This window comes from Lithobates pipiens, unplaced genomic scaffold, assembly GCF_037356315.1.
Source record: "Lithobates pipiens isolate NorthernLeopardFrog02 unplaced genomic scaffold, aLitPip1_a1.2 Scaffold_19, whole genome shotgun sequence".
Lineage (NCBI taxonomy): Eukaryota > Metazoa > Chordata > Amphibia > Anura > Ranidae > Lithobates > Lithobates pipiens.
The window spans coordinates 588,739,009-588,883,187 of record NW_027507764.1 but is presented as its reverse complement, the minus strand read 5'-3'; the positions used below and the strand labels follow the sequence as shown (position 1 = coordinate 588,883,187).

The 144,179-nt window shown below is 47.4% G+C and overlaps 2 protein-coding genes across 3 annotated transcripts in view; both read right to left on the bottom strand.

Annotated features, from left to right (window-relative positions):
* Positions 1-28,901: 28,901 nt before the first annotated feature.
* On the bottom strand, positions 28,902-98,258 carry KIF9 (kinesin family member 9). The gene is made up of 21 exons (XM_077493550.1): positions 98,197-98,258; positions 85,752-85,856; positions 84,984-85,149; positions 80,129-80,235; positions 74,576-74,800; positions 70,183-70,266; positions 68,546-68,638; positions 64,478-64,622; positions 62,000-62,064; positions 57,891-57,968; positions 54,683-54,751; positions 50,345-50,449; positions 48,609-48,664; positions 44,137-44,227; positions 38,840-38,985; positions 35,550-35,750; positions 34,004-34,212; positions 33,535-33,714; positions 31,976-32,091; positions 31,173-31,277; positions 28,902-29,173 (listed from the first exon to the last, which is right to left on the bottom strand). Exons 1-21 carry the CDS (start codon positions 98,224-98,226, stop codon positions 29,066-29,068), a joined length of 2,484 nt encoding a protein of 827 aa, XP_077349676.1. The 5' UTR covers positions 98,227-98,258; the 3' UTR covers positions 28,902-29,065.
* A 40,403-nt stretch (positions 98,259-138,661) lies between these two features.
* KLHL18 (kelch like family member 18) overlaps positions 138,662-144,179 on the bottom strand; it is a 45,619-nt gene continuing 40,101 nt past the window's right edge. For both annotated transcript variants that reach the window (XM_077493548.1, XM_077493549.1), the window contains exon 10: positions 138,662-139,578. In XM_077493548.1, coding sequence (XP_077349674.1) covers positions 139,192-139,578 — 387 coding nt within the window. In that variant the 3' untranslated portion in view covers positions 138,662-139,191. The remainder of the gene's footprint in view (positions 139,579-144,179) is intronic.

Below are 144,179 nucleotides of genomic sequence, written 5' to 3'. Positions count from 1 at the left end.
ACGACCAGCACTGTTGTCTCTAGACACAGAGCTTGCTTGCCCTCTTTTATCGCGTCGTACCTGTCTGCCTCTCCTTGTTGGCCTTCCAGACATGGTAATGGGAAGGGAGATGGGAAAACAGCAATTGGGTAGTGTATATAAAAGAGCTTTTTTTTGGTGGTATTTGATCACCTCTGTGGTTTTTATTTTTTGCGTTATAAACAAGAATTTTGAAAAAAAAAAAAATGCATTATTTTTTACTTTTTGCTATAATAAATATCCCCCAAAAATATATTAAAAAAAAAACATTTTTTTTTCCTCAGTTTAGGCCAATATGTATTCTTCTACATATTTTTGGTTAAAAAAAAAAAAAAATCACAATAAGGCCGCGTACACACGGGCGGATTGTCTGCCCAACTTAGTCCGCTGAACCGTGTTTCAGCGGACAATCCGCTCGTGTGTGGGCTTCAGCGGACTTTTTCAGCGGACAGTCTGACGGACTTAGTCTTTTCGGAATTTCCGTAATTTTGTCCGTCCAAACTTGGTTTCAGCGGACAATCCGCTGGTGAGTAGGCAAGTTGGACGGACTAAAGTATGGCGCATGCTCAGAAAGGATTTACACGGCGAAAGGTTGCATTGCAGTGTATTGGACGTCGTATTTCTAGTCCCGTCGAACGTACTGTACACGTTATCGCGCAAGCTTTCAGCGGACTGTCTGTTCGTCGTGTGTGGTCAAGTCCGTTCATTTAAAAGTTGGACGGACTGTCTGTCGGATTGTCTGACGAACTTAGTTGGGCAGACAATCCGCCCGTGTGTACGCGGCCTAAGCGTTTATTGATTGAGCAAACCAAATGTTCTAGCGTTTACAAAATAGTTTAATGGCATTTTTGTTAATCATCATTTTTTTTTTTTACTAGTAATGGCGGCGATCATTATGGCGGACACGTTGGACAATTTTGACACATTTTTGCGACCATTGGCATATATACAGCAACCAGTGCTGTACAAATGCACTGATTCCTGTGTAAATGACAGTGGCAGTGAAGGGGGTTAACCACTAGGGGCAGTGTAGGGGTTAAGTGTGTCCTGGGGAGTGTTTCTAACTGTGGGGGCGTGACTATGTGTGACATGTCACTGATCATAGCTCCCGATCACAGGTAGTAGAGATCAATGACACTGTCACTAGGCAGAACGGGGACATGCTTGTTTACATTAGCATATCCACATTCTTCCTCCCCATGAGACGATCGCGGGTATCCCCACCACGATCGAGTCTGCGGGACCCACAATAACAAACCTTAAAAGTGACGTATGGACAAAACATACCAAAAAGGTAAAGCGCTGGGGTGCTGGTGACACTCGGAGCCGTTCGGAAATACTCAGTTCCAGAGCCTTTCCAAAGGGTTTCTGAGTGTATCCGAATATTTCTGAGTCTCTCCTGCGCCCCCCCCCCCCCCCCCCCACACATTTGGTATTGCATGCAATAGAAGTCAATGTGGAACAAATTATCTTCATTTCCATTGACTTCTATGGGGAAACTCGCTTTGATATGTGAGTGCTTTGGATTACAAGCATCCCCCCGCAATGGATTATGCTCATAATCAAAGGACCCACTGTACCCCCTAACAACAGATCCACCCCAGGAACAATAGAACCCCACCAGAAACAATAGATCTCCCAACAGCCAGCATTATTAGACCTTCCATCCACCAACAACAGTCCCCTCCCTCAACAGTAGATCCCCCCAGCAACAATTGACACCCCAGCAACAGATCTCAAAATTAGACACCTCGAGCAACAATAGATCCTCCAGCAGCCATCGCCAACGGACCTTTCAACACATCCCAGCTCCCCATGCCATTAGATACATTCCGTGTAGGAGGTGCCGGAACGGGATTCCTCCACGTTCCCGCGGAACATAGTCCATGGTTACATTGGACCAATCTGAAACAATATAACTAGTTACAAATACCCTGTACCTGACAAATCGGCTGTAGTGTGAACAGGCCCATAAGGGGGGGAAAGGTATGAGAGCTGAAGGAGTTAATTCCATTTTGTTTGCTCTTCTCCAGGGGAAGGTTGAGGAGAAGACAGTTGAGGTTCCTCTGATAAGCGGCACTATGAAGAGCAGTACGGTGGTGGTGGTGGAAGAAGAATCAGAGATGGATCCGGAGGAGGAGACGGATGACACCTGGGACCTCTCCCGATGTTTGGGATGTATCTTTGATTTGTTAAATTCAAAAGGTTAACATCAAATAAAAAGCTGCTATCAATAATTGTCTGCAGAGAGCTCATTGTGATGACAACCCCAAATAAACTGGACAGTATTTTCTTTTTTTTTTGGGGGGGGGGGGGGGCAGCAAACCCAACAATGATCTTCTATTAGAATCCCTTTTGTCTGTTACACAGGTAATACACATAGATGGGGGCTGCCTTACCTGCCAAGGGTTTAGATTTCTGTCCATTCACTTCAAAGATTTACAGAATCTCATCAGGCAGTGCAGCCAGCATGGTGACCTGACACTATTCCTCCCAGGGACACCAACCATGGGGCATTATTCATCCCACTGACACCAATGATGGGGCACTATTCCTAGCACTGACACCAATGATGAGGCACTATTCCTCCCACTGATACCAATGATGGGGCACTATTTCTACCACTGACACCAACAATGGGGCACTATTCCGCCCACTGACACCAAGAATGGGGCACAATTCCTCCCAGGGGCACCAACCATGGGGCACTATCCTTCCCACTGACACCAACGATGGGGCATTATTCCTCCCACTGACCCCAACGATGTACAATGTTGTACATTGTAGCTAGCTAGTAGGAGTTTGTTACATTGAATGGGACTTGTTCTGTAATGTTGAAGACATTTAATATATTATCCAAGACACTTGTGTTCTGAGAGTGAGGAAGGTACCCCGACATTTACACCTATCAGCCAAAACCTTCTCACCACTGACAGGTAAAGGGAATAAAATAGATTTTTTCATTACAATGGTATCCGAAAGTGGGTGGGATATATAAGGCAGCAAGTGAACATGTTGTCCTAGAAGTTGAAGTGTTGAAAGCAGAAATAATGGACAAGTGTAAGCATTTGAGGGACTTTGACAAGGACCAAACTGTAATGTCCAGAGAACTTGGTCAGAGCAACTCCAAAACTGCAGCTCTGCCTGGTCTGCAGTGGTCAGGACTGAAGAAGAAAAGAATCGGCCAACCAGTGACAGGGTCATGGGGGGCCAAGGCTCATTGATGGAGGTGGGGGAGGGAAGGCTCATTGATTGAGGTGGGGGAGGGAAGGCTCATTGATGGAGGTGGGGAGGGAAGGCTCATTGATGGAGGTGGGGAGGGAAGGCACATTGATGGAGGTGGGGAGGGAAGGCTCATTGATGGAGGTGGGGAGGGAAGGCTCATTGAAGGAGGTGGGGAGGGAAGGCTCATTGATGGAGGTGGGGAGGGAAGGCTCATTGATGGAGGTAGGGAGGGAAGGCTCATTGAAGGAGGTGAGGAGGGAAGGCTCATTGATGGAGGTGAGGAGGGAAGGCTCATTGATGGAGGTGGGGAGGGAAGGCTCATTGATGGAGGTGAGGAGGGAAGGTTCATTGATGGAGGTGGGAAGGGAAGGCTCATTGATGGAGGTGGGGAGGGAAGGCTCATTGATGGAGGTGGGGAGGGAAGGCTCATTGATGGAGGTGGTGGATGGAAGGCTCATTGATGGAGGTGGGGAGGGAAGGCTCATTGATGGAGGTGGGGAGGGAAGGTTCATTGATGGAGGTGGGGAGGGAAGGCTCATTGAAGGAGGTGGGGAGGGAAGGCTCATTGATGGAGGTGGGGAGGGAAGGCTCATTGATGGAGGTGGGGAGGGAAGGGTCATTGATGGAGGTGAGGAGGGAAGGCTCATTGAAGGAGGTGGGGAGGGAAGGCTCATTGATGGAGGTGGGGAGGGAAGGCTCATTGATGGAGGTGGGGGGGGGGAAGGCTCATTGATGGAGTTCGGGAGGGAAGGCTCATTGATGGAGGTGGGGAGGGAAGGCTCATTGAAGGAGGTGAGGAGGGAAGGCTCATTGATGGAGGTGGGGAGGGAAGGCTCATTGATGGAGGTGGGGAGGGAAGGCTCATTGATGGAGGTGAGGAGGGAAGGCTCATTGATGGAGGTGGGGAGGGAAGGCTCATTGATGGAGGTGGGGAGGGAAGGCTCATTGATGGAAGTGGGGAGGGAAGACTCATTGATGGAGGTGGGGACGGAAGGTTCATTGATGGAGGTGGGGGAGGGAAGGCTCATTGATGGAGGTGAGGAGGGAAGGCTCATTGTTGAAGGTGGGGGAGGGAAGGCTCATTGATGGAGGTGGGGAGGGAAGGCTCATTGATGGAGGTGGGGAGGGAAGGCTCATTGATGGAGGTGAGGAGGGAAGGCTCATTGATGGAGGTGAGGAGGGAAGGCTCATTGAAGGAGGTGAGGAGGGAAGGCTCATTGATGGAGGTGGGGGAGGGAAGGCTCATTGATGAAGGTGGGGAGGGAAGGCTCATTGATGGAGGTAGGGAGGGAAGGCTCATTGATGGAGGTGGGGAGGGAAGGCTCATTGATGGAGGTAAGGAGGGAAGGCTCATTGATGGAGGTGGGGAGGGAAGGCTCATTGATGGAGATGAGGAGGGAAGGTTCATTGATGGAGGTGGGAAGGGAAGGCTCATTGATGGAGGTGGGGAGGGAAGGCTCATTTATGGAGGTAGGGAGGGAAGGCTCATTGATGGAGGTGGGGAGGGAAGGCTCATTGATGGAGGTAGGGAGGGAAGGCTCATTGATGGAGGTGGGGAGGGAAGGCTCATTGATGGAGATGAGGAGGGAAGGTTCATTGATGGAGGTGGGAAGGGAAGGCTCATTGATGGAGGTGGGGAGGGCAGGCTCATTGATGGAGGTGGGGAGGGAAGGCTCATTGATGGAGGTGGGGACGGAAGGCTCATTGATGGAGGTGGGGAGGGAAGGCTCATTGATGGAGGTGGGGAGGGAAGGCCCATTGATGGAGGTGGGGAGGGAAGGCTCATTGATGGAGGTGAGGAGGGAAGGCTCATTGATGGAGGTGAGGAGGGAAGGCTCATTGATGGAGGTGGGGAGGGAAGGCTCATTGATGGAGGTGGGGAGGGAAGGCTCATTGATGGAGGTGAGGAGGGAAGGCTCATTGATGGAGGTGGGGGAGGGAAGGCTCATTGATGGAGGTGGGGAGGGGAAGGCTCATTGATGGAGGTGGGCAGGGAAGGCTCATTGATGGAGGTAGGGAGGGAAGGCTCATTGATGGAGGTAGGGAGGGAAGGCTTATTGATGGAGGTGGGGAGGGAAGGCTCATTGATGGAGGTGAGGAGGGAAGGTTCATTGATGGAGGTGGGAAGGGAAGGCTCATTGATGGAGGTGGGGAGGGAAGGCTCATTGATGGAGGTGGGGAGGGAAGGCTCATTGATGGAGGTAGGGCTGGAAGGCTCATTGATGGAGGTGGGGAGGGAAGGCTCATTGATGGAGGTGAGGAGGGAAGGTTCATTGATGGAGGTGGGAAGGGAAGGCACGTCCGGAAGGTAACCCCCTCCCGGGAGAACACTTCTCCTAGGGGGTTATCTGATGTGGGGAGGAGCTGCGAGAGCCGCCGGGGGACCCCAGAAATGGACGATCAGGGCCACACTGTGCAAAACGAGCTGCACAATGGAAGTAAGTATGATATGTTTGTTATTTAAAAAAATTAAAACGAGCCTTTACAATGACATCAAAAAGGTAAGTGTTGGGATTAATTAAGTTTTGGTTCCCCCTCTTTATGTTATTTTAGTTACTATACTATTTGGCATTTATATTTCATTACAGACATATCTATATAGTAATTGCTTCCGATGAGTGGAAGTTATCCACAAAACATGCGGAGAGCTTTCCATCGATGTATTGTCACAGCTACCATGCATTTACTATGAGACTACTGTGAGATTGGGGAATTAAACTCAAGTAGCAGGGGCATTTACAATGAGCTGCGCCAGTCCAAACTGTAGTTTTAGGGCGTGGCAGCCCACTTTTATTGAATAAAGGAAAGTTCACTTATACATCAGTTGCCCACACAGGGGATTCTTCCACATAACATGAATTAATGAAAATACCAAGCCACCTGGCTTACATGTTGGCAGCACGGCTGTTCCTCTTACCAGTCCTTTGTGTCATTCAGCTCTCTCAGAACACTTGGCTGTCTAGCCTTCAGTCGCAGTGCTCTGCTGTGTGGCCCACCTCTGACCTAAGGATTGGGGTTCTCCAGACACCCCTGATAGGAGCTTACCTGACTCCTGGGTCCGAGATCTGCTGTCTTGTTGTGGCTTCTAGCTGGGCCCCCTGAGCCCTCGATGAGACCTCTGTCCAGTGGCTTCTAGCTGGGCCCCCTGACCCCTTGATAAGACCTCTGTCTCGTGGCTTCTAGCTGGGCCCCCTGACCCCTCGATGAGACCTCTGCCCAGTGGCTTCTAGCTGGGCCCCCTGACCCCTCGATGTGACCTCTGTCCAGTGGCTTCTAGCTGGGCCCCCTGACCCCTCGATGAGACCTCTGCCCAGTGGCTTCTAGCTGCGCCCCCTGACCCATGCGATGAGACCTCTGTCCAGTGGCTTCTAGCTGGGCCCCCTGACCCCTCGATGTGACCTCTGTCTCGTGGCTTCTAGCTGGGCCCCCTGACCCCTCGATGTGACCTCTGTCCAGTGGCTTCTAGCTGGGCCCCCTGACCCCTCGATGTGACCTCTGTCTCGTGGCTTCTAGCTGGGCCCCCTGACCCCTCGATGTGACCTCTGTCCAGTGGCTTCTAGCTGAGCCCCCTGACCCCTCGATGAGACCTCTGTCTTGTGGCTTCTAGCTGGGCCCCCTGACCCCTCGATTTGACCTCTGTCTCGTGGCTTCTGGCTGGGCCCCCTGACCCCTCGATGGGACCTCTATCTCGTAGCTTCTGGCTGGGGCCCCCTGACTCCTCGATGAGACCACTGTCTAGTGGCTTCTGGCTGGGGCCCCTGACCCCTCGATGTGACCTCTGTCCAGTGGCTTCTAGCTGGGCTCCCTGACCCCTCGATGTGACCTCTGTCCAGTGGCTTCTGGCTGGGGCCCCCTGACCCCTCGATGAGACCACTGTCTAGTGGCTTCTGGCTGGGACCTCCTAACCCCTCGATGAGACCACTGTCTAGTGGCTTCTGGCTGGGGCCCCTGACCCCTCGATGTGACCTCTGTCTCGTGGCTTCTAGCTGGGCCCCCTGACCCCTCGATGTGACCTCTGTCCAGTGGCTTCTAGCTGAGCCCCCTGACCCCTCGATGAGACCTCTGTCTTGTGGCTTCTAGCTGGGCCCCCTGACCCCTCAATGTGACCTCTGTCCAGTGGCTTCTGGCTGGGGCCCCCTGACCCCTCGATGAGACCACTGTCTAGTGGCTTCTGGCTGGGACCTCCTAACCCCTCGATGAGACCACTGTCTAGTGGCTTCTGGCTGGGGCCCCTGACCCCTCGATGTGACCTCTGTCCAGTGGCTTCTGGCTGGGGCCCCCTGCCCCCTTGATGAGACCACTATCTAGTGGCTTCTGGCTGGGACCCCCTAGCCCGGGTGAGACCTTTCGTCTCAAAACTGGAAGCTGTCTGCAAAATGAGAGCTTTGAGCAATTCACAGACCTAACTATATAATGACCCTGCACACCTGTGAAGTGAGCCAGGTTGCAGGCGTCTAGAAAAACCTGGACCCAGGATTGAATGTTCTGATTCAGAACTACCGAATCTGGAGAGATGCTAGTTCTGAACCTTGCATTAATCTTTACTGAGACTCCTGGGTCACCTGGTGACAGAGCCTCTCTCCATCACATACCCCCCCCCCCCCCCCCTTTGTTTCCAACCGTAGGGCAGGACACACAAGCTTCTCACTCTGGCACCATTAAAAGGGAACTCTTCTCCCTTTGACCCATGTAGACCTTCCCAGGTCTTCTTCCTGACATGCTTCCGCAAGTACTTTTGAGACCTTAACAAGGTCCTCCTTCCAACCTTCGATCTTAGGGTCTTAAGAATACCCTTGTTTTCTTGGTGTATTTTCGCTTTCCTGACACCTTTTCCCAACTTCCTGAAGCTGTCCTGAGTCTGTAGAGAACCTCCTGTGCTTAACCCCAAACCAATTTCTTTCTCATTTATATCAACTTCAACCACTCTTGATGTACCTTTGGATACACTTTTGTGGTTACTGTTGGCAACCAATACCTCATTTGCAACAACCCGCAACATCAGTTCATCCATTTCCCCGTTACCAACACTGTTATTTTCTGTCAGAGTGTCCCTGGGTACCTCAACTTGTACCTCTTTGTGGGTGATGGGCAGAATCACCGCTACTGCCATGTCCGTTCCGGGTCCTTGCTTCACATGAGGTCTATCGGTTGAGACCGTAGATGGGCCATGTACCAACCACTGCTCAGCCGCACCTCGGACCGCACCAGCAGGAATGCATCTCATCACATCACCATACGGAGAGACTTCCACCACGTCTGACATTTTTGATTCCTCTAGCAATTCCTCTGAGCGCCTTCCACACACAACTGCCGCTGGGAGCACTCTCGTAGAGACCACTATCCACATAAGTAACCCACATTGTAGTAACCAACACCGATTTCTATCAAGATTTCTTAACATCGCCTGTACCCCTTGTCTCCACCGATTGGTACTGCGCAGTACCAGACCGCCCATCTGTGGTGGATACACGCAGGTGTACAACGAAAAGGATCTCACCAATTCCAGCATTTCTAACAACATCTCAGTTATTTCCAAGGATCCCACCTCCAAACATAGAACTTTAGGGGTTCTTCCCTTACTAGCGACGTGGGCGGGCTCATTTGCTAAAGCTTGAGAGGCCAAGATACTTAAAGGAGAGCTCCACCTCAGAGGTAACTGACACAACTTGCGGCTGCCTTTGTGCACTCGCATGCGTCATATTCATCCCAGGGGCGGATCCAGGGGGAGGGAAACGGGGCAATTGCCCCCTCCGAGAATTGCGGATAAATACGGCCGGCGGGTGACAGCGCGGCCGGTTCCGCGGCTGGTTCCGCGGGTGACTGGCGACTGCGCTGAGTGCTGGTGTTGGTGAGTGGACGGGTGAGGGGGGGCAGCTGGGTGGCTTAGTGTCTGAGGGCTGCTGGCCAATCAGGAAGCCAGGGGGCAGGGGAGCAGGGAGATGACACCATCTCTGACTGTCGAAAACTTCATACATGGCTCAAGAGACTGCGGACATGGCCCAAGGGACTGTCAGAGACTGCAGACATGGCCCAAGGGACTGTCAGAGACTGCGGACATGGCCCAAGGGACTGTCAGAGACTGCGGACATGGCCCAAGGGACTGTTAGAGACTGCAGACATGGGCCAAGAGACTGTCAGACTGCGAACATGGCCCAAGAGACTGTCAGAGATGGCATACATGGCCCAAGAGACTGTCAGTGACTGCATACATGGCTCAAGAGACTGTAAGAGACTGCGGGCATGGCACAAGAGATGACCAGAGACTGCATATATAGCCCAAGAGACTGTCAGAAACTGCATACATGGCTCAAGAGACTGCGGACATGGCCCAATAGCCTGTCAGAAACTGCATACATGTGGGGAGTGATAGAGAGAGAGAGGGGGGTGACAGAAAGAGACAGAGGGGGTGACAGAGAGAGACGGGGTGAAAAAGACATAGGGGTGAGAGAGAGAGGGGGTGACAGAAAGGGGTGATGGGGGTAATCACTCCTGATCCGATCCCTGATTCCAGGGGGGGCACTTTCCCCCCTGCCCCTACCTGCGGACGCCCATGTGCGCCAGTCCAAACTGTAGTTTTAGGGCGTGGCAGCCCACTTTTATTGAATAAAGGAAAGTTCACTTATACATCAGTTGCCCACACAGGGGATTCTTCCACATAACATGAATTAATTAAAATACCAAGCCACCTGGCTTACGTGTTGGCAGCACGGCTGTTCCTCTTACCAGTCCTTTGTGTCATTCAGCTCTCTCAGAACACTTGGCTGTCTAGCCTTCAGTCGCAGTGCTCTGCTGCGTGGCCCATCTCTGACCTAAGGATTGGGGTTCTCCAGACACCCCTGATAGGAGCTGACCTGACTCCTGGGTCCAAGACCTGCTGTCTTGTTGTGGCTTCTGGCTGGGCCCCCTGACCCCTCGATGAGATCTCTGTCCAGTGGCTTCTAGCTGGGCCCCCTGACCCCTTGATGAGACCTCTGCCCAGTGGCTTCTAGCTGGGCCCCCTGACCCCTCGATGAGACCTCTGTCCAGTGGCTTCTAGCTGGACCCCCTGACCCCTCGATGAGACCTCTGTCTCATGGCTTCTAGCTGGGCCCCCTGAGCCCTCAATGAGACCTCTGTCTCATGGCTTCTAGCTGGGCCCCCTGACCCCTTGATAAGACCTCTGTCCAGTGGCTTCTAGCTGGGCCCCCTGACCCCTTGATAAGACCTCTGTCCAGTGGCTTCTAGCTGGGCCCCCTGACCCTTCTATGAGACCTCTGCCCAGTGGCTTCTAGCTGGGCCCCCTGACCCCTCGATGAGACCTCTGCCCAGTGGCTTCTAGCTGGGCCCCCTGACCCTTCTATGAGACCTCTGCCCAGTGGCTTCTAGCTGGGCCCCCTGACCCCTCGATGAGACCTCTGCCCAGTGGCTTCTAGCTGGGCCCCCTGACCCCTCGATGTGACCTCTGTCCAGTGGCTTCTGGCTGGGGCCCCCTGACCCCTCGATGAGACCACTGTCTAGTGGCTTCTGGCTGGGTCCCCTGACCCCTCGATGAGACCACTGTCTAGTGGCTTCTGGCTGGGACCCCCTAACCCCGGGTGAGACCTTTCGTTTCAAAACTGGAAGCTGTCTGCAAAATGAGAGCTTTGAGCAATTCTCAGACCTGACTATATAATGACCCTGCACACCTGTGAAGTGAGCCAGGTTGCAGGCGTCTAGAAAAACCTGGACCCAGGATTGAATGTTCTGATTCAGAACTACCGAATCTGGAGAGATGCTAGTTCTGAACCTTGCATTAATCTTTACTGAGACTCCTGGGTCACCTGGTGACAGAGCCTCTCTCCATCACATACCCCCCCCCCCTTTGTTTCCAACCGTAGGGCAGGACACACAAGCTTCTCACTCTGGCACCATTAAAGGGGAACTCTTCTCCCTTTGACCCATGTAGACCTTCCCAGGTCTTCTTCCTGACATGCTTCCGCAAGTACTTTTGAGACCTTAACAAGGTCCTCCTACCAACCTTCGATCTTAGGGTCTTAAGAATACCCTTGTTTTCTTGGTGTATTTTCGCTTTCCTGACACCTTTTCCCAACTTCCTGAAGCTGTCCTGAGGCTGTAGAGAACCTCCTGTGCTTAACCCCAAACCAATTTCTTTCTCATTTATATCAACTTCAACCACTCTTGATGTACCTTTGGATACACTTTTGTGGTTACTGTTGGCAACCAATACCTCATTTGCAACAACCCGCAACATCAGTTCATCCATTTCCCCGTTACCAACACTGTTATTTTCTGTCAGAGTGTCCCTGGGTACCTCAACTTGTACCTCTTTGTGGGTGATGGGCAGAATCACCGCTACTGCCATGTCCGTTCCGGGTCCTTGCTTCACATGAGGTCTAGCGGTTGAGACCGTAGATGGGCCATGTACCAACCACTGCTCAGCCGCACCTCGGACCGCACCAGCAGGAATGCATCTCATCACATCACCATACGGAGAGACTTCCACCACGTCTGCCATTTTTGATTCCTCTAGCAATTCCTCTGAGCGCCTTCCACACACAACTGCCGCTGGGAGCACTCTCGTAGAGACCACTATCCACATAAGTAACCCACATTGTAGTAACCAACACCGATTTCTATCAAGATTTCTTAACATCGCCTGTACCCCTTGTCTCCACCGATTGGTACTGCGCAGTACCAGACCGCCCATCTGTGGTGGATACACGCAGGTGTACAACGAAAAGGATCTCACCAATTCCAGCATTTCTAACATCTCAGTTATTTCCAAGGATCCCACCTCCAAACATAGAACTTTAGGGGTTCTTCCCTTACTAGCGACGTGGGCGGGCTCATTTGCTAAAGCTTGAGAGGCCAAGATACTTAAAGGAGAGCTCCACCTCAGAGGTAACTGACACAACTTGCGGCTGCCTTTGTGCACTTGCATGCGTCATATTCATCCCAGGGGCGGATCCAGGGGGAGGGAAACGGGGCAATTGCCCCCTCCGAGAATTGCGGATAAATACGGCCGGCGGGTGACAGCGCGGCCGGTTCCGCGGCTGGTTCCGCGGGTGACTGGCGACTGCGCTGAGTGCTGGTGTTGGTGAGTGGACGGGTGAGGGGGGGCAGCTGGGTGGCTTAGTGTCTGAGGGCTGCTGGCCAATCAGGAAGCCAGGGGGCAGGGGAGCAGGGAGATGACACCATCTCTCACTGCCCTGCATCCCTCCAGTTCCGCCCTCACTGTGCGGGAAGGAAGCCGTGGGCAGCAGAGAGATTACATCATCTCTCTGCTGTCTAACTTTACTCTGGGACACAGCAAAAGACCACCTTAGCAGAAAAGTGACACAGTAGGTGACAATCCGCAATGTGTGGCAGGCGACGTGGCAAGTGACAATCCGCAATGTGTGGCAGGCAAAGTGGCGACTGACAATCCGCAATGTGTGGCAGGTGACGTGGCAAGCAACATTCTGTAATGCGTGGCAGGCGGCGTGGCAAGTGACAATCCGCAATGTGTGGCAGGTGACGTGGCAAGTGACAATCCGTAATATGTGGCAGGTGACGTGGCAAGTGACAATCTATAATGTGTGGCAGGCGATGTGGCAAGTGACAATCCGCAATGTGTGGCAGGTGACGTGGCAAGTGACAATCCGTAATGTGTGACATGTGACGTGGCAAGTGACATTCTGTAATGTGTGGCAGGCGGCATGGCAAGTGACAATCCGCAATGTGTGGCAGGTGACGTGGCAAGTGACAATCCGTAATATGTGGCAGGTGACGTGGCAAGTGACAATCTATAATGTGTGGCAGGCTACGTGGTAAGTGGCAATCCGCAATGTGTGGCAGGTGACGTGGCAAGTGACAAATCGGTAATATGTGGCAGGTGCACTATCGCCGTTAGCGGCATGCCGCTGCTAACGGCAATACGCCGTTAGTTGGGGCTCCCGTGCGCATGTGCGGGAGTGACGTCATCGCTGCTCCGGCGCCGTGAGTGGCGGACGCTCCGGACTACAGGGGACAGCGGTGACATGGCTGGCTCCTGTGTCAGGTAAGTGATACATAATGGGCTACTATGCGATGCGATGCTATGTGATGCGATGCGATGCTATGCAATGCGATGCACAGTAGCCCATTATGCTTTACCTTTGCAGGGAGACGAAGAGGAAGTAAAACCCATCAGGATTTACTTCCTCTTTAACATTGCTAAACAGTTTTTCTGTGGATAAAACTTCTGATATGCCCTTTTCCGATCCTTCCAACTGGAGGGGGGGGGGGGGGGGTTGCGTTCTGCAACAGCCAATGCACCAGTGTCTACTTACTGGCTTTGCAGCCTCTCCATTTGTCACAGCAGCAATAGTGTCCACCTTACTATCTAACACGAAGGTTTCCTTCAATACTACCATGGGATTGCACTCTGCACTCCCCCCCCCCCCCCCCCCCATTCTCCAAACACACTCAACAAATAATGAACACGACACTCAAATATTGGCATAAATTGGCCGCGGCACCTTTATTGGTTTACAAATAAGTTCATCGCTTGTCATAACCGTATCACAATTCTATCAAATTATCATTCTCAAAACTGCTTGGCCTTGATGACTCAAGCAAAATTATATTTCATCAACTTTATAATAACCCGTCTCCCCTATATGTAAGGTGACATACCGCATAAAGTGCACACGACGGGAGGGGGGGGGGTCTCTTCTTTAACCAGACCTTCAGGAACAGCAATCTCTTTCCTCCTTCAGTCAGTCCCCCTCCCCCCCAAAGTTAGAATCACTCCCTAGGTAACACATTTAACCCCTTGATCGCCCCCCCCCTAGTGTTAACCCCTTCCCTGCCAGTGACATTTATACAGTAATCAGTGCATTTTTATAGCACAGATCACTGTATAAATATCAATGGTCCCAAAAATGTGTCAAAAGTGTCCGATCTGTCCGCCGCAATGTCGCAGTCTGGCTAAAAAATTGCAGATCGCCGACATTACTAGTAAAAAAAAATAATAATAATAAAAATGCCAAAAATCTATCCCCTATTGTGTAGACGTTATAACTTTTGTGCAAACTAATCAATATACACTTATTGTTTTGCTTTTTTACCAAAAATATGTAGAAGAAAACATATCAGTCTAAACAGATGAAGAAAGCTTTTTTTTTTCTTTTTTTTTTATATTTCTAATAATATTTACTATAAAAAAAAACGAAAACACGCAGAGGTGATCAAATACCACCAGAAAAAAAGCCTCTCAGGCTCTCATGTCTCATACAACTTGTGATGTGTGTTTGTACTTAGTTTTGATTTGGACTCCATCACCATATGTGGATTGTCACTTGCCATATCACCTGCCACACGTTGCGGACTGTCACTTGCCACGTCACCTGCCACACACTGAAGATTGTCACTTGCCACGTCACCTGCCACACACTGAAGATTGTCACTTGCCATGTCACCTGCCACACACTGAAGATTGTTACTTGCCACGTCACCTGCCACACGTTGCAGATTGTCACTTGCCACGTCATCTGCCACACGTTGCAGATTGTCACTTGCCACGTCATCTGCCACACGTTGCAGATTGTCACTTGCCACGTCATCTGCCACGCGTTGCAGATTGTCACTTGCTACATCACCTGCCACACGTTGCAGATTGTCACTTGCTACATCACCTGCCACACGTTGCAGATTGTCACTTGCCACGTCATCTGCCACGCGTTGCAGATTGTCACTTGCCCCGTCACCTGCCACACGCTGCAGATTGTCACTTGCCACGTCACCTGCCACACGTTGCGGACTGTCACTTGCCATGTCACCTGCCACACACTGAAGATTGTCACTTGTCACGTCACCTGCCACATGTTGCAGATTGTCACTTGCCACACGTTGCAGATTGCAACTTACCACGTCACCTGCCACACGTTGCAGATTGTCACTTGCCACGTCACCTGCCACACGTTGCAGATTGTCACTTGCCACGTCACCTGCCACACGTTGCAGATTGTCACTTGCCACGACTTCACGCGTTGGCAAGGGACAATCCGCAATGTGTGGCAAGTTTTTACCAAAAATATGTAAAAGAAAACATATCAGTCTAAACAGATGAAGAAAGTAGTAGTGTTTTTTTTATATTTATAATAATATTTACTATAAAAAAAAAACATGCAGAGGCGATCAAATACCAGCAGAAAAAAAGTCACTCATGTCTCATACAACTTGTGATGTGTGTTTGTACTTAGTTTTGATTACACACGTTGCAGATTGTCACTTGCCACATCACCTACCACACGTTGCGGATTGTCACTTGCAACGACGTCATGCAAGGGACGATCCACAATGTGCGGCAAGTGACAATCTGCAACGCGTGGCAGGTGACATGGCAAGTGAAAATCCGCAACATGTGGCAGATTGTTACTTTACATGTCACCTGCCACATGTTGTGGATTGTCACTTGCCATGTCGCCTGCCACACGTTGCGGATTGTCCCTTGCCACGTTACCTGCCACACATTGCGGATTGTCACTTGCCATGTCACCTGCCACACATTGCGGATTGTCACTTGCCACGTTACCTGCCACATGTTGCGGATTTCACTTGCCACGATGTCACCTGCCACACAATGTCATCTCTGTGCTCCCCTGCCCGCTGGCTCGCTGACTGGCCAGCAAGCCCACTTACTCACCCACTGACTGCTACCCCACCCCCGGGCAGCGAGTGTTCTGCCCACCCACTCCTGTCACACTTAACAGCAGCGGCGCCGGGCTCCCTCACAGGCAGCGGAGCAGGCGGAACAAGCTGGCTGGCGGACGAATATCTAATGCCTTGGAAATTCTTTTGCACCCTTCTCCTGACTGATACCTTCTTTTTTTTTTTTTTTTTCTTAGCTACTTCAGCGAATTTATCAGCGAGGGGCCAATCAACTTAGCGTTCATTTTAGTTTACCTCGTCTTAACATCACATCATTGTAGCTCTTCTTTTTAGTAAACCTTATCGTTCAAAGACTTTATTCATTTATACATTAAAAAACCAAAAAAAAGGAAAAGCCACCAAGTCATCCTATACTATCCCTTTAAATTTTTCCCTTCTCATCCTTCGCCTTATTTCTTCACTTTGTTTACTCCCCTCCCCCCGATCCCTCTCTTTTTCATATTCATTATGGGTGGAAAGAGAAGAGGTAAGCACCCCGTATCCTACGGCAATACATCCAGTGTCTGCTCTCGTTCGTGCTTCCTCTTCTCTTTGTCCCTTTATACTCTCTTCTACCCCCTCCCTCCGCCCTCCCTGTTCCTGGTTACTTTCCCTCAGGGTTCTACTTTAAGCCTCACTTCCACTATGCCTTTCCCGTAGTTATTCCTGCGTTATTTCCTCTACATATCGCCATGATTTTTTAAATTTTTCCCAGAGATCCCATTTCCTGTCCCTCTCCTCCTTTATGGCTGGTTCCTCATCTCCGCCCTCCCCACTTTCCATATGTTGTATTTCGGTTACCCGACGAATCCAATCCTGGATTTTGGGGCTTTCTTTCTCTCGCCATTTTCTCGGGATAAGATTTTTTGCGGTATCTAATAATATAGGGACTAATGATGCTTTATATTGGTTAATTGTCTCCTCTGTCCCGTGGAATAACGCCATCCATGGGTCCTCTCTGACCACTTTTCCCGTTACCACCTTTACTAATTCAATTATCTTCTTCCAGAATTCTTTAATTTTGGGGCAATCCCACCATATATGGCCCATACTCCCGATAGACTTACATCCTCGCCAGCACTCCGGCGATTGGTCATTTCTAAACCTACTTAGTTTGTCAGGGGTGGCATACCATCTTGCTATACATTTGTAGTTTGTTTCTATCAATTTACTCCCTCCCCCCGCAAAGTGAATTAAAGTTAATATTTTCTTTCTAATTTGAGTATTACATTGTACCCCCAGTTCTTTTTCCCACTTTTTAAAGAATGCCGGTTCCTCCAGTTCGTCCCCCTCTGAGATTATTTTATATATCGAACCAATATTTTTTCTTTTTTTTGTTGTTTTATCCTTCTGACACAATTGTTCAAAGGGTCTTAAATCTTCTTTGCTCCGTAAGGGATGGGGTAGCTTTAAAAACAAATGTTCTTAACTGGAGGTACCGCCATTCATCAATCCTCAATAATTCTGTGTCATCTCTTAGTGCTTGAAACGTGTTTAAGTTATCTTCTACTAAGATATCTTTTAATTGTGCATTATCTTTTAATATCCAGTTTCCCCCTATTTCTCATTGTCCTGGTGGGAAATAATCGTTATCTTTCAAAAAGATCAACGGTGAGTTATACCCCCATTTTTTTTGCGTGTGTAATTGGTCCCATAGTTTAAAAACTTGTCGTGTAATCTTGTGGGTGTTTAAGCCCAGTGTCCTAAATTGTGGCAGATTCCAAATTATTCTTCCTAAATGTGTTTGTGAAAGCGTGTTTTCAATACCTACCCATCTTTTATCATTTACCTCTTTCGCCCACTCTACCACCCATGACAAAACTACTGCATTATAATATCTTTTTATGTCCGGGGCTGCCACTCCCCCTTGGTCTTTCCCTCTCCTTAGTACCGCGTACGAGATTCTCGGTTTTTTATTTTGCCATATAAACTTCGATATTATCTTCCTTAAAACTAAAAAATAAGTCGCAGGGAGTGCGATGGGCATCATTTGAAATTTATATATTATCTTCGGGACTAAGATCATTTTTACCACGTTTATCCGACCTAACCACGAAAGAGGGCTAGCTGAGATTTTATTTATTTCGCTCTTAATTTCCTCTAATAAAGGGATATAGTTTTTTAGGTATAGTTTTCTTAAGTTGTTCGACAGGAGGACCCCCAGATATTTAATTTCTTTACGCCAGGGAAAAAAGAATTGCGCACATAATCTCTCCTCTTCTTGTTTACAGATATTTATGTTTAAAACTTCTGATTTTCCAAGGTTAATTTTTAGGTTAGAAATTTGTCCGAACTCCTCCATTATCTTTAACAGATTCGGGATCGTAATCCTGGGGTTTGTAATGAAGAAGAGCACATCATCCGCATAAGCGGCTAATTTGTGTTCCTCTTCCCCTATTCTGATCCCTTTGATGTCTGGGTTATTACGAATTGCAGCCAGCAAAGGTTCAAGGGAAATCACAAACAGTAGGGGCGACAGTGGACACCCCTGTCTGGTCCCGTTGCTCATTTGCAGCAGGGTGGAAGATTCTCCATTGACCTTAACCGTCGCTTGTGGGTTCTTATATAATGCCTTGATCCAATATAACATCCTTGGGCCCACCCCCATCTCTTCTAATGTTTCTAGCATGAGTCCCCAGTCTACCCTGTCAAATGCTTTTTCAGCATCAATTGACAGGAATAGACCTGGGGACCCACTGTCTTTTAAAGCTTGGATGAGGAGCAAGGCCCTTATTCCGTTGTCCCTGCCCTCTCTCTCAGGGACAAACCCGACTTGGTCCGGATGTATCAGTTTTGTCATATTTCTTTTTAATCTTGCTGCTATTACTTTAGCATATAATTTTACGTCTGTATTTAGCAGCGCGATCGGCCTATAATTACCGCAAAGTGTCTGGTCTTTCTCCTCTTTCGGGATTAAAGTGATCGTGGCCCGCAGTGTTTCCCTCCCCATATCATATTCAGTGCCTAATCCGTTGATATATTTGCATAAATGGGGGACTAAAAGTTCCTTAAATTTTTTATAGTACGAGATTACAAACCCATCTGGGCCCGGGCTTTTCCCTGAGGCTGTCTCTTTTAAGGCCTTATATATTTCTTCTTCAGTAATGGGACTCTCCATGTCCTCCCTCTCCCCGTCTGTCAGGCGGGGCATTTTGGCTTTACATATAAATTCTTTCATTTTCTCCTTTTGCCCTTTTCCCTGTTCCCCTCTCTTTTCCACATTGTACAAGGCTTCGTAATATTGTTTGAATACTTCTGCTATTTCCCCAGAGGTGTATACCATTTTACCATTCTTATCCTTTATTTTGTCGATGAAGTTGACCCCTTTTTTACTTTTCACTTGTCTCGCTAGATTTTTTCCTATTTTATTTTCCCCATAGTACCTTTCTCTGGCTCTACCAAAAAATGCCCTTCTAGTTTCTTCCTCATAAATATCTTTAAGTTCCTCTCTCTTATTGATCAGTCGATGAAAGGTCTCTTGTTGTTGGCCCCCTTGCTTTTTTTGCTTCTGTTCCAGACTATGGACCTCTCTCATTAACTTCTCCTTTTCTTCTTTTCTTTCCTTTTTTTTTCCTGGTCCCTATAGATATGAGGACACCCCTGACATAAGCCTTATGGCCCTCCCATAGGGCAGCACCCTACACCTCCTCTGTACTATTTGTCCTAAAGTAAAATTCTATCTCTTTCTGTATGATTTCCGCCGCTTTCTTATCCCAAAGGAGCTCCTCATTTAACCTCCAAGTAAAGGGGCGTCTCTGTGTCCCGGGTATCCTCAACTTCATTGCTACTGGGGAGTGATCTGAGAAAGTTGCTATTTCTATTTTAGTTTCCGAGACCAACTCCAGTAGCCTATGTTCGACCAAGATATAGTCCAGCCTGGTATAGGTCCCGTGCACTGGGGAAAAAAACGTATAATCTTTTGTTTTCTCATGCTGTATCCTCCATACATCTATCAGTTGACTACGCCTCAACTGAAGTTTTACTTTTTTTATATTTCTCACATTCTTCCCCCTTGCACCGGACGTACTATCAGCTGCTGGATCCAAACAAAAATTAAGGTCCCCTGCCACTATTACCTCTCCTTTCTTAAACTCCGCTAGTCTCCCCATTGTTTGTATCATATATCTCTCTGGGTTTTTATTTGGGCAGTATATGTTAGCTAGGGTGATCTTTCTATCCCCTATTTTCCCATTCAAAAATAGATATCGCCCCTCTGGGTCGGTCAGCCTATCGCACACCTCATATTTAATGCCCTTCTCGAACCCAATAGCCACTCCCTTAGCCCTTCTAATTGGTGAATCTCCATAAATCCAGGTTGGATAATTCACGGAGTGCAATTTCACATTTGTGTCTTGTGTTAAGTGCGTCTCTTGTAGAAAAATTATTTCTGCTTTATATTGTTGAAGTTCTTTTAAAAGCTTAAATCTCTTATCTGGCGAGTTCAGGCCCTTAACATTGTATGACACAAATTTTATCTCAGGCCCCAATCCCCCTCCTTCCCCCCCAACCGCGCCTCCCCCCCCCCCACCCCAAGATCGAAAACAAAGAACATCGGGAAATACAGGAAAAGACAATTATACCTCTACTAAGTTGCCTACAATTCCCCCTTCCTGAGCCTCTCAGTCCTTACACCTCCCAAGGGTCTAATGGGATCAGGGGAATTGGAATTGCTATTTTATTACAGAAGTCCTCGATTTCATCTAGGGTTTTGAGCTTAAGCGTCCTCCCCTCCTTCTGCACTAAAAGCGCTGCCGGGAAACCCCAACTATATTTTACGTTTACGCTTCTCAGTTGGTCCAATAAAGGCTTTAGTCTTCTTCTACGAGCCAGGGTTCCCGGTGCCAAGTCTTGAAAGATCTGTAACGTTGCTCCTTCATATTGAATTGGGGCTAGGCCTCTAAGCTTACTCCAAATCTTCGCCTTATCTTCGTATTGCTGGAACTTTATTATTACATCCCTCGGGATTTCTTCCCTCAACCCTTGAGGTTTCCTTATTCTGAGCGCACGTTCTAGCTTTAACTCTGTCCCTTCTTCTTTTCCCAGTAAGGGATTAAATATCTTTCCAATTTTTGTACCCAATTCTTCTCCCTGTTGCTCAGGCAATGATCTAATTCTCAGGTTTTGTCTTCGGCTTTGATTTTCCTGTTCCTCCATCTTGTATCGGGTCTCTCTATGCGCTTCCTGCGATTTCTTTACTTGTATTTTTAATTCCAATATTTCCCTGGCCTGTCTTCCTGTTTGATCCTCCATTTCTTCTACTCGCTTCAATAAGTGCCCCATGTCCTTCCTTACAGTTAGGATCTCAGCTTTAATTATATTTTCTAATTTTAGGAACATTTCCTGCATTTCCCCCTTTGTGGGTATCTGAGAGGGGATCCCTTCTCGCCTTCGTCCACTCTCCTGATCCACCTCTTCTCCCGAAGAGTCTCCCCTTGCCCCCTCCGGTTTTCCAACTTCCTTCCTCCGCTCTCTCCCCCCTCTTTGGTTTCCCTCAAGACCCGGGCTTTTTTGACTTGTTTCTTTTAGATATTTTTGAATTGAACTGGAGTTCAAACTCTCCCTTGAGTTTTTGGGCTCGTTCATTCTCGTGTTTTTCCCCTTCATGTTCTCCTTTGTCTTTCTTTTCCCCAGGATTTCCCAGGGACCACCTTCCCAGAGGTTCTCTTATTGGGGGTTTCTCTTGTACTGTTACCACGCTACCTCTAGTTCTAAACTTCAAAGATCGTAGTTAGGGTAGCTTACCTAAATACAGGCACTGTCCTTTTAATTACTTTTATTCCTCCTTTGCAGTATAATTAGGCCACCATATCGGGGGAAAGGGTTAAAAAGACCTCAGCCCAGTGTACTTTAAGCCCGGGTTCCTGAGTCCCAACTTTGTTTTGCAAATAGGTAACTCCTTCTCTTTTCCAGTTCTGTATGTTTTTTCTTGTTCTAACGGTTCCTACTCTAGAACCTGCTCTTGTAATTTCACTGCTAAGCTTCGGATTTGCAGACTTTGTCTACCATTATTATTATAGCTCTCAGTTGGAAATGAACTATATAATATGATACTGCCCCTTTACTTCACTTCTGCAAACCGTAGGAAAAAAGAGGGAGAGAGGGGAGGATACTGGGGCCATTAAACACAGTTAGGACAGGCAAACAAAGCGAAGTTTCAAACAGGTGCAAAGAGCCAGACCCTCATATGTTTACCCCTCCGTTTCCTGGGAACGGGATCTACATTACCCGGATTGCCACTTCTTCCCTTACAGGCTTCAGCAATATCGCTTCTCTTATACCGTAGCACTGTCCGTCTGATATTGCGTTTATCTACTAACACGTTCAATCACATCTGAGATATAAGCCAAAAGGAACGATCTGACCTTATATTCCCCTCCTCTGTGTCCTCACAGAGGAGACCGGGGATCGTTGAGGGTTCGCTGGGGTTCCGGTATGGGCACCGCTGCCTCCAAGAGAGAGTCCAACCTCCCGTCTGCCTTGGTCCTGTTCCCCGATCTTACCGCTCGTACCGCTACTCCCCTCACGCACTCCCGCCCTGCTCGCACCAAAGCGGGAGGTTGTTCGGGCAGCACCGCCACTGTTCTGTTACTCGCCGTAGTCGATGCTCGAGGGGGGGGGACGGAGCTGAAAGTCAGCGCGGCTGTTCGTTCCTCACGCCGGGGCAGAGCACCCTCTCACTGTGCTCACCTCCGGCTCACTCCTCGGGGCCTCCACCATCTCCCACGAGGACGCCGCAGTCAGGCCCCTCCCCTCACCTCTCTCACATCCGCCCCATCCTCCCACTCCCGACTGATACCTTCTAACAATGAAATCCCTCTAATGCTTTGGAAGCTCTCTGAGGACCATGGCTTTTGCTGTAGAATGCGACTAAGAAAATGTCAGGAAAGACCTACTAGAACAGCTAAACTTTATTTGGGCTTAATCAGAGGCACTTTATGATGGCCGGTGTATACTGACTCCTATTTAACATGAGTTTCCATGTGATTGCTCAATTCTGAACACAGCTACATCCTCAGTTACAAGAGGGTGTGCACACTTATGCAACCACATTATTTTAGGTTTCTATTTTTACCCCCCCTTAAAGATTTCAGTTTGTTTTTAAACTGAGTTGTACAGTTTATAGGTCACATTAAATGTGGAAAAAGTTCTAAGATGATTTAACTTTGTCTAATTTTTTTACATCACAGAAACCTGACATTTTACCCCCTGGGGTGTGTAGACTTTTTATATCTACTGTATGTATTTATTTTATGTTATATATTGTATATATGTGCATTTATTGTCCCACATGCATCCATGTGCACCATTAAATAATATATACTATTTGATTAATTTGGTCCTGGTGGTGTGCTTCATACAAAGTCCCAACATTCCCTCATTCCCCTCCCCCCCCCCTCTCTCTCGCTACTGGAGCTCAAATTGCTGGAAAAGCTCATGCTGGTTCTGATAGAGAGGTGACAGAACACACAGAGCATTGCAGTTTGTTGTGTGTGGGGGCTGTGTAGCCGCAGACCGGTCAGGGTGCCCATGCTGACCAGTGTCCATAGCCAAAAGTACCTACAATTTTACACCTAAAATAATGTGGTTGCATAAGTGTGCACGCCCTCTTGTAACTGGGGATGTAGCTGTATGGCCGGGTGCTCCACTTACCCGTGGGAAGAGATGGGACCAGGATGCAGTATGGGAAGAAGAAGGAAAAAACCCTGGGAATCAATCTCCCCTTCCCTGAGGAACCTACCAGTCGGAGGCAGGTTGATGCTTTGTCTAGTGGAGTCCAAGCCGTTGATGGGTCAGGGCTGTTTTGGTGCTAAAAGGGGGACCTGTTTTGGGGGGGGGGGGACAGAGAGGCTGCCAGGGGCCGTTTGGAGACATCTCCTCGAAGGTACCACTGTGCCGGTTCTCCTTCTTGCTGACCATAAGAATCTCACATTCTTGTCTGAGGCCAAGCGCCTCTCTCCCAAAAGAGCACGATGGGCTCTTTTCTTGTCAAGTTTCAATTACATTGTCTCATTTTTATCCAGTACTAAGAATGTAAGGGCTGACGCTTTGTGATGACAAATTTTCCTCCACTTCCAAGTTGGATTCGGTTCCGGTTCCTATGATTCGGTATCCGGTTCCTGATTGTATTCTGGCTACGATTCCCACCAGTCTCACTTCTCCTTTGGGTGACATAAATTCTTGATGCTCGGGTCCATGCTCCTCCTTAGAAACCTTGTGACCGCTGCTTTGTCCCAGAGAGTCTTCGTATTGCTGTTCTCCAGACTTACAATTCTCCCAAGGCTGCAGGCCACCCTGGGAAGAATCAACTCTTTTGGGCCATTTCCCAACAATTCTGGTGGCCTAGTCTATGTGCTGATGTAAACGCACATAAACTCCACAAAACCTTGCTGTGGGCCTCCAACAATCCATACCCAATGGCGAGAGGCTCTGGACCCACCTGTCTATGGATTTCATTGGGGAGTTACCCAACTCCCAGGGCAACACAATTATCCTACTACGCAGACTCATCCCTTTTATCCAAAAGAATTACAAAGCAGTGGTAGTTGGAACAATCATTAATTCACAACTGGACTACGCAAACTCGCTTTACATAGGATTACCACAATATCAACTTGCGCGATTACAACTGATCCAAAACACGGCGGCAAGGCTGATAACAGGAAAAAAAACCCTGGGAATCCATCTCTCCTTCGCTGAGGAGCTTACATTGGCTAACCGTAAAAAATCGGATCACGTTCAAGACCCTTTGCCTCACCCACAAATGCGTGCATAGAGAAGCTCCTCAATACCTAATGGAGAAAATAAATCATTACACACCAAACCGCAGTCTTCCATCAGCCAACAAAAACCTCCTCCTCGTTCCCAAATCCCTGTACAATACAAAAGGGGATCGGAGATTCGCTGTCCAAGGACCACGGCTATGGAATGCTCTACCAATCAACATCCACCTGGAAGAAAACCACCTGGCCTTTAGGAAAAAACTCAAGACCTTCCTCTTCTAGATGATGGACAATTAAGCTCTTCGCAGCACCTTGAGGCAATTCAGTTCGCATTGTGCGCTATACAAATATTTCATTTATTCATTCATCCTTATGGTGGTTGACCAGTTCTCAAAAATGTCTCATTGTATTCCACTTAAGAAGTTGGCCCCTTCTAAAGGAACTTTAAACAAGTAAAAAGGTGCAATGCACAGATACCTTTAAAATGTAGTACCCAATAGTCCAAGGGTAGAGATAGAAGGATGTATATATGTATACATATATACACTCGTATATGTATATGTCAATAGGTCAGTCAGGGCGGCCACCAAGAAAACCAAAAGCGGGTTCCAGTAAGCTAGAATTTAAACAAGGAAAAGGGCGCCTCTGAGTATGTATCATAAAATAATTTATTTAACCACTTGCAGACCGGACCATTTTGCTGGTCAAAGACCAGACCACTTTTTGCAATTCGGCACTGCGTCGCTTTAACTGACAATTGCGCGGTCGTGCGACGTGGCTCCCAAACAAAATTGACGTCCTTTTTTCCCCACAAATAGAGCTTTCTTTTGGTGGTATTTGATCACCCCTGCGGTTTTTATTTTTTGCGCTATAAACAAAAATAGAGCGACAATTTTGAAAAAAAACGCATTATTTTTTACTTTTTGTTATAATAAATATCCCCCAAAAATATATATAAAAAACATTTTTTTCCCTCAGTTTAGGCCGATACGTATTCTTCTACATATTTTTGGTAAAAAAAAATCGCAATAAGCAATTATTAATTGGTTTGCGCAAAAGTTATAGCGTTTACAAAATAGGGATAGTTTTATAGCATTTTTATTAATAATATTTTATTTTTTTATTTTTACTAGTAATGGCGGCGATCAGCGATTTTTATTATGACTGCGACATAGTGGGGGACCCATCGGACATTTTTGACACATTTTTGGGACCATTGTCATTTATACAGTAATCAGTGCTATATAAATGCAGTGATTCCTGTGTAAATGACACTGGCAGTGAAAGGGTTAACCAGTGGGTGGCAGTGTAGGGGTTAAGTGTTCCTAGGGGTGTGTTACTAACTGTTTGGGGGTTGGGCTTTCATTTAGTGAACACTGATCTCTGCTCCAATCACATGGAGCAGAGATCAGCGTCACTAGTTGCTAGGCAGAATGGAGAAATGTTGTTTGCACAGCATTTCCTCCATTCGGCCGCTCCGTGAGACAATCACGGGGATGCCCGCGGCGATCGAGTCCGCAGGTCCCGCGACCGGACTCACGGGGGTCCCGACCAGCGCGGGAGCGCGCCGCAGGATCGGCATTGAATATTGGACGTACCTGTACACCAATATGCCTGCCCGTGCCATTCTGTTGACGTACATCGTCGTGCGCTGGTCGGGAAGTGGTTAAACAACAATAGCCACTCACATGGAGGAAAGAAGAGTTGCATTCAGGATGCTTGATAAAGGAACACGGCTATTCCTCCACCTATGGCCTGCTAGTTCTGAAACGCGTCACATTTTTTGTGACGTCACTGCTGGGCACCATACTATGTTTGCTCCCCAAGCCTCGTTCTGATCCTGATCACACGGCGCGGCTAGCCATCTGCACTGGCGTCTGTCCTCCCCCACTCATTATTTTTGGAACCCTTATCTTTGTCTGATGGACTCTGCTCTGCCCCACGGACTGTCATAGGAACAAGCCTGGATCACTGAAGGAGACCATGCTGTGCTCAGCCATTCCACTCTTTCCTGCTTGGATTTGATGGTGGTGCCAGCCTCACAGGATCTGCTGTGACTTGCAGTCCCATCCCATCTCTTCAGCCCAGCAAATGGACCTGAATGCAACTCTTCTTTCCTCCATGTGAGTGGATATTGTTGTTTAAATAAATTGTTTTACAATACATACTCAGAAGCGCCCTTCTCCTTGTTTTTAACTTCTAAGGAACCGGCTTCCATTTTTGCATCTTTCACTTATATGGGATACCCAAGGTGATTGTCTCAGACAGGGGTGGTCAGTTTGTGTCCTGGTTCTGGCAAGCCTTTTGTGGGAATTCAGCTTGCTTTCTCCTCTGGGTATCCCCCGCAGTCTAATGGGGCTGCAGAACAAACTAATCAGTCCTTGGAGCAATTCCAACGTTGCTATATTTCTGACGATTCATAACAAGTGGTCAGACCTCTTACCGTGGGCGGAGTTTTCTCACAATAGTGCCTTGAATTCTACTTCCAGATTGTCCCAAGTTTATGGCGAACTATGTCTGCCTGCGCCTTCCTACCAGGTTGGGGACAGGATTTTGCTGTAATCTCGCAACCTACGACTTCGTGTTCCCTCTCTGAATTTCACACCTCGGTTTATTGGGCCTTTTCATATTCTTCGCAGGATTAACCCAGTGGCTTACTCGTTAGACCTTCCTTCTAATATGCGCATCTCAAATGTATTTCATATCTCATTAAAACCTTTGGTCTGCAACTGCTTTACCACCTCGGTGCCACGTCCTCACCCTGTACAGGTTGAGAACAATGAGGAGTATGAAGTACAGTCCATTGTTGACTCCCGTAAGTTCTGTAGGCGCATACAGTACCTGGTGCATTGGAAAGGGTACGGTCTGGAGGAGCGCTCTTGGGTCTACTCCTCGGACGTACATGCCCCTGTCCTCCTCCGTGATTTCCATAGATGTTTTCCCCTCAAGCCTGGTGGTCCTCTGAGGGGGAGGGGTTGTTGAGGAGGGGGTACTGTCAGGGCTGGGCTCAGCCCTTCCTTCTCCGAGCTGGCCGCTCAGCTGTCGGCTAATTGTCAGCTCCTATCTCTCCACAGTGACTCACCTGTTGATGATATTCTGCTCGTCAGTCCTGCCTACTTAAGCCGTCCAGCCCAGATGATCTCTGCCTTCGCCTTGGTCAACATCACAGAGACTATCTCCTGAGTTCCTGTTAAAGATTTGCTCGGCTGACATTCCTTCTGGCTCCAGATCCTGCTTGCTGTTCCACTATGCTGATCCCTGGCTTACTGACTTTCTGGCTTGTCTGACTATCCTTTACGGTTACCGAACTTTGGCTTTGTTTTGACTATGTTTGTTCTATTAACTTTTTTTATTAAAAAAAGTGAGATTTAACTGTAATTCTGTCTCGAAAAAAGGAGGTAGGGAGCCTGGTTCCCATATCAGACTACCCAACAAAATTGAGCTAACGGACTATTACGGTACATTGAAGGAATGTAAATAACAAGGTAGTATAGCACAGATAAAATACAAAGTTTATTTAAACAATAAAATCAATTTACAGCAAATAAGTTTGTACACTTCATGTATATATTTTTTTTCTTTTTCCCATTATACCTTGTTATATGCTTTTAATAAGTTTATGAACTCTTATTTGATGAATTGTAATTGTGTTTTTTCATAGACGTATGTTTTTCTTGAAGAAGCTCATTTGGAGCGAAACTAGTCGAAATACGCCACCATTTGTACAAACTTATTTGCCGTAAATTGATTTTATTGTTTAAATAAACTTTGTTTGTATTTTATCTGTGCTATACTACCTTGTTATTTACATTCCTTCAATGTACCGTAATAGTCCGTTAGCTCAATTTTGTTTTTGGGTAGTCTGATATGGGAACCATTCTTATTACTTTTTCTAAACCACTGTTGAAACGAGGCCCCTAGTTTCATTTATTCATTTTCCACACATCGTAATTCTGTCTCGGTCTGATTCATGGTTTCGGACAAAGATAAACTGATCAGCCATAATATTATGACCACCCACCATAACACCATGTTTCAATAACAGAGAGACTGACTGAATGCAAACAGCTACTGCCAGTCTTTGTCTTCATGTACTCATAGCACTCTGCAATGCTGATCTATGTGCAATGACAGTTCCATGTGCAAAAAATGTATGCATAATACCCACACTAACTCCTGGGAAGATGGCGGTCAGTGAGCTCTGTCTCTCATTGTTTATCTCTTGTGAGATAAAGAAGTCAAATCATTTTTGTAATACAAATTTGGAAATTATTTTGTTACTAAATGTGTTGTAAACAGCAAGAAAGATCTTTTATTTATCTTTACAAAAAATGTAATAATAACAAGAATGATATAAAACTTTATATAACTTATGATGTTTAGTTGGCCTGGCTGGTGTCACAGTGCAGCGCCCTCTCCTGGAGGGGACAGGTAGAGCGGGTTCTCTACGGTCACATGATGGTCAGAGTGGAGGGAGGTTTGTTCTTAACACTGCTGGTGATCAGACCCGCTTTCTTCTTGGTGGGGGTGAGCTGAGCCATCGCTCGGCTGTAGTTGTGCTGCAACAATAAAATTGGAACATAATTTTCATTAATTGCAAGACCAACACTGTCTAGTAATTACAGCAAAAATGGGTGGGGACTTTGGGATTTTAGAGGCACCAGTATACATTCAGAAGAAAAATTGTAATCAGTAGATATTCTTTATATATAAATTTATATATGCATCTATGGAAACTTCCTCCATATTGATGATACTTTTACTTTCAGCTCTACCCATATGAATCAGTCACTACAGTATAGAAACATTACCATCTCTATTGTGTACTATCAGCGCCACCTACAGAAAGTTTTGGGGTAGGACATTCAATCCTTTGAATTTTCTATATACTCTTTGATGCATTATTTTCTATACTGAATTCTTTTTCAATTTTTCTCTTATTAATATACACACCTATATTTATACGTATATGCCCCCACAGCATCCTATACACGTCCGGCGCTCATAGCCCCTAAATCTCGTGTGGTCCCCCTTTGACAAGTATGGTTTTGTAACTCTATATACATTATGCCTATTTACACAATTCTGAGCAATATGTATACAGTAACGTATATGGTTTACTCAAAACATTGTATTTTATCTGCAAGATGTATTTATGTATTTTGTCTCTCGCTTTTGAATTCTGAAGTGTTTTTAACTACGCCCCAGAAGAAGCGTTCCTCTAATAACGCGAAACATGTCGGGCAACTTCTTTGGATCCTGCATCAGCTCCTCACTATAGCACCCATCTACATTGATCTATTTGTTCTACTCTGGGTGACTAGTTCTCCTGTATAGATCTTGAATTTTTGTATTTTATGGACTGCGATGTGTATCTGATGTAGTTTCCCATGCGTGTGGACATATTTCTTGTGTCAAAGAATCTTTTTAACCCTTTCTATCTTGTATGTTGTTTTTTTATTTTTGGAATAAATTTATATATAAAGAATATCTACTGATTACAATTTTTCTTCTGAATGTATACTGGTGCCTCTAAAATCCCAAAGTCCCCACCCATTTTTGCTGTGATTTCTATTCATCAAGGATGATGGCACCTTTTCCATAGTGTTATACTTGAGATATCCACTAATTAGCCACAAAGTGTCTCTTGATATCTCGTATTCTTTTTTCCCCTTCCAACACTGTCTAGTAACCAGGTCTTAAAACAGACCTTATCACCCCCCAACCCAAACCCCTCTCAGATCTGGCGGACTTGCAGTCAAGATAAGGGTGTTCAGACCTGGTGGGGCAACATCTGGACCTTTCCTTCCAAGAGCCTTTTAGAAATCTGAACTACCAAAACTAAGACTAAAATTCAGATTTTGCTCTGGACATATACATTTCATTTGAGCAAATGTCATCCAAATTTCAAGATAAACTCTAGTTTTAGGTGGTCAGTGTCACTGTTTTGTGGTCTCTGAAGGTCTCTTTCAGTCAAGCTAAGGGTGTTCAGACCTGGTGGGACTGGCAGACAAGGTAAGGGCGCTCAAACCTGGTGGGACTGGAAATCAAGCTAAGGGTGCCCAAACCTGATGGGACTGGCAGTCAGGCTAAGGGTGCTCAGGCCTTGTGAGATGGGAAGTCAAGTTAACGGTGCTCAGAACCAGTTGGACTGGCAGTCAAGCTAAAGGTGCTCAGACCTGGTGGAGCTACCATGCCATTCAAGCTAAGGATGATTAGACCTGGTAGGACTGACAGTCAAGCTAAGGGTGCTCAGACCTGGTGGGATGGAAAGTCAAGCTAAGGGTGCTCAGACCTGGTGGGATGGAAAGTCAAGCTAAGGGTGCTCAGACCTGGTGGTACCAGCAGTCAAGCTAAGGGTACTCAGGCAACATCTGGACCTTTCCTTCCAAGAGCCTTTTAGAAATCTGAACTACCAAAACTAAGATTAAAATTCAGATTCTGCTCTGGACATATACATTTAATTCGAGCAAATGTCATCCAAATTTCAAGATAAACTCTAGTTTTAGGTGGTCAGTGTCACTGTTTTGTGGTCTCTGAACTAAGGATCACACAAACCCTCTGGTTGGCTTTGTTTCTGGCACTGTTGAAGGGTAGGGAACCCGGAACCTCCATTAGCAGCTCCTGTTGTAGTCTGTCGTATCGCTCCTGTTCATCTTCACCCTGAAGAGCACGAGAAGAAGACAATCTCTACAGAGACTGACAACACCAAGAGGACAATTCTTAATATGGACATACACCAGACCCATCTCTGATCTTGTCTACTCTTCACAACATTCCAGGTCAGAATTTTATAAAAGTGTTAAAAAAAAAGTAACAGATAAATAGGGTTATGTCCAAAAGTAGTAGAGAGGCCTGCTACCAACAGGATCGTAAAACGTATATAAAACTTTATTGATCTACAGGGTAAAACAACAAGGTAGCCCAAGCTTACGCGTTTCAGCCTACATGGCCTTAATCATAGCAAAGCGATGGGATTGCTATAATGGTGGCCCCATCACAAGCACACACATCCCCCTTCACTGGACTACTGGGAGTAAAAAGTAGTATGTAACACTTCAAGGTATTGGACGCAATACCCCCCCCCCCCACCTCCTTCCCCATCTACCTCTATGACAGCCCTAGTGATTGAGGATTGGCTGCTCAGGCACCCAGTACTGCCACATGAGGGCAGAGAGAGAGTCCCTTCGTACACTGACTCTCCCCACTCCTGGAGGCCACACAGAGCACTACAGGTTCTCTTTGCGTTACAATCTTTCTTTATCAACCAATCAGCTAAATGGTCTGCAGAGATGTGATTGGCCAGGCAGGTGTACATGGTTGTTGTACATTGCACAGAAGTAAGACATGGCACAGCTCACCAGTGACATAACTTTATGGACAGGTAAGATTCCGGGTCTCAGAGTGCCGCCGACCTTCATCGAATTCTGCACCTCCTCCGGGAGGACGAACGACTCGTTATACCAAACCTCGAATTCTGAGGGAACAAGAATATAAAAATACAAAGTCTGCACTGAGAAGGTACTCTGTTATCATTATTAGTGAAATGTACGAATTGTGGACTAAGGAAATCTCCCCAATGTGGGAGGGGCAGAGACACAAACTACTGCAGGAAATCTCATCATTGTGGGAGGGGCAGAGACACAAACTACTGCAGGAAATCTCACCATTGTGGGAGGGGCAGAGACACAAACCACTGCAGGAAATCTCCCCATTGTGGGAGGGGCAGAGACACAAACTACTGCAGGAAATCTCATCATTGTGGGAGGGGCAGAGACACAAACTACTGCAGGAAATCTCACCATTGTGGGAGGGGCAGAGACACAAACTACTGCAGGAAATATCACCATTGTGGGAGGGGCAGAGACACAAACTACTGCAGGAAATCTCACCATTGTGGGAGGGACAGAGACACAAACTACTGCAGGAAATCTCACCATTGTGGGAGGGGCAGAGACACAAACTACTGCAGGAAATATCATCATTGTGGGAGGGGCAGAGACACAAACTACTGCAGGAAATCTCACCATTGTGGGAGGGGCAGAGACACAAACTACTGCAGGAAATATCATCATTGTGGGAGGGGCAGAGACACAAACTACTGCAGGAAATCTCACCATTGTGGGAGGGGCAGAGACACAAACTACTGCAGGAAATCTCACCATTGTGGGAGGGGCAGAGACACAATCTACTGCAGGAAATCGCTTCATTGTGGGAGGGGCAGAAACACAAACTACAGCAGGAAATCTCACCATTGTGGGAGGGGCAGAGACACAAACTACTGCAGGAAATCTCACCATTGTGGGAGGGGCAGAGACACAAACTACTGCAGGAAATCTCATCATTGTGGGAGGGGCAGAGACACAAACTACTGCAGGAAATCTCTTCATTGTGGGAGGGGCAGAGACACAAACTACTGCAGGAAATCTCAACATTGTGGGAGGGGCAGAGACACAAACTACTGCAGGAAATCTCCCCATTGTGGGAGGAGCAGAGACACAAACTACTGCAGGAAATCTCCCCAATGTGGGAGGGGCAGAGACACAAACTACTGCAGGAAATCTCCCCATTGTGGGAGGAGCAGAGACACAAACTACTGCAGGAAATCTCCCCAATGTGGGAGGGGCAGAGACACAAACTACTACAGGAAATCTCATCATTGTGGGAGGGGCAGAGACACAAACTACTGCAGGAAATCTCATCATTGTGGGAGGGGCAGAGATACAAACTACTACAGGAAATCTCATCATTGTGGGAGGGGCAGAGACACAGATTACACAAATATTTGGGGACAAATCCCACTACAGGATCCTTTGAGAGATATATAAAGCAATTCTGTCTATGGGTGATCACTCAAAACTGAAATTTGACCTTGGGCAGAGTTGACCTGAGATTAGATGATCTGAGATAAGTACCATACCTGTGACCAGTCGCTGTCGGCACTGGTCGACCAGTTTCTGGCAGTACTGAACCTCGGCTTTCAGGTCTTGCAGTTCATCATAATCTGCCCGATACTGTTTCTTCAGATCCTTCAGTCTGACAATCAGCATGAACTCCTGTTCATCAATGATGACCTGACCTTCATCACTAATGTATTCACCTGTAAGTAAAGATTCATGAGACCAACATTCCCTCATCACCATCAAACACAGAGTGACCTCAACTGAGAGCATCAGAGGAGCTTACACTCTAATGTCCCCCCACAGTCACACACTATTATTATGCATTTATATAGCTCTGACATATACCGCAGTGCTGTACAAAGAACACTGAGCCAATCACATCAGTCTCTGTACCAGAGGAGCTTACACTATTATTATTTCTATGGCTCTGACATATTCCACAGCGCCCCCTGTAGCCCCTCCTGATGATTCCCCAATAATAAATACCTTGTTTCTCTCTCTCCAGTTTGGTCACATTCAGGTTCTGGGAAGTGACATCGATCTCGTTCTTGATCATATTAATCCTCTGTGTGATCTCCTTTTGTTTCCTCTTCCTGTCTCCCAGAATTGATTTATTCTCCTTAAATATTCGGTTCAGTTCGCTCCCGCGGTCCGCTTTAAAGTCCTCAAAGGCTTCAGATTTTGGGGGAGGAGAGCTGTATGGGAACAGAGTCCGGTTTACTGATAGCACCATGTCTACATTATAGTGATTTGTCTGTAACGCATGTCCACCATCATAATACTAGCAAGCATGTTGGCGGATCAGTCTCATCTAAAGACACTACAGGATGAAGATCCAGTCCCTGTTTTCCACATTGTGTCACATGTACGACAGGGAGCCAGGTGGTAATGAATATCTAAAGCCAAAATCAAAAATGTAATTCATTGTAAGCTGACCAGTCTTTAGATGTGGTGTCTGCATTCATTTTCTGTTTTTACTTTAATTTTCACGGGGTGATCCTGCCAGTAACACACTTCCTGTCCTAGGGTGGCAACCAGTGGTGGCTGGTCCACAAGGGGCAGCGCGCCCCCCCCCCAGCCCGCACCATCTGTGTTGCCAGTCTGACCAACAGGTCTCTACCAGGTCCGTCATCCCCTCACAAGCATGTGACTACAGTCCGAGGCCTCAATTGGCCAGTTTCATGTTGTCCTCGGGGCGCAGAGCACTCTCACCCTGTGCTGCCAGTAAATCAGCATCGGCCAATCAAGACCCAAAACCCAGAACCCAGAAAGAAGACCGGGTCAACACAGAAGCTGCAGTGCCAGGCACCAGGGGAGCTGTGACCGCTGGAGGGCTCAGCCCATAGTGTAAGTGTGGACATGGAGGGGCCCACCCGCACCCCCCCAAAATCCTCCCAGCACCAGTGCCACTGGTGGCAACACTCACTTACTGCACTGTATCAATGGAGGAACAGGTCATTAGCAGGAATGGATGTTCACTGATCTCCATTCCCTCCACCTGGCGGCACCCACCATGCCAGTTCCGGATCCACTGATGGCCATGCCGAGGTATGGAAGCATGGCGGGGGACACCGACACATGTGGAAGGGATCCAGTGGCTAAAGAGCCACAGGATACTTCCATCTGACAGCTAACAGTCATCTTGTCAGATTGCCGGGATTGTATGTAAAATCCTCCCACCACTACCGCCATGTTACATACTACACACTATATAGTAATACATTCTACTACATACTACAATGGTGGCATTAAAAGGGTTAAAACCTGTACCCGTTGCAGGAACATTAAAGTATTTTTCAATGCTGCACTTAGGCGCCCCCTGGTGTTCCTTTCTTACACTTGACACTAACCTTCACTATATTTTCATTTCTTGTATTTGCAGGTTGACATTCTATATGTGGGTTAAAGCATCCTAAAAATCTCACATTGTTGCCTGAAGTGCAGTGTTGCCTAATAGTGGCCTGCAGACCTGTATTAATATTAATAGGAGTATCTTTAGCGCACCACAGGTTACATCGATTGCACTTCTCACCCAGGGCGGCTGGGTTCCTCTTTAATGGGAACCTCTGAGCGCTGGGTTTCCATGGCAGTGAATTCCTGCTGCTCCTTGACAGCCATCTCCTTCAAATCGAAGTCCCGCAGTGATGTGGAAAACATGGTTTTAGATGGAGAAAAAGATTCCAGGTCTTTACCGACGGCAGGACTCTGAGTACTTCCTCTCCTACCAACAGGACTGAAATAAGTTCATAAAAAACGTATCACAAACTAAACGTATGCATGTATCAATTAACAGAAAGAATTATCAATCAATTTAAAGAATGATCAATTTATAGGAAGAATGATCATTTAATAGCATGAATGTATTAATCAATAGAAAGAACAATTCATTAACAAAAGTCATGTATCAACTAATAGGAAGAATGACCCAATTAACAGAAAGAATGTATAAAATAATAGGAAGAATGATTAATTGGAAGAATGATCAATTAATAAAAATATTAATAGAAAGAATGGTCAAGTAACAGAGAGAATGTATCATTAACAGAAAGAATGTATCAATAATAGAAAGAATGTATCAATTAGTAGAAATAATGGTCAATTAACAGGAAGAATGATCAATTAATTGGAAGAATGATCAATTAATAAAAATATTAAAAGAAAGAATGGTCAATTAACAGAATATATCAATTAATCAAAAGAATTTATCAATTAATAGGAATAATGATCAAGTAATAGAAAGAATGTATTAAATAATAGAAAGAATGGTTAATTAACATAAGTAATGTATCAACTAATAGGAAGAATGACCCAATTAACAGAAAGAACGTATCAATTAATAGGAAGAATGATCAATTAATAAAAATATTAATAGAAAGAATGGTCAAGTAACAGAGAGAATGTATCATTAAAAGAAAGAATGCATCTATTAATAGGAAGAATGGTCATTTAATAGCAAGTAAGATCAATTAATAGGAAGAATGATCAATTCATTGGAAAATGATCAATTCATTGAAAAAATTTATCAATTAATAGAAAGAATTTCAATTAATAGGAGGAATGATAGCTTATTTAAAAAAAATGGTAATTTAATAGAAAGAATGTATCAATTAATTGGAAGAATGATCAATTAATAAAAAAATTAATAGAAAGAATGGTCAATTAACAGAATATATCAAAATAATGTATCAATTAATAGGAAGAATGATCAAGTAATAGAAAGACTGTATTAAATAACAGAAAGAATGGTTAATTAACATAAGTAATGTATCAACTAATAGGAAGAATGACCTAATTAACAGAAAGAATGTATAAATTAATAGGAAGAATGATCAATTAATAAAAATATTAATAGAAAGAATGGTCAAGTAACAGAGAGAATGTATCATTAACAGAAAGAATGGATCTATTAATAGGAAGAATGATCATTTAATAGGAAGTAAGATCAAATAATAGGAAGAATAATCAATTAATTGGAAAAATTTATCATTTAATAGAAAGACTGATTAATTAACAGAAAGAATTTCAATTAATAGGAGGAATGATAGCTTATTTTAAAAAATGGTAATTTAATAGAAAGAATGTATCAATTAACAGAGAGAATGTATCATTAACAGAAAGAATGTATCTATTAATAGGAAGAATGACCATTTAATAGGAAGTAAGATCAATTAATAGTAAGAATGATCAATTAATTGGAAAAATGATCAATTAATTGGAAAAGGTATCAATTAATAGAAAGACTGATAAATTAACAGAAAGAATGTATCTATTAATAGGAGGAATGATCAATAGAAGGAATGTGAATTAACAGACAGAACGAATGATTAACAGAAAGAATGATCAATTAATTTAAAGAATGATCAATTTATAGGAAGGGTGATCAATTAATGAAAGAATGATCATTTAATAGAAAGAATGTATTAATCAATTATAAGAACAATTAATTAACAAAAGTTATGTATCAACTAATAAGAAGAATGATCAATTAAACAGAAAGAATGTATCAATAATATAAATAATGTATCAATTAGTAGAAATAATGGTCAATTAACAGAAAGAAGGTATCAATTAGTAGGAAGAATGATAGCTTATTTAAAAAAATGGTAATTTAATAGAAAGAATGTATCAATTAACAGGAAGAATGATCAATCAATTGGACAAATGATAGATTAATAAAACGATTAATAGAAAGAATGGTCAATTAACAGAATATATCAATCAAAAGAATGTATAAATTAATAGGAAGAATGATCAAGTAATAGAAAGACTGTATTAAATAATAGAAAGAATGGTTAATTAACATAAGTAATGTATCAACTAATAGGAAGAATGACCCAATTAACAGAAAGAATGTATAAATTAATAGGAAGAATCAATTAATTGAAAGAATGATCAATTAATAAAAAGATTAACAGAAAGAATGGTCAATTAACAGAGAGAATGTAACATTAACAGAAAGAATGATCAATTAATTGGAAGAATGTGTCAATTAATAGGAGGAATGATCAATAGAAGGAATGTGAATTAACAGACAGAAGGAAAAATTAAGAGAAAGAATGATCAATTCATAGAAAGAACGATTTATTAACAGAAGTAAAGTATCAACTAATAGGAAGAATGATCAATTAACAGACAAAATGTATCAATAATAGAAAGAATGTATCACTTAATAGGAAGAATGATTAATTAATAGAAAGAATGATGATTTAACAGAAAGAATGTATCAATTAATACGACGAATGATCAATTAATTGGAAGAATGATCAATAATAAAAATATTAATAGAGAGAATGGTCAATTAGCAGAAAGAATGTGTCAACCAATAGAAGGAATGGTAATTACCGTAAAGAATGATCAATTATTAGGAAGAATGAATTAATAGAAAGAATAAATCAGCGAATAGGAAGAATGATCAATTAACAGAAAGAATGTATAAACAATAGAAAGAATGATTAATTAACAGACAGAACGATTAATTACCAAAGAATGCATCAAGTAATACAGAATGATCACTAATAATATAATTATGCCCCCTCCCCCCTCTCAGATGGACCCCTGAGCCCTTTTCTGAGGTTCGGAGTGCCAGAGATATGTGCCCTGTGTGCCCACAGATAGAAGTCCCGCCCACTTGGCACTCATTCTAATAGATTTCTGCAGTGCATTGGAATGGCCCATCTGTTGACCCTTCTGGGATATTACCCCTCAAATGAATTGGAGTATCACTTGATCTTGCACTAGCTCCATTGTCTACAATCTGGAGTTTTTAATAAGTCACACAAAAGCCCCGCCCACACCGCGAGACGCATCCTGTGATTGGCTCACCTGACCCGCTCCTTTGATTTTCGGCTTTTGGGTTTCTTTGCAGATATGGAACTATTTGGTTTTGGAGAGAATGGCGCCACTCCAATGCCAAAACCACTGCCGTCCGATTCTCCCACCAGCTGGCCCTCCGCGTCCACCAGGCCGGCCTGGGAAGAGCAACAAGAAAATATGAGCAGAATATTCCGATATATACATGACGAGTGTACTCAGAGGAAGATTTTATCATTTTGTTCACACATATAGAGCTTTCTTTCTTTTGGTGGTATTTAATCACTGCTGCGTTTTGTTTTTTACTAAACAAACAAAAAAATACCAAATTATTTTGAAAAAAAAAGTATTTTTTTATTTTTGTTATAAAAAAATTCAAATGGGTAATTTTTCTCCTTCACTGATGTGTGCTGGTGAGGCAGCACTGATGGGCACTAATAAGCGGCACTGATGAGGCTGCACTGATGAGACGGCACTGGTGGGGTTGCACTGATATGCGGCACTGATGGGCACTGATGAGGCTGCACCGATAGGCGGCACTGATGGGCACTGATGAGGCTGCACTGATAGGTGGCACTGATGAGGCTGCACCCATAGGTGGCACTGAGGAGGCTGCACTGATAGGTGGCACTGATGAGGCTGCAGTGATATGCGGCACTGATAGGGCTGCACTGATAGGTGGCACTGAGGAGGTTGCACTGATAGGCGGCACTGAGGAGGTTGCACTGATAGGCGGCACTGAGGAGGCTGCACTGATATGCGGCTGCATTGATGGGCTCTAATAAGCAGCACTGATGGGCCCTAATAGGCAGCACTGATGGGCACTGATGGGCACTGATAGGCGGCACTGTTGAGGCTGCTCTGATATGCGGCACTGATGGGCTATAATAAGCAGCACTGATGGGCCCTAACAGGTGGCACTGAGTGGCACTGATAGGCAGCACTGATGAGGCTGCACTGATATGCAGCACTCATGGGCACCGATAGGTGGCACCGATGGGCTCTAATAGACAGCACTGATGGGCACTGATAGATGACACTGATAAACAGGACACTGATTATCAGTGTAGATTTTCTCTTTCACACTTGCCGGTTACTGGCGCTGAGGAAAGGAATGCCAATAACCGGCAAGTGTGCATACATCGCGAATCAGCTGCGATTGGACACAGCTGATCACATGGTAAAGAGCCGCTGTGATTGGCTCTTTACCCTGATCTGTGACCAGCTGCACTCACAAAGCGGGCCGGGTGCCCTCCCAATAGACGCCTTCCCAGAACGGGACGACCACCATGTAGCCATCATTCGGTTATATCGCGGTCAGCAAGTGGTTAAAGTAGATCTTTGCTCTCCCAATCAACAGTGATTATTTTAATCCTCATGCTGCTGCAATAGTACATAGATAGGAATGTATATTATATTTACTTGTTTTAAACTTCTTTTTTTTTTTGTTATTTTACATTTCTCCAGTTACTTCCTGGTTTCTGGCCTAGCCCAATGATGTCATACACCCCAGGAGTCTTCAGGGGAGGAGGAGGAGGGGTTTCTCAGCTAAGCACACCCTCCTGCCTGCATGCTTTAGCTAAGGGCAGATGGGTTCCAGGAAGTAAATATGACATGAATCAACTGCCCTTACTCAAGATGGCTACAGCCAGAAATACTAGGCGGGGTGTTTTTCAAAGTGATTCCTCAACAAAATAAAGCATGGAGACATGGGTGGATGGGGGAGAGTTTGCCTTGAATATTAACCACTTCCCGACCAGCGCACGACGATGTACGTCAACAGAATGGCACGGGCAGGCATATTGGTGTACAGGTACGTCCAATATTCAATGCCGCCCTGCCATCGGGAGCGCGCCGGCGGCGGCGCGCTCCCGCGCTGCTCGGGACCCCCGTGAGTCCGGTCGCGGGACCCGCGGACTCGATCGCCGCGGGCATCCCCGCGATCGTCTCACGGAGCGGCCGAATGGAGGAAATGCCGAGTAAACAGCATTTCTCCATTCTGCCTAGCAACTAGTGACGCTGATCTCTGCTCCATGTGATTGGAGCAGAGATCAGTGTTCACTAAATGAAAGCCCAACCCCCCCCACAGTTAGTAACACACCCCTAGGAACACTTAACCCCTACACTGCCACCCACTGGTTAACCCCTTCACTGCCAGTGTCATTAACACAGGAATCACTGCATTTATATAGCACTGATTACTGTATAAATGACAATGGTCCCAAAAACGTGTCAAAAATGTCCGATGGGTCCCCCACAATGTCACAGTCACAATAAAAATCGCTTAACCCCAGCCTTTACTAGTAAAAAAAAATAATAATAAAAAATTATTAATAAAAATGTTATAAAGCTATCCCCTATTTTGTAAACGCTATAACTTTTGCGCAAACCAATCAATAATCGCTTATTGCGTTTTTTTTTACCAAAAATATGTAGAAGAATACGTATCGGCCTAAACTGAGGGAAAAAAATGTTTTTTTACATATTTTTGGGGGATATTTATTATAACTAAAAGTAAAAAATAATGCGTTTTTTTCAAAATTGTCGCTCTATTTTTGTTTATAGCGCAAAAAATAAAAACCGCAGAGGTGATCAAATACCACCAAAAAAAAGCTCTATTTGTGGGGAAAAAAGGACGTCAATTTTGTTTGGGAGCCACGTCGCACGACCGCGCAATTGTCAGTTAAAGCGACGCAGTGCCGAATCGCAAAAAGGGGTCTGGTCTTTGACCAGCAAATTGGTCCGGTCTGTAAGTGGTTAAAAATAAGTGAAATAGCATTTTCAGTTTGTGGTGCTCAGGTGCCGTGTAGATCCACTTTAAGGGCCCATTCACACTTGTGAGATTTGTCATGTGACTTTGGACATGACAAGTTGCAGCCCATTGTTTGCAATGGCACCCGATTAAATCGGTGGAGACTTCAAGTCGCAGCAAAAGGTGCCTGCACTAATATGGTGTGACTTTGGTCCGGAGAGTGTAAAGTCGGATCAAAAATGCGCTAAAAGTCACGTCGAAGCCGCACTGGAAATCGCGTGACTTTTGAGATGCGCTAATTGGAATGGAGCCTAAGACTTCCGGCCCGGGGCTGTAGTGAGCCAATATGGTGGCTACAAAGGCAGGTAGGTGGGTGCTGTATTCAAGAAGAAGCGGGGCAGAACTGTGCCATTTGGTGCCAACATCTGCCCAATTACAGGCACCCGTTACATGCGTACAGGACTCATTATACCCGTCTGTCTTCTGACATGGCTTTGGCAGTCCGTCCTGGTGCAGTTAGGACAGAAGAGCTAAGAACAGTTCTTCATCTGTAGACTGACGCCTGAAATGGAAGGCCCCGGAATATGTAGAGAAACGGGCTACCTAAAAACAGAAGTGCGGGGTAGATAAGTTGTTCTGCCTGCAATATCGAATTTGACCACTAGATGGGGCCGTTAATAAATGTACTGTCCTGCAGAAACGAGAAACTGTTCAGCTTTTCATAAAAGTTCCCATTATCCTTCAGTCTAAGAAAAGGAAACAGGTGCATCCTGGGAGCTCAGACTTCATCTCGGAGGCTGAAAGAAGGAACCAGCTATCAGAGCATGTGTTGGACTAAAACTTGCCTCTGTTTACCTTCCCTAAACGCAGCATCGCCGGTGAGAATTACTTATCGCCACCTACAGCCTAGCTCAGTGATGGTGATCCTTGGCACCCCAGATGTTTTAGAACTACATTTCCCATGGTATTCATGCACTCTGCACTGTAGTGGAGCATCATGGGAAATGTACTTCCCGAAAATATCTGGCCAAGGTTCACCATCACTGGCCTAGCTTATTCATTGTATTTTCTGTATATTTCATGTACTGATTATATCTACTTCTTATCTGATTTTTCTAATAGTTTCACCCCCATCCTGTTTTGTTAATAAAGCTTCAAAATGACATCCCGTCTGGGTAATAGGAGGGTTTAACCACTTACGGACCGCCCCCGCCGCAGTTTTACGGCAGCTGTTTGAAGGTGGAATATCGTTGTTATGGCAGCAGCCAGCTGCCATAATCCCCAGTATCCCCTTCTTCAGCGGGGTGGTCCGCTACAAGATAAAAGTGGCCCCTGCGGCGGATTCGCTGCGAGATCACTTTTATTGGTGGCGGGAGAGGGCCCCCGCCTCCCGCCACGATCCGGTGCCCTCCGCCGCTTACCGGAGTCGTCGGGAGCGGCGGAGGCGATCGCGTCCTCTCGATGGTTCAGTATTGAGATGAGTGAGCGGAAGATGGCCCCCCCACCCGTCTTCATACAATTGCTGGGCGGAAGCGACGTCAAAACCTCACTTCCACCCATAGGTCTTAAAGGGACTTTTTTTTTTTTAAATGATTTTTTTAAATTACAATTTTTTTTTTTATTATTGCATTTTAGTGTAAATATGAGATGTGAGGAGTTTTTGACCCCCCCAGATCTCATATTTAAGAGGACCTGTCAAGCTTTTTTCTATTACAAGAGATGTTTACATTCCTTGTAATAGGAATAAAAGTGACACATTTTTATATAAACAGTGTAAAAAAATAAAATAAAAGGTAAAATAAATAATAATAATAACATTTTTATTTAAAACGCATTCCCCCCCCTGTCCCGCCGAGCTCGGATGCAGAAACGAACGCGTACGTAAGTAGCGCACCGCATATGAAAACGGTGTTCAAACCACACATGTGAGGGGTCGCTCCGATCGGTAGAGCGAGAGCAATAATTCTAGCCCTAGACCTCCTCTGTAAGACAAAACATGCAACCTGTAGAATTTTTTAAACATCACCTATGGAGATTTTTAAGTGTAAAAGTTTGTCGCCATTCCACGAGCGGGCGCAATTGTGAAGCGTGACATGTTGGGTATCAATTTACTCTGTGTAACATTATCTTTCACAATATAAAAAAATAGAAAATTGGGCTAATTTAACTGTTGTCTTATTTTTTTATTCCAAAAAGTGAATTTTTTTTCCCCAAAAAAAGTGCGCTTGTAAGACCGCTGCGCAAATACGGTGTGAAAAAAAAGTATTGCAATGACCGCCATTTTATTCTCTAGGGTGTTAGAAAAAGAAAAACAACATATAATGTTTGGGGGTTCTAAGTAATTAAGTATTGCAATGACCGCCATTTTATTCTCTAGGGTGTTAGAAAAAAAAAAACAACATATAATGTTTGGGGGGTTCTAAGTAATTTTCTAGCAAAAAAAAAATGGTTTTAAACATGTAAACGCCAAAATCTCATAACGAGGCTCGGTCCTTAATTGGTTAGCTGAATGTGGAGTTGCACACAGGAAAACGTGTAGCGAGGACAGAACACCCACCTTCTGCACCTCCGATATGGCTGCAGAGTCACTCTTATCTATCAGAATGTATTTCTTTCTCAGTCTGGATTCCATTTCCTGCTCCTGGTGGCTTAAAACAGAAAAAATGGCATTCTATGAAAACATAATTAAAGTCGGGTTGCACCGATACCTATACTGTGCGATGCGATTTGCATCAATACAAAAAGAAATTGTCGCAAAATTGCACTGCAAAATTTTTTTTCTAATTGCATGCAATTTGAACAGGAATGCGGTGCGAAACCGGGGTGAATGGCATGCGATTTCCCCCACTGTTAGCCCTTGTACACACGGGTCGGACATTCTGCCAACCAAATTCGTTGGATTTTGTCCGACAGATTTTGTCCGAAACTGTTGCATACACACGGTCGGACCAAGTTGTCGGAAAATCCGATCGTTCATAACGTGATGACGTTATTTCGTTATGACGGGACTACGTTCACGCTAGTAGCCAATAGCTTTGATGTAGGAATTTGATCTGAGCATGCGTGGCACTTTGTCCGATCGGAATTCTCTACACATGATCGGAGTATGTCCGATCGGGCCAGTTTGTCGGAAAATATTTCCAACAAGTTGGAAAATTGGGTCCGACGGAAACAGTCCGATGCATACCACACACAGTCGGATTATCCGACAAAACGGTCCGATAGGACACATTCCGACAGAATCTCCGACCGTGTGTACAAGGGCTTAGTGTGTGTGTGTGTGTGTGTATAGAAAGGGAAGAGTGCCATCTAGTGGGCAGTTTATTAAAAATGTTAGAACACACAGTACATATCTGGCCAAATGGAAAATCTTCATAGGTGTCCCGGTCCCGCCGATAATAGCAAATCACAGCCGCTGGAGGTGCTCACAGGGCTGGAGGAGAAGTTCTGGGACCCCCATGGGTATAAGGCAGAAGTGATGTCAGCTTGGGGGGAGGGGGGGGGGCGGGTCGCCTCTACATCTCCTCCAGCGCTGTGAGCACCTCCAGTGGCCGTGATTTGCAGTCATCTGCGGGACCGGGACACCTATAAAAATGTTGCATTTGTCTATACCATTTTTAATAAACTGCCCACTAGATGGCGCTTTTCTCTTTCTATACACACACACGTACACAAATCTGCATGCAATTTGGAGACCGCATATTGACGTAAATTGCACTGCAAAGTATCGGTTTTGGTATCAGGAGCATTTGTGCAAGTATCGATACTCATACAAATGCTTGGCATCAGCACCGATACCGGTATCAGTATCAGAGCATCCCTGTAATAAAAGTTTTATAGTTCATTTTCTAAAAACAGGATGAGTAGAAAAGCCTGTGCCCTGCCAGCGTGTTGTGGCAGAGGACCTATGTTCTCTGTGTGGAAGCAGTGGTGACTCTGCAGAGGTGCAACACACCCACTGCTGATAGACAAACCCAACCTCTTTAAGTGCTCACAGGCCAGCCTGTATCTTCCTCGGTTCCCTGCAATCAGCTGGTTGCCAAGGCCCCGGAGTCTGCCCTTGCTCTACTGTAGCCTGCCATCCAAAAAACGGGCCGCACATTCAACTCCAGCCAAGGTATATTGAAATGACAGCACACCATTTAGTCCCACCCATAGCCACGCTCCCAACATGTTCACCCATGGCAGGGCTTAATCTTACTGGACTTCTGATTAAGTCCTGATGTGGGTGAAACATGAAGGGGCGTGGTTTTGGGTGGGAATGAACGGTGTGCTGCCATTGCAATAAACCCTGGCTGGGGGTGAACATCTTCGGTGAGACCCTCTGTCTCTTGGCTACTTGCTGGGCACCGCTGATCACTCAATGAGACCCTCTGTCTCTTGGCTTCTGGCTGGACACCTCTGACCCCTCGATAAGACCCTTTATCTCATGGCTTCTGGCTGGGGCACCTCTGAACCCTCAGTGAGACCTTCTCACTTGACTTCTGGCTGGGGCTCCTCTGACCCCTCGATGAGACCTTCTGTCTCTTGGCTTCTGGCTGGGGCAGCTCTGACCCCTCAGTGAAACCCTATGTCTTTGGCTTCTGGCTGTGGTACCACTGACCCCTCATGAAAATTCTGTCTCTTGACTTCTGGCTGGGCACCTCTGACCCCTCGGTGAGACCCTTTACCTCTTGGCTTCTGGCTGGGCACCTTTGACCCCTCGGTGAGAGACCCTTTGCCTCTTGACTTCTGGCTGGGACACCTCTAACCCCTCAGTGAGACCCTCTGACCCCTCAATGAGCCCCTTTGTCTTTTGGCTTCTGTCTTTGGCACCTCTGACCCCTCGGTGAGACCCTCTGTCTCTTGGCTACTTGCTGGGCACCGCTGATCATTCGATAAGACCCTCTATCTCTTGGCTTCTGGCTGGGGCACCTCTGACCCCTTGGTGAGAACCTCTGTCTCTTGGCTTCTGGCTGGGGCACCTCTGACCCCTCAACGAGACCTTCTCTCTTGGCTTCTGGCTGCGGCTCCTCTGACCCCTAAGTGAGACCCTCAATCTCTTGGCTTCTGGCTGGGGCCCTCTGACCCCTCGATGAGACCTTCTGTCTCTTGGCTTCAGGCTGGGGCAGCTCTGACCCCTCAGTGAAACCCTCTGTCTTTGGCTTCTGGCTGTGGCACCACTGACCCCTCATGAAAATTCTGTCTCTTGACTTCTAATTGGGCACCTCTGACCCCTCAGTGAGACCCTTTTCCTCTTGGCTTCTGGCTGGGACACCTCTAACCCCTCAATGAGACCCTCTGCCTCTTGACTTCTAGCTGGGCACCTCTGATCCCTCTGTGAAACTCTGTCTCTTGGCTTCTGGCTGAGGCACCTTTGACCCTTCGATGAGACCCTCTGTCTCTTGGCTTCTGGCTGGGGCCATCTGACCCCTCGATGAGACCCTCTGTCTCTTGGCTTCTGGCTGTGGCACCTCTGATCCCTCAGGGAAACTCTGTCTCTTGGTTACTGTCTGGGCACCTCTGACCCCTTGGTGAGAGACCCTTTACCTCTTGGCTTCTTGCTGGGACACCTCTAACCCCTCGGCGAGACCCTCTGTCTCTTGGCTTCTGGCTGCGGCACCTCTGACCCATCGGTGAAACCCTCTGTCTCTTGGCTACTTGCTGGGCACCTCTAATCGCTTAATGAGACTCTCTATCTCTTGGCTTCTGTCTGGACACCCCTGACCCCTCGATAAAACCCTCTATCTCTTGGCTTCTGCCTGGGGCACCTCTGACCCATTGGTAAGACCCTCTGTCTCTTGGCTTCTGGCTGTGGCACCTCTGATCCCTCAGGGAAAATCTGTCTCCTGGTTACTGTCTGGGCACCTCTGACCCCTCAGTGAGAGACCCTTTACCTCTTGGCTTCTGGCTGGGACACCTCTAACCCCTCAGTGAGACCCTCTGACCCCTCAATGAGATCTTCTGTCTCTTGGCTTCAGGCTGGGGCAGCTCTGACCCCTCAGTGAAACCCTCTGTCTCTTGGCTTCTGGCTGCGGCACCTCTGACCACTCGGTGAGACCCTCTGTCTCTTGGCTACTTGCTGGGCACCTCTAATCGCTCGATGAGACCCTCTGACCCTTCAATGAGACCTTCTGTCTCTTGGCTTCAGGCTGGGGCAGCTCTGACCCCTCAGTGAAACCCTCTGTCTCTTGGCTTCTGGCTGGACATCCCTGACCCCTCGATAAAACCCTCTATCTCTTGGCTTCTGGCTGGGGCACCTCTGACCCATTGGTAAGACCCTCTGTCTTTTGGCTTCTGCCTGGGGCACCACTGACCCCCTCGGTGAGACCCTCTGTCTCTTGGCTTCTGGCTGTGGCACCTCTGATCCCTCAGGGAAACTCTGTCTCTTGGTTACTGTCTGGGCACCTCTGACCCCTCGGTGAGAGACCCTTTACCTCTTGGCTTCTGGCTGGGACACCTCTGACCCCTCGGCTGTGGCACCTCTGATCCCTCAGGGAACCTCTGTCTCTTGGTTACTGTCTGGGCACCTCTGACCCCTCGGTGAGAGACCCTTTACCTCTTGGCTTCTGGCTGCGGGCACCTCTAACCCCTCAGTGAGACCCTCTGACCCCTCAATGAGACCTTCTGTCTCTTGGCTTCAGGCTGGGGCACCTCTGACCCCTCGATAAGACCCTCTATCTCTTGGCTACTTGCTGGGCACCTCTAATCGCTCGATGAGACCCTCTATCTCTTGGCTTCTGGCTGGACACCCCTGACCCCTCGATAAAACCCTCTATCTCTTGGCTTCTGGCTGGGGCACCTCTGACCCATTGGTAAGACCCTCTGTCTCTTGGCTTCTGCCTGGGGCACCTCTGACCCATTGGTAAGACCCTCTGTCTCTTGGATTCTGCCTGGGGCACCACTGACCCCTCGGTGAGAACCTCTGTCTCTTGGCTTCTGGCTGTGGCACTTCTGACCCCTATATGAGTCCCTCAGCACAAAGTTTTAAAATGATACTTTCATTTATAATTGAACTTTGACAGAATGTGAAGAAAAAAATAAACTTACTTCACAATTAGTCTGAACTGAGAAAATATCTCCTGGATTTGTCGGAGGCTCAGTATCTGATTGGAATGAAAAAAAACAATGATCAGTTATTGCAATCTTCAATACAGACCGAGTAAATACACTCACCGGCCACTTTGTTAGGTACAACTGTTCAATTGCTTAGTAACACAAATTGCTAAACAGCCAAACACATGGCAGCAACTCTGCATTTAGGCATCTAGATGCGGTGAAGACAACTTACTGAAGTTCAAACCGAGCATCAGAATGGGGAAGAAAGGGGATTTAAGTGACTTTGAAGGTGGCATGGTTGTTGGTACCAAACGGGCTGGTCTTTCTGGGGTTTTCATGCACAACCATCTTTTGGGTTTACAGAGAATAGTGAGAAAAAGAGAAAATATCCAGTGAGTGGCAGTTGTGTGGAGAAAAATGCCTTGTTGATGTCAGAGGTCAGAGGAGAATGGGCTGACTTGTTCACTGCACGTACTGTCACCTTGCCAATTCCAGGGGGGGGGCACTTGACCCCCTCTTGCGGATGCCAATGGTGGGGGATATTTTTTTGGTGCACTTTGGGCTCCTTAGTACCAATTGATCATGGTTTAATCACCACGGCCTACCTGAGTATTGTTGCTGACCATGTCCATCCCTTTATGACTACAGTGCCCCCATCTTCTGATGGCTCCTTCCAGCAGGATAATGCCCCATGTCACAAACCTCCAATCATCTCACCACTGGACAATGAGGTCCCTGTCCTCCAATGGCCTCCACACTCACCACATCTCATCCAATAGAGCACCTTTGGGATGTGGCGTGTGGAGGTTGACGTCATGGATGTGCAGCCGACAAATCTGCAGCAACTGTGTGATGCTATCATGTCACTATGGAGCAAAATCTCAGAGGAATGTTTCCAACACCTTGTTGTATCTGCGCCACCAAGAATGAAGGCCAAAGGGGTCCAACCTGTTACTAGCAAGGTGGACCTAATAAAGGGGGTCCAACCGGCTACTAGCAAGGTGGACCTAATAAAGGGGGTCCAACCCGCTACTAGCAAGGTGGAACTAATAAAGGGGGTCCAACCCGCTACTAGCAAGGTGGACCTAAGAAAGGGGGTCCGACCCGCTACTAGCAAGGTGGACCTAATAAAGGAGGTCCAACCCGCTACTAGCAAGGTGGACCTAATAAAGGGGGTCCAACCCGCTACTAGCAAGGTGGACTTAATAAAGGGGGTCCAAGCTGCTTCTAGCAAGGTGGACCTAATAAAGGGGGTCCAACCCGCTACTAGCAAGGTGGACTTAATAAAGGGGGTCCAGCCCGCTACTAGCAAGGTGGACCTAATAAAGGAGGTCCAACCCGCTACTAGCAAGGTGGACCTAATAAAGGGGGTCCAACCCTCTACTATTAAGGCGGACCTAATAAAGGGGGTCCAACCTGCTACTAGCAAGGTGGACCTAATAAAGGGGGTCTGACCTGCTACTAGCAAGGTGGACCTAATAAAGGGGGTCCAACCCGTTACTAGCAAGATGGACCTAATAAAGGGGGTCCAACCCGGTACTAGCAAGGAGGACCTAATAAAGTGGGCGGTGAGTGTAGAAGGTACAACAATTTAAGGAGTACAAATAAATGGTGCGAGGAGAAGGAAGTTCATATAACCCAATGTACAATGGTACCATTCATATGATAGAAGAAGAATTAGTATGGGTTTCATTGTTGCAATTTGGTTACATGTATAAAATACTCACTTCTATCTCATCTATCTTCCCCTCCAGATATCTGCGAACCTGAGAGGTAATCTCGGCGATCTGGCCATCATTAAACGGTTCGTAGCTGATAACCGCACGATTGGCCTGAAACAAGGAAAACCAGATTGGTGAACCAATAATACTCTCAGAAACTGAGCTCAACCTCTTCCTGTCTGCAATCTGTAGTCTAATATTCTCCCACACCATGCCCCAGGCAGAGGGAACATTCATCTATCCTCCCCATTATGACAGACACCTGCCAAGTCTGTGTGTGGCTGCAACCTATCAAACCCAGCTGTCAATGGCAGCTGCGGTTCCAACCAAGGACGAAGACTCAATAAGAGTGACTAGTATATACACTATATTACCAAAAGTATTGGGACACCTGCCTTTAAATGCACATGAACTTTAATGCTATCCCAGTCTTAGTCCATAGGGGTTCAATATTGAGTTGGCTCACCCTTTGCCGCTATAACAGCTTCAACTCTTCTGGGAAGGCCGTCCACAAAAAGTGTGTGTATGGGAATGTTTGACCATTCTTCCAGAAGGGCATTTGTTAGGTCAGGCACTGATGTACGAGAAGGCTTGACTCGCAGTCTCCGCTCCAATTCATCCCAAAGGTGTTCTATCGGGTTGAGGTCAGGACCAGTAACGTTCCTCCACCCCAAACTCGCTCATCCATGTCTTTATAGACCTTGCTTTGTGCACTGGTGGGCAGTCATGTTGGAACAGGAAGGAGTCATCGCCAAACTGTTCCCACAAAGTTGGGAGCATGAAATTGTCCAACATGTCTTGGTATGCTGACGTCTTAAGAGTTTCCCTTCACTGGAACTAAGGGGCCAAACCCAACCCCTGAAAAACAACCCCCCACATCATAATCCCCCCTCCACCAAATGATTTGGACCAGTGCACAAAGCAAGGTCCATAAAGACATAGATGAGCGAGTTTGGGTTGGAGGGACTTGACTGGCCTGAATTCAACCCGATAGAAATATTTCAGTATTACAATCAATATTAAACCCTACGGACTAAGACTTGGATGCCATTAAAGTTCATGTGCGTCTAAAGGCAGGTGTCCCAATACTTTTGGTAATATGGAGTGTGTGTGATCACTTTGTTAGCTATGACATGGTGATCGCATTTTAGGTGGAAGCTAAAGAAAAAATAGCCTTTGGTCTGCAGTTACCACTGCTGCCTGAAGATGGCAGTGTGGCTCTATTGAATAATGTAATTGTAAGATAAATGCTCGTTATTAAAAAAAATATATATATATTAAAGCAAATTCAATAAAATATTAAAGCAAACTCAAAAAGACTTGAGGCTGTAATTGGTGCCAAAGGTGCTTCACCAAAGTATTGAGCAAAGGCTAGCATTTTGGAACAAGGCTGTAACATAACAAAATGTGGAAAAAGTGAAGCACTGTGAATACTTTCAGGATGCACCGTATGTCCCTGCCTGTTTCCGGGTTTACAGTAGGTCCTCCCACCGACACCCGCTGTGATTGTACAGTTTTCAGTGAACTCTCACTAACCAGTCACCTCAATTCCTAATAGTAGCCCTAATCAGACAACATGGAGGTTATCATATCAGCACCAAATAGGGGAGCAAGAATATAGGCCACCCCACTCCACCCCCCCCCCTTTCCACCCAGGCTGACCTGGACTTCCTAAAGCCAGAAAATATACGTTGTGTGTAGCCTGAGGGCTCTTGGTACTTTGCCTACGTCTATAAAAGATATACATGTGCACGAAATTCGTTAGTTTTATTCGTTGATCGCAAATTCGTAAATTTGAAAATCGGAAAATAAGAAAGAAAATCCAAAAATCGAAAGAATAACTAATATTAACTATTAAAATTCTAGGTATTGGAATTTCCTTTCAAATTTGGCTGTTAGTAAAGGTAACCAATACGAATTTATCCGAAGTTACGAATTATCCAAAATGACGAATGCCGCATCTAAACAAATGGAACGGAACAATGTAAACAGAGAAGAATTTTTTTTTTTGACGGGAATTTTTAGGTATATAGTGAAAACAGATATACAACTTTAAAAATAAAATATTTTTATTAAGACATCCGTAATAAAGATCACGAATAGTTGTTGTTAAAAGAACATAAAGAACAATATAGCTTATTGTGGAAATATGCCATGTACAGGGAAGTATCTTATCGTGAAGATGGTGACAGTTATAACGTTATCCCGACATGTTTCGCCACCATGGGCCTCCTCAGGGAAATTGCTATACAGCATGATATCAATCACCACAAAGAACTCCCAAAAGCTCCATAACGAACGCCTGAACCAGGACGGGCCAACCCAATGGGGTACAGAAAGCGACCAAACAGGGTCCGATTGGACCAATACACAAGCTATTGAAGGGTAGATGGGTCAAGAGTGGCAAAAGTTGCTGATTGCCAAAAGTGGCAAATAAGAAATAGGATGAAATAGTCTTCAGCAATGTAAGGTCACCCTTGATGCAATGGAATGGAACAAATTAATAATAAATAATAATAATTAAATGTCTCAAGTTTCATTCATTTAGATGCAGCATTCGCTATTTCGGATAGTTTGTCATTTTGGATACATTTGTATTTGTTATGTTCACCAACAGCCAAATTTGATAGGAAATTCCAATACCTATCATTTAATAGTTAAGTTATAATTAGTTAGTTATTTCAGATTTTTCTAGTTTTCCAATTTTCGAATTTCCAATTTACGAATTTCCAAATTTGCAAATTTTTGAATTTAAGAATATTCAGGTTTTCAGATTTTTGAATTTCCAATTTACAAATTTACAAATTTATGAAGATTCGAATTTAAGAATATTTAGGTTTTCGGATTTTCAAATTTACTAATTTACGAAGATTCGAATTTAAGAATATTCAGGTTTTCGGCTTTTCGAATTTCCAATTTACGAATTTCCAAATTTACGAAGATTTGAATTTAAGAATATTCAGGTTTTCGGATTTTCGAATTTCCAATCTACGAATTTCCAAATTTACGAAGACTCTAATTTAAGAATATTCAAGTTTTCGGATTTTTGAATTTCCAATTTACAAATTTACAAATTTACGAAGATTCGAATTTAAGAATATTCAGGTTTTCGGATTTTTGAATTTCCAATTTACGAATTTACTAATTTACGAATATTCAAATTTAAGAATATTCAGGTTTTCAGATTTTCGAATTTAGAATTTACAAATTTAAGAAGATTCGAATTTAAGAATATTCAGGTTTTTGTATTTTCGAATTTCCAATCTACGAATTTACAAATTTACGAGGATTAAAATTTAAGAATATTCCGGTTTTCGGATTTTTCGAATTTCCAATTTCCAAATTTCCAAATGTACGACGATTCGAATTTAAGAATATTCAGGTTTTCGGATTTTCAAATTTCCAATTTACGAATTTACATATTTACAAAGATTTGAATTTAAGAATATTTAGGTTTTCGGGTTTTCGAATTTCCAATTGACAAATTTACGAAGATTCGAATTTAAAAATATTCAGGTTTTACGGGGGGGGGGAGGGAATGGGAGGGAGGAAATGGGAGGGAGAGGGGGGATTTTGTTACATGTTGGACTGTACTGTATGTGTTGTAAAACTGTTAATAAACAAAAATTTACAAAAAAAAGAATATTCAGGTTTTCAGATTTTCGAATTTCCAATCTATGAATTTACAAATTTACGAATATTCGAATTTAAAAATATTCAGGTTTTACGGGGGGAGGGAATGGGAGGGAGGGGGGGGATTTTGGTACACGTTGGACTGTACTGTATGTGTTGCAAAACTGTTAATAAACAAAAATTTACAAAAAAGAAGAATATTCAGGTTTTCAGATTTTCGAATTTCCAATCTACGAATTTACAAATTTACGAACATTCGAATTTACGAATATTCGGAAAAATTAGTTAAATGGGTTTTTGTTAATTCAGATATTTCTGGATTAAAGAATTTGTCGAAATTCGTAAAAAAAAAAGAAAAAAAAAAAAAAAAGAAATCAGAAAGAAAATGAATTGCACATGTCTAGGACATAGGGCTCTCTGCAGATCCCTCAACCCAACTGGTGCTGCTAGAAGATCTTTATAGAGCCACATGAAGAGACCTCCCTTAGGGGCCCACTATACAGGGGAGGTAGAGATTTTCAGGTGCACAAACAGTTGTGTAACAGTTACAAAGCAGCAGTATGGCCGACAAATTGGTGATGTCCTTCTATATAAAACTGATATTCAGGCAAAAAATTAACGATAAAATGAAGGTTGAGGCTGTTAAGAATTTCTAAGCGGGCCGATGACCATCGCTGGATGACGAGCGTGTCGCACCAGACGATCCCTTACCAGAGTGTCGCGGAGGGTCAGCTCCCTGCGAAGAAGTTCGATTTCTTGCTGCAAATTTTTACACATTCGCTGCCAGAAGAAGGAAACAGATCACACACATCAGGCACAGGGCGAGCATCAACATCTCATATCTCTAATATCTTAGAGGCTTTGAAAATGTACATTATAACCAACACTTTTTATTTTTTTTTAGACTTTTTTTAGACTGAAGGAAAAAAAAAATCTATGAATGTATGGCCAGCCTAAGGCTACTTTCATACTTCTCTGTATGAAAAATGCATATTTTTGCAACATTGCGTAAATATAATGCAGAACATCGTGCAATTTTGATGCGTTTTCCCCATATCACCTCCCACTATTCAAATGCGATTTTCATGCAACTCTAAAAGTTGCATCAGCATAAATAAGAAACATTCCTATGTGACTTTGATTTTTTTTTAACCCTCACCTCTCCTCCCTGGTTATCCTTGCTGCCCACGGCTAGGATCACACTGAATCGTTTTTGATCCTTCCTTTGATCAATCGATCCTTCCTTTGATCACTTGGAAGCTCCTTCATTTGATTGATTGATTGAAGGAAGGATCCATCAATCAAAAGAAGGATCAATCTAGCTCATCCCCCCACAGTTACTACCTTTTTTATATCACTTGGACCCTCTCTTTTACATTGTAAGCTCCAATGAGCAAGGCCCCCTGATTACTCCTGTATTGAATGGTATGGTAACTGTACTGTCTGCCCTCATGTTGCAAAGCGCTGCATAAACTGTTGGCGCCATATAAATCCTGTATAATAATAATCTAAGGAAGGATTAATCAAGTGAGTGAAGAGAGGATCGATCAAAGGATCGTTCAAATGAAGGATCGATTGAGCAAAGGCAGGATCCAAGAAAGGCTACTGTCAGGGAAATGGGCGTGCAAGAAATGGCAATCTTGCCAGTAGTAGAGATGGGCGTCATTGATGCAATCCCGCACACATGCGCACATTACGGTGCAAATCTGCGTATGCGCACCGCGTGACAGATGGGGTCCCCTGCTGACCTATAAAAGACTGCTGCTGTCTGACCCAAGTTTATGGATTGTCCTCAGCTTCTCTGTACGCCTGTTTACCTCTTGGATTTCCCGTTGTGACCCAGCTTGTTCCAGACAAGCTTGACCTCTTTTCCTGGCTTGCTCCTTGACCTTCCATCTGCTTGATCACCAGTGTATGACCGTGGCTTGCTGCATGGACTTTGCCTTGACCTGATCACCTGTGTATGACCCTGGCTTGCTGCATGCACTTTGCCCTGACCTGATCACCGGTGTATGACCCCGGCTTGCTGCATGGACTTTGCCTTGACTTGATCACCTGTGTATGACCCCGGCTTGCTGCATGGACTTTGCCTTGACTTGATCACCTGTGTATGACCCCGGCTTGCTGCATGGACTTTGCCTTGACCTGATCACCTGTGTATGACCCGGCTTGCTGCACGGACTTTGCCTTGACCTGATCACCTGTGTATGACCCCGGCTTTCTGCATGGACTTTGCCTTGACCTGATCACCTGTGTATGACCCTGGCTTGCTGCATGGACTTTGCCTTGACCTGATCACCTGTGTATGACCCCGGCTTGCTGCATGGACTTTGCCTTGACTTGATCACCTGTGTATGACCCCGGCTTGCTGCATGGACTTTGCCTTGACCTGATCGCCTTTGTATGACCCCGGCTTGCTGCATGGACTTTGCCTTGACCTGATCACCTGTGTATGACCCCGGCTTGCTGCATGGACTTTGCCTTGACCTAATCACCTGTGTATGACCCCGGCTTGCTGCATGGACTTTGCCTTGACCTGATCACCTGTGTATGACCCCGGCTTGCTGCATGCACTTTGCCTTGACCTAATCACCTGTGTATGACCCTGGCTTGCTGCATGCACTTTGCCTTGACCTGATCACCTGTGTATGACCCCGGCTTGCTGCATGGACTTTGCCTTGACCTGATCACCTGTGTATGACCTCGGCTTGCTGCATGCACTTTGCCTTGACCTAATCACCTGTGTATGACCCTGGCTTGCTGCATGCACTTTGCCTTGACCTAATCACCTGTGTATGACCCCGGCTTGCTGCATGGACTTTGCCTTGACCTGATCACCTGTGTATGACAGCGGCTTGCTGCATGGACTTTGCCTTGACCTGATCACCTGTGTATGGCCCTAGCTTGCTGCATGGACTTTGCCTTGACCTGATCACCTGTGTATGACCCCGGCTTGCTGCATGCACTTTGCCTTGACCTAATCACCTGTGTATGACCCTGGCTTGCTGCATGCACTTTGCCTTGACCTGATCACCTGTGTATGACCCCGGCTTGCTGCATGGACTTTGCCTTGACTTGATCGCCTGTGTATGACCCCGGCTTGCTGCATGCACTTTGCCTTGACCTAATCACCTGTGTATGACCCTGGCTTGCTGCATGCACTTTGCCTTGACCTGATCACCTGTGTATGACCCCGGCTTGCTGCATGGACTTTGCCTTGACTTGATCGCCTGTGTATGACCATGGCTTGCCTTACAGACTTGCTCTTGCTTCCTGCTTTATTACCAGTGCTTGACCCGGCTTGCCCTATGGACTCATTACTGGCCTGCCATCTTGTGTTTGGCCCTCAGCCTGTATCCTGTAAGCACGGTTCATCTGAAGCACGGTGGGAGTTTCTTGCAGCCTATATCTTGCCACGCACACAGCAGCCTTCATGAGGTGATCCTCTTCCTGGTTCATCCAGATCCTACAGGCAACCCGTGCTTCTCTGGGCTCTATACCTACTGTTGCACTATCAGTGGTATATTGCACTCGGCCACAAGGGGAGCCCCTTTCTGCATATTGGCTTTGGATCAGGTACGTGACAGCTCCAAACTTACAGTTGTATCAAAATTGATGGATGAAGGATGATCAGGGAGGAGAGGCGAGGGTTAAAAAAAAAACACTCATCCATCAAAGTCGTGTAGAAAAACAAATAAAAAAGGTGTCCTGCATGAGTTTGGTGTGAATGCGATGCAAATTCAGCCATACAGTTTGTGTGGCTGAATTCGCATCCCACAGACATCGCATGTGATCTGCACAGCAATGCGGTGCGAATCAAATGCGATGTCTGGCGTCACATCAGTTTGAACCCAGCCCTAAGACATTATGAGAGCCCCGCTTTGTTCTGAAAGCCTAAACTCAATGGGATGGCACTTACCACGGGGTCGTAGTGCTGGATGACAACGCACTCTGCCGGGATGCATTTCATTCTGCTGGCAAATCGCAGAGTAGATAGCTGAAGACAAAAATACACAAAACGTTAAGGCGAAACACTCACACTTTATGAAAAGATATCACAGAGTATGATTTCAGGTATTCTATAGAAGAATTTCATGCTGAACAACGAACATTATATGTTTTTAAAGCAAAGGTCCTAGAGAATAAAATGGTGGGTGTTGCAATTTTTTTTTATATCACACGGTATTTGTGCAACATCCCTTGTGATAGCATGGGCCTTGACAGGTCCTCTTTATGGAGAGATCTGGGGTCCCCTCTGGCCTCCAAAGCATCTGATCAAACCAAGATCCAGGAGCTTGAACAAGCTGGTAATGTTTCTTAAAACATTAAGCCGAAACAGGAAGTGATGAAATCCTCGTTGCTTCTGGTTTCTGATCTCACAGAGAAGGAGGAACAATATCAGTTCAGTCCATGGGATGCCACCGTTTGGTACGGTCGCAGGCTCCCACCCCTTTCTGCTGCCTGTAGAAATAATCGGGTGGCTCTATAGCCACTTGAATCCCTTTTACTATAAAGGGAATTGCTGGCTGAAAATTTTGATATCGGGATGATGCCTTCAGGTAAAGGCATTATCCCCGTATATAACCACTGAAACCCTAGGATGTCATATGATGTCCTACGGGCAGCAAAAGGTTTATTAAATACTGTAGCTCCAACATATACTGCAGCGCAGCAAGTAGAACATGCAAGAAATAAACCCAGTTTATGTAAGCAGGCTCTGCCTACAAGAGCTTACAATCTATGCCTTTCTCAACCTTTTCAACACAGAGGGACCTTTGAAATACATTTCTGGTCTCAGGGAACGCCCTGCAAAAAATGTCTACAACTCATGGTACATTAGTATGATGGTCAGTGGGAAGACTGCTCCTTACACCCAGGCATGTACTGGCCATCGGGACTACCGGGAGTTTCCCGGTGGGCTGATGGCTCAGTGGGCTACTCTGATGTAAGGGGGCTGCTGATGAGACATTCTGATGTAAGGGGGTGCTGATGGGACACTCTGATGTAAGGGGGCTGCTGATGGGACACTCTGATGTAAGGGGGCTGCTCATGGGACACTCTGATGTAAGGGGGCTGCTCATGGGACACTCTGATGTAAGGGGTTGCTGATGGGACACTCTGATGTAAGGGGTTGCTGATGGGACACTCTGATGTAAGGGGTTGCTGATGGGACACTCTGATGTAAGGGGGCTGCTCATGGGACACTCTGATGTAAGGGGGCTGCTCATGGGACACTCTGATGTAAGTGGGCTGGTGATGGGACACTCTGATATAAGGGGGCAGCTCATGGCATACTCTGATGTAAGGGGGCTGGTGATGGGACACTCTGATGTAAGGGGGCTGGTGATGGGCCACTCTGATGTAAGGGGGTGCTGATGGGACAATCTGATGTAAGGGGGCTGCTGATGGGACACTCTGATATAAGGGGGCTGGTGATGGGACACTCTGATATAAGGGGGCTGGTGATGGGACACTCTGATGTAAGGGGCTGCTGATGGGACACTCTGATGTAAGGGGCTGCTGATGGGACACTCTGATGTAAGGGGGTGCTGATGGGACACTCTGATATAAGGGGGCTGCTGATGGGACACTCTGATGTAAGGGGGTGCTGATGGGACACTCAAAATGTAAGTGGGCCGGTCTGGATGAAGTCCAGGGCCAAATTTCTGTCCCAGTCCAGCCCTGCTTACACCTGTGGTCGCTGTGAAGAATTACCTCCTTATAATGGTGTCAATGGAAATTTATCAGAGAGGCAGAAATTGCTTATTGCTCAGGGAACCCCCTATCAACCTCTGGAGGAACTCTTGGCTTTCACGGAACCCTGGTTGAAAAACCTTGATCTATACATTGTCACACTGTCAATGGGAGGGCAGTATACAATGGAAGCTCCCTTGATGTTTTTTGGGGTTTCTGATATTTGGTGAGACGACACAGGTACTACATTCTGTGAGGCATGAAGAGCCAGGGCCGGGACAAGGGGTGGGCAGAAGGGACGGCTGCCCTGGGCACTGTGATATCATGTGAGGTGGGGGGGGGGGGCACCACAAGGAAATTGAGGGAGGGGATTTGTGTTGGAAAGGGGAATTTGGGGGGGCAGCAGGGAGTATTGTTCTAGGAGCGGAAATCTGGTGGTATGCTAAAATTTAGGGGGAGGAGGAATGGGGTTAGAAGATTTGTGCTAGGAGGGATAATAGGGGTGCTTTGTGCTAGAAGGGGGGGATTTGTAGTGGGGTTATTGGGAGGGGCAATTTTAGAGGTAGATAATTTGTGCTAGGAGGAGTGATTTTTTTGGGGGGGTACTTGAATTGGGGAGGTGGGATTTGGGGGGGTGGGGGATTTCAGCAGGGGAACAGATTTGCACTGGGAGGAGGGGGAATTTATGCTTAGGGAGTGAAAACGATTAGTGCTCAGTTTTTTTTTGGGGGGGGGGATTTTTGATGACACATAATGCTCATACACCTTGGGGGCGGGGGGGGGGGGGCGCAGTTTGACATGTTTGCCCTGGGCTCTAGATGACCTTGTCCCGGCACTGTGAAGAGCAATTCATTTTAGCCAGGTACATGGCACTGCTGTCCATAGTGCAAAGGATGTTCTTGCTTGGCAATAATCATGCTGAATACTCAATGCTGAGCACACTTTATGGCCAGATGTTTATAGACACCTGACCATCACACCTCTATGAACTTGTTGAGCATCACATTCCAATATCATGACCATAACATCAAACCATGCAATCTCCATGGACACACATTATGTACAATTGTAGACAATTTTGCTCTTCCAACCTTCTGGAATCAGTTTGATGAAGACCATTTTCTGTTCCACCATGACTGTGCTCCTGTGTACAAAGCCAGCTCAATAAACATGGTTTGATCAGTTTGGTGCGGAGGAACTCAAGTGTCCTGCACAGAGCCCTGACCTCAACCCTACTGAACACTTTTGGGATGAATCGGAGAGCCAATGGTGAGCCAGGTCTTCTCATCCAATATCAGCTCCTGACCTCACTAATGTTCTTTTGGCTTAAAGGGCACAAAATTCCACAGACACACTCCAAAATTTTGTGTGGAGCCTTCCTAGAAGAGTGGCACACCTCCATATTGACATAGTGTGACCAGTTGGATGTGAAGAAACTCAAATGTCTGGCACAGAGCCCTGACCTGAACGTTACTGAACACCTTTGGGATGAATTGGAATACCGATGGTGAGCCAAGTCTATTTTTTGGCACCCAACATGGGGTCCAATGTGTGAACCAGGTCTTTTCATCCAACATCCTGACCTCACAAACGACCACAAATTCCCAACAGACACCCCCAAAATCTTAAGGAAAGCCTTCCAAGAAGAGTGGAGGATGTTGTGGCCACAAAGGGGGCATCTCCAAATTATTGGTCATGGTTTTGGATTAGGATGCCCAACAGTTCAACCTTATGGTAACAGCCCGGTGAAGACCCTTTTCTTCTCAACCATGACTGTGCCCCTGTGTACAAAGTCAGCTCTATAAAGACATGGTTTGACCGGTTTGGTGTGGAGGAACTTGAGTGCCCTGCACAGAGCCCTGACCTCAACCCTACTGAACTCTTTTGGGATGAATTGGAATGCTGATTCAGATCCAAGTTTTCTCATCCAACATCTATACCCGACCTCACCAATGGGTGCAAGATCCCACAGACAAATTTTATGGAAAGCCTTCCCAGAAGGTGGGGGGTGTTATAGTCACAAAGGAGACCAACTCTATAGTAATGGCCCTGGTTTTGGAATTGGGAAAATACATATGGTTATGGTTTTGGAATGGGACCATGGTCATGGTTTTGGAATGGGATGTCCAACAAGCGCAAACAGGTGTGGTGGTCATGGTTAGGCCTGCACATGGTTGTAGTTTGTGTGACGGAGTTCTAATCAGATGAGATCAGAGGTGAAATAAAGACTTTGTTTTGCTCCACTATGGTTTGCAGTATCCTAGCCATGGGGTTTGTCCATATTCATCTATAGGCAAAGCCTTACCACCTGTGTGACTACCAGATATTACTCACAGTCTCATCAATCTGAGCCGCCTCGGCGTACACATTCGCCACCAACACGGTATTACAGTTTCCTCCTGTTTGGAAAAAAAATAATCAGTTACAACATCCCAGCTTTGCAGGAGATATTCTGACATATCTTGTTTACGATCCCCCAGTGTTACCCCTTACAAATCACTCAGTACGTTAGTTCTTGACGCATGGTATCCTAAAACGTAAAGTATCCCTTACATGAAAACCAGTCTTATGTCTAACCAGTCTTACTCCTTCAGGGTTCGTTGGTTAGCAGTAGGGATAATCCGAACACCCCCCGACTTCGGTTCGCACCAGAACCTTCGAACGGACCGAAAATTCTTACGAACTTTGGAACCCTATTAAAATCTATGGGACTCGAACGTTTGAAATCAAAAGTGCTAATTTTAAAGGCTAATATGCAAGATATGCAACAGACAACACCAGCAATAAGGGGTATCTTCAGGTGTATACTGTGCTGGAGGCACACAACACCCACTCTAACTCCTGCAGATGCCTGGATTAGAGAACACCAGCAATAAAGGGTAGATACAGGTGTGTATTGTGCTGGAGGCACACAACACCCACTAACTCCTGCAGATGCCTTTATTAGAGAACACCAGCAATAAAGTGTAGCTACAGGTGTATTCTGTGCTGGAGGCACACAACACCCACTTTAACTCCTGCAGATGCATGGATTAGAGAACACCAGCAATAAAGGGTAGATACAGGTGTATATTGTGCTGGAGGCACACAACACCCACTAACTCCTGCAGATGCCTGTATTAGAGAACACCAGCAATAAAGGGTACATACAGGTGTATACTGCGCTGGAGGCACACAACACCCACTAACTCCTGCAGATGCCTGTATTAGAGAACACCAGCAATAAAGGGTAGATACAGGTGTGTACTGCGCTGGAGGCACACAACACCCACTAACTTCTGCAGATGCCTGTATTAGAGAACACCAGCAATAAAGGGTAGATACAGGTGTATACTGCGCTGGAGGCACACAACACCCACTAACTCCTGCAGATGCCTGTATTAGAGAACACCTGCAATAAAGGGTAGCTACTGGTGTATACTGTGCTGGAGGCACACAACACACACTTTAACTCCTGCAGATGCCTGAGAAAAGAACACACTGTCCCTGCCTATCTTGCTCTTTACCTGCACGCCAACACACTACACAAGGCCGCAGCGCTAGCGGACTTATATAGTGTGGGACGTGTACTAAACCCCCTGAGCTATAATTGGCCACAGGCATCCTGCCTGTGGCCAATTATGGCTCTCCTCGCTGCCGGCGATGTGATTGGCCAAGCAATGCACTGAGATGGCGTAGGGCATTGTGGGCCGTTCGTGCCACACGAATTTGGTGCGAACGGCCCACAAAGTTCTGAATTTGCCGAACAGGCGAATGGCCCGTGTTCGAGTCGAACACCGAGCTCATCCCTAGTTAGCAGGTACTGTATTGTAAGAAGCCAGCACTTACCCTGCCAACCTGTTATCCCACTGGAACCCCAAGGGAAAACCACTTTTGGGTATAAGGGAGCCTCCCACAATTCAGATCATCCAATCACGAGGCTGTCACCATGTAAGCTCTGACCTAGAACAGCAATTTTTGGGGTGCTCCAGCAGACATTGGGGGACATGAAAGATACAGCTTGGTTACTTTCCTGCTACCCAGAGAACCTATTACCCTTGACCTTCCCACAGCACTTAAAGTGGACCTTCAACTTCCCCATCCTTCTGTCATCTCACCCCTACCACCTTCCTCTCTCATAGTTTGACTTTTTTTTTTTTTTTATAAAGATTTTTTTGGGTAGCCCTCCTAGTGCTTCCAGGATACTCACCTTGGGTAAGTAAAAGTAATCCTGGCCAGCTATTAGATGTTATCTGGCCTACGGGTAGGGTCAATGGCCTCTCACACAGGTCTTCAGGTCAGCCTACAGTCTCCGTTTCTCCTCAACATCCACAACCCCCTCTCTTCAGTCTTCAGCAAAGGTTCCCCCAGCTGTGCTGTCATTGGTTGCTAGGACTGCCAACATCCTAACAACCAATCATGTTAGTTCCTTTACACTGGAATCCCCCATAAGACTCCCCCCTTACATAAGAGCCCTCATAAGAGTCTCCCCCTTACATGAGAGCCCCTATCAGACTCACCCCTTATAATACAATCCCCATCAGAGTTCCCCTTATATGAGACACTCCATTAGAGTCCTCCTTACCTCCCCATTAGAATCCTCCTCACATGAAAGTCCCTATTAGAGTCCCTCTTTACATGAGAGGCCAATGAAGACAGCTAAAGAACGTTACTGAGGGGAAGATGCCAGCACATGAAGGACAGGAGCCATATTCGTGCACATGCACAGATATCAGGAAGGTCTCTGCTGGATCCCAAAAGCTGGCTAGTGCCATTGAGCATATCTGTCTATGCATGCATGCACAACATAGTCCTTGTGACATCATATCTCACCTAGTGAGTCCTTGAGGGCGTGAGTGAGTTTGCTTTGCCTGAACGGGACATGGTCACGGCGGTCGGCCAGCGCAATAATGGCTTGTTCCAGGAAAGAAAGGGACTTGTTGATGTAAGTGGCTTCCTTCAGGACCTGCCCTTCAGACTGAGAGACGGAAAAAAGAAATACAGATTTATGGAAAGCTTCGCAAGTCAATCTACATTGCAGCTCCTTCGAGCACTGATGTCACTGCGGCACAGAGCTGTCCTGTATTATCCTTTAGCGTAAAAGCCTTTGTTTACCAACTGGGGCAGGCTTGACAAAGAGGGAGCAACCTTGAAACGCTGTGCTGCCCCTTCTACTGACTTACGGTTTGGCCACGAGTGTACATGGTAGCAGAGGATGCTGCTCTAGGACACCACACAGAGCGCATACTCTACCCACCAACATATGGAAAGCTTCACAAGTCAATCTACATTGCAGCTCCTTCGAGCACTGATGTCACTGCGGCACAGAGCTGTCCTGTATTACCCTTTAGCTTAAAAGCCTTTGTTTACCAACTGGGGCAGGCTTGACAAAGAGGGAGCAACCTTGAAACACTGTGCTGCCCCTTCTACTGACTTACGGTTTGGCCACGAGTGTACATGGTAGCAGAGGATGCTGCTCTAGGACACCACACAGAGTGCATACTTTACCCGCCAACATTGGGGCTTCACAATAGTGTTAATATTGCCATCAAATTTTGATTTAGTTTTAGTCTTTTGACTAAAATGGCATTTTAGTTTTAGTCCCATTTTAGTCATCTGCAGTAGTTTTAGTCGTATTTTAGTAGACTAAACTCTCCAGTACATTTTATTCTAATAAAATAATTTTAGTCAACTAAAATCGAATGCGTTTAGGTAAAATTTAATGCGTTATTTAAGAATTTCTATAGAATTTCCAAACTCATTATATACTCCTGGGGTAAAAATAATCAAACATCATGTTATTATTTATGGTATTAAGGCTTAAACGAACTCACAGATACAGATTTAGCCACTCTGGACAGTGGTTCAAGGAGGCCTGTAATGCTGCACAGTGCTCTGGACAGTGGTCTGAGGAGGCCTGTAATGCTGCATAGTACTCCTGGACAGTGGTCTGAGGAGGCCTGTAATGCTGCACAGTGCTATAGACAGTGGTCTTTCTGAGGAGGCCTGTAATGCTGCACAGTGCTCTGAACAGTGGTCTGAGGAAGCCTGTAATGCTGCACAGTGCTCTGAACAGTGGTCTGTCTGAGGAGGCCTGTAATGCTGCACAGTGCTCCTGGAGAGTGGTCTGTTTAAATAGGCCATTAAAGTTGCACAGTGCTCTGGACGGTGGTCTGAGAAGGCCTTTAATGCTGCACAGTGGTCTGTTTAAATAGGCCTGTAATGCGGAACAGTGCTCTGGACAGGGGTCTGTCTGGGGAGGCCTGTAAAGCTGCACAGTGCTCCTGGATAGTGGTGTGTCTGAGGAGGCCTGTAATGCTTCACAGTGCTCCTGGACAGTGGTCTATTTGAATAGGCCTGTAATGCTGCACAGTGCTCCTGGACAGTGGTCTGTTTGAATAGGCCGGTAATGCTGCACAGTGCTCTGAACAGTGGTCTGTCTGAGGAGGCCTGTAATGCTGCATAGTGCTCCTGGAGAGTGGTCTGTTTGAATAGGCCTGTAAAGTTGCACAGTGCTCTGGACGGTCGTCTGAGAAGGCCTGTAATGCTGCACAGTGCTCTGGACAGTGGTCTGTCTGGGGAGGCCTGTAAAGCTGCACAGTGCTCCTGGATAGTGGTGTGTCTGAGGAGGCCTGTAATGCTGCACAGTGCTCCTGGACAGTGGTCTGTTTGAATAGGCCTGTAAAGCTGCACAGTACTCCTGGACATTGGTCCATTTGGATAGGCCTGTAAAGCTGCACAGTGCTTCTGGACAGTGGTCTATTTGAATAGGTCTGTAAAGCTGCACAGTGCTGTGGACGGTGGTCTGAGGAGGCCTGTAATGCTGCTCACAGTGCTCTGGATGGTGGCTGTAATGCTACACAGTGCTCTGTATGGGGGTCTGAGAAGGCCTGTAATGCTGCACAGTGCTCTGGACAGTGGTCTGTCTGAGGAGGCCTGTAATGCTGCACAGTGTTGGATGGTGGTCTCAGGTCTGAGTAATGGGCTGTAATGCACAGTGCTCTGTATTCTGGTGGTCAGAGGAGGCCTGTAATGCACACACAGTGCTCTGGATAGACAGCAGTCTGAGAGGAGGCCTGTAATTGTAATGTACACACAGTGGATAAAAACAAACTGTGCAGCTTTGACCAGAGTTGGATAATGCCCCTGCTGTAGGTGTAGACCAGTGATGGCAAACCTTGGCACCCCAGATGTTTTGGAACTACATTTCCCATGATGCTCTAGCACTCTGCAGTGTAGTTGAGCATCATGGGAAATGTAGTTCCAAAACATTTGGGGTGCCGAGGTTCCCCATCACTGGGGTAGGCTATATCCTGCTGTGTTGCTAGGATGTTTCTAAGACATTCCCATCCGTCACTGCTCACCTGTACCATCAAAGGAGTGAGCGCTCAAACCTCCGCACATGTGTGGTCCACTCAGTGTCAAGACAAAGTTATCTAGAACCCAGGGCGAACATGCCAAACCCTCCCCCCCCCCCACCCAAAGATTTATGAGCATTATGTGTCAGCAAAAATCCCCCCCCACAAAAAACACTAATCTGCATACTTACCCCTTAAGCATAAGTTCCCCCTCCTCCCAGTACAAATCTGCCCCCTGGTGAAATCCTCCCTCTCACACAAATCTTTTGCCACCCCCCCATCCCCAACATACCCACAGCTCAAATGCCCCCCCCCCTCCCCCCCCAAAAAAAATCACCCCCTCTAGTAAACATCTTCTCCCCCCAACTTCAAATCCCCCTCCCAGCACAAATTCCCCCCAAATACCCCTTCTAGCACAAATCTTCTTCCCCCACCCCCATCTCCCGCTACACAAATCACCCTAAATCACCACTCTTAGTAGCCCCCCCAAATTCCCACCTCAAAGAAAAATACTCACCCCCCTGTTGCCCCCCAAATTCCCCCTTCCAACACAAATCCCCTCCAATCTCCTTGCGCAACCCCCCTCCCACATGATACCACAGTGCCCAGGGCAGCCGCTCCTCCTGCCCACTCCTTGTCCCTGGCCCTGGGTCTACTATCCCCTCCAACCTCCTTGTGGCCCCCCCTCCCCACCTCACATGATACCACAGTGCCCAGGGCAGCCGCCCCTCCTGCCCACTCCTTGTCTCCGGCCCTGAGTCCACTATACCCTCCAGTCTCCTTGTGGCACCCCCCTTCCCCACCTCATATGATACCACAGTGCCCAGGGCAGCTGCCCCTCCTGCCCACTCCTTGTCCCCGGCCCTGGGTCTACTATCCCCTCCAACCTATTTGTGACCCCCCTCCCCACCTCACATAATACTACAGTGCCCAAGGCAGCCACCCCTCCTGCCCACTCCTTGTCTCCGGCCCTGGGTCCACTATACCCTCCAATCTCCTTGTGGCACCCCCCTTCCCCACCTCATATGATACCACAGTGCCCAGGGCAGCCGCCCCTCCTGCCCAATCCTTGTCCCTGGCCCTGGGTCTACTATCCTCTACAATCTTTGTGCCCCCCACCTCATATGATACCACAGTGCCCAGGGCAGCCGCCCCTCTTGCCCACTCCTTGTCCCCGGCCCTGGGTCCACTATCCTCTCCACTGCAGCATTACTGAGCTCAAAACTACTGCAAAAGGGGAGAGAGGGGCGCGCATGCGATGGGGGCTTGAAAGGGCTGGGAGTGTCTGAATTAGCACATACACAGTACATCAATCTGTCACATTTTTATAGGAAGAGGGAAGAACCGTCCAATCACGAGCTGGAAAGGTGAGTGGAAACAAATGCTTCTAATGGGCATTGCATAGGCTGGCTCTATAGGGGGCCAATGACAGCCCGAGCTTAATATATGGTGTCAGATGGGGGCGGGATCAGGACGGTTATCCTTGAAAGCCCAAACTTCTATTTTGCTGTAACTCGGTCTGCAGACACATTCCCATACTCACCCCAGTCTTCCCCAATCTCTCAGAACCCGCCAGGTCCACCAGGTTAATCTTTGACACCGTGTACCGCGCATTGGATAACGTCCTGGAATGAGACTGGAGAAAAAAATATGCAGAAATCACAAGGGGGTCTGTTTATAGAAAAATAAAAGTTGCTGTGCAAATGTCTTAAGCTTTTGCACAGTCATGACGAAGAATCCTTGTAATTTTGCGTAACATGTTTATTTCCTATGAGTGACAGCGCCACCTGGTGGTCATAATGCTGTGTATATTTTCCTGATTTACACTATAATACCAAACTCGCTGATCCATGTCTTTATGGATCTTGCTTTGTGCACTGGGGTGCAGTCATGTCAGAACAGGAAAGGGCCGTCCCCAAACTGTTCCCACAAAGTTGGGAGCATGAAATTGTCCAAAATGTCTTGGTATGCTGACGCCTTAAGAGTTTCCTTCACTGGAACTAAGGGGCCAAGCCCAACCCCTGAAAAACAACCCCCACACCATAATCCCCCCTTCACCAACCCCTCACACCATAATCCACCCCCCCCCCCCCACCACCACCAAATGATTTGGATCAGTGCACCACCTCACATAATACTACAGTGGTCAAGGCAGCCGCCCCTCCTGCCCACTCCTTGTCTCCGGCCCTGGGTCCTGGCCCTGGATGAGCGCGTTTAGTGTGGAGGAACTTGACTGGCCTGACCTTAACCCGATATTCATTCCAAAGGTGTTCTATGGGGGGTTGAGGTCAGGACTCTGTGCAGGCCAGTCAAGTTCTTCCACCCCAAACGCACTCATCCATGTCTTTATGGACCTTGCTTTGTGCACTGGTCCAAATCATTTGGTGGAGGGGGGATTATGGTGTGGGGGGGTTGTTTTCCAAGGGTTGGCCCCTTAGTTCCAGTGAAGGGAACTCTTAAGGTGTCAGCATACCAAGACATTTTGGACAATTTCATGCTGCCAACTTTGTGGCAACAGTTTGGGGGCGGCCCCTTCCTGTTCCAACATGACTGCTCACCAGTGCACAAAGCAAGGTCCATAAAGACATGGATGAGCGAGTTTGGGGTGGAGAATCTTGGCTGGCCTGACCTCAACCCAATAGAACACCTTTTGGGATGACTTAGAGCGGAGACTGCGAGCCAGGCCTTCTCGTCCAACATCAGAGCCTGACCTCACAAATGCACTTCTGGAAGAATGGTCAAACATTCCCATAGACACCCTCCTAAACCTTGTGGACGGCCTTCCCAGAAGAGTTGAAGCTATTATAGCTGCAAAGGGCGGGGCCAACTCAATATTGAACCCTACGGACTAAGACTGGGATGTCATTCAAGTTCATGTGTGTGTAAAGGCAGGCGTCCCAATACTTTTGGCTATAGGTTATCTTAAAGTTAAAAAATCTTTTGGTGGAACTGTCTTCCTTGATATCTTGGCATGTATGTAGTCCTCGGGGGCGGGAGCTGTGTAAAGCCTGTGATAAGTATTTTGTGATATTCTGTATGGAGGAAGAAAACACTCCCTGGGTTCTGATCTTCAGCCATTTAACATAAAGGAAAAACGTTGAATGATGGAGCCAGCAATGTTCCATGTATGGAGCGGCACTCCGCGTCATACATCACGTCCTCCATGTGACAAGAACTCACCTCCAGATGTATGGTGAATATACAATGGGACCGGGAAGAGTTTTTATTCAGGATGTGCGATCCTATGATCCGGTTTGTCTCCCCCTAGTGGAGATTAATGAAGAAAAAACAATCAATAGGTTTTCTGATCCCTCGGCTGTAGATATGTACGGTCAAGTAAGAGAGAGACATAATAGTCGAGGAAAAGCAGCAGCACAAGCTGTGACCGCATCGAGGGCCCATTCCAACCCTTTGTACCCGGACACGCCCATTCCCTATAATAGATTGTCAGGAGCCGCGTGCAGCGAGTGCGCAGTCCCGTTCACGTGGCGTGAGCATAGACGCCTCACCGGGTGTGCCGGAATCACAATAGACCTCGGCTTCCTTTTGTTCCAAATTGAAATTCTGACAAATTTTTTGTTGTTTGGAAATTCGGATGTATCTAATTTAAACATAAGTTTATTCAATTTAGCACTGCACTTAATTTGATATTATTATTGTTTTTTCACATATTTAGGAAGTGTGGGTAGTGCTGCCATCTTCGCTGGATTGGCATAGTAGCTCACAAGGTTTTACATATTCACTATTCCTCCCACTGATGATGGGGCACTATTCCTCCCACTGATGATGGGGCACTATTCCTCCCACTGAAACCAATGATGGGGCACTATTCCTCCCACTGACACCAATGATGGGGCACTATTCCTCCCACTGAAACCAATGATGGGGCACTATTCCTCCCACTGACACCAATGATGGGGCACTATTCCTCCCACTGAAACCAATGATGGGGCACTATTCCTCCCACTGACACCAATGATGGGGCACTATTCCTCCCACTGACACCAATGATGGGGCACTATTCCTCCCGCTGACACCAATGATGGGGCACTATTCCTCCCACTGACACCAATGATGGGACACTATTCCCCCCACTGAAACCAATGATGGGGCACTATTCCTCCCACTGACACCAATGATGGGGCACTATTCCTCCCGCTGACACCAATGATGGGGCACTATTCCTCCCACTGACACCAATGATGGGGCACTATTCCTCCCGCTGACACCAATGATGGGGCACTATTCCTCCCACTGACACCAATGATGGGACACTATACCTCTCGCTGATACCAATGATGGGGCACTATTGATCTTTTATTGAAAAAGAATCAAGCAACCAATTTTATACAAAAGTAAAAAAACAAAACCATAGTATAAAACTTCAAAAGAAAACAAAGGAATACACATCCATGTTCAGAATATATACAATATATACATAGTCCATTAGCAAAACATGTTTAGAAAACTATTTACATAAAGCAGCAGAGAGGACCTAAGAGGCACAACCCATCACCTATGTACGCAGCCATTTATCAAAAATGAATCATAAGTAATAAAATCTCGGGTGATAAGAGACAGACAGCCACACCCAGGAAAGAGACTCCTGGAAGTCAGGGAGGCTTGAAACCCCTCTACGCCTTCAACCAAGCAACACACTACTGACCCTAGCATAGAGAGACACTGGCAAGATGCAGACAAAGCTAACATACAAGAAGATCGGAATCAGGTAAGTCTTAAGCCCCATACACACTATCAGATTATCTGCTGAGTTTTTCCTTCAGATTTACCAAAACCATGTAGTAGAAGAGCCCGGCCTGATTGCATACACATTGAAACTCCTGAGGTTTGACCTCATATTATATGGTTTTGGTAAATCTGAAGGAAAAACTCAGCAGAAAATCTGATAGTGTGTATGGGGCTTTAATCAGATCAACCCTTTCCCTCAGAGATAACTTCCATCTCTTCCAGCTGACCACCTTAGTATTGGCAATTTCCAGTCTGCCTTCCCAGTTTTTGAGGCCATAATCGGCGGGTCCAAATTCAATGCCTAGAATCTTAATTCTTTCCTGGGGCACTGGAAAGGTGTCCGGGAGATCAAACCCCTCACCTTCCTTTCCCATCCAGAAAACTTCACTTTTTTCCTGATTGATCTTGGAGCCTGATGCTTCAGAATACAGTGATGTCAGAGAGACCACCTCCTCTGCTTCATCTGCCCCAGTGACAATCACCGACACATTGTCCGCATAGGCAACAACCCTCAAAGGCGGCTCACCCGGGAGCCCCCCTGGCAACCCACACAACATGCCGCTCTCTAGCCTCCTGATGAAGGGGTCGATTGCAAACACATAGAGCAGGGGACTCAGAGGACAATCCTGGCGCACCCCGGCGCCAACTTCAAAGGACTGCCCAACCCAACCATTAACAAGAGGAAAGCTTTCTGCCCCCTTATACAAGACCTTAAACCAATCGACAAAACCACCCGGCAGACCGTACTTACTAAGGAGCAACCACAGGTACTCATGGTTAACACGATCAAAAGCCTTTGCCTGATCCAATGTCAGCAAATACTTTCCCCAGCCTGCAGCCCTGCACCGCTCCAAGGCCTCCCGGACAGCTAAAACCGCTGAGAAGGTGCTTCTACCCTGGACCGAACAGTGCTGATGGCGAGAAAGCAAAGACTCTGCTACTGACGATAGGCGCCAGAAAAGAATCTTTGCCAGTATCTTTCTATCGACATTAAGAAGGCTGATGTGGCGCCAATTCTCAATCATCGAAGGATCTTTACCCTTTGAAAGAAGAATCACAGCCGAGTGCCTCATGGAAGGGGAAAGCACCCCCCCAGCAAGGTAACTGTTAAAAACCTCTACCAAATGTGGGGCCAGAATAGACTTAAAGGCTTTGTAAAACTCAGCCGTCAAGCCATCCGGTCCAGGTGACTTTTTGATGGTAAGCTGTTCAATTGCCCTCATCACCTCTTCAACTGTGATCTCCTCTGTCAAATTCATCAATGGAACATCTCCACCATTTAGACCTGGAATAGAGCCCAAAAAGCTGTCCATCTTGTCACGGTCAAGCTCTTTCCTCCTAAGAAGGTGAGGATAAAAGGACCTCACAACCCCCAGGATCCCTGACCTGGACTTTGTCAAGGAACCTGTACTGTCCTTAAGGCCAACAACCGTTTTAACAGCTACACCTTGTTTGCCGTTCTGGTAAGGGTCAGGCGAGTGGTACTTCCCATAGTCCCTCTCCAGAACCAAAGAGGCATGCCGGTCATATTGACACTTCCTGAGGAGGAGTTTCCCTTCGGAGATTGCCCCAGGATCTCCTCCTCTCGAGACAAGAATATCCAGCTTCCTCCGTAAACGTTGGTAGGTCATGTATTTATTAAACTGCTTTCTATTGGCTGGGCCCCTGAAGAATCCAGCGATCCTCTTTTTGGTCAGCTGCCACCACTCAGCCTTGCTGCTACAAAAGTCCAGGATGGTCACCTGAGCCTGAAAGAATTCCTCAAAGGATTGTCTAACATGTTCTTCCTTGAGCAGAGTCGAATTCAATCTCCAGATACCCTTGCCCCTCTGAGGGGCGTCTGAAGCATTCAGGACCACAGATAGCATACAATGATCAGAGAACTCTACTGCCTGCACCACTGGGGGCGAGAAAGCAGAGGTCTCCTTCAAAAAAAAAACTATCTATCCTACTCTGACTACTACCTCCATGAAAGGTGAACCCAGTGTCATCCGGGAGGTGCTTAATGAGCACATCCACAAGACCAGCATCCCTAACCATACTATTTTAAAAAACGCTATCATATGCCAGCCTGTCCTTGAAGTCCTTCCTGTCCTTGGGCCTAGTTACTGTATTAAAGTCACCTCCAAAGACCACTTGCCGGGATGTAAAAAGAAATGGATTGATCCTTGTAAAAAGGCATTTCCTGTTCCACTTTGTGTGCAGCCCATAAACATTAATTAGGCGCAGGTCCTGCCCCCCCACAAGGACGTCTAAGACCATACATCTCCCAATCTCCACCTCAATAACCCGCCGGGCATTTACCATGCCGGTTTTAAACAACACTGCCACACCGCCATAAGGCTCAACCGCAAGAGACCAGTAAGATGGACCATACCTCCACTCTCTCTTGGCCATATGAATATCTGCCAAGGAGGTGAGCCTAGTCTCTTGCAAAAATAAAATTTCAGCATCTAATTGGCTGAACAAAAAGAAGGCCATGGAACGAGCTCTTACTGACTTAATGCTGGCGACATTTATTGTCACCGCATGGGCACTATTCCTTTTACTGACACCAATGACGGGGCACTATACCTCTCGCTGATACCAATGATGGGGCACGATTCCTCCCACTGACACCAATGATGGGGCACTATTCCTCTCGCTGACACCAATGATGGAGACCTCTGCTCTTGGGTGAGTGGCACTTTCACAAAGCAAACCAGCCTGAAGTGCTGTGGCGAGTCACTTTTCCACCAGTAAAGCACCAACCTCAGGATCTTCATCTTTCGGAAAAGTACAGGTATCAGGTTGCTTACAACGTAACGGATAACAAGTTCCTTACCTCAAACAGCAGATTCAGCGCATGCTCCTCGCTGGGAACATGGTGGACAGATAAACCTTTAACGGACACCCCGTGTGGGTCATCCACTATGGCCATCTGGGTGTCAGAAGCGGGCACCTCGGGTAATGTGGACAGGAGGTCAAACAGGGTCTCATTGTAGATCTCCAGGTAGGAGACCCTCACAGTGACCGAGTTGTCACTTTGCTCTCCAATCTCTTTGAAGACCTGAGTGAGAGATGAAAATCCTCTTAGGCATGCGGGTCATCCATCTGGTCATATCTGCAAGTCATGTGAACAATGTGAAAATAGGAGACCATAGATATCTGTTATGTATTCTGTAAAGCAGATCCACGTCAAATGAATGGGCTGCCCTATGCACAACACGCAAAATGCGTGAAAATCACCCCCAAAAATCGTGAGCGGGAACGCACGTTCCCACTGTGAATGAAACTTTACACAGTATGTTTGAGGAAAAAAAAAAAAACATACAAATACAGAATATTTCTGCAACATATGCACATTCCTCCATGTTTTACCCCCTCAAACTGCTAATGAGAAAAGATTTGGATGTAGTTGGGGGCAGTAAACGTCTTTGTAGGTTGTTGGTAGTATTTTGAATTTGATTCTTTGACTAGCCAGATGCCAGTGCAGGGATTGGCAGAGAGGGGTGGAGGACACTGAGTGGTTGGTAAGGTAGATGAGTCTGACAGCAGCATTCATGATAGAGTGAAGGGGTCGGGGATAGCCTGTCTAGAGCAGTGGTCTCCAAACTGTGGCCCTTTTCTTGCTTTTACCCGGCCCTTGGGGCACTATTCCTCCCACTGATACAAAACACTGTTCTTCCCACTGACACTAACAACTATCCCCCCCCCCAATGTCAAAGATGGGGCACTATTCCTGCCCCCAATATTAAAGATGGGGCACTATCCTCCCCCCCACCCAATATCAAAGATGGGGCACTATTCCTCCCCTAATATCAAAGATGGGGCACTATTCTTCCCCCTAATATCAAAGATGGGGCACTATTCCTCCGACTAATATTAAAGATTGGGCACTATCCCCCCCAGTATCAAAGATGGGGCACTATGCCTCCCCATGATATCAAAGAAGGGGCACTAGTCTTCCCACTATTATCAAAGATGGGGCACTATTCCTCTCACTATTATCAAAGATGGGGCACTATTCCTCTCACTATTATCAAAGATGGGGCACTATTCCTCCCACCATTATCGAAGATGGGGCACTATTCTTCCCAGTATTATCAAAGATGGGGCACTATTCCTCTCCCGAATATCAAAGATAGGGCACTATTCCTCCCACCACTATCAAAGATGGGGTACATTTTACTCCTAAAGACACCGGGATAATTTCTACAACCACTAGCCACCATCTGGCCCCCCTAAAGTCTGAAGGACAGTAAATTGGCTCTTTGTTTCACTGTTAAAAAGGGGAGAGTTTTATAGATGTTAAGGAAGTGAAGTCTACAATATTTGGACAGAGATTGGATTTGGAGTTGAAAGGGCAGGTCCGGTCCAGGATTACATCTAGTACCTTGTGGCGTGAGGGGAGGAACTGATAGTTGTATTGATCTTGATAGAAAAATCGGGTTTGGGGGCACAATCAGTAAGGGGAACATTATGAGCTCAGTTTTAGAAAGATTGAGTTTCAGGAAGTGGTGTGACATCCATACTGATATGTGTCATGATCAGGGGTCAGGCTCAGAGACCGGTAGCTATAGCAGTAGAGAGGCTCCCACCAACCAGCAGGATAAGTACACAAGCAGGTCACCCTGGCCGATAACGCAGGATCCAGTAACAGATATAGCAGGTAGGGATTAAGAAGAAGCATAGTCCGTAAACAAACCAAAGTCCGGTAACATGCGGTTGCAAGTTGGGTTCAAGCAGAAGCGTAGTCGAGGAACAAGCCAAAGGTCGGTAACAAGTAGTTGTATTTTGGAATCCAGCCAAAGCATGGTCAGGAACAATCCAAAGGTCTGTAATGAGTGGTTGCAGGTTGGGATCAAGTAGAAGTGTAGTTAAGGAACAAGCTAAAGGTCTGTAATGGGTGGTTGCAGGTTGGGATCAAGCAGAAGCTTAGTTGAGGAACAAGCCAAAAGTCAGTGACAAGAGGTTGCAGATTGGGATCCAGCCAAAGTGTAGTCAAGGAACAAGCCAAAGGTTGGTCAGGAACAATCCAAAGGTCTGTAATGAGTGGTTGCAGGTTGGGATCAAGCAGAAGCTTAGTTGAGGAACAAGCCAAAAGTCAGTGACAAGAGGTTGCAGATTGGGATCCAGCCAAAGTGTAGTCAAGGAACAAGCCAAAGGTTGGTCAGGAACAATCCAAAGGTCTGTAACGGGTGGTTGCAGGTTGGGATCAAGCAGAAGCTTAGTTGAGGAACAAGTCAAAAGTCAGTGACAAGAGGTTGCAGATTGGGATCCAGCCAAAGTGTAGTCAAGGAACAAGCCAAAGGTTGGTCAGGAACAATCCAAAGGTCTGTAATGAGTGGTTGCAGGTTGGGATCAAGTAGAAGCGTAGTTAAGGAACAAGCTAAAGGTCTGTAACGGGTGGTTGCAGGTTGGGATCAAGCAGAAGCTTAGTTGAGGAACAAGTCAAAAGTCAGTGACAAGAGGTTGCAGATTGGGATCCAGCCAAAGTGTAGTCAAGGAACAAGCCAAAGGTTGGTAATGAGTGGTTACAGGTTGGGATCAAGTAGAAGCATAGTCGAGGAACAAGCCAAAGGTCTGTAACTAGTGGTTGCAGGTTGGGATCAAGCCAAAACATAGTTGAGGAAGCCAAGCCAAAAGTTAGTAACAAGTGGTTGCAGGTAGGGATCAAGCAGAAGCATAGTCAAGGAACATGTCAAAGGTCTGTAAAGAATGGTTGCAGGTTGGAATCAAGCAGAAGCATAGTCAAGGAATAAGCAAAAGGTCGATAACAAGTGATTGCAGGTTGAGATCAAGCAAAAGTTTAGATGAGGAACAAGCCAAAGGTCGGTAATGAGTGGTTGCAGGGTGGGGTTTAAGTGGAAGTGTAGTCAAGGAACAAGCCAAAGGTCAGTAACAAGTGGTTACAGGTTGGGATCAAGCAGAAGCATAGTCGAGGAGCAAGCCAAAGGTTGGTAACGAGTGTCATAAGAGATTGACAAGGAGCTGTCCAGCATCTCATGTGGCACAGCGAGGAGAGCTACAGCCAGACACCACAGAAGTTTCAGGTTTAGATCCAGACCCTGGCAATATATCAGTTAGTGTTGTGAGAGGAGACTGAAGGGGTGAGGTGAAGAGTAGAGAAATAGATTTGGGTATCACCAGCATAGAGACTGGAAGTCATGGGAGGTCATCAAGGGAGGAGGTGTAGACTGGTGGAGCAACTGTGTGTTGAAGTCAGGGGGCAGAAACTGGTCTACCCAGGGTTGCCAGATCACCAAAAATGCTGGCATTGCATATGAAAGTCTAGTCTTGATCTTCCCATGGGTAGTTCTGGATCTGGCTTCTGCTAAGCTCAGTGTATGACTTTTCCAGGCCTTGGCTTTGGTCTGCCACGAGGTCACAGGAACAAGGACCACTAGTGGTTTAGTCAGGCTGGAAGGCTTCGTGTTACGATTTGTCCTAATTTGCTTGCAGTGTCAGAACGTTTCCAACTCATTTCACAATCTTGTGTCATTTTTTGAGGGATAAAACACAGGGATATGTGCAACCTCGGCCCAAACAAATGTCTAAAATAATAAAGACGTACATTTTCTTCTGGAATACATTATTCACGTCACGTTTTGCACATGTACAGTGCCTTGCGAAAGTATTCGGCCCCCTTGAACTTTTCAACCTTTTGCCACATTTCAGGCTTCAACCATAAAGATATAAAATTAAAATTTTTTGTGAAGAATCACCAACAAGTGGGACACAATTGTGAAGTGGAACGAAATCTATTGGATATTTTAAACTTTTTTAGCAACTAAAAAACTGAAAAGTGGTGCGTGCAAAATTATTCGGCCCCTTTAATTTCAGTGCAGCAAACTCACTCCAGAAGTTCAGCGAGGATCTCTGAATGATCCAATGTTGTCCTAAATGACTGATGGTGATAAATAGAATCCACCTGTGTGTAATCAAGTCTCTGTATAAATGCACCTGCTCTGTGATAGTCTCAGGGTTCTGTTGAAAGCGCAGAGAGCATCATGAAGACCAAGGAACACACCAGGCAGGTCCGTAATACTGTTGTGGAGAAGTTTAAAGCCGGATTTGGATACAAAAAGATTTCCCAAGCTTTAAACATCCCAAGGAGCACTGTGCAAGCCATCATTTTGAAATGGAAGGAGTATCAGACCACTGCAAATCTACCAAGACCTGGCCGTCCCTCTAAACTTTCAGCTCAGACAAGGAGAAGACTGATCAGAGATGCAGCCAAGAGGCCCATGATCACTCTGGATGAACTGCAGAGAACTACAGCTGAGGTGGGAGAGTCTGTCCATAGGACAACAATCAGTCGTACACTGCACAAATCTGCCCTTTATGGAAGAGTGGCAAGAAGAAAGCCATTTCTCAAAGATATCCATAAAAAGTCTGGTCTAAAGTTTGCCACAAGCCACCTGGGAGACGCACCAAACATGTGGAAGAAGGTGCTCTGGTCACATGAAACCAAAATCCAACTTTTTGCCCACAATGCAAAACGATATGTTTGGCGTAAAAGCAACACAGCTCATCACCCTCAACACACCATCCCCACTGTCACACATGGTGGTGGCAGCATCATGGTTTGGGCCTGCTTTTCTTCAGCAGGGACAGGGAAGATGGTTAAAATTGAGGGGAAGATGGATGCAGCCAAATACAGGACCATTCTGGATGAAAACCTGTTGGAGTCTGCAAAAGACCTGAAACTGGGACGGAGATTTATCTTCCAACAAGACAATGATCCCAAACATACAGCAAAATCTACAAAGGAATGGTTCACAAATAAACGTATCCAGGTGTTAGAATGGCCAAGTCAAAGTCCAGACCTGAATCCAATCGAGAATCTGTGGAAAGAGCTGAAAACTGCTGTTCACAAACGCTCTCCATCCAACCTCACTGAGCTCCAGCTGTTTTGCAAGGAAGAATGGGCAAGAATTTCAGTCTCTCGATGTGCAAAACTGATAGAGACATACCCCAAGAGACTTGCAGCTGTAATCGCAGCAAAAGGTGGCTCTACAAAGTATTAACGCAAGGGGGCCGAATCATTTTACACGCCCCACTTTTCATTTTTTTATTAGTTAAAAAAAGTTTCAAAAACCCAATAGATTTCGTTCCACTTCACAATTGTGTCCCACTTGTTGGTGATTCTTCACAAAAAATAAACATTTTATATCTTTATGTTTGAAGACCTGAAATGTAGCAAAAGGTTGAAAAGTTCAAGGGGGCCGAATACTTTCGCAAGGCACTGTATATTTTACTCTGTAGCCCGCAGCAGCGGATCTATGAGAATGTGTTAGGGCCTACATTGACAACACAACAAGGAAGCTTTGTGTGATAATGAGTCCCCCTCAGGGACCGTCTCTATAAATCCCCCACGTGGGGAATGCAGCACCTGCTGTAGGGCTCTGGGGATGATTCCTCGATGTGTGTAGTTCTCGGTCGTCCCGGTGATGGTGTGCGTTTTCCCTGCCCCCGTCTGCCCGTAGCACATTAATGTACCTGGAAGCAAAAGCACAAGTCAGACGGGTCTCTGTGCACCATGTGATCTGGGAATAAAGCAGGTCATTGGTTAGTGGGGGGCACACAAAGCCACCGGAGGACCCCCAACCAGTATCGGGAAAGGGTCATCCAGCGCCCAGGACAAGGATTCAGAATTACTCCCCCTCCCCCCCCCGCAAATAATTTAACCACTTCAATACCGGGCACCTTCGCCCCTTCCTTCCCAGGACAATGTTGAGCTTTCAGCGCTGTAGCACCTTGAATGACAATTGCGCGGTCGTGCTACACTGTGCCCAAACTACATTTGTATCATTTTCCTCCCACAAATAGAGCTTTATTTCGGTGGTATTTCATCATCTCTGCGGTTTTTATTTTTTGCTAAACAAACTAAAAAATACCAACATTTTTGAAAAAAAAAAGTTTTTCTTCGTTTGTTATAAAATGTAGTTTTCTCCTTCACTGATGGGCACTGATGAGGCAGCACGATGGGCACTGATGAGGCGGCACTGATAAGGTGGCATTGATGGGCACTGATGAGGAGGCACTGATATGTAGAATTGATGGGCACTGATGAGGCGGCACTGATAAGGTGGCATTGATGGGCACTGATGAGGAGGCACTGATATGTAGAATTGATGGGCACTGATGAGGAGGCACTGATATGTAGAATTGATGGGCACTAATAGGCGGCACTGATATGCAGCACTGATGGGCATCGATAGATGGCACTAATATGCAGCACTAAAGGGCACTGACAGGCGGTACTGATAGGCACAGAATGGGGGCACTGATGGACACTAATAGATGGCACTGATGGGCACTGACAGACTGCAGTGATGGACACTGATAGGCGGCACTGATTGGAAATGACAGGTGGCATTGATGGACACTAATAGATGGCACTGATGGGCAGCACTGATTGGGCACTGACAGGTATTAATGCTGGGCACTCATTGGCACTATGATGGACATTGATTGGCACTGTGCTGGGCTCTGATTGGCACTGTGATGGGCACTGAATGGCACTGTGATGGGCACTGATTGGCACTATGATGGACATTGGCACTGTGGTGGGCTCTGATTGGCCCTGTGGTGGGCACTGATTGGCACTATGATGGACATTGATTGGCACTGTGCTTGGCTCTGATTGGCACTGTGATGGGCACTGAATGGCACTGTGATGGACATTGATTGGCACTGTGGTGGGCTCTGATTGGCACTGTGATAGGCACTGATTCGCACTGTGATGGACATTGATTGGCACTGTGCTGGGCTCTGATTGGCACTGTGATGGGCACTGATTGGCACTGTGATGGGCACTGAATGGCACTGTGATGGACATTGATTGGCACTGTGGTGGGCTCTGATTGGCACTGTGATGGACATTGATTGGCACTGTGGTGGGCTCTGATTGGCACTGTGATGGGCACTGATTGGCACTGTGATGGACATTGAGTGGCACTGTGCTGGGCTCTGATTGGCACTGTGATGGGCACTGATTGGCATTGTGATGGACATTGACTGGCACTGTGCTGGGCTCTGATTGGCACTGTGATGGGCAGTGAATGGCACTGTGATGGGCATTGATTGGCACTGTGCTGGGCTCTGATTGGCACTGTGATGGGCACTGATTCGCACTGTGATGGACATTGATTGGCACTGTGCTGGGCTCTGATTGGCACTGTGGTGGGCACTGATTGGCACTGTGGTGGGCACTCTCAGACTTTATTATTGGGGCACTGATTGGCAGCTGATTGGCACATCTGATAGGGTTGTGCTGATGATCAATGTGCTGATTATCAGCACAGACCCCCTCCCCCTCTCTGACAGGGAGGGCCGCCGATCAGCTCTCCCTGTTAGCCGCAACCCGAGGAATTCCGTTTACCAGCACTTCCTTGTTCTCGCGATGATCTGCTGTGATTGGTCACCGCTGATCACGTGGTAAGAAGCCTCTGTCAAAGGCTTCTTATAACGATCGGAGATGCGGCGTTTCAGACTGACACGCCGTACTCGCGGGCGTGCGCGGGCATGTTGTCCTGCTGGATGTCATATGACGCCCAGTCAGGATAACAGAACCACTTCCCGGCCGTCTGCTAATCTGCTATAGGCCGGGCGGGAAGTGGTTTGAATGCCGTAGAATGGGTGCACCACTCTGCATTTTTAGGTCCTTTGCTTCACTGAGCCCAGGGCAACTGCCCCTCCTGCCCACCCCCTTGTTTCGGCCCTGACCCCGACATTCCAAAAACCTCTTTTGAAACTCATTATTGCCCCTTCTAAAGTTAAGATTTTTTTTTTTTTTTTAGAAAACATCTAAAATCACAATTAAAAACAGGGGCTACACAGCCACATAGTCCAAAAATATTCTGCCCTCTCTTGCCCCCTTTGCTTGCTAACGCATATAATGTTTTAGGTTTGCCCCTTCTTCTCTGACGGCTGTGATTTGCATGACCCCCAACCCATACCCTGATTCAATCCGATGGCCTGTCTGCAAACCCAGATCTCCTTTAAAGTTAGACATTAAGATTTATACTAAGATCTCGGAGACTAGGCTCAGGATTGAACAGCTACCCTGTTTCCCCCGAAAATAAGACCTAGCGTGATTGTCGGTGATGGCTGCAATATAAGCCCCACCCCCCCAAATAAGCCCTACCTTTTCTCCCAAAAATAAGCCCTACCCTGAAAATAAGACCTACAAGGACTTTAACTGGGGCTTATTTGGGGGGGGGGGGGGGTAGGGCTTATATTGCAGCCATCACAGACAATCACGCTAGGTCTTATTTTCGGGGGAAACAGGGTAATTTGTAAAGACCAAGTGAGCCGGAAAAAATGTCTGCAAACTTTCCCAGCTGATCAGGGCAGCCGAGACCAGGCAGCTTCTATACTTCTCTCCTTGGAAATACGTGTAAGAGGGGCTTCCTGACTGGCTAGAATTGTAGAGACCATGTAAAGCGCCCTTGAGAGTGTGGTGCGGGTTACTGCCACTAATACCAACAATGAGACACTATTCCACCCACTAATACCAATGATGGGGCACTATTCCACCCACTAATACCAATGATGGGGCACTATTCCACCCACTAATACCAATGATGGGACACTATTCCACCCACTAATACCAATGATGGGACACTATTCCACCCACTAATACCAATGATGGGGCACTATTCCTCCCCCTGACACCAACCATGGGGAACTATTCTTCCTATTGACACCAATGATGGGGCACTAATTCACCCATTCACACCAATGATGGGGCACTAATTCTCCCACTGACAACAATGATGGGGCACTATTTCACCCATTGACACCAATGATGGGGCACTTATTCTCCCATTGACACCAATGATGGAGCACTATTTCACCTATTGACACCAATGATGGGGCACTAATTCTCCCACTGACACCAATGATGGGGCACTATTTATCCCACTGACACCAATGAGGGGGCACTATTCCTCCCACTGACACCAATTATGGGGCACTATTCCTCCTACAGACACTAACAATGGGATACTATTCCTCCCACTGACACCAATTATGGGGCACTATTCCTCCCACTGACACCAATGATGGGGCACTATTCCTGCCACTGACACCAATGATGGGGCACTATTCCTCCCACTGACACCAATGATGGGGCACTATTCCTCCCACTGACACCAATGATGGGGGGACTATTCCTCCCACTGACACCAATGATGGGGGCACTATTCCTCCCACTGACACCAATGATGGGGCACTATTCCTCCCACTGACACCAATGATGGGGGCACTATTCCTCCCACTGACACCAATGATGGGGCACTATTCCTCCCACTGACACCAATTATGGGGCACTATTCCTCCTACAGACACTAACAATGGGATACTATTCCTCCCACTGACACCAATTATGGGGCACTATTCCTCCCACTGACACCAATGATGGGGCACTATTCCTGCCACTGACACCAATGATGGGGCACTATTCCTCCCACTGACACCAATGATGGGGCACTATTCCTCCCACTGACACCAATGATGGGGGCACTATTCCTCCCACTGACACCAATGATGGGGGCACTATTCCTCCCACTGACACCAATGATGGGGGCACTATTCCTCCCACTGACACCAATGATGGGGCACTATTCCTGCCACTGACACCAATGATGGGGCACTATTCCTCCCACTGACACCAATTATGGGGCACTATTCCTCCCACTGACACCAATGATGGGGCACTATTCCTCCCACTGACACCAATGATGGGGCACTATTCCTCCCACTGACACCAATGATGGGGGCACTATTCCTCCCACTGACACCAATGATGGGGCACTATTCCTCCCACTGACACCAATGATGGGACACTATTCCTCCCACTGATACCAATGATGGGGCACTATTCCTCCAACTGACACCAATGATGGGGCACTATTCCCCCCACTGACACCAATGATGGGGGCACTATTCCTCCCACTGACACCAATGATGGGGCACTATTCCTCCCACTGACACCAATGATGGGACACTATTCCTCCAACTGACACCAATGATGGGGCACTATTCCTCCCACTGACACCAATGATGGGGCACTATTCATCCCTCTTGTATGTGTTTACATGTACTAGGGGGAAGAACTGTTTGCGTTGTTTACTCCCACTGATGCCAAGATTTCTACCCCCACTGGCTAAGGTCCGGCCCCCCTAAAATCTGAAAGACATTAAACTGGCCCTTTGTTTGGGGGCCCCGGCTCCACAACTCACCGTTATAACCCTGCAAAGCTTTGGACACAACTGACTTTGCCACAGTATCGTATACGACGTCCTGAGAGGCACCGTGCAGGATCCCGTCCACTTTAAAGGACCAATCATATCGCTTGTTGTTGACCACGCCCAGCTTTTCATCCTTCTTCAGGTGGACCTCGATGCTCTGAAGAACAATATATACGGATTTAAGGTTATTTATTACTATATTCAGAAGATGAAATGACACGATTTGTAATACTTTGATGCTTTTGATTACAACTTGTGATACCCACAGTCACGGTGAGGACTATTATGGGATGGCTTGATCCAGGAAATGAAAGAAATCATCTCTTCGGACTTCTGTGTTTACTATGCTTCAGCTTGTGAATGATCAGGGAGCCTTCATACAGAGCGCTTCCTGTTCATTCATCCTGCAGTGCAGCTAAGGCTGCAGAGAAAGGATTGGGGATGTCTTTCTGAGATATCAGGGGTTGGTTTAGACCCCTCGTATTTCAACAAAACCCTCCCCACCCCCACCCCAGCACAAGGGCTGTTAAAATAAAATTCAAAAATTCAAAATCAAATTATACAAAATTAATGTAAAAAAAAAACAGAATGAGGGCTTATTCATGTCCTCGGGCCACATGAAGGTGCGTTTTTTTCATGTGCCTGGGGCCATGTTCAGGGCCCATAAGCTGCACGGGGCCCCATCATTTCTAACAGCAGCCCTACGTGTGTTTCTATGTATAGAGAGCCGTGCTGATGGAAAATGAGAACCGGCCTCACCTTGTTGTCTTCCCCAAGTGTGATGACGTCTTGTGCGAAGTTAGGGGTGGGCCGGACCCGGACAAACACCTGGACATCACTGCTCCCCGAACTCATTGTCACCTTCTGGAAAGACAAAACAGCTAAAATATCCCCTGGAGAATCACTGATACAAACAAATACATAAAATGATTTCCCAATGCCCAGAAGGGCTCCAGAACCCGGTGATCTGACAACAACTCTTCTCCTATGGGGATGGAATTTTGTAATTATAGAAGAGGGGGTCAAACCCACCCATGTCCCATGTCTCCACGCTCAGTGTCCCATATCTCCACGCTCAGTGTCCCATATCTCCACGCTCAGTGTCCCATATCTCCACGCTCAGTGTCCCATGTCTCCACGCTCATTGTCCCATGTCTCCACGCTCATTGTCCCATGTCTCCACGCTCATTGTCCCATGTCTCCACGCTCATTGTCCCATGTCTCCACGCTCATTGTCCCATGTCTCCACGCTCATTGTCCCATGTCTCCACGCTCATTGTCCCATGTCTCCACGCTCATTGTCCCATGTCTCCACGCTCATTGTCCCATGTCTCCACGCTCATTGTCCCATGTCTCCACGCTCATTGTCCCATGTCTACACGCTCATTGTCCCATGTCTACACGCTCAGTGTCCCATGTCTACACGCTCATTGTCCCATGTCTACACGCTCAGTGTCCCATGTCTCCACGCTCATTGTCCCATGTCTCCACGCTCATTGTCCCATGTCTCCACGCTCATTGTCCCATGTCTCCACGCTCATTGTCCCATGTCTCCACGCTCATTGTCCCATGTCTCCACGCTCATTGTCCCATGTCTACACGCTCATTGTCCCATGTCTACACGCTCAGTGTCCCATGTCTCCACGCTCATTGTCCCATGTCTCCATGCTCATTGTCCCATGTCTCCACGCTCATTGTCCCATGTCTCCACGCTCATTGTCCCATGTCTCCACGCTCATTGTCCCATGTCTCCACGCTCATTGTCCCATGTCTCCACGCTCATTGTCCCATGTCTACACGCTCATTGTCCCATGTCTACACGCTCATTGTCCCATGTCTCCACGCTCATTGTCCCATGTCTCCACGCTCATTGTCCCATGTCTACACGCTCATTGTCCCATGTCTACACGCTCAGTGTCCCATGTCTACACGCTCATTGTCCCATGTCTACACGCTCAGTGTCCCATGTCTACACGCTCATTGTCCCATGTCTCCACGCTCATTGTCCCATGTCTCCACGCTCATTGTCCCATGTCTCCACGCTCATTGTCCCATGTCTCCACGCTCATTGTCCCATGTCTCCACGCTCATTGTCCCATGTCTCCACGCTCATTGTCCCATGTCTACACGCTCATTGTCCCATGTCTACACGCTCAGTGTCCCATGTCTACACGCTCATTGTCCCATGTCTACACGCTCAGTGTCCCATGTCTCCACGCTCATTGTCCCATGTCTCCACGCTCATTGTCCCATGTCTCCACGCTCATTGTCCCATGTCTCCACGCTCATTGTCCCATGTCTCCACGCTCATTGTCCCATGTCTCCACACTCATTGTCCCATGTCTACACGCTCAGTGTCCCATGTCTCCACGCTCAGTGTCCCATGTCTCCACGCTCATTGTCCCATGTCTCCATGCTCATTGTCCCATGTCTCCACGCTCAGTGTCCCATGTCTCCACCCTCATTGTCCCATGTCTCCACGCTCAGTGTCCCATGCCTCCATGTTCATTGTCCCATGTCTCCACGCTCATTGTCCCATGTCTCCACGCTCATTGTCCCATGTCTCCACGCTCATTGTCCCATGCCTTCCCACTCATTGTCCCATGTCTCCATGCTCATTGTCCCACGCTCAGTGTCCCATGCCTTCACACTCATTGTCCCATGTCTCCACGCTCAGTGTCCCATGCCTCCATGTTCATTGTCCCATGTCTCCACGCTCAGTGTCCCATATCTCCACGCTCAGTGTCCCATATCTCCACGCTCAGTGTCCCATGTCTACACGCTCATTGTCCCATGTCTACACGCTCAGTGTCCCATGTCTCCACGCTCATTGTCCCATGTCTCCACGCTCATTGTCCCATGTCTCCACGCTCATTGTCCCATGTCTCCACGCTCATTGTCCCATGTCTCCACGCTCATTGTCCCATGTCTCCACGCTCATTGTCCCATGTCTACACGCTCATTGTCCCATGTCTACACGCTCAGTGTCCCATGTCTACACGCTCATTGTCGCATGTCTACACGCTCAGTGTCCCATGTCTCCACGCTCATTGTCCCATGTCTCCACGCTCATTGTCCCATGTCTCCACGCTCATTGTCCCATGTCTCCACGCTCATTGTCCCATGTCTCCACGCTCATTGTCCCATGTCTCCACACTCATTGTCCCATGTCTACACGCTCAGTGTCCCATGTCTCCACGCTCAGTGTCCCATGTCTCCACGCTCATTGTCCCATGTCTCCATGCTCATTGTCCCATGTCTTCACGCTCAGTGTCCCATGTCTCCACCCTCATTGTCCCATGTCTCCACGCTCAGTGTCCCATGCCTCCATGTTCATTGTCCCATGTCTCCACGCTCATTGTCCCATGTCTCCACGCTCATTGTCCCATGTCTCCACGCTCATTGTCCCATGCCTTCCCACTCATTGTCCCATGTCTCCATGCTCATTGTCCCACGCTCAGTGTCCCATGCCTTCACACTCATTGTCCCATGTCTCCACGCTCAGTGTCCCATGTCTCCACGCTCATTGTCCCATGTCTCCACGCTCAGTGTCCCATGTCTCCACGCTCAGTGTCCCATGCCTTCACACTCATTGTCCCATGTCTCCACGCTCAGTGTCCCATGTCTCCACGCTCATTGTCCCATGTCTCCATGCTCATTGTCCCATGTCTCCACGCTCAGTGTCCCATGTCTCCACCCTCATTGTCCCATGTCTCCGCGCTCAGTGTCCCATGTCTCCACGCTCATTGTCCCATGTCTCCACGCTCAGTGTCCCATGCCTCCATGTTCATTGTCCCATGTCTCCACCCTCATTGTCCCATGTCTCCACGCTCATTGTCCCATGCCTTCCCACTCATTGTCCCATGCCTCCATGTTCATTGTCCCATGTCTCCACGCTCATTGTCCCATGCCTTCCCACTCATTGTCCCATGTCTCCATGCTCATTGTTCCACGCTCAGTGTCCCATGTCTCCACGCTCATTGTACCATGTCTCAGCGCTCATTGTCCCATGCCTTCACATTCATTGTCCCATGTCTCCACACTCATTGTCCCATGTCTCCACACTCATTGTCCCATGCCTTCCCACTCATTGTCCCATGTCTCCATGCTCATTGTCCCACGCTCAGTGTCCCATGTCTCCACGCTCATTGTACCATGTCTCAGCGCTCATTGTCCCATGCCTTCACATTCATTGTCCCATGTCTCCACACTCATTGTCCCATGTCTCCACACTCATTGTCCCATGTCTCCACACTCATTGTCCCATGCCTTCCCACTCATTGTCCCATGTCTCCATGCTCATTGTCCCACGCTCAGTGTCCCATGTCTCCACGCTCATTGTACCATGTCTCAGCGCTCATTGTCCCATGCCTTCACACTCATTGTCCCATGTCTTCACACTCATTGTCCCATGCCTTCACACTCATTGTCCCATGCCTTCACACTCATTGTCCCATGCCTTCACACTCATTGTCCCATGCCTTCACACTCATTGTCCCATGCCTTCACACTCATTGTCCCATGTCTCCACACTCATTGTCCCATGTCTCCACACTCATTGTCCCATGTCTCCACGCTCATTGTCCCATGTCTCAGCGCTCATTGTCCCATGTCTCCACGCTCATTGTCCCATGTCTCCACGCTCATTGTCCCATGTCTCAGCGCTCATTGTCCCATGCCTTCACACTCATTGTCCCATGCCTTCACACTCATTGTCCCATGTCTCCACGCTCATTGTCCTATGTTTCCACGCTCATTGTCCCATGTCTCCAGCACCTTCCTGTTACTTTCACCTCTCGCCAAGTGTTATTACTTCCTGGTGATACCAAAATCTTCAACCTTCCTGCTCCCTTAGGGCTTCTTTACAAGTGGGGTTGGGGGGCAATAAAATCCTAAAGCATCCCGTGTCTCCAGTAACCCCAGGGCGTCTCGTGTCTCCAGTAACCCCAGAGCATCCCGTGTCTCCAGTGACCCCAGAGCATCTCGTGTCTCCAGGAACCCCAGAGCATCTTGTGTCTCCAGTAACCCCAGAGCATCTCGTGTCTCCAGTGACCACATAGCATCCCGTGTCTCCAGTGACCCCAGAGCTCATTGTCCCATGTCTCCATGCTCATTGTCCCATGTCTCCACGCTCATTGTCCCATGTCTCCAGCACCTTCCTGTTACTTTCACCTCTCGCCAAGTGTTATTACTTCCTGGTGATACCAACATCTTCAACCTTCCTGCTCCCTTAGGGCTTCTTTACAAGTGGGGTTGGGGGGCAATAAAATCCTAAAGCATCTCGTGTCTCCAGTAACCCCAGAGCATCCCGTGTCTCCAGTGACCACACAGCATCTCGTGTCTCCAGGAACCCCAGAGCATCTTGTGTCTCCAGTAACCCCAGAGCATCCCATGTCTCAAGTAACCCCAGAGCATCCGTGTCTCCAGTGACCCCAGAGTATCCCGTGTCTCCAGTGACCCCAGAGCATCTCGTGTCTCCAGTGACCCCAGAGCATCTTGTGTCTCCAGTGACCCCACAGCATCTTGTGTCTCCAGTGACCCCACAGCATCTTGTGTCTCCAGTGACCCCACAGCATCTCGTGTCTCCAGTGACCCCACAGCATCTCGTGTCTCCAGTAACCCCAGGGCATCTCGTGTCTCCAGTAACCCCAGAGCATCCCGTGTCTCCAGGAACCCCAGAGCATCTCGTGTCTCCAGTGACCCCAGAGCATCCCGTGTCTCCAGTGACCCCAGAGCTAATTGTCCCATGTCTCCATGCTCATTGTCCCATGTCTCCATGCTCATTGTCCCATGTCTCCACGCTCATTGTCCCATACCTTCGCGCTCATTGTCCCATGTCTCCACGCTCAGTGTCCCATGTCTCCACGCTCATTGTCCCATACCTTCGCGCTCATTGTCCCATATTTCCGTGCTCATTGTCCCATGTCTCCACGCTCATTGTCCCATGTCTCCAGCACCTTCCTGTTACTTTCACCTCTCGCCAAGTGTTATTACTTCCTGGTGATACCAACATCTTCAACCTTCCTGCTCCCTTAGGGCTTCTTTACAAGTGGGGTTGGGGGGCAATAAAATCCTAAAGCATCTCGTGTCTCCAGTAACCCCAGGGCATCTCGTGTCTCCAGTAACCCCAGGGCATCTCGTGTCTTCAGTAACCCCAGGGCATCTCGTGTCTCCAGTAACCCCAGGGCATCTCGTGTCTCCAGTGACCCCACAGCATCTCGTGTCTCCAGTGACCCCAGAGCATCTCGTGTCTCCAGTCACCCCAGAGCATCTCGTGTCTCCAGTAACCCCAGAGCATCCCGTGTCTCCAGTAACCCCAGAGCATCTTGTGTCTCCAGTGACCCCAGAGCATCTTGTGTCTCTAGTGACCACACAGCATCTCGTGTCTCCAGTGACCCCAGAGCATTCCGTGTCTCCGGTGACCCCAGAGCATCTCGTGTCTCCAGTGACCCCAGAGCATCTCGTGTCTCCAGTAACCCCAGAGCATCTCGTGTCTCCAGTGACCCCAGAGCATCTCGTGTCTCCAGTGACCCCAGAGCATCTTGTGTTTCTAGTAACCCCAGGGCATCTCGTGTCTCCAGTAACCCCAGAGCATCTCGTGTCTCCAGTGACCCCAGAGCATCCCGTGTCTCCAGTGACCCCAGAGCATCCCGTGTCTCCAGTAACCCCAGTGCATCCCATGTCTCTAGTGACCCCAGAGCATCCCGTGTCTCCAATGACCCCAGAGCATCCCGTGTCTCCAGTAACCCCAGTGCATCCCATGTCTCTAGTGACCTCAGAGCATCCCGTGTCTCCAGTAACCCCAGAGCATCCCGTGTCTCCAGTGACCCCAGAGCATCCCGTGTCTCTAGTGACCCCAGAGCATCTCATGTCTCCAGTGACCCCAGAGCATCCCGTGTCTCCAGTAACCCCAGTGCATCCCATGTCTCTAGTGACCTCAGAGCATCCCGTGTCTCCAGTAACCCCAGAGCATCCCGTGTCTCCAGTGACCCCAGAGCATCCCGTGTCTCCAGTGACCCCAGAGCATCTTGTGTCTCCAGTGACCCCAGAGCATCCCGTGTCTCCAGTAACCCCAGTGCATCCCATGTCTCTAGTGACCCCAGAGCATCCCGTGTCTCCAGTGACCCCAGAGCATCCCGTGTCTCCAGTGACCCCAGAGCATCCCGTGTCTCCAGTGACCCCAGAGCATCTCGTGTCTCCAGTGACCCCAGAGCATCCCGTGTCTCCAGTAACCCCAGTGCATCCCATGTCTCTAGTGACCCCAGAGCATCCCGTGTCTCCAGTGACCCCAGAGCATCTCGTGTCTCCAGTGACCCCAGAGCATACCGTGTCTCCAGTAACCCCAGTGCATCCCATGTCTCCAGTGACCCCAGAGCATCCCGTGTCTCCAGTAACCCCAGAGGATCCCGTGTCTCCAGTGACCCCAGAGCATCCCGTGTCTCCAGTAACCCCAGTGCATCTCATGTCTCTAGTGACCCCAGAGCATCCCGTGTCTCCAGTAACCCCAGAGTATCCCGTGTCTCCAGTAACCCCAGAGCATCCCGTGTCTCCAGTGACCCCAGAGCATCTCGTGTCTCCAGTGACCCCAGAGCATCCCGTGTCTCCAGTAACCCCAGTGCATCCCATGTCTCTAGTGACCCCAGAGCATCCCGTGTCTCCAGTAACCCCAGTGCATCCCATGTCTCTAGTGACCCCAGAGCATCCCGTGTCTCCAGTGACCCCAGAGCATCTCGTGTCTCCAGTGACCCCAGAGCATCCCGTGTCTCCAGTAACCCCAGTGCATTCCATGTCTCCAGTGACCCCAGAGCATCCTGTGTCTCCAGTAACCCCAGAGGATCCCGTGTCTCCAGTGACCCCAGAGCATCCCGTGTCTCCAGTAACCCCAGTGCATCTCATGTCTCTAGTGACCCCAGAGCATCCCGTGTCTCCAGTAACCCCAGAGTATCCCGTGTCTCCAGTAACCCCAGAGCATCCCATGTCTCTAGTGACCCCAGAGCATCCCGTGTCTCCAGTGACCCCAGCGCATCCTGTGTCTCCAGTGACCCCAGCGCATCCTGTGTCTCCAGTGACCCCAGAGCATCCTGTGTCTCCAGTAACCCCAGTGCATCCCATGTCTCTAGTGACCCCAGAGCATCCGTGTCTCCAGTGACCCCAGAGCATCCCGTATCTCCAGTAACCCCAGAGCATCCCGTGTCTCCAGTGACCCCAGAGCATCCGTGTCTCCAGTGACCCCAGAGCATCCCGTATCTCCAGTAACCCCAGTGCATTCCATGTCTCCAGTGACCCCAGAGCATCCCGTATCTCCAGTAACCCCAGAGCATCCCGTGTCTCCAGTAACCCCAGTGCATCTCATGTCTCTAGTGACCCCAGAGCATCCCGTGTCTCCAGTAACCCCAGAGTATCCCGTGTCTCCAGTAACCCCAGAGCATCCCATGTCTCTAGTGACCCCAGAGCATCCCGTGTCTCCAGTGACCCCAGCGCATCCTGTGTCTCCAGTGACCCCAGCGCATCCTGTGTCTCCAGTGACCCCAGAGCATCCTGTGTCTCCAGTAACCCCAGTGCATCTCATGTCTCTAGTGACCCCAGAGCATCTCGTGTCTCCAGTAACCCCAGAGTATCCCGTGTCTCCAGTAACCCCAGAGCATCCCGTGTCTCTAGTGACCCCAGAGCATCCCGTGTCTCTAGTGACCCCAGCGCATCCTGTGTCTCCAGTGACCCCAGCGCATCCTGTGTCTCCAGTGACCCCAGAGCATCCATGTCTCCAGTAACCCCAGAGCATCTCGTGTCTCCAGTGACCCCAGCGCATCCTGTGTCTCCAGTGACCCCAGAGCATCCTGTGTCTCCAGTAACCCCAGTGCATCTCATGTCTCTAGTGACCCCAGAGCATCCCGTGTCTCCAGTAACCCCAGAGTATCCCGTGTCTCCAGTAACCCCAGAGCATCCCATGTCTCTAGTGACCCCAGAGCATCCCGTGTCTCCAGTGACCCCAGCGCATCCTGTGTCTCCAGTGACCCCAGCGCATCCTGTGTCTCCAGTGACCCCAGAGCATCCTGTGTCTCCAGTAACCCCAGTGCATCTCACGTCTCTAGTGACCCCAGAGCATCTCGTGTCTCCAGTAACCCCAGAGTATCCCGTGTCTCCAGTAACCCCAGAGCATCCCGTGTCTCTAGTGACCCCAGAGCATCCCGTGTCTCCAGTGACCCCAGCGCATCCTGTGTCTCCAGTGACCCCAGCGCATCCTGTGTCTCCAGTGACCCCAGAGCATCCATGTCTCCAGTAACCCCAGAGCATCCCGTGTCTCCAGTGACCCCAGAGCATCCCGTGTCTCCAGTGACCCCAGAGCATCCCGTGTCCCCACTGACCTCATTGGTTGTCAGTGGGGGGGATGTCTTCTACATTGGTGGTCATTGTGAAGAATGCCCTCTAACAGATAAAAAGATAATTGGTGCCAGCAGTAACTTATCTGAGAGACATTTTTCAATGCTCAAGGAGCCCCTAGCACCGTCCGAAGGATCCCCACGGGAGCCCTGGTTGATAAAGGCTATATTCTACATACAGTAGGACCAAGACAGGGTGGCTACATTTCTACATACAATAGAACCAAGACAGGGTGGCTACGTTCCTACATACAATAGGACCAAGACAGGGTGGCTACGTTCCTACATACAATAGGACCAGGACAGGGTGGCTACATTCCTACATACAATGGGACCAGGACAGGGTGGCTACATTCCTACATACAATGGGACCAAGACAGGGTGGCTACGTTCCTACATACAATGGGACCAGGACAGGGTGGCTACGTTCCTACATACAATGGGACCAAGACAGGGTGGCTATGTTCCTACATACAATGGGACCAGGACAGGGTGGCTGCATTCCTACATACAATGGGAACAAGACAGGGTGGTTGCATTCCTACATATAATAGGACCAAGACAGGGTGGCTACCAGTGGCGGTCCGTCCATTAGGGGTGTCCAAGTACCGCCCCCTCTATCCATGGCCACTACCCCATGCTCTATCCAGTCCACAGCCGCCACCCCCTATTTGAACCAGAGGCTCTAATAGGCTTCAAAATAGGGTGGGCTCATGGAACAGAGCATTGCTCTACGAGCCCACCCAGGTGTTACAACAGCGAATGAATATTCGCAATTAAAACGCTGAACCTCAATCCGGCCTATCCGAAGCAGGTTTGAGACCCGTTTTTCTGATTGGCCAAAAGGAGAAGAGTTCAAATTGGCGCCCCGGGGAGGAGGGAGGAAACAGAAGCCATTGCATTGCCCATGGAGAGCAGAGGAAGGGGGAGCCGCCGATGAAGTCTGAGAGAAGCGCTGATGGGGGAAAGTGCTCCAAACCCAACCGAACGGTTGGGGGTTGTACTGTTTTCTGCCCCCCCCCCAAAAAAAAGACCACCGGCCGCCTAGTGGCTATGTGCATGTATACAAAAACCAAAACAGGGTGGCTGTGTTCCTACATACAATGAAACCAAGACAGGGTGGCTACATTCCTACATACAATGGCACCAGGACAGGGTGGCTACATTCCTACATACAATGGGACCAGGACAGGGTGGCTACGCTCCTACATACAATGGGACCAAGATAGGGTGGCTACATTCCTACATACAATGGGACCAAGACAGGGTGGCTACGTTCCTACATACAGTGAAACCAAAACAGGTTGGCTGCGTTCCTACATACAATGAAACCAAGACAGGGTGGCTACGTTCCTACATACAATGGGACCAGCACAGGGTGGCTACGTTTCTACATACAATGGGACCAGCACAGGGTGGCTACGTTCCTACATACAATGGGATCAAGATAGGGTGGCTACGTTTCTACATACAATGGGACCATCACAGGGTGGCTACGTTCCTACATACAATGGGACCAGGACAGGGTGGCTACGTTCCTACATACAATGGGACCAGGACAGGGTGGCTACATTCCTACATACAATGGGACCAGGACAGGGTGGCTACGTTCCTACATACAATGGGACCAGGACAGGGTGGCTACGATCCTACATGTAATGAGACCAAGACAGGGTGGCTACGTTCCTACATACAATGGGACCAGCACAGGGTGGCTACGTTTCTACATACAATGGGACCAGCACAGGGTGGCTACGTTCCTACATACAATGGGACCAAGATAGGGTGGCTACGTTTCTACATACAATGGGACCAGGACAGGGTGGCTATGTTCCTACATACAATGGAACCAAGACAGGGTGGCTAGGTTCCAACATACAATGGGACCAGGACAGGGTGGCTACGTTCCTACATACAATGGGACCAGGACAGGGTGGCTACATTCCTACATACAATGGGACCAGGACAGGGTGGCTACATTCCTACATACAATAGGACCAGCACAGGGTGGCTACGTTTCTACATACAATGGGACCAGCACAGGGTGGCTACGTTTCTACATACAATGGGACCAAGATAGGGTGGCTACGTTTCTACATACAATGGGACCAGGACAGGGTGGCTATGTTCCTACATACAATGGAACCAAGACAGGGTGGCTAGGTTCCAACATACAATGGGACCAGGACAGGGTGGCTACGTTCCTACATACAATGGGACCAGGACAGGGTGGCTATGTTCCTACATACAATGGAACCAAGACAGGGTGGCTAGGTTCCAACATACAATGGGACCAGGACAGGGTGGCTACGTTCCTACATACAATGGAACCAAGACAGGGTGGCTAGGTTCCAACATACAATGGGACCAGGACAGGGTGGCTACATTCCTACATACAATGGGACCAGGACAGAGTGGCTACATTCCTACATACAATGGGACCAGGACAGGGTGGCTACGTTCCTACATACAATGGGACCAGGACAGGGTGGCTACGATCCTACATGTAATGAGACCAGGACAGGCTGGCTACGCTCCTACATACAATTGAACCCCTCATGTCCTCTAAGGCCCCCCTCATTCATTTGGGCCCCCCATGTCCTCTAAGCCTCCCAATTCCTCTGCCCCCCATGTCCTCTTAGCCCCCCTCATTCTTCTGGGCCCCCTTGTGTCCTCTAAGCCCCCCTCATTCTCCTGGGCCCCCCGTGTCCTCTAAGCCCCCTCATTCTCCTGGGCCCCCCATGTCATCAAAGCCCCCCTCATTCTCATGGGCCCCCATGTCCTCTAAGCCCCCATCATTCTCATGGGCCCCCCAGGTCCTCTAAGCCCCCCCTCATTCTTCTGGGCCTCCCTATGTCCTCAAAGCCCCCCTCATTTTCCTGGGCCCCCCATATCCTCATTCTCCTGCCTCCCTCATGTACTCTAACCCCCTCCTCCTCATTATTCTGGCCCTCCCATTCCCCTGTGCCCCCTCATATCCTCTAAGGCCCCCTCATTCATTTGGGCCCCCTTCGTGTCCACTAAGGCCCCCTCATTCATTTGGGCCCCCATCATGTCCTCTAAGGCCCCACATTCCCCTGTGCCCCCTCATGTCCTCTAAGACCCCCCTCATTCTCCTGGGCCCCCATCATGTCCTCTAAACCCCCCTCATTCTCCTGCCCCCCCTCATGTACTTGAACCCCCTCCCCCTCAGTCCTCTGGCCCCCTTAATGTCATATGAGGCCCCCATTCCCTTGTGCCCCCTCATATCCTCTAAGCCCCCCTCATTCATTTTGGCCCCCCCTAGTGACCTCTAAGGCCCCCCTGGTGTCCTCTAAGACACCACCTCATTCTCTTGGGCCCCCTCATGTCCTCTAAGGCCCCCCTCATTCTCTTGGCCCCCCCTCATGTCCTTTTAAGCTCCCCTCATTCTCCTGGGCCCCCCTTGTCCTCTAAGCCCCCCTCATTCTTCTGCCTCCATTCATGTACTCTAACCACCTCCCCCCTCATTCCTCTGCCCCCCCATGTCTTATAAGGCCCCCCTCATTCATTTGGGCCCCCCTCGTGTCCTCTAAGGCCCCACCTCATTCATTTCGGCCCCCCTCATATCCTCTAAGCCCCCACATTCTCCTGGGCCCCCATGATGTCCTCTAAGCCCCCCTCATTCTCCTGCCCCCCATGTACTCTAACCCCCTCCCCCCTCATTCCTCTGGCCACCCCTCATGTCCTATAAGGCCCCCCAATTCCCTTGTGCCCCTCCTCATATCCTCTATGGCCCCCCTCATTCATTTGGGCCCCCTCATATCCTCTATGGCCCCTCATATCCTATAAGATCCCATGACTCTCACCTCCTCTCTCAGTCCTCGCTCAGTATACATACTGTGTGGTCACCATGGTGATGGGGGCTGGGAGAGGGCGGAGAAACTGTCAGCATTTCCCCTCCCCTCCCCACCCCTCACTCTGCATTCCACCCCGCCCACCTGACAGCCCCAGGCAGCCAGAGAGGCGACCAGACAAGAAGAGCGAAGCCAATCCTCATCGAAAATCACAAACCTGTTCATGCCGACTGATTGTGGGGTTTATATTAAAGATCTAACCTATTCTAATAATCCTAATCAGTATTATTTGCTAGAAAATTATATATATATATATATATATATGTATATATATATTTTTTTTTTGTTTATTTTATTATTTTTTTTAGCAGAGACCCTAGAGCAGTGATGGCGAACCTTCGCACCCCAGATGTTTTGGAACTATATTTCCCATGATGCTCATCCACTCTGCAGTGTAGTTGAGCATCATGGGAAATGTAGTTCAAAAACATCTGGGGTGCCGAGGTTCACCATCACTGCCCTAGAGAATAAAATTTAGATCATTGCAATATTTTTATCTCACGCCGTACTTGCGCAGCGGTCCTACAAACGCAATTTGTTTTTGGGACAAAAAATATTTTTTTAATTAAAAAAAAAGTGTAAGAAAACAGTAAAGTTCGACCCATGCCACCCGATTCTGAAGGGTCCTGCACAGGTCTGGTGCAAATGCGATGCAAATTCAGAAATACAGTTTGTACGGCTGGATTCGCATCGCCCACAGACATCGCATGTGATCTGCACACAGCAATGCGGTGCGAATCACAAGCAATGTCTGGCATCGCACCAGTGTGAACCGAGACTGAGAGGGAGGGGCACGGGCTTCCAGAGACTCTGCGTTCTCCTCCCAGACCTCAATTCTATAAAAGAGAAGAGGAAACTTCAAACCCTACCGGGAGAAGAGGAGCCAACGGTGAAAATAGCTGCACAATATGAGTGCCAGTGCTCCCCCTCCTCCGTCCACTGAGTGCCAGTGATCCCCCTCTGCCCCCCCACTGAGTGCCAGTGCTCCCCCTCCTCCGTCCACTGAGTGCCAGTGATCCCCCTCTGCCCCCCCACTGAGTGCCAGTGCTCCCCCTCCTCCTTCCACTAAGTGCCAGTGATCCCCCTCTGCCCCCCCACTGAGTGCCAGTGCTCCCCCTCCTCCTTCCACTAAGTGCCAGTGATCCCCCTCTGCCCCCCCACTGAGTGCCAGTGCTCCCCCTCCTCCTTCCACTAAGTGCCAGTGCTCCTCCCTCCTGCTCCCACTGAGTGCCAGTGCTCCCCCTTCTGTCCCCACAGAGTGCCAGTGATCCCCCCTCTGTCCCCACTGAGTGCCAGTGATCACCCCTCCCCCCACTGAGTGCCAGTGATCCCCTTCTTTCCACTGAGTGCCAGTGATCCCCCTCTGCCCCCCCCCCACTGAGTGCCAGTGATCCCCCTCCTTCCACTGAGTGTCAGTGCTCCCCCTCTGCCCCCCCCACTGAGTGCCAGTGCTCCCCCCTCCTTTCACTAAGTACCAGTGCCCCCCTCTGTCCCCACTGAGTGCCAGTGCTCCCCCCTCTGCTGCCCCCCCACTGAGTGCTAGTGATCCCCCTCCTTCCACTGAGTGCCAGTGCTCCCCCTCTGCCCCCACTGAGTGACGGGAGCTCCCCCCCTTCCACTGAGTGCTAATGCTGCCCCCACTGAGTGCCAGTGATCCCCCCTCCTTTCACTGAGTGCCAGTCATCCCCCCTCCTTCCACTGAGTGCCAGTGGTCCCCCCTCCTTCCACTGAGTATCAGTGCTCCCCCTCTGCCCCCCACTGAGTGCCAGTGCTCCCCCTCCTTCCACTGAGTGCCAGTGCTCCCCCTCCTTCCACTGAGTGCCAGTGCTCCCCCCTCTGCCCCCGAGTGCCAGTGCTCCCCCTCCTTCCACTGAGTATCAGTGCTCCACCTCTACCCCCCACTGAGTGCCAGTGCTCCCCCTCCTTCCACTGAGTGCCAGTGCTCCCCCCTCCTTCCACTGAGTATCAGTGCTCCACCTCTACCCCCCACTGAGTGCCAGTGCTCCCCCTCCTTCCACTGAGTGCCAGTGCTCCCCCTCTGCCCCTGAGTGCCAGTGCTCCTCCCTCCTTCCACTGAGTATCAGTGTTCCCCCTCTGCCCCCACTGAGTGCCAGTGCTCCCCCTCTCAAAATAATTGGTGTGAAGGTCCCCCAGGCACTATATACTCTGAACAGCAGTATATATACTATACGGCCTGCTCCTATATACTCTGCAGAAAAATGGGCCTTAGGTGTTGGGGTACAAGAACACTGTAAGCCCTTACATTTACACTTGGGCACAGGAACGGGCCCTGCTGTGAAATACTATATCAAAAATTTTAATTACATGCCCCTATTAAACAGGGGCAGAAAAATTGGGCTTTGGGTGGAGGTGGTGCCACAACACTGTAACCCCTCACAGTTACTCTTGTTGGGCACGGGAACGGGCCCTGCATTGAAATATTATATCAACAATTTTAATTACACGCCCCTGTTAAACAGGGGCAGAAAAATTGGGCCTTGGGTGGTGGTGCGCTAAACCAAAAATATTGTTGGAAGCTAGCAGCATCAAGATTGAGGAGGAATAGGATAGTCAGCATAGGCAATCTTCAAGGGATCCCACATCCATAGAAAATTCAATCAGTTACTTCCGCATCAGGTGCTTGATAGCTGCTGATCCAAGACGGATTCATTTTTATGAATGTGAGCCTATGTCAGGGCTGGGCTCAGCCCTTCCTTCTCTGAGCGGGCCGCTCAGCTGTCGGCTCAGAGAAGGTAGGGGTGAGCCCAGCCCTGACAGTACCCCCTCCTCAACGACCCCTCCCCCTAAGAGGACCACCAGGCTTGAGGGGAAGACATCTATGGAAAGCACAGAGAAGGAAGGGCTGAGGCCATCCCTGACAGCCTATCAACGGAGTCGGTGGACAGGCGCACCCTGTGATCTGTTACAAACCCTCCAGCAGCACTTAATGTGTGTTCAGAAAGAACGCTGGATGGAGGACAGGCCAGTAGCTCAACTGCATATTAAGCAAGTTCTGGCCAGTGGTCCATCCCAGTAACCCAGTGGATGCTCTGTTGGAAAGGTCTCCAAGTCTGCTCTTGCCCCTAGAAATTCCTGCACCATGTAATTCAGACGCTGACGATGGTTGCTTGAACCGATCGGACCTTGGCGCTGAGGACTGAAAAATTGTTTAAAGGCATCGGTCAGAAGGCCACCTTCTCCACCGCTCTTCCTCTGACTGAACGAAGCCTCAGCAACACGTTGTCCAGCACCAGGAAATTGTAAACTCCCAGGGTCTGGAAATGCATTGCACAAACCTTTCTTCAAGGCCTCCTGAAGATGTTTCATCCTCTGCTCCCTCTGTGAAGGCAGGATGAGTTCTGCAACCTTACCCTTGTAACGTGGATCAAGAAGGGTTGCCAGCCAGTACTGATCCCTCTCCTTGATACCACGAATCCGAGGGTCCTTTCTCAGGCTTTGCAGAATCAGGGAGGCCATGCAGCGTAAGTTTGCAGAGGCATTAGATTCTGAGTCCTCTGGGTCACTAAGGATCACATTATCCGTGACAACCTCCTCCCAGCCACGTACAACTCCATAGGTTTCTGGGGACTGAAAACCATCCCTTGAAGACTGCTGAGTGTTATCCTCGACATACATGCTGACACAATCCTCCTCCTCTTCTTCCTGTGTATTTGGCGGGCCCGCAGGAATGCTATCTGCATAAAGGGGGCCTTGAGAGGCCCCCTTTATCCTCCTCTTCCTCCCACTGTTCTGCCTCAAGTGCCCTGTCCATTATTCCACAAACCGTGTGCTCCAACAGGAAGACAAGAGGGACAGTGTCACTGATGCATGCATTGTCGCTGCTCACCATGCTTGTGGCCTCCTTAAATGGTGACAGGACAGTGCATGCATCCTTGATCAGTAGCCACTGGCATGGCGAAAAGAAGCCAAGCTCTCCTGACCCTGTCCTGGTGCCATACTCACACAGGTACTCATTGATGGCCCTCTGCTGCATGTGTAGTCAATGCAGCATTGTCAACGTTGAGTTCCACCTGGTGGGCATGTCACAAATGAGGCGTTTGCATGGCAGGTTGCATTCCTTTTGAATGTCAGCCAGCCGAGCACTGGCATTATATGACTGGCGGAAATAACCACAGACTTTCCTGGCCTGCCTCAGGAGATCCTGTAAGCCCGGGTACCTGCTCAAGAACCCCTGCACCACCAAATTCAGGACATGAGCCAAACATGGAACATGGGTCAAGTGTCAATGTCAGAAGGCGGAGAGGAGGTTGGTGCCATTGTCGCATGCAACCATTCCTGGCTGAAGCTGGCATGGCGTCAACCACCTCTGAGCCTGCCCCTGCAGAGCTGACAGAATCTCTGCCCCAGTGTGGCTCCTGTCCCCTAAGCAGACCAACTCAAGCACGGCATGCCATCTTTTTGCCTGACTGCTTGCGTAGCCCCTTGAATGCTTACGGAGCACCGCTGGTTCAGAGGACAAATCTGCAGAAGAGGCCATAGAGGAAGAAGAAGAGGAGGGGGTGGAGGAGAGAGGTGTGGCAGAATCACCACTAGCATTTTGGAGGCGTGGTGGCAGAACAAGCTCCAACAGAAAGCAGCCCACGGGGGAAGGAGCTGGAAGTCTTCCCTAACTGCACTGGTTACAATGGCGCCGCCCTGGCTGCCCATTCTCACAGCACCTCCCAGTCATATTCTATCCTTCATTGAGGGCAATATGAGAAGGATGTCCGGATGGCAGTTTATTTCATTTGTGTTCAGAACGTCAGAAGGTAGAGAAAGTTGCTGCTGGAGGTCCAACTCTCACCTGAGGATCAGAATAACCCATTTTAACCACTTAAAGTGGGAGTAAACCCGCTGAAATTATTTATTTTTTTTTCATACCTGCAAGGGAAAAGGCATAATGAGCTAGTATGCACCGCATACTAGCTCATTATGAAATACTTACCTTAGAACGAGTCCCCGACATCTCGCCCGATACACGTCGAGGGAGCTGACATGTTCCCTCTGCATGTGTTCCTGATATCGCGGCTCTGGCGCTGCGAGTGGCCGGAACGGCAATATCGTCACTCCTGCGCATGGGAGATTTCTTTACGGCAGGGTCCGGCGTCTGCCGGGATTCCAGCCGAGAAACCCCTGTGCGCATGTGCCGCGGCTCATTGCCAGGGGAATATCTCCTAAACCATACAGGTTTAGGAGATATTTTTTTTACCTACAGGTAAGCCTTATTATAGGCTTTATTATAGGCTTACCTGTAAGTAAAAGTGGAAAAAAAAAAAAAAAAGAGTATACAACCGCTTTAAAGGGGTTGTAAAGCTTTGTTTTTTATTTTTGTAAATAACACATCTAAAAAAGAGGCCTGGGCCTTAAAGAAGTTGTAAAGGTTCGTTTTTTATTTTCTAAATAGGTTCTATAAATAGGTTTTATTTTCTAAATAGGTTCCTTTAACCCTTTCATGACTAAGCCTATTTTTGGAATTTGGTGTTTACAAGTTAAAATCCATATTTTCTACTAGAAAATTACTTGGAACCCCCAAACATTATATATATTTTTTTTAACAGAGACTCTAGAGAATAAAACGGCGATTGTTGCAATATTTTATGTCACACGGTATTTGCGCAGCAGTGTTTTAAATGCAACTTTTTGGGAAAAGGTACACTTTCATGAATTTAAAAAAAAAAAAACAGTAAAATTATCCCATTTTTTTTGCATAATGCATTTTTTTGCGTAAATAGATACCAAACATGTCACACTTTATAATTGCACGCACTTGTAGATTGACGACAAAGTACGGTACCTAAAAATCTCAATAGGCGACGCTTTAAACATTTTTTACGGTTACCAGGTTAGCGTTACAGAGGAGGTCTAGTGCTAGAATTATTGCTCTCGCTCTGACGATCGCGGCGATACCTCACATGTGTGATTTGAACACCGTTTACATACGCGGGCGCGACTTCCATATGCGTTTTCTTTGCTTTGCGAGCTCGCGGGGACGGCGGGCGCTTTAAAAAAAAAATTTTTATTTTTTTATTTATTTTATTTATTTTAAAATTACTAAATTGTTTAAAAAAAAATAAAAAATTTTGATCACTTTTATTGCTGTCACAAGGAATGTAAACATCCCTTGTGACAGTAATAGGTGGTGACAGGTACTCTTTATGGAGGGATCGGGGGTCTAAAAGACCCCCCACCCCTCCTTTACACTTCAGTGTATTCAGATCGCCGAAAACGGCGATTCTGAATACCGGATATTTTTTTAAAACCGGCGCCATTGGCAGCCGAGTAAACGGGAAGTGACGTCATGACGTCGCTTCCGTGTTTACTATGAGGAGACTGGAATGAAGCCGATTACGGCTTCGTTCCAGTTCCTCCCCAGCGGCCGGAGGCATCACAGCAAGAATCGGTGCTCCCGATCGAGCGGGAGCACCGGTAACAGCGGCGGGAGGCGGCGGGAGGGGGGACGTCCCCTCCCGCTCCTCCGGCATAACAGCCGAGCGGCTTTTAGCCGCATCGGTTGTTATGCTTGGATAGCCAATCGCCCGCTGAACAAAACGGTACCGGGATGATGCCTGCAGGTGCGGGCATCATCCCGGTATACCCCCCGGAAGCCGAGTACGCAGATCTGCGTACGCTCGGCGGGAAGGGGTTAAGCTAGTGCATTGTTGGTTCACTTACCTTTTCCTTTGATTTCCCTTCTAATGTTTTTTTTTTCTTTGTCTGAATTTCTCACTTCCTGTTTCTCCTCAATAAACTTCCCACCATCATCCGAGCGGTGTTTAGTCAGCCAGCTTACTGAGGAGGAACAGGAAGTGAGAAATTCAGACAAAGAAAAAAAACATTTAGAAGGGAAATCAAAAGAAAAGGTAAGTGAACCAACAATGCACTAGCTTAAAGGAACCTATTTAGAAAATAAAACCTATTTATAGAACCTATTTAGAAAATAAAAAACGAACCTTTACAACTTCTTTAAGGACCGGGCCTCTTTTTTAGATGTGTTGTTTACAAAAAAAACATTTTTTTTGCTAGAAAATTACTTAGAACCCCCAAACATTATACTTTTTTTTCCCTAGAGAATGAAATGATGGTCGTTGCAATACTTTCTGTCACATCGTATTCGCACAGCAGTCTAACAAGCACACTTTTTTTAATTAAAAAAATCATACAACAGTAAATTTAGCCCAATGTTACGCCAAGTAAATTGATACCCAACATGTCACGCTTCAAAATTGTGCCCCGCTCGTGGAAAGGCGACAAATTTTTACCCTTAAAAATCTCCATAGGCGACGTTTAAAATTTTTTACAGGTTGCATGTTTTGTGTTACAGAGAAGGTCTAGAGCTATAATTACCTCACATGTGTGGTTTGACCGCCGTTTCCATAGGCGGGCGCTGCTCACGTATGCGTTCGCTTCTGCACACGAGCTCGGCTGGACGAGGTGTAACATTTTTTTTTTTTTTCTTATTTAATTTTACCTTTTATTTTTACACTGTTCTTTAAAAAAAAAAAAAAAATGTCACTTTTATTCCTATTACAAGGAATGTAAACATCCCTTGTAATAGAAAAGAAAAGCATGACAGGTCCTCTTAAATATGAGATCTGGGAGTCAAAAAGTCCTCAGATCTCATATTTACATTAAAATGCAATAAAAAAATAAAAATAAATTTGTCATAAAAAAAAAAGATGTCTCTTTAAAAGCTTCCCTTCTTCAATGATATGGATACGGGGGGCGGGGGGGGCATCTTCCCCTCACTCGTCTCCATCCCCAGGAAGGGAAAAGATCCGATCGCCTCCGCCGCTTCCGGCGGCTCCGCAAAGCAGCATAGGGCACCGGAGCGTGGCGGGCACTGGAGCGTGGCGGGGGCCCTCTCCCTCCACCGATAAAAATGATTTAGCAGCGAATCCGCCGCAGAGACCACTCTTAACGGAAACCGGACCGCCGGATGAAGAAGAGGATTCCGGGGTTATGGCAGCTAGCTGCTGCCATGACAATGATATCCCACTACAGAGTTAGGACGTTATATCGGCGTGCGGCGGCCTGGTAGTGGTTTAAATAAAACAACGATCTCTGAAAACAACTTTTTTTTTTTTTTTAAATATAAGGAGAATCACATCGATCGGTGAATAAGAGGTTTCAAATCTGGTAGATTCTGTTAAAGTGTTACTAAACCCAGGAGCTTGCACTCACTATATCCGGTCTCCCACAGGACACAGAACATGGAGATGCAATTATTTTAGTAAATATAAACAGATAAATACCTTTTCTCATCAGCGGTATATATAGCAGTCTTGTGACTTCTATCAGCTCCTAGTAAAGCTTGTAGGAGGAGTTTCCATCCTCCCCCCCCCCCATCCTCTGTCTGGAAAGTGCTGATTGGCCCTGTACTAATCACATGCACCCTCCCAAGAAAAACAAACAAACAAAAAAAAAACGAACAATATGCACCAAACTGAGCATGTGCAGCCCGTCCCGTAGCTCTGTAAATATCTGGTTATTTTTTGGAGACAGCGGAAGAAGAGGAGGATCAAAGGTGACAGGATCAAACAGCCTTTATACACAATGCGGAGGATTAACCCCGTAGGTTCCACAGTGAGTAGAACAGGCATGCTTTACTGCATATACAGACTGATTTTACTTTTTACATAGCAGGTGAGGTTGAAAAAAGACACAAATCCATCAAGCCCAACCTATGTGTGTGATTATATGTCAGTAGTACATTGTATTTCCCTGTATGTTGTGGTCGTTCAGGTACTTATCTAATACAGTGGAGCCCTTGGTTAACGAGCGTTTTGAAAGACAAGCAACTTTTTTTTTTTTTTATTCTGCCTCGGTTTGCGAGTGTTGTCTCTCGCAAAACAAGCAGAATTCAAGCTAATGGGGTGTGCAGTACCGCATTTGGCCAGCGGGGGGGGGGGGGGCTAGTGACATTTGGAACGGTTCGCAGCCATTCGGAAATACTCGGAATCACTTGGAACTACTCAAAAATACTCAGTCCCCGAGTGTTTCCGAGCCTTTATGAGGGTTTCCGAGCTCAGCAGAGCTGTCCCTGAGTATTTCCGAGGCTCTCCGGCGCCCCCCCCCCCCACCTGTGGCCATATGCGGTATTGCACGCAATAGAAGTCAATGCGGAGCGAATTATCTTCGTTTCCATTGACTTCTATGGGGAAACTCGCTTTGATGGATTATGCTCGTAACCCAGGGTTCCACTGCAGTCAGCTTCCTACCTGTCTCCGGGATTAGGGTGATATAGTGGTAATTGAGAAGGACCTGGTCGATATATGATATCAATACTTGGTGGCTTACGAATTTTTTTTAATACCTCAATATTTTTGTCCCCTTTTCCTGGTGGTTGTTGGCCCAGTTTTGTATTTACATCTGGGCCTGGAGACAGATTTAATGAAGCTTTGGTATACATCTATCGTTGAGATCTTGGGCTGTTTGTGCAGTGACTAGTAACGGGTGACCCTAATTTAGGTTGTTTGGTGGGGAAAACCTTAGCCCCGAACCAGAGGGTTGACATAGGGTGGCTTCCCTGAAGAAAAAAAACTGTATGCACTATTCGAAACGCGTCGGAAAGCTGCTCTTTGTTGCTGTATATCCTGTACATCTCATTGTTCAAACTGCTTGTACAACTATATAGGGTTATTGATTTTATATATATATTTTTTTTGTATTAATAAATATTTTTCTTCTTTTTTTTATATAAAAACATTTTTTTTTCTTTCTTTGTTGATATTGCCTTTAAAATCCCAATTTTTTTGAGGTATTGATTTAATGCAAGGTTCCACTGCAGTTTAAACCCCTGTTGCGGGTTTAGTAACACTTTAAGTGGAACGTTTTCTTTTTTTTTTGGGGGTGAATCACACCGGGGTTCAGTCCTCTTCGGTGTATTTATCCCTCGCCTTCATATTACACATGGGGCTTCGGTCTCAGCAGATGCAACCAGAGATCGAGCTTTGGGGGGGGGGGGGGGGAGGGGGGATTTCTGCTTTAAACATTTTTCAGTGAACACAGGAACGCATTTTTTTTTTTCTTAAAGTAGGTCTCCGGTCCAAAAATGTTTAATTCAGTTTTGAGTGAAGAGTTAGAACCTCTGTGGACTTTTTCAGTACTAGCTGCATTCAGTTGAGGTCAGGCCAAAAAGAGAAATCGCACCGCAAAAAATAAATAAATAAATAAATAAATAAATACCATACAAGAGCTTCTAAACCGACTCCATCTTCTTAAAAATAAGTTTGGGCTGGAGTGTCCCTTTATGGAGGACTTCAAAGAGAACCTGTCTGGACAGCCCCAACCAGCAGAAGAAATGCCAATTCCTTTGTTTGAAGCATTTCGCACAATGCTGCGGCTGACCCTGTAACTAGCTCCTCCCCTCAAAAATGGGCTTTAGCACTGGATTGCCTCTTCTGTGTCAGGGAACATCGTGACGGATTCCCTGTAGAGTGCGCAGGTGAGGTCGCCTCCCATCAGTCCTGATCTATATTACTACCTCATTGAGGTCGCCGTTGGCCAAGCCTGATCCGTATCTCCGCATCCTAGAGCAGCCTTTCTCAAACTTTTCAAGATGGAGGAACCCTTGAAACTATTTTCTGGTCTCAGGGAACCCCTGCTAAAAATGACGATATCTACAGCTTATGTTACATTAGTCTGATGGCCTTTGGGAAGAATGCTCCTTACATTGGTGGTCAGTGGGAAGAAGGCTCCTTCCACTTGTGGTCTTTGTGAAGAATGTCCCTTACATTGGTGGTCAGTGGGAAAAATGGTCCTCCCACTTGTGGTCTTTGGGAAGAATGCTCCTTATATTGGTGGTCTTTGGGAAGAATGTCCCTTATGTTGGTGGTCAGTAGGAAGATGGCTCCTTCAACTTGTGGTCTTTGGGAAGAATGGTCTTTATATCAGTGGTCTTTGGGAAGAATGTCCCTTACATTGGTGATCAGTGGGAAGAAGGCTCCTTCCACTTGTGGTCTTTCTGAAGAATGTCCCTTACATTGGTGGTCAGAGGGAAAAATGGTCCTTCCACTTGTGGTCTTTGGGAAGAATGCTGCTTATATTGGTGGTCTTTGGGAAGAATGTCCCTTATGTTGGTGGTCAGTAGGAAGAATGCTCCTTCAACTTGTGGTCTTTGGGAAGAATGGTGTTTATATCAGTGGTCTTTGGGAAGAATGTCCCTTACATTGGTGATCAGTGGGAAGAAGGCTCCTTCCACTTGTGGTCTTTCTGAAGAATGTCCCTTACATTGGTGGTCAGAGGGAAAAATGGTCCTTCCACTTGTGGTCTTTGGGAAGAATGCTGCCTATATTGGTGGTCTTTGGGAAGAATGTCCCTTATGTTGGTGGTCAGTGGGAAGAAGGCTCCTTCCACTTGTGGTCTTTGTGAAGAATGGTCCTTATATTGGTGGTCTTTGGGAAGAATGTCCCTTACATTGGTGGTCAGTGAGAAAAATGGTCCTTCCACTTGTGGTCTTTGGGAAGAATGCTCCTTATATTGGTGGTCTTTGGGAAGAATGTCCCTTACATTGGTGGTTAGTGGGAAAAATGGTCCTTCCACTTGTGGTCTTTGGGAAGAATGCTCCTTATATTGGTGGTCTTTGGGAAGAATGTCCCTTACATTGGTGGTCAGTGAGAAAAATGGTCCTTCCACTTGTGGTCTTTGGGAAGAATGCTCCTTATATTGGTGGTCTTTGGGAAGAATGTCCCTTACATTGGTGGTCAGTGGGAAAAATGGTCCTTCCACTTGTGGTCTCTGGGAAAAATGCTCCTTATATTGGTGGTCTTTGGGAAGAATGCTCCTTACATTGGTGGTCTTTGGGAAGAATGCTCCTTCCACTTGTGGTTTTTGGGAAGAATGTCCCTTAGCCCTTGTACACAAGGAATGTGTCCTATCGGACTGTTTTGTCGGATATTCCGACTGTGTGTGGTCTGCATCGGACTGTTTCCGTCGGAATATCTGACGGACCAAGTTTTCCAACTTGCCGGTAAAATTTTCCGACAAAATGCTCCTATCGGACATACTCCGATCATGTGTAGCCTACTCCGACGGACAAAGTGCCACGCATGCTCAGATCAAATTCCTAGACCAAAGCTATTGGCTACTAGCCTGAACGTAGTCCCCTCTAACGAAATAACGTCATCACGTTATGTACAATCGGATTTTCCGACAACTTAGTCCGACCGTGTGTATGCAACATCACTTCCGGACCTATTTCGGAATTAATCCGTCGGAATTACTCAGACGGATTTGGTTGTCGGAATCTCCGACCGTGTGTACAAGGGCTTACACTTGTGGTCTGTGGGAAGAATGCTCCTTGCACTTGTAGTTATTAGGAAGAATGTCCCTTACATTGGTAGTCTTTGGGAAGAATTATCCTTACACTTGTGGTCTTTGGGAAGAATTATCCTTACACTTGTGGTCTTTGGGAAGAATTATCCTTACACTTGTGGTCTTTGGGAAGAATTATCCTTACACTTGTGGTCTTTGGGAAGAATCCCCCCTTACAGATAGCAGAAAAGATCACTGGTGTCAGTGGGAGTTTATCTGGAGAGGCAGAAATTGCTCGTTGCTCAAGGAACCCCTAGCAACCTCTGGAAGAACCCCTAGCAACCTCTGGAAGAACCCCTAGCAACCTCTGGAAGAACCCTAGTTGAGATACCCTGCCCTAGAGAGTGGTACACCAAAATGAAAATTATAAACCGAAAATTGAGGATGCACTTGGCCAAAAACTGAAATGGACAGTTTAAAAAAAAAAATTTTTTAAATGTAATTAATGTGGCTGTTTTTTTTCGCATTGAAACCAATAGGGGGACATTTTTGTATTAAAGTCAATAGGATGCAGCATTATCGGCACAATGCTGATAGCCGATATATCAGTGCATCTCTAATCGTAGTAAGAGCATCACCTGCTGGATCCAATCCGAAATGAAAAATAAAAAATGAAAATTCAGGATGCACTTGTCTGAAAACTGAAATGGACAGTTTTTAACATTTAAAATAAAAAAGTAATTCATGTGGCTGGTGTTTTTACATTGAAGTCAATGGGACACGATTTTGCACTGAAGCCAATAGGATGCAGCATTATCGGCACAATGCTGATATAACCTAAATTTTGGTAGCCAATAGGGATGAGCTTCGTGTTCGAGTCGAACGTACGTTCGACTCGAACATTGGCTGTTCGTCGAAATCCGAACACTTGGTCCGTTTGCGTCAAAATTTGTGTGGCGCGCACGGCCCACAATGCACTGCGATGGCGCAGTGCGTTGCTGGCTCATGATTGGCCAAGCATGCACTGTGACCCCGCATGCTTGGCCAATCGCAGCGCCAGCAGCGAGGAGAGCCATGATTGGCCACAGGCATCTTGCCTGTGGCCAATCATAGCTCAGGCTGTGTAGTGCACGCCCCACACTATATAAGGCCGCCATTGAGGCGGCCTCGTGTAGTGTGTTGGCATCTGAAGCAGTGGGTGTTCTGTGTACCTTCAACACAGTACACACCGATCGTTTTTGGCTGATTTCCTATCTTGCTGTTGTGTAGTGGTTATTGTCTGTGCCCTGACCGCAGTATACACCACTATATTCACTATTCACTTCACTATATTTATATATCTTTAATAATAGAGCTTGCAGTCAGTAGTGTTAGGAGATAGTGCGTGCTGTCTGCGTGCTCTGTACCCAGTACATACCGCTATAATCCACCTACATAGCTGTTCTCTATTTGAGCCCAATTGCCATCTGCAGGAGTTATTGGAAGTTGTGTGTGCTTCCAGCACAGCACAGTATACATCTGTATATACCCCTTTATCTCTGCTGTTTTCTGGTTATTGTCTGCGTGCCCTGACCGCAGTATACACCGCGATATTCACCTCACCTATATAGCTAGTGGTCCATCTTTAATAATAGCGCTTGCAGTCAGTAGTGTTAGGAGATAGTGCGTGCTGTCTGCGTGCTCTGTACCCAGTACATACCGCTATAATCCACCTACATAGCTGTTCTCTATTTGAGCCCAATTGCCATCTGCAGGAGTTATTGGAAGTTGTGTGTGCCTCCAGCACAGCACAGTATACATCTGTATATACCCCTTTATCTCTGCTGTTCTATAAAAAAGACATCTGCAGGAGTTAGTGGGTGTTGTGTGCCTCCAGCACAATATAAACTACCCAACTGCTGTTTTACCCAACTCCCTTCAGGCCATTACCATGTCTGGAAGGCCAGCAAGGAGAGGCAGACAGGCGCGAGCCAATAAAAGAGGGCAAGCAGGCTCTGTGTCTAGAGACAACAGTGCTGGTCGTGGACGCGGTGCATTGTCATCAGCACGTGGCCATGGGACATGCTTGTCCTTCTTTTCGGCAGCTGGACATGTTGAACCGCAACATGCCAACGACTTGGTAGAGTGGATGACCAAGCCCTCTTCATCCTCCTCATCCTCTCTCACCCAGTCTCAGGGTAGTAGCAAAGCAGCTGCCAACGCATCGTCTTCCCTCCTCTCAATGTCATCATCAGTGACTCCTTCCCTAGACCCACCACGTCCTCCTGAGGAGTCTCCTGAACTCTTTGAGCACAGTGTTGGGTACATGCTCCAGGAGGATGCCCAGTGTTTGGTGGGCTCTGATGATGACACTCAGCTAGAGGAAGGCAGTAGCGTGAGCGCAGAGAGAGGGGATGCTCAAGAAGGACAGCAATCTGGCAGTCATGTTCCACAAGCTGCAGCATACTGCCAGGTTTGCTACAGCGATGAAGAGGGAGGGGATGATGAGGGCACTGACTCCACGTGGGTGCCTGGAAGGAGGGAGGAGGAGGAGGAGGCACATGTCCAACGAGGCAGGATGCCCTCCGGGGGCCAGCTTAGGGGCAGCACACCGACTGAATCACACCGCAGAGCTCCGCCTGTGCAGGGCGCTGCCTCTGCGCGTTATTCTAAAAGTCCTTTGGTGTGGGCCTTTTTTGAGACAAGTGCATCCGATCGCACCGCTGCTATTTGCAACATATGTCTCAAGCGTATCTCGCGTGGCCAAAACATCAGCCGCTTGGGCACCACATGCTTGACAAGACATATGTTGACCTGCCATGCAGCTCGTTGGCAAGCGTACCTCAAAGACCCACACCAAAGAACAAAGCGGACCTCTCCTTGCTCCTCATCAGCTGGCATCTCCAACCCCACTAGACCTTCAGTCCTCTCTGAAACCTGCTCTGAGAGGAATGAAGGTGTAGAATTAGGTGTGTCACAGCCAAGTGCTTCCGGGAACTCTGCTAGTGGTACACCCACGTCCGATTATAGCAGGCAAATGTCCCTGCCCCAGCTGCTGGACCGGCGGAAGAAGTTTACTCCCAGCCATCCACATGCCCAGCGGTTGAATGCTAGCTTGGCTAAATTGCTAGCACTTCAACTGCTGCCTTTTCAGTTGGTAGACTCGGCCCCCTTCCGTGAGTTTGTACAATGTGCGGTTCCTCAGTGGCAGGTCCCCAAACGCCACTTTTTCTCACGGAAGGCGATTCCGGCTCTCTACCGGCATGTGGAAGGCAATGTCCTTGCCTCGCTGGACAGGGCGGTCAGCGGTAAGGTGCATATTACCGCTGACTCATGGTCCAGAAGGCATGGACAGGGACGTTACCTATCTTTCACGGCCCATTGGGTCACTCTTCTGGCTGCTGGGAAGGATACAGGACAAGGTGCAGTAGTGTTGGAGGTTGTTCCGCCACCACGCCTCCAAAATGCTACTATTGGTTGTGACACACCTCTCTCCTCCACCCCCTCCTCTTCTTCTTCCTCCATGGCCTCTTCCAGTGCTCTGTCCTCAGAACCAGCGGTGCTCCGTAGGCGTTCCAGGGGCTACGCAAGTACGCAGGCAAAACGATGCCATGCCGTGCTTGCGCTGGTTTGTTTGGGGGACAGGAGCCACACTGGGGCGGATGTTTTGTCAGCTCTGCAGGGGCAGGCCGAGAGGTGGTTGACGCCACGCCAGCTTAAGCCAGGAATGGTGGTTTGCGACAATGGCACCAACCTCCTCTCCGCCCTCCGACAGGGACAACTGACCCATGTGCCCTGTGTAGCTCACGTCCTTAACCTGGTGGTGCAGCGGTTCTTGGGCAGGTACCCCGGCTTACAGGAAGTCCTGAAGCAGGCCAGGAAAGTCTGTGTGCATTTCCGCCGATCATTTAATGCCTGTGCTCGGCTGGCTGAGCTCCAAAAGGAGTTGAACCTGCCCAAGAACCGCCTTATATGTGACATGCCCACCAGATGGAACTCAACATTGGCCATGCTGCAGCGGTTGCACACGCAGCAGAGGGCCATCAATGAGTACCTGTGCGACTACGGCACCAGGACAGGGTCAGGGGAGCTCGGTTTTTTCTCACCATGCCAGTGGGGCATGATCAGGGATGCATGCACTGTCCTGTCACCGTTTGAGGAGGCGACAAGGATGGTGAGCAGTGACAGTGCATGCATCAGTAACACTGTACCTCTTGTCCACCTCTTGGAGCATACGCTGCGTGGAATAATGGACAGGGCACTTGAGGCAGAACAGAGGCAGGAAGAGGAGGACTTCCTTGCCTCTCAAGGCCCCCTTTATCCAGACAGTGTTCCTGCTGTGCCACCCATCACACAGGAAGAGGATGAGGAGGAGGAAGAGGAGGAGGAGGATGATTGTGTCAGCATGGAGGTGGAGGCTGGCACTCAGCATCAGCATCAGCAGCAGCAGCAGCAGTCTTATAGGGATGATTTACAGTCCCAAGAAACACGTGGACTTGTACGTGGCTGGGAGGAGGTAGCTGCGGATCATGTTGTCCTTAGTGACCCAGAGGACTCCGGACCGAATGCCTCAGCTAACCTACGCTGCATGGCCTCCCTGATCCTGCAAAGCCTGTGGAAGGATCCTCGTATTCTTCGGATCAAGGAGAGGGACCATTACTGGCTGGCCACTTTTCTTGATCCACGGTACAAGGGTAAGGTTGCCGACCTTATCGTGCCATCGCAGAGGGAGCAGAGGATGAGACATCTCCGGGAGGCCTTGCAGAAAGGTCTGTGCAACGCGTTCCCAGAGACTGGGAGGTTACAAACTCCTGGTCCTGGACAACGTGTTGCTGAGGCATCGGTCAGAAGGAGCGGTGGAGAAGGTGGCCGTCTGACTGATGCTTTCAGACAATTTTTTAGTCCGCAGCCCCAAGGTATGATTGGTTCCAGCACCCATCGCCAGCGTCTAATTTACATGGTGCAGGAATACCTAGGGGCAAGGTCAGACTTGGACACCTTTCCCACAGAAAATCCTCTGGCTTACTGGGTCTTGAGGATGGATCACTGGCCAGAGCTTGCACAGTATGCAATTGAGCTACTGGCCTGTCCTGCATCCAGCGTTCTTTCGGAACGCACCTTCAGTGCTGCTGGTGGCTTTGTTACCGATCACAGGGTGCGCCTGTCCACCGAATCAGTTGATCGACTGACCTTCATCAAGATGAATCAGTCTTGGATCACCCACAGCTACCAAGCACCTGAAGCTGATGTAACCGAATAATTTTTTTTGAAATACTACATCCCTTCAAGACTGCCTATGCTGATGCTGAGTGACTGTCCTGTTATGTTGATTGTCTATCCTCTTCCTCCTCCGCTGATATGTTGGAAGAACATTTTTGGTTCTGGGTGATGCCAGCAGCCCAATTTTTCTGCCTCTGTTTAACAGGGGCGTTTAATTACAATTTTTTATGCAATGCTTTGCAGCAGGGCTAATTCCTGCAATAAAACTAGAGTATATGGCAGAGGTTGCAGTGTGGTGGCACCAGCACCAGTGCCATCAGCCCAATTTTTCTGCCCCTGTTTAACAGGGGCGTTTAATTAAAACATTTTATGCAATGCTTTGCAGCAGGGCTAATTCCTGCAATAAAACTAGAGTATATGGCAGAGGTTGCAGTGTGGTGGCACCAGCAGCAGTGCCTAAGGCCAAATGTTTAACAGGGACATGTAATTACAATTCTTCATATAATATTTCACAGGAGGGCCCCTTCCTGTGCCCACCCAGAGTAACGGTGAGGACTTATAGTGTTGTGGCACCAGCACCACAACCACCAAAGGTCAATTTTTCTACCACTGTTCAACAATGGCATGTAATTACAATTCTTGATATAATCGTTCACAGCACGGCGCTCCAGCGCCCACCAAGAGTCACTTTGAGGGCTTACAATGTTGTAGCAACACCAACACCTTGTTCCGCCATTTCTGCAGAGCATATAGGGCAGGCCCCTACTTTCAAACATCCAACTTACAAACATCTCCTACTTGCAAACGCAAGGAGACAGCAGCAAGTGAGATGAAAAAAGATGGACGACAAAACAAATTATACAGGGGTGATAACCCTTCCCTATGTTTTCCAAAAAGCTTCAAAATAGTTTTTTTGACTGGAGCTACACTTTAAAAATGTACCAGTTGAAAATTACAAACAGATTTAACTTAACACAACAAACCTACACAGTCCCTGTCTTGTTTGCACCGCCTGTATACTGCTGTTCTGAGTATATAGGGCCTGGGGGCCACACGCATTTCCTTTTTTTAATATGGGTACGGGGTTCCCCTTAATATGTGTACAAGACCCAAAGGGGCTGGTAATGGGCAGGGAGGGCTACCCATGCCATTTTTCTCAATGATTTTCAACCATATTGCTGGAACCAGATATAACATTAAAACCGCAAGCAGTTTTAAATGGTGTTATTTCCGTTAAATGTCATTTTGTGCAGGGACTGTTCTAAACACGGGAAACACGTGGCACTTCACAGGCATACTACAGACACCCACCAGGCACCATATTTAAAGGAATATTTCACTTTTTTTTTCACTTTAATCGTCATTAAAATCAGTGCTCCCGCCAAAACGGCCGTTTTTAAAACTTTTTTTTGCATTGACCCATGTCCCCTGAGGCAGGAGGCAGGTCCCCAAACCCTTTTTAGGACAGTATCTTGCATAATAGCCATTAAAATTAGCACTTTCCATTTCGAACGTTCGAGTCCCATAGACTTCAATGGGGTTCTAACGTTCGTAACGAACGTGGGGTCCGTTCGAAAGTTCTGGTGCGAACCGAACCGGGGGGTGTTCGGCTCATCCCTAGTAGCCAATATATCAGTGCATCTCTAATCCTAGTAAGATCATCACCTGCTGGATCCAATCCATAAACCCACGTTCCAGCGAGGTCACTGCCTGCAACCAATCCATACCCCATTCCACTGAGGCTGCTGTCCGCTGCACCCAATTTATATCCCAGCGAGGCCGCCGCCCGCTATACCCAATCTGTATCCCACCCACCACAAGTGATCTATATGCTCTACCCAGTGAGGTCGCTGCCCACCAAAAGCAATCCGTATTCCTATCTCAATGGAGGTCGCTGCCCACCGCACCTGATGTGTACCCCTGTGCCCAATCGAGGCCGCCAAACGCTGGACTCAATCCATCTTCCCACCGGACCTAATCGGTATCCCCTCCCCAGCAAGGTCACCCCCTGCTGATCGTATCTCTTTCCCTAGTGAGCTCACCGCAACTGATCCAATCCATATCCCCCTCCCTTTAGCGAAGCCACCATCCGCCACACCCAATCTGTATCCCCACCCCAGCAAGGTTGCCATCCGCCAGACCCAATCCGTATCCCTCCCCAGTGAGATCGCCATCTGCTCAATCTATATTCCCACCCCCAGCAAGCTCACCGCCCACCGCAACCGCTCCATATTCCAGCCCCAACCTTGGAGCTGCCACCCACCAGACCCCATCTGTACCCTCGTGTCCCAGCGGGGCCACTGCCAGTTTGACCCGATTCATATCGCCACGTCCCAATAAGGCAAATGCCTGCTGGATTGTATAGGTATACCTGACCCAGTGAGGTCGCCACCCACTGCAACTGATCTGTGTCCCCCTCCCCAGTGGGGGGGGTCACCGTTTTCCCGCAACCAATCTGTGTTCCTGCCCCAGCACAGTCGCTGCCCCCCCCCCCCGGACCCCATCCATATTCTGTCCGGTCCAGCAAGACAAACTGCCCGCCAAACCAGATCTATATTTCTGCCCCAGTGAGGTTACTGCCTACTGAATGCAATCTGTATCCCTGTCCCAATAAGGTCACCTCCCACCCGCAACCATTCTGTATTCCCATTCCAATGAGGTCACTGCCCGCTGCACCAAACCCGTATTGTGAGGTCACAAACCACAGAAAACTGATTTTTTTTTTTGCACTTACCATAAAATTCCTTTTCTCAAAGTCCATCGAGGGACACTGCTTACCTAGATTATACTGCCACCTACAGGAGAAATGGACACTAGTCGCATAAAGAAAAAAAATAAAAATACTGGAGGCCAGCCCCCTAGGATCTATATGAGGAGCAGTCCAAGAGATAACAGCCTGAGGGGGCTTCAAGTAATTAAAACAGAGCAATGGGCGTACCTAAAACAACCACTCCAACGAGAAATCAAACATAAAGATAACCAACCAAGGGGATTACAGAGGCACCGGCAGGGTTTAGAAACCGCATGTACAGAAGAGTAGGATTTTGTTAGAGGCATTTTGGTTCCTAGGGTAGTGATGGCCGAACGGTTCGCCCGGCGGTCGTTTCGCGGCGAATTTCCGACTTTCGCCGTCCGCGGGTTCGAACGCCTTTTTCCGTCGTTCGCCCCGGCGGACTTACGTGTTTAATGTATACAAGAACTTTAACCTTTCGTGACACGTTTATCATGTGTTACAGGACAACCAATTGAGACATGACAGCTCATGGACACTTGGACATTCCCCCTAACCTATAAATACACCCGATCCGGTGGCCATTTTACATTCTTTCTTCTGTCACTGTAGGGAAAGGATCCTGTGTGGAGTAGGGACAGAGAAAACGCTAGCTATTTGGTACACAAAAGTTCTTTTCAGGACTGGTATAGGTGTTAGGTCAGCAGCCTGAGTTTCTTTTGTCAGTTTAGATAAAGGGACAGAGCGCTGTATGCTGCTATTTTAGGGACAGCTCAGCCAGATTAGTCTTTCTTCATCATCATCATCATCATCATCATTAGCTGTTACTATCAGGTCCACAAAAGAGCTGTTCCAGCTAATCGTTCCAGCCTACTCTTTTTTGCCAATTTGTATAGGGACAGGCAGGAAGCAGTGTGTCAGGCAGTGAGGATAATTTTAAAGACTTGCTGTTACTATTAGTTCCACAAAGGTTCTTTTCAGGACTGGTATCAGTGGTACGGTAATAGGCTTGTACACGTATAATATTCTTTCTTCCAAATATAGAAAGAATATTATACTTGACTGCTGCCCTTCTGCTGCAGTCTGCTAATCATTCACAACTCACTTGTTCCACAAAGCTCTTTATCAGGACTGGTAACTTGGTCTGTCTAGGGTGCTACGGTACATAGGCTTGGGTGCGGTACAGTCTGCTGTTCTGTAAGGACCGCTATCGGTCCACAATACATAGGGTTGCCGTGCACTACTGCTGACCGCTGCCCTATACTGCAGCAGTCCTTCATTGGTATAGGGACTGACGTACAGTCTGCTAATCACTAACACACAACCTGCTTGGTCCACAAAAGTTCTTATAAGGACTGGTAACTTGGTATAGGGTGCTACGGTACATAGGCCTGAGTGCGTTACAGTCTGCTGTTCTGTAAGGACCGCTATCGGTCCACAATACATAGGGTTGCCGTGCACTACTGCTGACCGCTGCCCTATACTGCAGCAGTCCTTCAGCGGTATAGGGACTGACGCACAGTCTGCTAAACACTAACACACAACCTGCTTGGTCCACAAAAGTTTTTATAAGGACTGGTAACTTGGTATAGGGTGCTACGGTACATAGGCCTGAGTGCAGTACAGTCTGCTGTTCTGTAAGGACCGCTATCGGTCCACAATACATAGGGTTGCCGTGCACTACTGCTGACCGCTGCCCTATACTGCAGCAGTCCTTCATTGGTATAGGGACTGACGTACAGTCTGCTAATCACTAACACACAACCTGCTTGGTCCACAAAAGTTCTTATAAGGACTGGTAACTTGGTATAGGGTGCTACGGTACATAGGCCTGAGTGCGTTACAGTCTGCTGTTCTGTAAGGACCGCTATCGGTCCACAATACATAGGGTTGACGTGCACCACTGCTGACCGCTGCCCTATACTGCAGCAGTCCTTCAGCGGTATAGGGACTGACGTACAGTCTGCTAAACACTAATACACAACCTGCTTGGTCCACAAAAGTTCTTATAAGGACTGGTAACTTGGTATAGGGTGCTACGGTACATAGGCTTGAGTGCGGTACAGTCTGCTGTTCTGTAAGGACCGCTATCGGTCCACAATAGATAGGGTTGACGTGCACCACTGCTGACCGCTGCCCTATACTGCAGCAGTCCTTCAGCGGTATAGGGACTGACGCACAGTCTGCTAAACACTAACACACAACCTGCTTGGTCCACAAAAGTTTTTATAAGGACTGGTAACTTGGTATAGGGTGCTACGGTACATAGGCCTGAGTGCGTTACAGTCTGCTGTTCTGTAAGGACCGCTATCGGTCCACAATACATAGGGTTGCCGTGCACTACTGCTGACCGCTGCCCTATACTGCAGCAGTCCTTCATTGGTATAGGGACTGACGTACAGTCTGCTAATCACTAACACACAACCTGCTTGGTCCACAAAAGTTCTTATAAGGACTGGTAACTTGGTATAGGGTGCTACGGTACATAGGCCTGAGTGCGTTACAGTCTGCTGTTCTGTAAGGACCGCTATCGGTCCACAATACATAGGGTTGACGTGCACCACTGCTGACCGCTGCCCTATACTGCAGCAGTCCTTCAGCGGTATAGGGACTGACGTACAGTCTGCTAAACACTAATACACAACCTGCTTGGTCCACAAAAGTTCTTATAAGGACTGGTAACTTGGTATAGGGTGCTACGGTACATAGGCTTGAGTGCGGTACAGTCTGCTGTTCTGTAAGGACCGCTATCGGTCCACAATACATAGGGTTGCCGTGCACTACTGCTGACCGCTGCCCTATACTGCAGCAGTCCTTCATTGGTATAGGGACTGACGTACAGTCTGCTAATCACTAACACACAACCTGCTTGTTCCACAAAAGTTCTTATAAGGACTGGTAACTTGGTATAGGGTGCTACGGTACATAGGCTTGAGTGCGGTACAGTCTGCTGTTCTGTAAGGACCGCTATCGGTCCACAATAGATAGGGTTGACGTGCACCACTGCTGACCGCTGCCCTATACTGCAGCAGTCCTTCAGCGGTATAGGGACTGACGTACAGTCTGCTAAACACTAATACACAACCTGCTTGGTCCACAAAAGTTCTTATAAGGACTGGTAACTTGGTATAGGGTGCTACGGTACATAGGCTTGAGTGCGGTACAGTCTGCTGTTCTGTAAGGACCGCTATCGGTCCACAATAGATAGGGTTGACGTGCACCACTGCTGACCGCTGCCCTATACTGCAGCAGTCCTTCAGCGGTATAGGGACTGACGTACAGTCTGCTAAACACTAATACACAACCTGCTTGGTCCACAAAAGTTCTTATAAGGACTGGTAACTTGGTATAGGGTGCTACGGTACATAGGCTTGAGTGCGGTACAGTCTGCTGTTCTGTAAGGACCGCTATAGGTCCACAATAGATAGGGTTGACGTGCACCACTGCTGACCGCTCACCTATACTGCAGCAGTCCTTCAGCGGTATAGGGACTAAGAGTTTTGTCACAGGGTCATTTAAAAAATGACATGCAGAGGAAGAGGCAGGCCCTTCCGCAGGGGTGGTAGGGGTAGGGCAGGAGCAACAGGCTTGAGCCAAAGTGGGAAGTTGCAGAAGGTGCGTTCAATTACTTTAAAGGATGCACCAGACTTGGTTGAGTGGCTCGCTCAGCCTTACTCTTCTGCACCCTCCTCATCCTCTCGATCTGCACCCTCTTCTTCACTCTCTGCTATGTGCACCCCCAAAGACACTACCACCAACAACACGACCACCACCACCACCACCACATACCTTCCGCTTGAGTCACTGGAATTATTTTCCGATCCATATCAAGAGGACATTTCTGATGCGCAGCCACTCTTGGTATTGGATCAGGAAGAGGAGGTAGCAACAAGCGCTACTCAGCAGTCTGACGCCAGTACCCAGATCAGCCCAAGGAGGAGGTTGGTCCCCGGTGTTGCTGCCTACTCTACTTATAGCGGTGGGGAAGGTGACGTTGATGATGACGTGTCTAGTGATGTCACGTGGGTGCCCACAAGAGAGGAAGAGGAGGGGAGTTCAGAGGGAGATATGGACCAGCAGATAGGGAGGAGAAGCAGCAATGACTTACATTGCACAGCAGGGACAAAGCAGACTGCAAATGTATCAGGAGCGAGTCATCGACCATGTACGGTCACATCTGGCGCTCCCAGGACACCGGCACATGGCTCCGCAGTGTGGGCTTTTTTTAACGTGTCCGCTGCTGACAATAGCGTTGCCATCTGCAATCTTTGCAGTCAACGCGTTAGTCGCGGTAAGCCCAATACTCACCTAGGGACGACCGCCTTAAGAAGGCACATGAGCAGCCATCACCGAGCCCAGTGGGAGCAACGGAACACACAAAGCCACACTGCAGGCTCTCACCGTCCAGCCTCGTCTTCTACTTCTCCTTCTCCTCTCTCCTCACAATTGTCCTCCACTCCACCTTCCATCACGCCAAGCTCACATTTTTCTGCAAAAAGGCAGGCTTCCGTGGGCCTAATGTTTGAGCGTAAAAAAATGATGACGCCGGATAACCCTCTTGCCCAACGGTTGGCGGCTGGCTTGTCAGAACTCATAGCCCGCCAACTACTGCCATATAAACTGGTGGACTCGGAGGCCTTTCGCAAATTTGTGGCCATTGGAACACCACAATGGAAGGTCCCAGGAAGGAAGTATTTCTCAGAGAAGGGCATCCCAGAGCTATATGGCCATGTTCAGCGGCAAGTGAATGTATCTCTGGCACACAGTGTCGGTGCCAAGATACATCTGACCACAGACACGTGGTCTAGCAAACACGGGCAGGGAAGGTATATCAGTTTTACTGCCCACTGGGTGAACCTTCTGACGGCCGTCAAGCATGTAACCCGTGGCACCCGTGTAGATTTGGTTTTACCGCCACGGATTGCATGCAGGCCTGACTCTTCTTCTCCTCCTCCTACTCCATCCTCCTCCCTCTCCTCCTCAGCTGCCTCCTCCTTTTCCGCTGCTAGCGTCTCTTCCACTGCACCGCCCAAGCTCCCCAGAACCTATTCCACATGCCAGGTGAGACGTTGCCATGCCGTGCTGCGTCTGTTGTGCCTGGAAGCAAAGAGCCACACTGGCCCGGCACTCCTTTCAGCTTTGCGTTCACAGGCAGATGAGTGGCTAACACCGCTCAATTTGACAGTTGGTAAAGTGGTGTGTGACAACGGTGCCAATCTGCTTAGCGCATTGAAACAGGGCAAAATCACGCACGTGCCGTGCATGGCACACGTCTTAAACTTGGTCGTGCAGCGATTCCTTGTCAAATACCCTGGGGTCCAGGACATCTTGCGGCAGGCAAGGAAAATCTCGGCCCATTTCAGAAGATCTTACACGGCCATGGCTCGCCTTGCTGACATTCAGCGGCGACACCATCTGCCGGTCAGACGTCTTATTTGCGATTGCCCGACGCGATGGAACTCAACCTTCTATATGCTTGATAGGCTGCTCCAGCAGAAACGTGCAGTTAACGTCTACCTGTATGAACTCTGCGAAAGAAACGGTTCTGGGGAGCTGGGTTTTTTTTCACCGCGCCAGTGGCTGCTCATGCGCGACACATGCAGACTTCTGCGGCCATTTGAGGAGATCACCAAACTGGTCAGTCGCAGCCATGGCGCCATCAGTGACATGGTACCTTATGCCTTCTTTCTGGAGCGTGCATTGCGTCGTGTCATTGATCAGGCTGTGGAGGAGCAGGAGCGGGAAGATGAGGAAGTCGCAATGCTGGATGAATTCCCAGGGGGGGCTACTCTATCTGAGACAAGTCAACAACAGGAGTCTGATGAGGAGTCAGAGGAGGATGGTGCCGGGGCGGATGAGCAGGAGCAAGAAGAGCATGCTTTAAACCTTTCTGGGATCCCTGTTGTGCGAGGATGGGGAGAGGAGAATGAAGAGGACGACATTATCCTGGATGATGAGCAGGAGCCAGGCCACCACACCGCTTCCACTTTAGTGCAAATGGGGGCCTTCATGCTCCAGTGTTTTAATAGGGACCCCCGTATAAAAAGCATGAGGGTCAAGGACCAGTACTGGGTGGCAACGTACTTAGACCCCCGGTACAAACACAAAATGGCGGAAATGTTACCGCCGTCGCAGAGGGCTGTCAGAATGCAGCACTTCCAGGCCTTGCTTCGAGAAATGCTGCATTCTGCTTTTGCGTGCGCTGGCAGAGGAGCAATTCCCACTCCCAGAGAAGGATTTGCGGGTACCAATCCAACAGCGCCTGCAAGAAGAGGCCGGTTTGAAGATGTGTTGGTGACTTCGGATATGAGGTCATTCTTTCAGCCGACCCATCGACAGGTGTCATCCGGATCCAGCATCAGGGAACGCCTAGACCGTCAGGTGTCCGACTACATTGGGTTAACGGCCGATGTGGACGCTCTGAGGAGTGATGAACCCCTAGACTACTGGGTGGGCAGGCTTGACCTCTGGCCAGAGCTTGCCCAATTTGCAATCGAACTGTTGGCTTGCCCCTCATCCAGTGTCCTGTCCGAAAGGACGTTCAGCGCAGCAGGGGGGATTGTGACCGATAAGCGTACTCGCCTAGCTCACCACAGTGTTAACTACCTCACATTTCTAAAAATGAATGAGGCATGGATCTCGGAGGAATTCAACACATGTGATCAGTAGACCATGTATATGTCTATAAACAATTTTTGGAATCAAGCACACAGACCTTCTTAATTCATTTGGCTCACTTCCCTGACCCAAAAAAGCACACCGTACTATATGCCCCTACCCTCCTCTTTGAAGAGGTTGAGCGGTGTCATATTTCTACTGGGGCTGCTTATTATGAGGGGTTCCCACCATCCCTGTGCTGTGCTGACTTCCTCCTGGGTGTTCTTATTATGAGGGGCTCCCACCATCCCTGTGCTGTGCTGACTTCCTCCTGGGGGTTCTTATTATGAGGGGATCACACCATCCCTGTGCTGTGCTGACTTCCTCCTGGGGCTGCTTACGGTGCTGCTGTCAGCGCTGTATGTCACGGAGCTGCTGTCAGCGCTGTATGTCACGGAGCTGCTGTCAGCGCTGTATGTCACGGAGCTGCTGTCAGCGCTGTATGTCACGGAGCTGCTGTCAGCGCTGTATGTCACGGAGCTGCTGTCAGCGCTGTATGTCACGGAGCTGCTGTCAGCGCTGTATGTCACGGAGCTGCTGTCAGCGCTGTATGTCACGGAGCTGCTGTCAGCGCTGTATGTCACGGAGCTGCTGTCAGCGCTGTATGTCACGGAGCTGCTGTCAGCGCTGTATGTCACGGAGCTGCTGTCAGCGCTGTATGTCACGGAGCTGCTGTCAGCGCTGTATGTCACGGAGCTGCTGTCAGCGCTGTATGTCACGGAGCTGCTGTCAGCGCTGTATGTCACGGTGCTGCTGTCAGCGCTGTATGTCACGGAGCTGCTGTCAGCGCTGTATGTCACGGAGCTGCTGTCAGCGCTGTATGTCACGGAGCTGCTGTCAGCGCTGTATGTCACGGAGCTGCTGTCAGCGCTGTATGTCACGGAGCTGCTGTCAGCGCTGTATGTCACGGAGCTGCTGTCAGCGCTGTATGTCACGGAGCTGCTGTCAGCGCTGTATGTCACGGTGCTGCTGTCAGCGCTGTATGTCACGGAGCTGCTGTCAGCGCTGTATGTCACGGAGCTGCTGTCAGTGCTGTATGTCACGGAGCTGCTGTCAGCGCTGTATGTCACGGAGCTGCTGTCAGCGCTGTATGTCACGGAGCTGCTGTCAGCGCTGTATGTCACGGTGCTGCTGTCAGCGCTGTATGTCACGGAGCTGCTGTCAGCGCTGTATGTCACGGAGCTGCTGTCAGCGCTGTATGTCACGGAGCTGCTGTCAGCGCTGTATGTCACGGAGCTGCTGTCAGCGCTGTATGTCACGGAGCTGCTGTCAGCGCTGTATGTCACGGTGCTGCTGTCAGCGCTGTATGTCACGGAGCTGCTGTCAGCGCTGTATGTCACGGAGCTGCTGTCAGTGCTGTATGTCACGGAGCTGCTGTCAGCGCTGTATGTCACGGAGCTGCTGTCAGCGCTGTATGTCACGGAGCTGCTGTCAGCGCTGTATGTCACGGTGCTGCTGTCAGCGCTGTATGTCACGGAGCTGCTGTCAGCGCTGTATGTCACGGAGCTGCTGTCAGCGCTGTATGTCACGGAGCTGCTGTCAGCGCTGTATGTCACGGAGCTGCTGTCAGCGCTGTATGTCACGGAGCTGCTGTCAGCGCTGTATGTCACGGTGCTGATGTCAGTGCTCTGTATTACGGTGCTGCTGTCAGTGCTCTGTATCTCCTGCACCCTCTTGTTTGCCTACCCTGGTCCCTGACCTTCCCTCTCCTCCATTGCCTTCATTAGCTCCATAGTCCTGAATTGTCAGAACAATTTCCCAAATAAAAAAAAAATGCTTGTAGTTATCGATCCCAAATTCACCTCATACATGTATTATGCTATTGTCCAGGTGGTGGGACTACGTGCTACCCCCTAATAATTACCCCGTGGCCGCAAATTCGACCTAAAGGTTTGCGAAATTCGCCTCCCATTGAAGTCAATGGAGCCCGCGGCGAACGGTCGTTTTCGCGAACGTTTGTGTCCGTTCGCGTTTCGCGTTCGCGAAACGTCCCGTCGGAAGTTCGTCCATCACTATCCTAGGGGGCAGGCCTTCCTTTTTTTTTTTTGCTATGTGCTTAGTGTCATTTTCTCCTGTAGGTGGCAGTATAATCCTTGGTTGCTTAATGAAACTGTGTCCTCAATTGATGAAAAAGAAGCATAAATTAACCAATCGGTGGCTGTGGTACGATCATTTATAGTCAATGCAATTTTTATTTTATTTTAATGAACTGGAGAAGGATTAGACCCTCTGTTAGGTTTTCATTGCTGTGTGTCCCCTTAGGGGGGAAATTCACCTCCTCTACTTGCTGTCCAATACAGGAGATGATAAAAAAATTCAAAAATTTGACAAAATTACACCAGAAAAGAAAGAGGGGAAATCTTCTATCCTGCTCTGGTATCAACTATCCACTTACTTAAAAAAAATAAAATAAAAAAAAATCCTATCACTTCCTGTTGTGTCACCAGGACAGGAACTGAAGGGAATCTCTGCCATCAGGACACAGGCAGCAAACGACAACAACCCTTCCATATTTTATCCAAAACAAAAATTAGTTTTTTTTTGTCACTCACCATGAAATCCCTTTCTCCGAGTTCATCGACGGATACAGCCCCTTATTCTCGACCATAGGGTTTATAGCGCCACCTATGGGCGAGAATAAGAAGAGATTGTTTCCGTCAACGAACGAAAGAGAGAATAGGATTTTGTTTTGTTACTTACTATAAAATCCCTTTCTCCGAGTTCATTGACGGACACAGCCCTCTTATTCTCTCCCATAGGTGGCGCTATAAACCCTATGGTTAAGAAGAAGAGGCTGTATATACCTGTTTCGTAAATCCCCAAAATGGATACCCTGTTCCTTTTTCACGAAACTGAATCAAATATTCTCCTCCTTCCTCTGGGGCCTAGACCTCCCTAGATTTAAATTATCCACCCTGATGCATCTGGTGTCATGTATGTGTGCGTGTGGTGGGGGTGGGTTTGGCGTACCCGAAATATTTTCTGGCAGCCCAACTGGTCACAGCAGTTTGTTGGATAGTACCGGATGCGTCCTGGAGGCTGCAGTGGTCCGCTCTGTGAAGGCCCTATCACATTTACCCCTTCGAGGACCCAAAGCCTCATACAATGTAACCCCCCTCCATGCTCACGACCCTAAAGGCCTGAAGAGCAGGACTGGGACTTGAGAAATTCCCAGGGGACTGCAGTCTCCCCCAACGCTCGCTTCCCTGTGGAACAGCCCCACCTTATCCCATTGCTGCACATTACCAGACCCCAAAACATGGGCCAAGTAAGTTAAGTGTATTAAACGGATATCTGACCTTATCACCGACACCGCCATACACCCATTCAATTATCTAGTGTCCCACAATAACGTTCCCCCCCCCTCGTACCTATTACGCTATTTACAACTGTCCCATGCGTTCAAAGCCCAAATACGCCCCCCCCCCCAATCAATGATAGTGCAACCCGATTTAGAAAGGGTCATACAATATGAATATACCAAGGACCCGACCTCTGTCCTATACGCACATCTCCTCCAGGTTCCATCCCAAGAATCGTTTCGTCAGCGATGGACGCAAGATATTCCGGGACTGGATTCCGAGGACATTTGGAATTTCCCATTCAAATTCCTTGTCTCACTTCGAGACCATCTCATACAATACAGAATACTCCACCGGCCATATATCACCCCGTATAGATTACATAACATGAGAACCTCCCCGTCTTCGGAGTGCTGGAGATGTACCAAAGACCCAGGTGATTTTATAAATGTCTTCAGGTCCTGTCCAGAAATTAGGGTTTATTGGCCACAAGTAGTCTCTGTAATAGAAGACGTAGTGGGAATAGACATATCGGGATAGTGCAACCCGATTTAGAAAGGGTCATACAATATGAATATACCAAGGACCCGACCTCTGTCCTATACGCACATCTCCTCTGGGTTCCATCCCAGGAATCGTTTCGTCAGCGATGGACGCAAGATATTCCGGGACTGGATTCCGAGGACATTTGGAATTTTCCATTCAAATTCCTTGTCTCACTTCGAGACCATCTCATACAATACAGAATACTCCACCGGCCATATATCACCCCATATAGATTACATAGCATGAGAACCTCCCCGTCTTCAGAGTGCTGGAGATGTACCAAAGACCCAGGTGATTTTAGGGTTTAGGTTTATTGGTCACAAGTAGTCACTGTAATAGAAGACATAGTGGGAATAGACATATCTGCGGGGGGTGGGGCTATGTTTACTGGGCTTAGTAGAAGAATTAGCCCCCAGGATAGCGGAGAGAACCCCCCATAGGACTTCTACTCTTCTATGCCAGGAAGATGATCACTCTCCGCTGGAAGACATGGCCTCCGACCTTCCCTTTTACTATGGAAAACACACATTAACCACTTTCGGACCCGACCATTTTGCTGGCTTAAGATCAGACCACTTTTTGCGATTCGGCACTGCGTCGCTTTAACTGACAATGGCGCGGGCGTGCGACGTGGCTCCCAAACAAAATTGACGTCCTTTTTTTTCCCACATATAAAGCTTTCTTTGGTGGTATTTGATCACCCCTACGGTTTTTATTTTTTGCGCTATAAACAAAAATAGAGCAACAATTTTGAAAAAAAAAAAAACACATTATTTTTTACTTTTTGCTATAATAAATCAAAAATATATATAAAAAAAATTGTTCCCCTCAGTTTAGGCCGATACGTATTCTTCTACATATGTTTGGTTAAAAAATAAATCACAATAAGCGACTATTGATTGGTTTGCGCAAAAGTTATAGCGTTTACAAAATAGGGGATAGTTTTATGGCATTTTTATTAATATTTTTTTTTTTTTTTACTAGTAATGGCGGCGATCAGTGATTTTTATTGTGACTGTGACATTATGGCGGACACATCGGACATTTTTGACAAATTTTTGGGACCATTGTCATTTATACAGCGATCACTGCTATACACTGATGCCTGTGTAAATGACACTGGCAGTGAAGGGGTTAACCAGGGGGTGGCAGTGTAGGGGTTACGTTTTCGTAGGGGCCTGTTACTAACTGGGGGGGGGGGGGGGCGGGCTTTGTGTTAGTGAACACTAATCTCTGCTCCAATCACATGGAGCAGAGATCAGCGTCACTTGTTGCTAGGCAGAATGGGGAGATGCTGTTTACAATGGCATCTCCCTGTTCAGATGCCCCGTGAGACGATCGCGGGTATCCCCGTGGCGATCAAGTCCGCGGGACCTGCGACCGGACTCACGGGGGTCCCAGCCGGCACGTGAGCGCGCCGCCGGTGCGCACGCAATGGCAGGGCGGCATTTAAAAAAATGGATGTACCTGTACGCCAATATGCCTGCCCGTGCCATTCTGCCGACGTACATCGTGCGTGTCGGTCGGGAATTGGTTAAGGACCAAGCCTCTTTCTGAGATTTGTTGTTTACAAGTTAAAAACAGTTTTTTTGTTTTTGCTAGAAAATTACCCCCAAATATTATACATTTTTTTTCTAACGCTCTAGAGAATAAAATGGCGGTCGTTGCAATACTCTGTCACACTGTATTTGCGCAGGGGTCTTACAAGCGCTTTTTTTGGGGGGAAAAAAATATATATATATTTTTTTAAATGAAAAAAAGTGTAAGACAACAGTAAAGTTAGCCCAATTTTTATATTCTGAAAGATAATGTTACGCTGAGTAAATTGATACCCAACATGTCAAGCTCCAAAATTACACCCGCTCGTTTAATGGCGACAAATTTTTACCCTAAAAAAAATCTCCATAGGCGACATTTAAAAGAAATTGTACAGGTTGAATGTTTTGAGTTACAGAGGAGGTCCAGGGCTAGGATTATTGCTCTCGCTCTACCGACCGCGGTGATACCTCACATGTGTGGTTTGAACACCGTTTTCATATTCGGGTGCTACTCACGTGTGCGTTCGCTTCTGCGCGAGAGCTCGTCGGGATGGGGCGCGTTTATAAAAAAAAAAAAAAAATTTCTTATTTTACTTTTTTTTTTTTTTTTTACATTTGTACACTGTTTAAAAAAAAATAAAAAATTGTATCACTTTTATACCTATAGCAAGGAATGTAAATGTAAACATCCCTTGTAATAGAAAAAAGAATGACAGGACATCTTAAATATGAGATCTGGGGGGGGAGGGGGTCAAAAAGTCCTCAGATCTCATACTTGCACTAAAATGCAATAAAAAAAAAAAAATATGGTCGCTCTTTTTTTGTTTATAGCGCAAAAAATAAAAACCGCAGAGGTGATCAAATACCACCAAAAGAAATCTCTATTTGTGGGGACAAAAGGATGTAAATTTTGTTTGGGAGGCCCGCCGCACGACCGCGCAATTGTCAAGCGACGCAGTGCCGAATCGCAAAAAGTGGTCTGGTCTTTGGCCAGCCAAATGGTCCAGGGCTTAAGTGGTTAAATATGAGATCTGGGGGGGGGGGGGTCAAAAAGACCTCACCGCTCACATTTACACTAAAATGCAATAAAAATAATTAAATACATTTTGTTATAAAAAAAAAAAAAGAAAAGAAGAAAAAAAGGGCCCTTTAAGAGCTACGGGTGGAAGTGACGTCATGGCGTCGCTTCCGCCCTGCAGTGATATGGAGACGGGTGGGGGGGGGCTGGCCCCCCCATCTTCCCCTCACTCGTCTCCATACCTAGCAAGGGGACGGACGCCTCCGCCGCTGCCGACGGCTCTGGTAGGCGGCGGAGGACACCAGAGCGCGGCGGGAGGGATATAAAGATAAAAGTGATCTTGCGGCGAATCCGCCGCGGAGACCACTTTTATCTTGTAGCGGACCGCCGGCTGAAGAAGGGGATACCGGGGGGTTATGGAAGCTAGCTGCTACCATAACAACGATATTCCTCCTTTAAAGTAATCACGTAAAAACGACGGTGGGCGGTCCGGAAGCGGTTAATAATGTTTTGCCTCTTTACAAAGAAACCTATCAGATTAGGGGGTTGGCCAAAAAAATATGATAAGAGTGTGGTGGGCCAAATGGTTGGCTTGAGGCCTCCACGGCAACTGCCGACTGAGCGGACCCTCAACAAAACGTCACGCCACTTGTGAAAGTAATTGTGGATACTTTACAGGCCATTTGTATTGTCATTTTTACTTTGTTAAAAAATAATTTTTTTTAAACTTACCTGAAACCACTGTTGCTAGGCAGTCTTGCCTCTTCCTATTCCTCGCGCATGCGCAGTAGGAAATGGGCAGCAAAGCCGCAAGGCTCCAGTGCCCGCTTCCCTTCGTTAAGATGGAGGCGCCGGCACTCGATCCGATGGACGGTTCGGCCTTGGGGGGGCGGCCGACAGCGCGGGATCGCTGGACAGGTAAGTGCGCGGAATCGCTGGACAGGTAAGTGTCCTTATTAAAAGTCAGCAGCTACAGTGTTTGTGGCTGCTGACTTTAAAAAAAATAAAAAAATAAATCTTATCCAGAACGCCCCTTTAACTATAGAGTTTATAGCGCCACTTATGAGCGAGAAAAAGAAGAGGCTGTGTCCGTCAATGAACTCAAGAGAAAGGGATTTTATGGCGAGTAACAAAAACTCACAATTTTTTTTTTTTTTTTGTTCATTGATGGACACAGGTCCTTATTCTTAACTATAGGGTTTATAGCACCACCTATGGACGAGAATAAGAAGAGGCTGTGTCCATCAATGAACTCAAGAGAAAGGGATTTTACGGTGGAGTAACAAAAACTCCCGCTTTCTCTTTTTGTTCGACGGACACGGCCTCTTATTCTTAACTATAGGGTTTATAGCACCACCTATGGGCGAGAATAAGAAGATATTGACGGACAAATGAACAAAAAAAAAAAAAAAAAGGAAATAAGAGGCTGTGTCTGTCAATGAACAAAAAGAGAAAACGGGAGTTTTTGTTACTCACCGTAAAATCCCTTTCTCTTCATTGATGGACACAGTTCATTGACGGACACAGCCTCTTATTCTTCTTTAAAAAAATAAAGGAAGAATAAGAGGCTGTGTCCGTCAATGAAGAGAAAGGGATTTTACGGTAACAAAAACTCCCGCTTTCTCTTTTTGTTCATTGATGGACACAGCCTCTTATTCCTTTTCTTTCCGTTCATTTATCCGTCAATGAATAAGGAGAGAAAGCGGGAGTTTGTTACTCACCGTAAAACCCCTTTCTCGGAGTTCATTGACGGACACAGCCTCTTCTTATTCTCGCCCATAGGTGGTGCTATAAACCCTATAGTTAAGAATAAGAAGCTGTGTCTGTCAATGAACAAAAAAGAGAAACCCAGAGTTTTTGCTACCATAAAATCCTTTACTCCGAGTTCATTGAGGGACACAGCCTCTTCTTATTCTTGAAAAATAGGGTTTATAGCACCACCTATGGGCGAGAAGAAGAAGAGGCTGTGTCCATCAATGAACTCAGAGAAAGGGATTTTACAGTGAGTAACAAAAACTCCAGCTTTCTCTTTTTTTGTTCATTGATGGAGAAATGAACAAAGAAAAAAAGAAACAGGTATAAGAGGCTGTGTCCGTCAATGAACAAAAAGAGAAAACTGGAGTTTTTGTTAGGGATTTTACGGTGAGTAACAAAAACTCCCGTTTTCTCTCTTTGTTCATTGACGGACACAGCCTCTTATTCCTTTTTTTTTGTTCATTTCTCCGTCAATGAACAAAAAAAAAGAGAAAGCTGGAGTTTTTGTTACTCACCGTAAATTCCCTCTCTCTTCATTGATGGACACAGTTCATTGACGGACACAGCCTCTTATTCTTCTTTAAAAAAATAAATAAAGGAAGAATAAGAGGCTGTGTCCGTCAATGAAGAGAAAGGGATTTTACAGTAACAAAAACTCCCGCTTTCTCTTTTTGTTCATTGATGGACACAGCCTCTTATTCCTTTTTTTTTCCGTTCATTTATCCGTCAATGAATAAGGAGAGAAAGCGGGAGTTTGTTACTCACCGTAAAACCCCCTTTCTCTGAGTTCATTGACGGACACAGCCTCTTCTTATTCTCGCCCATAGGTGGCGCTATAAACCCTATAGTTAAGAATAAGAAGCTGTGTCTGTCAATGAACAAAAAAGAGAAACCCGGAGTTTTTGCTACCATAAAATCCTTTACTCCGTGTTCATTGAGGGACACAGCCTCTTCTTATTCTCGAAAAATAGGTTTATAGCACCACCTATGGGCGAGAAGAAGAAGAGGCTGTGTCCATCAATGAACTCAGAGAAAGGGATTTTACAGTGAGTAACAAAAACTCCCGCTTTCTCTTTTTTTGTTCATTGACGGAGAAATGAACAAAGAAAAAAAAAAAACACGTATAAGAGGCTGTGTCCGTCAATGAACAAAAAGAGAAAACGGGAGTTTTTGTTAGGGATTTTACGGTGAGTAACAAAAACTCCCGTTTTCTCTCTTTGTTCATTGACGGACACAGCCTCTTATTCCTTTTTTTTTTTGTTCATTTCTCTGTCAACGAACAAAAAAAAAAGAGAAAGCTGGAGTTTTTGTTACTCACCGTAAAATCCCTTTCTCTTCATTGATGGACACAGTTCATTGAGGGACACAGCCTCTTCTTATTCTCGAAAAATAGGTTTATAGCACCACCTATGGGCGAGAAGAAGAAGAGGCTGTGTCCATCAACCAACTCAGAGAAAGGGATTTTACAGTGAGTAACAAAAACTCCCGCTTTCTCTTTTTTTGTTCATTGACGGACGAATGAACAAAAAAAAAAAATAATAAAAAAAAAAAAAAAAAAAAAAAAAAAAAAAAGGGAAAAAAGGGGCTGTGTCCGTCAATGAACAAAAAGAGAAAACTGGAATTTTTGTTACTCACCGTAAAATCCCTTTCTCTGAGTTGATGGACACAGTTCATTGACGGACACAGCCTCTTATTCTTCTTTAAAAAAATAAAAATAAGGAAGAATAAGAGGCTGTGTCCATCAATGAAGAGAAAGGGATTTTACGGTAACAAAAACTCCCGCTTTCTCTTTTTGTTCATTGATGGACACATCCTCTTATTCCTTTTTTTTCCGTTCATTTATCTGTCAATGAATAAAGGAGAGAAAGCGGGAGTTTTTGTTACTCACCGTAAAACCCCCTTTCTCGGAGTTCATTGACGGACACAGCCTCTTCTTATTCTCGCCCATAGGTGGCGCTATAAACCCTATAGTTAAGAATAAGAAGCTGTGTCTGTCAATGAACAAAAAAGAGAAACCCGGAGTTTTTGCTACCATAAAATCCTTTACTCCGAGTTCATTGAGGGACACAGCCTCTTCTTATTCTCGTAAAAATAGGTTTATAGCACCACCTATGGGCGAGAAGAAGAAGAAGAAGAAGAAGAAGAAGAGGCTGTGTCCATCAATGAACTCAGAGAAAGGGATTTTACAGTGAGTAACAAAAACTCCCGCTTTCTCTTTTTTTGTTCATTGACGGAGAAATGAACAAAGAAAAAAAAAAACAGGTATAAGAGGCTGTGTCCGTCAATGAACAAAAAGAGAAAAACGGGAGTTTTTGTTAGGGATTTTACGGTGAGTAACAAAAACTCCCGTTTTCTCTCTTTGTTCATTGACGGACACAGCCTCTTATTCCTTTTTTTTTTTGTTCATTTCTCCGTCAATGAACAAAAAAAAAAAGAGAAAGCTGGAGTTTTTGTTACTCACCGTAAAATCCCTTTCTCTTCATTGATGGAGACAGTTCATTGACGGACACAGCCTCTTATTCTTCTTTAAAAAAATAAAGGAAGAATAAGAGTGTGTGTCCGTCAATGAAGAGAAAGGGATTTTACGGTAACAAAAACTCCCGCTTTCTCTTTTTGTTCATTGACGGACACAGCCTCTTATTCCTTTTTTTTTTTTCCATTTGTCCGTCAATGAACAAAGCCGGAAAGCGGGAGTTTTTGTTACTCACCGTAAAACCCCCTTTTTCTGAGTTCATTGACGGACACAGCCTCTTATTCTCGCCCATAGGTGGCGCTATAAACCCTATAGTTAAGAATAAGAAGCTGTGTCTGTCAATGAACAAAAAAGTGAAAGCCGGAGTTTTTGCTACCATAAAATCATTTTCTCCGAGTTCATTGAGGGACACAGCCTCTTCTTATTCTTGAAAAATAGGTTTATAGCGCCACCCATGGGCGAGAACAAAAAGGAGGCTCTGTCCGTCAATGAAAGAGGAATAAAACGCTTTGCCCATACATACACATTTAAGCCCTCGTGCACGATGCCCCATTCCAAGAGGACACTAACATTGCAGAAAGGGAACTAGGAATGCACACCTGTGCGCGCTCAAACCGCCAAACCAGTTATAATCAAGGTAATGGGCTGCTGTTAAAAATTAGGTCTGGGCGTGTAATCTTCCAATGATGTCCGGTCCCAAAAGAGAAGGATGAAGATATACAAAAAGCTCAAATCCCCTCACTAGACCTGTGCAGTTTATGTACCAAAATCGAAAAATTCGGGCAACATTTTTGTTATTCGGAAATATTATTCACAATTTATATGGCGCCAGCAGATTACGCAGCGCTTTACAAATTCAATTTCTAAATTCAGATGTATCGAATTTAAACGAATCTGAAATAACGAAAAAACGAAATTTGAAAACGCATTTGAGTTAGAAAATAATAGGATTAAAATAGAATAAAAAACAAAAAGACTAGAATTAAGTACAATATATTATAAAATATAAGAATATAATAAAATGGAATAGAAAATAAAATAGAAATAAAAGTAATAGAATAAAAAAAAATTTATATATATATATATATATACACACACACACACACATACACACACTATTCTATTTTCTTCTATTACTTTTTATATTTGTTCTTTTTTTTTTTTTTCTTCTTCTTCTTCATAATTTATATATATATATATATATATATATATATATATATGCTATAGGTTTTTTTATTCTATTCAAATGTATACTATTTGAATTTTGGTATAAGGCTACATACTTTTATATTTTATTCTATAGTTTTTTTTTTCTATTCTATTTTAGTCTATTCTTTTATTCTCTATTCTATTTCTTCTATTACTTTCTATTCCCTTCCTTATTTTCTATTTTTTTTCTATATATATATATATATATAGAGAGAGAGAGAGAAAGAAGAAAAAAAAATAGAAAATAAGGAAGGGAATAGAAAGTAATAGAAGAAAATAGAATAGAGAATAAAAGAATAGACTAAAATAGAATAGAAAAAAAAACTATATAATAGAATAAAATATAAAAGTATATAGCCTTATACCAAAATTCAAATAGTATACATTTGTATAGAATACAAAAACCTATAGCATTGAATAGAAAAAAAAATAGAAAGAATATAACTGTCTTCTGGAATTGGATTTTGAATAGAATAAATTTGAACAGAATACAAATGGAAAATAGAATAGGAAAGAAAAGAAAAGAATCAAGTAAAATATAAACTAAAATAATAAAGAGGGTAAGAATAGAAAACAAAAAAGAAAAAAAAAAAGAATAGAATAAAATAAAATAGAACAGAAATGAAAGTAATAGAATAGAAAAAAAAACCTAGAGAATAGAATATAATAGAAAGAAAATAGCCATCTACCAAAATTCAAATAGAATCAATTAGAAAAGAATAGAAAAACCAATAGAATAAAATAGAAAGAATATAACCCTCTTCTGGAATTGGATTTTTAAATAGAATAAATTCGAACAGAATAGAATACAAAAAGAATAAAATCAATAAAAAAAAAAGAATATAAAATAATAGATTATAATATAAAATAATAAAATGGATTAGAATAGAAAACAAAATAGAAAAGAAGGAAGAAGGAAGAAGAGAAGGATGGAGGTAAAGAAGAGCAGATGGAGGGAAAGAAGAGCAGATGGAGGGAAAGAAGAGCAGATGGAGGGAAAGAAGAACAGATGGAGGGAAAGAAGAACAGATGGAGGGAAAGAAGAGAAGGAGGGAAGAAAGAAAAGAAAAAAAGGAGAGAATTAGGTAGAAAAGGGAACAGAAGAAAGAACAGAAATGAAAGTAATAGAATAAAATAGAAAGAATATAGCCATCTACCGAAATTCAAATAGTCAATTCGAACAGAATTGAAAAACCAATAAAATTAAATAGAATAAAATGGAGAGACTATAACCCTCTTCTGGAATTGGATTTTGAATAGAATAAATTTGAATTCCAACAAAATATAGAATAGAAAATGAGAGAATAGAGTAGAAAAGAATAAAATAGAAAGGATATAACCGTCTTCTGAAATTCAAATTTCAAATAGAATAAATTTGTATTTTAATTAGAATAAATTAGAATAGAAAATGAGAATAGAAAATAAGAGAATAGAATAAAATAGAAAGAATATAACCGTCCTTTTTTTCTCAAAATCCAAATAGAATAAATTCAAATGCAGATTCGAATTTGAATGCCAATTAAAATTTTCCGAATTCGGTCGAATTGAATTCCATGGGTTACGAATTTTGAAAATAAAATTAAATCGAATTTGAAAACAAATTAAACTAAAAAAGTAACTAAATGGAAATGAATGGAATGTATTGGTTGTGCACAGGTCTGCCCCTCACCAGACAGGCGCCCCCTGCTGCCCGGCCCCCTCCTCCCCACCACAGGAAGACAACAAATTGCAAAAAAACATTTTTCAAAAAAAAATCTCCTTTTTTTTTTGTTTCATTACAAGGAACTCTATGGCACTATATATATCGATAACAAATATTCTACAGATATACAATAATCAAAAAAAAAGAAAAAAGTGACTTGACATAATAATTGCAAGCTCCCGGACACGAGAAGGAAAGCACACACACAGCTCAGTGCACGACACGCCGATCACTTTGGTGCAGAAGTCAGAGAAATAAGCTCACGAGTTTAATAAAAAAAAAAAAAAGGGTCGCTAGTTGGCCAGTCTGTGCTTGGACCCTGAAGATCCTCCCCTTGGAGGGAGGAGTCAATAAATACATTCGTTATACTGGTAGAGATTGTCTGACCATTATGGAGGGGGAGGGGGACACAAAGGGATAAACAGGATGGAAAGGAAAAATGAGCACCTGGATTTGTACCTGTCTAAAGTTTCACATTTATAAAAAAAAAAAAAAAAAAAAAAAAGAATTGATCCTGGGTTCCTGTCACAGTGGGATGTGTTCTTGTGGCCCCTCCCCCCCTCTGCTAGATGGTCAGCAGCGGGATACAACCCACCCCCACCCCGCCCTCGTGACACACCATGGGGGCCATAAACGTCCAGCGGTTGGTCTCCGGGTCGTACATTTCTACCGAGTTCAAGTTTGATTGGCCGTCGTAGCCCCCCACGGCGTAGAGCCGGCCGCAGTTGGCGACCAGGGAGACGCGGCTGCGGCGAGTGTTCATGGGGGTGATGAGGTACCACTGGTCGGCCATGGAGTTGTAGACCTCGGCCACGCTGAGGAAGGCCGAGCCGTCGTACCCGCCGCAGATGAACATCTTGCTCCCCAGCGAGGCGGCTCCGTGCCGGCAACGTTTGTTCAGCATGCTGGCCACGGGGTGCCAGGTGGTGGTGTGCTGGTTGTAGTATTCCATCTGTGGAGGAACCAGAGAGACCGGCAATTACAAACATGAAAGGGAGAGGGCGCCACCTGACTACCGCCTGCTGCAAGACCTTATTTGACCCCCTGGTGTAAGGGGGGGATGGGACTCTGATGGGGACCCTGGGCTAAGGGGGGGGGGGGGGGAAAGAGAGACTGATGGGGACCCTGGGATAAGGGGGGGGGGGGAGACTGATGGGGACCCTGGGGTAAGGGGGAGGAAGAGAGACTGATGGGGACCCTGGGGTAAGGGGGAGGGGAAGACTGATGGGGACCCTGGGGTAAGGGGGAGGGGGGGAGACTGATGGGGACCCTGGGGTAAGGGAGGGGAAGACTGATGGGGACCCTGGGGTAAGATGGGGGAGGGAAAGACTGATGGGGACCCTGGGGTAAGATGGGGGAGGGAAAGACTGATGGGGACCCTGGGGTAAGATGGGGGAGGGGAAGACTGATAGGGACCCTGGGGTAAGATGGGGGAGGGGGGAAGACTGATGGGGACCCTGGGGTAAGATGGGGGAGGGAAAGACTGATGGGTACCCTGGGGTAAGGGGGGGGGAAGACTGATGGGGACCTTGTGGTAAGGGGTGTGGGGGGGAGACTGATGGGGACCCTGGGGTAAGGGGGAGGGGAAGACTGATGGGGACCCTGGGGTAAGATGGGGGAGGAAAGACTGATGGGGACCCTGGGGTAAGATGGGGGAGGGAAAGACTGATGGGGACCCTGGGGTAAGATGGGGAGGGGAAGACTGATAGGGACCCTGGGGTAAGATGGGGGAGGGGGGAAGACTGATGGGGACCCTGGGGTAAGATGGGGGAGGGAAAGACTGATGGGTACCCTGGGGTAAGGGGGGGGAAGACTGATGGGGACCTTGTGGTAAGGGGTGTGGGGGGGAGACTGATGGGGACCCTGGGGTAAGGGGGAGGGGAAGACTGATGGGGGCCCTGGGGTAAGGGGGAGGGGAGACTGATGGGGACCTTGTGGTAAGGGGTGTGGGGGGGAGGCTGATGGGGACCCTGGGGTAAGGGGGGGGGGAGACTGATGGAGACCCCGGGGTAAGGGGGGGGAGACTGATGGAGACCCTGGGGTAAGGGGGGGGGAGACTGATGGAGACCCTGGGGTAAGGGGGGGGGGGAGACTGATGGAGACCCTGGGGTAAGGGGGGGGGGAGACTGATGGAGACCCTGGGGTAAGAGGGGGGGGAGACTGATGGGGGACCCTGGGGTAAGGGGAGGGAAGGTTACTGATGGGGACCCTGGGGTAAGGGGGGGGGGAAGAGACTGATGGGGACCCTGATGTATTGAGGGGGGGAAGAGAGACTGATGGGGACCCTGATGTATTGAGGGGGGGGACTGATGGGGACCCTGATGTATTGAGGGGGGGGGGGGGACTGATGGGGACCCTGATGTATTGAAGGGGGGGGAGGGGAAGACTGATTTTCTTGCAAGAAAAAATAAAACATGTAACCCCTTATTAACTCCTAGTTAACCCTAATCAGCCCAAATTAAATTCTTTCCTCCCTTTGCTATTATTTTTCTGCCGATTTGTTCCTTTTATTTTTTTTTACTACTTGGAATTTTTATTCCCCATTTCTATGTGATTTTTTTACCATTAATATTTAAACATTTTCTTCTCTTTTTTGCTTTTTTGTGTCATTACTGAAAAAAAAAAAAAAAAAAAAAAAAAAGAATATTTTGTTCTATCTACAATTACACAATTTTTTGCTCACATTTCTTTTCACGTTTTTCTGTCTGTGTGTCACATGTGGCAAACACAAAGCCTGGGGGCCGAATCCACCCTCCAGCCATTTCATGTGGCCCTTGCACCTCTTCTGCAGCTGTGGCACCCCAACCCCCCCCCCCCCCCCCCCCTCATTTCTGCCTCCACCTTGTCTCAGAAGTCAGCAGCAGAGAGGAGCACAGAACTCCTCTGCCAGTCACAGCACCACCGCGCCTCCACCTCCCCAGCATTCAGCAGACTCATGGTCTGCTCTGGTCCTCCTCCAGACCCTGCACCATCTGCTTCCCAGCTCCCACCCTAGCACAATGATATCATGTTTTTTTTTTTTTTTTTGTGGTTGAACTGGATGGACTTGTGTCTTTTTATAAACTGACTGACTATGTAACAATGTAAGGGGGGAGGGGGTGCACTGTGATGCAAGGAGGGTGGGGGGACTCTTGAATTCTGATGGTGGCTCTGGACCATCTAGCTTTGCAGATACAACTATCCCTTTGGAGGGCAACCGAGATGCTGATGTGGCCCAAAAGTTTGACACCCCTGCTCTAGAAAAAAAATAAAAAATCAGCAGGGGGTCAAATACTTTTTCCCCTCAAAATAAATAATAAATATATATTTATTTATTATTTATTTTGAGGGGAAAAAGTATTTGACCCCCTGCTGATTTTGCACTCTTGCCCACTGACAAAGAAACGATCCGTCTATAATTTTAATGGTCGGTTTATTATAACAGCGAGAGGCAGAATCACAAAAATATCCAGAAAAATGCATTTAAAAAAAAAAGTTAGGAATTGATTTGCATTTTAAATGAGTGAAATAAGTATTTGATCCCCGATCAATCAGCAAGATTTCTGGCTCCCAGGTGGCTTCTACACATGTAACAAGCTGAGATTAGGAGCACTCTCTTAATCTCAGCTTGTTACCTGTATAAGAGACACCTGTCCACAGAAGCAATCAATCAGATTCCAATCTCTACACCATGGCCAAGACCAAAGAGCTGTCCAAGGATGTCGGGGAGAAGATTGGAGATCTACACAAGGCTGGAATGGGCTACAAGACCATCGCCAAGCAGCTTGGTGAGAGGTGACAACAGTTGGTGCGATTATTCGCAAATGGAAGAAACACAACATAATGGTCAGTCTCCCTCGGTCTGGGGCTCCATGGAAGGTCTCACCTCGTGGAGTTCCAATGATGATGAGAACGGTGAGGGATCAGCCCAGAACTACACCGGAGAATCTGGTCAATGATCTCAAGGCAGTTGGGACCATCGTCACCAAGAAAACAATTGGTAACACACTACACCGCGAAGGACTGAAATCCTGCAGCCGCCGCAAGGTCCCCCCTGCTCAGGAAATCACATTTACAGTCCATCTGAAGGTTGCCAATGAATATCTGAATGATTCAGAGGAGAACTGGGTGAAAGTGTTGTGGTCAGAGGAGACCAAAATCCAGCTCTTTGGCGTCAACTCAACTCGCCGTGTTTGGAGGAGAAGGAATTCTGCCTGTGACCCCAAGAACACCATCCCCCACCGTCATACATGAAGGTCCTATGACCCCAAGAACACCTTCCCCCACCGTCATACATGGAGGTCCTATGACCCCAAGAACACCATCCCCCACCGTCATACATGGAGGTCCTATGACCCCCAAGAACACCATCCCCCACCGTCATACATGGAGGTCCTATGACCCCAAGAACACCTTCCCCCACCGTCATACATGGAGGTCCTATGACCCCAAGAACACCATCCCCCACCGTCATACATGGAGGTCCTATGACCCCCAAGAACACCATCCCCCACCGTCATACATGGAGGTCCTATGACCCCAAGAACACCATCCCCCACCATCATACATGGAGGTCCTACGATTCCAAGAACACCATCCCCCACCGTCATACATAGAGGACCTATGACCCCAAGAACACCATCTCCCACCATCATACATGGAGGTCCTATGACCCCCAAGAACACCACCCCCCACCACCATACATGGAGGTCCTATGATTCCAAGAACACCATCCCCCACCGTCATACATAGAGGACCTATGACCCCCAAGAACACCATCCCCCACCGTCATACATGAAGGTCCTATGACCCCAAGAACACCTTCCCCCACCGTCATACATGGAGGTCCTATGACCCCAAGAACACCATCCCCCACCGTCATACATGGAGGTCCTATGACCCCCAAGAACACCATCCCCCACCGTCATACATGGAGGTCCTATGACCCCAAGAACACCTTCCCCCACCGTCATACATGGAGGTCCTATGACCCCAAGAACACCATCCCCCACCGTCATACATGGAGGTCCTATGACCCCCAAGAACACCATCCCCCACCGTCATACATGGAGGTCCTATGACCCCAAGAACACCATCCCCCACCATCATACATGGAGGTCCTACGATTCCAAGAACACCATCCCCCACCGTCATACATAGAGGACCTATGACCCCAAGAACACCATCTCCCACCATCATACATGGAGGTCCTATGACCCCCAAGAACACCACCCCCCACCACCATACATGGAGGTCCTATGATTCCAAGAACACCATCCCCCACCGTCATACATAGAGGACCTATGACCCCCAAGAACACCATCCCCCACCATCATACATGGAGGTCCTATGACCCCCAAGAACACCATCCCCCACCGTCATACATGGAGGACCTATGACCCCAAGAACACCATCCCCAACCCTCATACATGGAGAACCTATGACCCCAAGAACACCATCCCCCACCATCATACATGGAGGTCCTATGACCCCAAGAACACCATCCCCCACCATCATACATGGAGGTCCTATGACCCCAAGAACACCATCCCCCACCGTCATACATGGAGGACC

What these genes read in the sequence shown, in the direction of transcription:
- KIF9 (XM_077493550.1), bottom strand. Translation starts at nt 98,226, where the DNA reads ATGTATACTGAGCGAGGACTGAGAGAGGAG. An exon ending in CACTTGGGGAAGACAACAAG is followed by an intron (nt 85,150 to 85,751) that starts GTGAGGCCGGTT and finishes ATTGTTCTTCAG; the next exon opens with AGCATCGAGGTCCACCTGAA. An exon ending in TCCATAAAGTTATGTCACTG is followed by an intron (nt 31,278 to 31,975) that starts GTGAGCTGTGCC and finishes CGTGCTCTTCAG; the next exon opens with GGTGAAGATGAACAGGAGCG.